Source organism: Pipra filicauda, unplaced genomic scaffold, assembly GCF_003945595.2.
Source record: "Pipra filicauda isolate LSUMZ 115617 unplaced genomic scaffold, ASM394559v2 scaffold43_size3849885_pilon, whole genome shotgun sequence".
Taxonomy (NCBI): Eukaryota; Metazoa; Chordata; class Aves; order Passeriformes; family Pipridae; genus Pipra; species Pipra filicauda.
The window spans coordinates 396,756-540,934 of record NW_024104576.1 but is presented as its reverse complement, the minus strand read 5'-3'; the positions used below and the strand labels follow the sequence as shown (position 1 = coordinate 540,934).

Sequence of the window (144,179 nt, the reverse complement as noted above, 5' to 3'; positions counted from 1 at the left end):
TTCTCTTGTGCTCAGGCAGTTCATCTGGTTCTGCCTCCTGTGGTTTGTGATCCAGCAAGGAAAAGGAGTGAAGGTGTTTTTCCTCACAGTTTTTCCCTTTCCCTTCCCACTTCTCCAAGGAACAGAGAGGCGGAGGAGAGGAGGAGGTGAGAAGAGAAATGAACGCCTAGTTGTTCTCTGCAAAGGCAGGGATGAAGAAATAAACAACTCACATTACTCACAGGAGGGGGTGAAAGGAAAGTGGAGCCGGTCTGCAGGAGCTGGATTTTCCTGGCTCCAGCAAACCCCTACTGGGGTAATATATTGAACCACCTCACACCCTTCACTCCTTTATCTGAAACAAACTGTCCACTTGCAAGCAGCGTTTTGCCTTCCCTCGTAGACCTGTCCCTAGCTGCTTCTTACAGGTAAAGGAACAGAGGAACCAAGAAGTCCAAGGCACAGAGTCAGCAGAGAAGGAAAATAGCCACCGGAGTCACAAAGACCTGGAAATTCCAGTACCGTCCAGGAAAGAGATGGGAATAACCTACACTGTTTGCAGAGAGGTGTACTTTCCTTTTGAACTGTCACAGAGCTACTCATGTGGCTAATACACAGCAGGCTGGTATGCTGTACAGGGACTAAGAAAGTAAAAACAACATTTCTGTTTACTACATAAGATCTGAGACTTGAATGTCAGAGTGGCAAGCTGCGAATGCATAGTGGAGACTCATTTAGCTTCTGCAGACAGAAATTGAATATGTTTAATCCAAAATACCTTGCCAATTCTGAGAGGAAACTAATAGGGGCAAAATACACACCTTCTTGAAGGATTATATGTTAAATATACAATTTCATACACACCGAATATTCAGAACTCTACATTTTTGCTTTGGGTTAGATAGTCCCCATGCTAGAGCTCTGCTCTTTAAAAAAACAAAAAAACAAAAAAACAAAAAAAACAAAAAAAAAAAAAAAAAAAAAAAAAAAAAAAACAAAAAAAACTTCCAATGTATTTTATCTTCTTCTGCACTCAGTACAACTTAAAATTACCTTTTCAACTCTCCCATGTTATCAGAAATACTGTATATCACTATCTATTTCCTTATGCTCTCATTTACCAACAAAATTAGATCACAACCAATCTCAGAATTTTACATAACCCCTGAAAATTATGGAACATACTGTGAGTAGTGGAAACTTCTGGGAAACATTACTCTAATATGCAACCACCAGATGACTGCACAACAGATTTATAACTGTATTAGGAGAGTAAATTAAAATCTGAATATAACCATTGCAATGAATGATGATATTTGAGTTGTCTCAGAAGAGACAGATTCCTCTTCCACTGAAGATACATCACAGGGGAAGGATTTATGGAATTCACTTTTCATTCAACCCCAGTTTTTCTTAAAACAATCCAGAGAAAGTAATACACAAAGTCCAGGTCAAACCTGAAAAGACTGCAGCCCAATGGTAAGCAGTGGGAATGCAAACTGAACAGGGGACGTACTGGCATGAGTGTTGTGAGCAGCATGCTTGGGCAGAGCACTGCCTGACCCACCTGCCCACAGGTCACCTTGGCCTCATGAGTACCACCAGCCTCCTACACATAACCTCATTAGAGACTGCCAAATTAGGAATCCCACATCCAGCTCTCAGACAGGGACCAAAAGACAGCCTGACAGGCAAATGGAAAAACTCATTTCTCAGTCACCTTCTGCAAACCCATTCTTTGGCACCTTTATTCATTGTATGGTGTGGCTTCTGGCACCTACCTTGAATTGGAAAATTTCTCTTCCAAACAGCAGATCCCAGAACTCAGGCACAGGAATACAGTGTCACCTTTTCACCTTTGCTTATCAGTAGATAGATGGCTTTGGTGTCCAGCTCCATTTTTCTCAGTCACAAAAAGGCATCAGGAACCTCGGGATTCACCGGTCTGCAATAAAGTTAGATCTAAACACCACTGAATCTTTGGAAAACCTGTGTTAAGTTCCTTATTTCTGAGTTGACTTTTATAAATCGTTTCCTTCAAACCATTTTGGAGACAGGCACATGTCAGAGGACCAAGCTGAACAAATTTGCATCAGTTGTGCATCTCTCTCTCTGCAGAGGCATTATAAAGCAAACCCTTATTCTGTTAGAGATACACAGATTTAAAATCTCCTCTCCTGCATGATCCATTACCACTGCTAGTTTTGTTACAGCATTGTCAGATATCCCAATATTGACCAAGGCTCTTTGTTTAATATTAGGGTCTCATGCAGGAGCTTCCCACTTATTGGCCAAAATTTACAAGACAGCGCTTTGACCCAACTCAGTCTAATATAATCCACTGCCTAGCAAATGTTCAGACTTTATTACTGGGCCCCAGTCTTTCATCAAAATATTGGTGTGCTTCAGCTAACCAGAGTCCATGCTAAGATCATCAACATTGTACTTTCCAGAAAGAAAATTTCTTGGGAGTCGTTTTGCAGTCTAGGGCCAGGATGAGGCAACTTGCAGTAGTAAAAAAGGAAAGCTTAAATGTAGCTCCACTGGAGCTGGCCAGTGACTGAAAACCTGAACATTCACAGACAAAATCCTGGCCCAGTTAAAGGCAATGAGCAAATTGTCACTGATTTCAGCAAGACCTGGATTTCTCCCAGATGCACTCAGAAAAATGGTCAAAAAATCACCCTAAAGACGGCCAAGCATTCACATTCCTGCTCCTGTAATGAAACAAAATTCTCACAAGCCCCAGAGAATGAAAACCACCCCCATACCTAATGTAATTGCTTTTATCTTCAAAAGCACAGCAACTAGTCCAGAAAATGGATCAAGAGGCTTGTTAAATGTTAAACAAGTTACACACTTCTGTCTCTCCCCTATGTTTCCTCCTGTTTATTTTAAAAGGGAGTTTTATAATCCAAGAAACTAATTCCCATCCTGCAATGTTTCAAGTGAGTGAGTTATGGGCATTACTAGGCCGATAAAATACTTACAGGATTTCAGAATTAGTTTTACCTTTTCTAAAATCATCAATTCTTAAAATAAAGTAAGAGGAATATCCGGTGGAAATGTGTTTTATCAAAAGGAGAAAGCGTGCACCTATATTTAGTCCCATTCAATACAGTCAGTTTCAAAGGAGTACTGTAAGTAAAACTCTTAGACAACACTATATAAACACATTATTTAAGCTACATTCTGGATCTGATTAATTATAACAGGAGATCAAATGTTAACAACTTAAGAATCTTCACTCACATCTACACATATGGAGTACTTTAAAAAGTACTATAATTTCAGAGTAATAAATAAGAGCTCTCACCTAAATTATACGAACATTACCTTTTGATTGCTTTAAAGGTGAATGCGCAATACAGAGTTTTTATTGCAGACTCATTTGATAGAAGTTGCCCATATATGGCTGCTGAGAGAACCAGAGGAAAATTATGTCCTTTGTAAGAACATTTAATTCACATTCCTGTTCTGTTTTCTGTACAGCAGTTATGCTTATGACAGGTATGCATTCCTGCAGTACTTACAATGTGTTTTTATATGAAAAAGACATTCATATTCATTCTTAGCAGAGAACATGTCTTGCGTTGCTGTGACTGTTACAGTAATCCTCAGTTTCTTAAGAGCACAACCCAGGCCAACTTTCTCAGTATTTAAAGTCCAAATTCAATTTGTATCCTTACCATTTTGCTTCCAGTTATTTTCTCAAACACTGGAAAACTTCCATTGAGCTCTACTTCTTACAAAAATATATTGAATGTTTATTGCCTGATAACAATTACAGCAATTTTCAGTATAATCAGAACTGCCACATCCTGTAGTCACCAATTTAAGAGAAAGGGAAAAACCATCTCCAGTCCAAACCATAACACAGATAGTCCAAGCTCATTCCAGATGAGAGAGAGCAGAAACACAAGCATGTGATCCCAAGCTACCAATACAGATTTTTTATATGCCACATATCACCTTATAAAATTCAGTAATGGAAGTGAATCCTTCATTTGAGGTTTCAGCTATTTTCCTTTTTCTTTCTCTTTTTCAGAAGAAAGTGTACTGGGCCAGAGTTTCATTTGGAATTAATAGTTAAAGTGATCAACCTTAAGATGGAAGACTTACAAGGAAAGAAAGCCCAGTATTTTGGAAGCATTATAGCTGTAAACCATGGCTGAAATCTACTTCCATGAATTTTCATGGTGCACAATCAGACTCCTGGGAGAAACACCTTTTGCTTAACACTTATGAGTCTGGCATCAACCAGTAACCTACCCCTTTTGCAAGGGTTCAGCAGAACCTAGACCCTGAATTAGGGTAACTTCAGACTATGAAACATGGAAAGAGCAGATGAACAGACACACGGCATTGCTTTTGCTCTTGCTTCAGTGTCACATTTGAATCAGAAGTAGGCAGGATTTGTACCAAGTGTCACCATGGCATTCGGTTGACTCCAAAGATATGTTATCTTTGTTTTGACACAGTATCCACCCTCCATTTACAAATAGACACCAGAAACCAAACTACCGTCGTATGTATTCTGGTGGTTGCAATGTTCCAGAATTCAAAATGTCCACTTACCAATAACACCTGTCACATTTTTATCACGTTCACCACAGGTAATTTGAAGAAATTTTTTTGTTTACTTTTCTTCTTCAGAAAGCAGCAAATATGTACAAAGTCAGGAGCTCTCATGAAGATAGAATTGTCATTTCCAGAACTGATAAAGGAAGAACCTAGATATTTGATTCGTGTCAGAGTTCAAAAGAGCAGTGACTTGCCTTAACCAACTGCTATATCCTGAAATGAGCCTCAAGACATCACCTCTGTGTTATGCTTCCCTCCTTCTCCTTTAACCTCCCCAAAACCATCTCATTGCACAGTGATATCACCAGGCAATTACCACATCTGAAACATGACCTGTCATTTCAGCACCTCCATTATCTTTTTCGCTTCCTGAAATTTCCATTTCTCACCAATTCCCCTTGTGTCCATGGTCATGCACCATGTTTTCTTTAGACATTAACCTCATGTTTCCTCATAAACACAGTTCTGAGAAACCTTCAGAAAGGAAGACAGAAGATATGGTAAAACCCAGTGGGGGCTTTGTATGCTTTGTCTTAATGGTAGGGAAAACAACTTGCTGTAGGTCTGATGAGACACTGTATTATTTGTTGGCCTTGACCAGCTATGAGCATATAAATACTTCCGTATAATACCACTTCTTTCTAGCTTATGCTAGGTATTTCAAATGTAAATCACATGGTCAAGACGGTTTGTGTTGAAAACAGATACAAAATGCTACAATTATGATGGCAGTACTAACTACTTGGAAAACTATCCATAAATTATTCTACATTAATTTTAATATTTTTCAATACCGTGTCATAATGACTTACCACTTCAAAATATCAAGTGAATACTCCTGTGGATAACCACTTCAGATTTCAACTGCATGATCTCCACAAGAAAAAAGCAGGCAGTAAACCTTCTAAAATGTTAGGTAATGTTTCTAAAAACATCTTTGTTTTTAAGGACCTTAAAAATGTATCTTTTGAAATTGAACTTAAGCAATTATTAAAAATGTTATAAGGAAAATATAAAGTAAAGTGTTGGAGTCTTACACTTGAACTAGCTAGTATAAGCCCTGTGTAATATGTTCACTCTTCTAAACTTAGCTCAGGATTAACAAGCAACACTAGTCAGAGCAAGGGTGAAATATGGAAACTGTCTTATTGGGAGATGAATGCATGGTACGAGCTTACAGAAACAGGTCTGGACTTTTTGCTTATGTAAGGGGTCAACCAGACAAAAGCTGTAGCTCTAGGTTAAAGGTACATTTTTACGAAACAGGTGCCACCTTCCTCCTTTTCACCTGGTATCAGAGCATTTCAAACACAGAGGGGTTTCGTCTGCTGCTGGTTTTCACTGCTATGCACTGAAGTGATTTGAAGAAGGATGGGGCCTTAATTCTTTAACCTGATGCAGAAACCTCTGGAAAAGAACCAGCCCTCCAGTTGACTGCATATGTGATTCATAGCTAACAACAGTCCCCTGGTTTATTCTCCCTTCCCAATACTGCTCAGAAAGAGAGCATATTCCCTTTCAGCTAAGCCCCAAAAGAATTATGATCTCTCTGGCCTCCTTGAAACTAGGACAGAGCAAGGAGTCCTTTGGCTTTGAGAGTTTGTGAGTCCTGTCACAGAGATGATGAATCAGCTCAGAAGGCATAAGCAGTGGTGCTCCCTCTGCTGTGTTGTGTGTTCAGGACCGTGTGCCTGGCCCTGAGACACCCGAGCACATGACTGGCCCATGGTCCAGGACAGCCTTGGAGTGCTGGGCTTGCAGACTGGAAATTGTTCTGCAAGCTGCTGCACAGCCTCACCCCAGAAGGACATGAGAAGAGCAGGATCCCAGCCATGGTCAGCAGACACAGGCTCAGCCTTGTTCATTTCAGCTACAGCACATCATTGCAAATCTCATGCACTGTGTGCAGGTGGCCAAGTGCTTCTGAAGGCAGAACCTGCCAGAACCAGAAGGTAGTGCCCTGTCTGTAACTGGAAATGATGTCCCATGTGTCACAACTCAGCAACACTGAGTACAAGGAACTGGATGATGTGCGGTGACGAGTCTCCACCTTGGAGCACTTGCTGCTTCCAGTGTCCATGAAGTGTTGGAACAAGGTTCTTAGACACGTGGTTTAAGTTTTAGGTTACTCTGTGTGAAGACAGGATTTGGACCCGATGATCCTAAGGGGTCCCTTCCAACTCAGGATGTTATTAACCCAAGGAGCTGGGTGGCTTCGTAATAATGGAACAGATCTCGATCAGTGCTCTAGTCCAGTAAATGACCTTCATATCCCATAAACAATCCATTCATGACAGAGAGGATTGACATAGACTCTGCAAAGTCTGCAATCTTTAAAGGCTGCTGAAGGGAACAAACTGCTGAGAATTAGAATCAGCCGGGACAATCGCGTCTCAATATAAATATTTTGCTGTTATACATGTACTGTCACTAACTTCTATATGAATGAAAGTTTCACAAATGAAGGTTCTGCCTCCTTCAAAAAATAAAAATAAACAATTATTGGGTGAGCCAGCATAAAACTCACATGGTAAGTAACAGAGTTCAATGTGCTAAAAAACATTAATCATGCTGAGGTCAACCAGTGCTTTACATATTCCTCCCCAAACTCTGTCTTGTGGGTGATCTGTCTCCTAACAGGTTTTGTATTGCTGAGTTGTAAAGCATTCCTGATGAATTGGTTTTGGCACTCAATCCAAAGCCTTGAAAGCCCAAGTCCTTGAAAATAAAAAGCAGAGCCTTCTTTTAACATCAGTGTTGGACACAACACTGGAACACAGTCTGCATTGTGTGCATAACAGGAGAGGAGCCTATGGCCTGTGCATTGGTTTGCCTGTGATATCAGAGTCACAAGGCTATCAGCAGTGTTACAAAGCAGAGCCATCAGAGAAATGAGAGAACATTTGAAGGGAAGGCTATTAATATTAAATTTATTCATCCTTCACTCTACCAGAGTAACTGAGGGAGTTGTTACTACCATTTTAATATCCACCATCAGACAGTGACCCAGTATATCCTTCCTCCTGCCCTGTTACTCTCCCTACCTTTCCTCAACCTCCCTTTCATTAGTTCCCTCACACTTCTGACAGAAATGTGCCTTACTCTCCTACACTCTTTGAAGAAGAAATGCACAAAACCCACTCTGGTTTCCATCCTTTTATCCTGCCTTTTTAACAGTTGCCATGAACAGTCATACTGAATTCTTCCCCACTGACTTCATTCTTTACTCAGTCCAGTCTGAATTCCTCCTTGAAATTACATCCTTCCAGATACAGTGAGGCACATCTCCTACCTGAATCCAGATGTTCTTGTTCCACCTTCACTGTCCCTTAACTTTCATCACTTTTCATGCTTCTCTTTACATCCAGCCTTCCTTTGCTTTTTTGTATTTTGATTAGGCATTCAACACATCTCCTTCCTCTTCTTTCTCACTTTCAACACAGGATTCAAACACTTCATCTTCTGCCTGTGCCTTTTCTCCTTCAGCTTCCATACCTGTTTTTATCTGTCATTTTTATCTCCACACTCTCTCTTGAGTCCACAGCCCCGTAACAGAGTTGCCTTTGGCTGCCCAAAAACATTTGCTGAATGGCCTTTCTCTGTCTGGGGAACCATAAATTTAGTATAATATTCTCTCTATCAAGTTTCTACATCCTCTACCTGTTTGCATGAGTAACTTTCACTATGGCCAGGTTATGCATGTAATAATGTATGTGTCTAAAGTATTCCTCTTGCTTTCTTCTTACATCCTCAAAACAGTATTTGGTTTTTGATTCAACAAGAGCTGTCTTCAAATGTCCATCACTTCATGTCTTTGCTGTATCCACTAATTTTCTGTCTCTTGTCAAATAGCCTTTGGTCAACACTTAATTTCTCTCCTAGAGCTGGTGCAGTCTTCACCATGGGAACATGTCAGTTATATTGAAATTCTGCTTTCTGTCAATCAGAACTGCAAGAGCTTTTTGTAGAAAATAAATATATGTAGGAAAATACTCTGTTTTCCAGCTAGAGATAAACATGTTTCAGAGAGATTGGTCAGAAAAAAAAACTATTCAGTATAAAATTACATCTCTTTCAGAAAACAGAAGAATGTAACTAATTGTAATCCACACAAACTTCTTGAGCAGAATAATTTTATCAGCTGCGTGTGAAAGAGGCAAATTCATTACATTCAAAACATTATAACATTCTGTCATTCTGTAAAAAAGTAATGCTCCTAGACTGCACAGGACGCAGAACCATTTGTATTTATTTTCCTCATATCACATAAAATTATTTTCTGATAAGCATTATGGTATTTTTAGGCAATAAGTAAAACAGCAGTACACAATTCACTGTCATATGGCACTGTTTCATGATATGCCATACAGTTATACCTCATCTACACATATTCTGTCATAATTTATTTTGTCTTTCATTAGACCACATAGAACTTCCTAAATTACGCATATTCAATAACATAAAAGGACAACTCTTCTATTCGCAGACAAATGAAACTTCTTTTCAATTAATAACCCCTTTCAGGTGTAAAAATTATAGTACTATTGTGCCTCATGGCTGGGGGTTTATGCCGGTTTAACTATGCAGACTAATTTTTCATAAAGCCTGCAACTGGAATTGAAAGATCATTTCTCTTTTTGTTTTCACTATGGTCAATAGGAATCTGTTCCTGGATTTCAGCAGAAGCTGGATCAGACACCTATGTTCTGTGATACTCAGCTTCATTCATCACTGTTATCTTCTATTTATTCTTCACCACTTGACTAGGGTTGTGATTAAAACACAAGTAAACTAAACAACTCAGAGAAAGTTAAGAAACATTAAAAATCATGGCTGTTTTAATTAAATGAGATGATATATGCAAGTAACTGTGTATAACATAAGAAAAACATAGTCTGCATAAGAATTAACAAATTCTAATGAAGAAATCTAATAAAAATCTAATAAAATTCTGCAAAGTCTTCACTCCAGCAGGATTTTGTTTAAATACAACACACAAACATTTTAAAAAACAGTTACGGATTTTTCATTGTAATTACAATTTCACCTATGATGATGAAAAAGCATATTAAAATAGGGCTGTGAGGATCATCTCCTTCATTCATATAACTACATTCACTTAGTTATTCCACTTTTTATTTGGTTATTTTTCCATGTCATATCTTGTCCGGTTTTGCCATCAAATGCTCAGAAATGGAATTTTCTATTCCATGTTTATAAATAACCTAACACAACAGGACCTCAATCCTAGCTACGCAACTCAGAAATAATTCAACTCCTAATTATGGCGGCTTCATCATTATTTATGGTTGGCCACAAGAACAGTCCCATTTAACTCCAGTTAAATAGGTCTGTAAACAACATTGCTGTCAGCCCCTTGTTTTAGTGATAGAAACTGGAATAAATGAATGCTTTAAGCATCATAATTTTCTCTCCCATGTACATGAGAACATGTTTTTATATAGCCTCTCCTGTCAATAAACTGAATGTACCATTTAATCCTTCATGGAAACCAGTGATCGATGTTCCACCTCAAAATTGCTAAAAGCACTATGTTAGCCTCTAACCTCAGCTGCCCCAGTATCTGCTGGGGGTAAGTGGATGTAGCAAAAAATTTCTTGGACCTTCGAGCTTGCCAATGGTCTGATTTAGAGCAGCCCACGCCACATCTGGCTAGCTGTGACCCCAAAGGGCTGCCTGCCAGCTGGGATTTGCCAGAACATCGTGTGCTTTGGACATTCCCCTGTTCCCACAGTAACGTTCTTGTCAGGGGCTGCAGGGAATGTGCTAAGCAATGAGAATACCCAGCTGAGGAGACGCAGCAATTTTCCAGACATCTACAGAGCAGAATAAAGAAGCTCAGACTGACACACTCCAAAGTTGTTAGCAAAAGCAAACCCTCTTATTCCTCGACTGAGAGATCACACTACACTACACCAGCCCTGGCTTTGAAGGAGAGAAGGGGAAATGTTGCCTATGAAGGCACTTCTGTTTTAATTTATAAGATATCTAAGATAAGCAGCACTAAGCTGCAACTGTATTCAGACAGAAAGCACTAAAGTAAATCCAGACAACAAGGTTTTGTACTTTCAGGGCACCATTCTGTCTTGAAGCAGTACTATCTGTCTTGTGGACAATTTTACACATCCATCATGTTTATAAAATCAACATATGTAAATAAATATCTTGTGTTAATGAAACATTTTTAAACTTCACCTATCTTTGGAAGGTAAAATACATACTTGGGACAGGCTCGAACCAATACCCCATCAGCATGTCAAATTATGAGTTTCTCAAAAATAACTTTTTCTGAATGAGACTTAAAAGTGAGGCTCTAACTGCCAAGAGCAGTTAGAAAATCCCAACCCATTTCAAATGCGGACCTAATCAACTACCTCAGATCATCATCATCTACTCGTTCACTTCCTGTCCCAATCCACTACTCATGATTGCCCAGCAGCTTTGGGTAGTTATTGAATTCCTCTCCCATCGATCATGGCACTCCAGTGCTGGGCTTCTGAAGCTGTGAATAGTTTTGCAAATCCCTGATGAAATGCATAAAGCACTTTGGGGGAAAGTTGATAAATGAAAGCTCCATAGAACTTTTTTGTTTAGCACAAGAGCTTAATGGAGCACGATCGTGGTGGGTGGTGTGCACCTTCGAGGGGGGGCGAGAGGCAAGCCAGAAAACAATCTCACTCAGAAAAAGAAGGAGACAGAGACAGTACACATGAAGCCATGGACTTTGCAAGAGATGATTTCTTAAAGAAGTGTATTCCAATATGCAACACGTATTTTCTATTGCTTTGAAATTGTATCTGCTTTTTATAAGATTATTATGTAGGAAAAGCCTATTTGCCTGAGTATGTGGTTACACATTTTCTACTGACTTCACAAATTGTTCAAATTTCAGTATTTGTTGGCTTTATTATAGACCAGTGTTATTACTGGCAGTTACTATAAGGAATTAAAAAAACATTTTTTATTGTTACTACAGTGTGGCATTAAGGATCAGAAACTCATCTGAAATAAGTGAAAGCTGAAAGGGTAGGAGTCAATTTACACTGTATTACATTTTAAAATCTTACTAAAATAAATTATATTTACCCAACAGGTCAAGGAACCAACAGATCCCCTAGATGTATAACATCTTCTAAGGTCTCATCAATTAGAGCTCTCTGTTTCCAACCAAATACTGCCTGATTATTCCGCTCAGTTGAAGAGGTTCCCTTGGACTGGTCTTTGTACTTCGGCTTACTTCCTACCCAAGGCACTTTCTGGACTCATATAGAGTTGATTTTTCCCCCATACTTCAATATTTTCTACTGGTTTTGATCTCATACTAACTAAAAACAAATTTTCCACCACAATCACCCATAAACTTAAAGAAGTAAGGAGGGACCCACAGCATGATGGGTCATGCATACTTATGCTGAAGCACTGGCATAGGTCAAATCAACAATAACCAGCCCACTGTTGGGTGAGATGTTTCAGTGTCATATTTCTGCCAGTGTGGCACACTCTGACAGGCAGAGGAACCAATTGCTTATCTAAGTCTGCAGCAGGCAGTCCTGTGACAGGAATGCAGGCTTTTTTGTAGCATCAGAGGGGGAACACATGGCTTCAGGTTTTCAAGGGAAAGATGCTTGGAAAGACCATCCAGGTCATCAGGTCCAGCCCTAACTCTCACAAGCATCAATTCAGGCAATTGTTTTTTACATAATTTGCCTCAAATAATCTGTAGCTTTTTTTATTTCCACTGGTTTAGTTTCTCCTATCCATTTTGTTAGAAGACTGTTTAAGAAATTCACTGGTCTGAGCAGTGGAGACCTGCTCATTTCCCACCTGACTGCATTTTTATGACCAATCTATACCTGTCTGTTGTTCATGTCACTGCAGCTTTCAGCTTTTGCTTTCTCTTTCAGTGACTAACCCAAATAAAAGCAGATTTTTTTTTTCTAAATGAAGCCTCTGCTAAGTCCTTAAACCTCTAACGTACTGTAGCTACTTCAGTGCATCACCATCATGACCAAAGGCAGGCACTGACTTTTAGGAGGGCAATCTTCCAGCCTGACCTTGTGCCAGGAATCCCCACTGAGCCCAAAGGTTGCCTGTTTTAACACATATGAGTGACTGAACTTGAAACAAACTGAAGCTGATGGTACCAGCACCCTCACAAAGATCAACTCATCCACAGACAGACTGACACGCAGCACTTTGAGGAAACTAGAAAATCAGAAAATCTCCAATTCCAAGTGAGATGCGTTAAATCTTTGTTCATTGCTTATGGTTTTACTCTGTCTCATCAGTAAACTGAAAAACAAAAATTGGTTTATGAAATCTAAAATTATAGACCCAGTTAAATGTTTTCATTCACAATACTAAACTAGAATTGTACAAGCAAACCTGTGCCTATATTCATCCTGGTAAACTGAGAACACAGAATGCACCTATATGAATTAACAACCAGGAGCATTTCAGGCTGAAAAGAATAAACACATACGTGGATATTAGGTGAGCTGTTGATTTTGAAGACAGTACACAAACATCAATAATTTTCCTGTTGATTTTGAAGACAGTACACAAACATCAATAATTTTTCTGTCTTTTAAACTGAAATTCTCAAAGAGCATGGGAACTGTTCATAATGCAAATGCACTGAGAACATACAGGGGCTCCCTAACTTCTCAGTGAGACTCCACATGCAATAGCTGAAGTATTTCACTTCATAAGGTGGCATTGAGTGTTAATGCCAGCAGGAGCCACCATGCACCCCCAAGGGCAAAACTCATCTTGTCATGTCTGCTCTCAGGTCAAGACATTCAGAACAATCAGGTTTGAGGTCAAACATGGTGGGACAAAAGGACAGAAATCAAAGCAAAGCAGACCAGCAAAATGAAGTTTTCATCTGTTTATGGCAGCACTACATGCAGCCTATTGGAAAGCTTAAGTCCAGTTTGCTAAGTATTACTGGGGGAGACAAAAAGGCAGTCAGAGAAGTGCATGGCTTTGCACAGCATCACTAACCCGAGTGAACTTCCAGCACTTACTGCTTTCACTGGATTTGACACAGCATCTCTAATACTGTTACCTACAGCATTGCCAAACTCTCAATAAATTGCCACAGCATCAGCTCTGTTCTTGGATAAGGACACATTGAGCCCAGCTCTTCATAAACCCTCCCCAAGAGGGAGAAAAGATGATCAGTCACCCATTGGTAACACACTGCAGTTGTACAAATGACAGGTTATTTGGACACCTACTGGCCAGATCCACATACAGCATTGTTAAATTGTTAAATTCCCAAATTCCCAAGAGTAGGCAGATGTTTAAGACAGACCCAGTAAAGTTTAAACTATTTTTCTTTCCTTTTAGGGTTTGGGGTTTTTTTTCCTGCTGGAAGTCAAGGTATGATTGGAAACTGGAAAGGCAGGACTGGCTGCTGAAAATCACAGGCTACTCTGTATCATAAGTATACTTTAAAATAATTTGAGGGGATAGGGACAGGGAGAGGAGAGAAAGAAAGAAGAACATAGGGACTGGGAAGCAGAATGCTGCTTGGAGAATGTAACATTTACATTTGTAAGCACTGGTGTGGTTAATGGCTCTAAAATAGCTCTTAGGCATTGATGCATGAAATCCATTGCCAGGTCCAGGTGTTGAAAAAAGACTTGACTGATAAGAAAAGGTTGGACAGAATTGAGAGCACTACCAATGATATAAACAACTGTCATTTGAGGAAAAAAGGATTAATCACCACTGGAAGCTAATCAGAACACCATTGCCCTAAATACCGTTACAGGATTATAGTATCAGGATCCATACAGAGAGAGGGTGCTGTTATATTACAAGTCAGTTAAAATATATCAAGAAAGTAAAATCTAGACATTCAGGATGAAAAGATTAATGAACTTTATATTATTTTGACACTGGGAGTCAAAAAGCATGCTTACTGTCAGCTCTCCTGACAGACTGACACAGGTACAGAATCAGTAGGTGCAGACACAAAGTGATGATTCTGCCCAATTAGTTTGATCTACAAAATGGGGAAATTACTAAGGTCCAGAATTTATAATTTTTTTGGACAGAGGAACTGAGTGCATTTGTTTAAGCATTAATCCCTGGATTTTCCAATCTTCTTTACAAGAGCTTCCACACTCCACATTTCCCTGGCTGTGCACCTGAACAGAAAAGGTATCCCGCAGTGGAAAGCAAAGTAAAGTTCAGACACATGCTCAGCTTGAAGCAGAACAAATCTTCCAGTTTTCTGTTGTTCTCAGACAGTCCCTTGGATTTGGCTACACTGTAGACAGCTTAAGCACAAGTTATAACATTTTTTGCAAGTAAGGAATACCAGCAACATATTGCAAGAAAACAAGCAGAGCATACTTGCAAACTATTTTTTTTACCAAGGAAATTTAACCATTAGCACTAGAGTTGCCATATATCACATTATGCAGCAAGGAGAGGTGAGAAATAGGCAAAAGAGATAGACTCTAAAGGAAATGTTGAAAGTCAGTACTATCCCACCTTAGCCAGACTTGGACACGCAGCAGCTGTTCAGTTGGAACACTGAAGAAATAAATTTATGATAAGAGGTGGAAAAGTTTTCCCAAGCTGAAAAGTTTGTGAAAAATCCTCCTCGTGAACACTAGTAGTAAGAGGGATCAAAGTCTCCAAAATTTTTCTTTCTTGCTTCTTTTATTATGTTAGGGGCAATTTATTTTTTTAACTGTGCTGTTAAATGGAAACCTGTCCTTCATGAATAAGGAAACTGTTTTGGATGCAGCACAGTGACTGCCCATATAGCACAGAGAGCACAGATGTTTTCATAGGAATTTCTGCCCTGTAAGAAGTGATATTAAAATTCATCTGCATGTAAAGCTAGTGTCAGTCTCTACTACCCAACAAAACAAGGAGAAAAATTCTTGAGTTCATGCCCTCCAGCAAATTCAGCTAAAGAACAAGAGGGAGCATCCACTGCATCTCATTGTAGCAGTGCAGAATCAAGGTTCTTGAAACTTTATACCATCAAATAATGAAGCTGAAAGTCCCTTAGTAGCCATTGAGCCTGAGGTCAGGTATTCCACAGCTGCACTCCAAAGACACAAAAAAAACTTTTATCTTAAGCCTCCCATGATACTTCAGATGCCTTAAGCAAAATTCTCCTCTTTCACATGCACACTGGGTTTCATCTCTGCTGCTATTTGCTCTCCTCCTGTGGGCAGAGTTGGTGGGATTCCCACTTGAGCAGAGTAGGCAGAACAGCACAGCCAAGGTCTTCTCTTGATTCCTCAGGGAAAGAAGTTGTAGTTTAACCAGGTTGCCCAGGAAGATCAGAATGGATATTATCACTGAAACATTCAGCTCCCTCCAGCATGAAAAATGGATTTATCCCACTCCAGTCATATACATGGAAGAACAGGAGGATTGTGAACAAATCTTGTGGCTTCATTCCACCACCTCACCAAGATTTTATCAGGTTATTTTATCATTAACAAACAAACACACAAACCACATTCCCCCTGGATAAGGAAAGATACTATCCTGTATCTTAACACATACCTGAGTATAATATCTCGGGTATGTATTAAGAGCAGCACCCAAAAGCACTTAATAATGCATAAGGCTTTAGGAAAGGCCTTTGCTTCCAGTGATGAAGGCTACCTGCAGGTACTGAAGAGAATAAGCACAGGAATGGTAAGGCTAGTGTAACACCAGCATTAGTGCTGTGTGCTACTTGCTCTACAGATGTCATTTGTATGAGTAGAAAGAAGTCATGTGCCAAGAGAGGGGAGAGAACAGGGAGGTAGTAGCTGGCCAAACTAAGGCAATTTTGCAGCTGTATGGGTTGTGAATATATAGGGGTAAAACAAAGTAAACTCCAAAGCCCATTTTTCCTTCCACTAACTATCTGGCCTCTGAACTCTGATCATCTGCTTTCCCTACAGCTATAGTTCTCCTGGCTTATTTGAGGATTTAATTTCAAATTATACATGTGCAAAACCAGACCGAAATCCCATTTTGCCACTGGTTTGATTACTACTGTCTGAACTATAATTCTAAAATACAGTGACTGTAATGTAGTTATGCTTCTTGTTTGTTCTTTGTAGTATAATAAGATACAGAAGCCAGGAAACCACTGTATCAAGCACCGTGCAAACACATCCCTGTACAATTCTTCCTTCATGAGTTTACAATTTAAATACACAAGGGTTGAACTATGTTAACACTACTGCTACTTCCTTTTTTTTTCCCTAGGCTCTGAGAGACCTAAACATCAAGTTGATTGTATATATTATAAATATTTTCTAAATATTATTTACCCGAGAGGCAGGATAGCAGCTTTGAAAGTATAAGTACAATGTAGAGTCACTTAAAACACACAAAACTTTCCCATGCCTCTCCCTTGCAATCCATTTAACACAAACACTACTGTTCTCTCCTAACACCTTTATGTTAAGCATTTCCAACAAAAAAATAGAGCTTGCCTTTACCTTCAAGGCACCTCCTAACAATCACTTCATTCCTTTGCCCAGACAGCAGTATCTTCTTGTTGCCCCATTTCTGACTGTGGCTTTTTTCCACACTATCATAAATTTAACATAACGTCCAACTAGACAGGGCAGAATCCCCTTAAATGTACTTCTGTTGCAAGCTAATTTCTCCTTGCTACATATAATTGCTAGCAGGTTTCTGTACTATGCTAAATTGCTTTTTTTGTCTTAGATTATACCCAAAGATGGCGGGTCCTGTAGGGCCTATAACGCTGAAGGGCTGTCCAATGGACAGTTTGACACATGTTGTAAAAGAGAAACAAAGCTGGAGTTTATGATAAATATGATGCCATGTTCACTTCTGAATTAATTCCATCTTCTTCTGCCGAAAAATTAAACTTGAAAATTAATCCTTCCAGTGGGTTTCCCAATGCATATTCTCTTTCCATCTTTAAGTACTAAACTCAACGAGCAAGGGTCTGTTTCCATTTTGTATCTCACACAGGACTGAGCAGTTCTGTAATTTGTGAAGAATATGTGAAACTGAACAAGGGAATGTACCACCTGAACTTTCCATTGCAGACAACTGAGTAAATTCATACCCAGACATTAAATATTAATTTCCAGAACAGACTAGAATAGTTTCTGCTTTGTGATCCACTAACAGTGATTTAACTTTTTCTTTCCGGAATCATAGTTAGACTGAAGGTTTAACTAATTGATTGAAGTTGCATAAATTTATGATCTGGATGGAAATTCTAACTTGTTTTAGAAATGTATCTTTTCTTCCCCTATTAGAGAAGCTACTACAGTCACAAATTATTTGGAAGTCATTATAATAAAAGAATACCTCAGAATCATCTTTCTGTCACATGTGCATTGCTCAGGAAAACCTCCCACATTTTAAGCAGTGGCAGGTTTACCCTTATTGCCATCAGTGGTTTCATCTTGATATATTGAATTTTAAATAATTTGTTCCGGTGATTAAAAAGATCAAGAAATTTACTTAATGGACATTTAATTGCTGAGGAAGCTACCTACCATTTTAAAGCTATTCATCATGTGTTAAGTAGTTTATTACACGTAACTAGCCCATTCAAAATTCAAGGAGCTTTGATTTCACTAATATTAATATTTGTCCTAAGTTACTACTAATGATGGATACCAGTTTGAAATGATCTTTTTTCCTTTATGTATGACCTGCAACCACCCAAGCTGTGAGCCCACTACAGATGCACCAAAGAATCCATCTTCTAGTTACAGTCATGTCTAGTTCTTCCTCTTTGCTCTATAACTTATCAAAACAGCTGTAGGAGTTTGGAGGGAAATGAGTAGTTTCATTTTATTGTGTATTCAAATAGTTGACTACTCAGCCAAAATAAACTTTGGCCTTCTATTAGCTTAAAGGCAGTATTTGCACATGTAAAACAAAACATACAACAATACATACCACGATGAGTGCCAGATGTTCATGAGAGAAAACACACAGCTGTTGGGCTTAGATCACCTGAACTCATTTAAAAGCCAAAGACACCGGTCACCTTTGTTGAGCTGTCAGATTAACAGAGGGACTGCAAAGACTGGAAGCAAGGATGGGTCGTCTCAGTTACACTGAAGAATGGCAATTTATGCCTCCTCAGCCAGCTGTCATGTAAAATTCCTTATGATAGACAGGACTAGAAATAACTAATTTGTCTTAAATCTACTGTTATGCACATCAAAATAATCTAGTTATAGTTACTATTAAAATTGAATGTTTCTCAAGTTTACTGCAAAACCCAATTGACAACAATTCTTCTGTTCTTCTATCCAGAAATATCTAGAGAGAAGTTATTCAGCAAGACTAAATATCATCATGCCCTGAGTTATAAACAAATGGATTGCCAACTCCTGAACTCTATAAAATAAAAAAATAATAGCTAGGAATTATAGTATCCTGCATACACAATCACAAGACAAATATTGGGTGATACATAACCCTGATATGGAGCTCCAACAAAGATTAATTTTGCTTAAAAGATGAAAATAAATTACAACAAACAATTAAACTATTAAAGTTGGAATTACCATATTGCTGAAAGAAACTCTAGCAAAACTAGACTCCAAAAGAGCACTTCTCTTAAAATGATATAGCTACAGGATTTTAAGTAATTTTGATGAAAACCAGTTGTAAGACTAAAGACATTATTCCATTCCCAGTGCCGAATCACAGAAAAAGTAATAAATATTTTCCTCAGTTTTCTGAGCATTCAAACAGCAGGATCATGTATTCTTCTAGAAGGATTCAGGAGTTACAGTGTTTAGATCAGTTATCTAAAACTCTGCTAGTGTACACAGTCAGAAACATAAACGTACTATTTTTAAATCACAATATCCAACTGAATGGTCTATTTTTAAGTCCATTTTTGTTGAGTTTTTATGCTATGTATGTATCCTGCAGAAGACACCTAACAGTCTGTTGTGTTTACACACATTGGTTTCAGTTCTTTTTCTGAAATTCAGCTGAGGCCAATTCCACAAGCATGTTTACCTGTTCACATCAAAATTCCTATGCTAATTTCCAGTAAAATTTGGAGATTAAATACTTCTAGATTCTTAGAAATCACTAGGTTCTTCCTTGCTTCTCACATCTGCTCAGGACAATAGTTATGTTCTCACTTTCTAGAGACCTCCAACAGAAACACACAGTTTTTGAATTAGCCAACCTGTGTTCATGGTGAATCTAGAATTTTATGGCTAAAAATCTTAAAGGCATTATTTCCAATATAATTTTATGGGGGAAAAAATCAGCTAAGTAGATTGAGAGTATACAATGAACAGCTTTACATTTTCTGTGTCCAATATAAATTTTCTGTGTTTGGTATGGCTGTAAAAACACCAGCAACAGTATAAATGAACACGGCCACAATGTGCAGGCAAATACTTCATTACTGTAAGCAGTCTCATTCCAACTACTGGAACTATTCACATCCATGTATTAAGAAGTCAGGACAATTATCATTGTTGATTTTATTCTCTCATCTTCTCACTATTCAACACAACTTCCTTTTCCTCTTTTTTTGTTACAATAGTATATAAAATAAAACTCCTTTTGGTAAGATATTCTTGCCCATAGTAAGTCAATATAAAAATGTACTTCTGATTAACACAAAGAAACAAAGTTCAAACACAAACAATCTTTACAATAAGTTCTTTGTTCTCAGACTCCACATGCACATCCATGCTGAATTTCCCCAGGATAACTCTGTAAATGGCAAAATTAAACACCTAAATTTTTAGATTTTGTGAATCTTACTTAAAAGGACTTGCTCTGTTCTCCCTTGGAACCGATATGCTTTAATATTTGTCTGATAAGCAAATTATGCCATGGCATAAAATTCAGGATGTATTAAACATCTGCTGAGAAGTTTAAATCAGCCTTTATGGACTTTATCTGAAGAGCCTATGAGGCCCATCTGCTTTCCATAGGGTATGAGAGCCCATGAGATTCCTATAGTTTCATATTCTGCTATTAGTTAAGGACTTTATTGCTTCCTAAATAAATACAGCAATTCAATCCATAAACTCACCACTGTGTAACATATTTGGTACGACAGGCCTGACATTACCCATCCGAACATGTGATTACCAAAAACAGGTGAACAATTTTTTCAAAGCACTGTATTTCTACATGCGCTGAAAGAAACATTCAGAAGAGAAATGAAACCATCGTAACGAAACGTAACAAATATCTTAAATATTTTTGTTGCTGTAAAATCTGTGTGGTTTCATGGAAATACCCCCTTTTTATTAAGGCTAATAAATTCAGTGCTTCCTAAAGTTGTTGCCTCAACTGAAGATTTTAATTGCTATAATAGCACAAAACATTTATTCCCACATCTGGTTAGAATTCCTTTTTCTTGACAAATTTAATCAGTGTAATTATCTATTTGACAGACACATAGACAAGGAGAAACCTCAACAAGATGTAATTTACGTGCTTCTTTCTAGAAATTTATATAATCTAACAGATGGATCAAACTTTATGCAAGTATTTGACCAAAGGCTATAAATCAACGGTGACATGTTTTCTTTCAGGGAGTAGCTTGAGAAATTAATATTGTTTCACGAAGTTAGACAAAGGAATTGTAAATCTTACAATAGTGCCCTTCCTCAAAACTATCTACTACATAGAAAATATTAATGATACAGCATTCTTAACCATGGCAAAGAAAGGACAGGTTTAATATACGTTATTCTTGTTAAATAATTTTCTTTTATTAATTTAAAGAACTTCATAGCTTTGCACTGCTGCAAATTAATTCACATTAACACTGATGAGCAAACAGTGAAATTCCCCAAAAGGCAGAAGTCACAGTTACCATCTAATCTCACAGCATACTGTTAAAGCAGAGACACTGCTCTGATTTCATATTTTCCATTACCACTCTAAAAAATGCAAAAAATTGTGATATGAAAACAAAATCTGACCCAGGGATGTGGTGATATTTTAGGAAAGGCTCCAAGAGATGATTTGTGCTGTACAGGAGAGAGGACTATGTCACTGCTGACCCTCCTTCTCACAGATGGCACCACAGTACTGCCTGCCCACGGAGGCAGCACCCCGGCCAGGGCATCTCTAGTGCTCCATGGTCTCTGGAACATTGGTACCATGGTACTGGGGCTCGGCACACCTGCAGTCGGCTATCTGAGAACAGCTCTGGCTGTACAGGCTGAAAGCCTCTCAGTTTAGATCAGCCTGGACCTCCCAGGCTGCCCTCAGAAGGAAAAGTAAACTCACTGCTTCACCCCCCACTAATCAAAACACACAGCAGCTGAAGTGCAGTGGTCTGCAGCAGGTCATCGTGTTACCACCGTCTTACTCGCAGCATCAACGAACGCCCACGTGGCCAAGATAAAGTGACACTCAGAGCTGCAGCACTCACAGGAGCTCCCTGCCATCCTCCTCCAGAGGTGTGAGACACCAGACAAAGGGCAAGTCTCACCAAGGAAGGAGGTCTCTTTCCAGCTGAGTGCCTGCAAACCTTACAGAAGTTATCAGGGCTGCTGCTGCCTTGTGCACAGTTGTTGCTGATCAGCTGAGTGACAGCATCTTCCTACAGACCAGCTTAAGCAACTTCAGGCAAAAAGGTGAATAAAACTTGCATCTCTCCCCTATCATAGAATCAGCCCTGTTATGAGCATGAGCACCACATCTAAGTGGGATGCCTAATCCATTACTATTTAGGTAACCTACAAAATGAAGCCTTGTTCACTAGCAGAGTATGCTACCACACTGCTGTCACAGTATGCCTTAGGATTAGTAACCTCTGAGTGACGAGTAATACTTTTTATTCTGCTAAGCACAAGTAATAACCCAGAGGAAGAAAGTTTGCCTGGTATAAAAACGTAGTCTCTCGGTTGCGACCTTCGGCATTCTGCACTCTGAGAAGCAATACGAGCTTTGACAGCAATTATGGAGCGGCAACATGCAGTGCAATCCAGACAGTGCAGTGGAGAATTGGGTGGGAGCAAGAATTTAATTTAAATCTTGCACTTGTTAAATACATCTTTCCATCTGTCTCTGAGTCAGCAGCATCCCCCTCAAGGGTGACACAAAGCTCAAGAGGAAACGAAACTGCTCCAAAACATTTTCAATCTTAACCTATCAAGCCAAAATTTAAAGCCATCTGAAGTTCACTCTGCTCTAAAAGAGAGGGTGGGGGTATTCCTTTCTGAACCATAAGTGTACTTCAAAGGTACGCTCTTTTCACTTCAATGTGAAAAGCAGACCTAGTGCTTTAAAGCTACAAAGCCCTAATGCCCTTGATGTCTCAAAGATTATTTCAAATCAAATAAAAATTAATACCAGATGGGGAGGGGCAAGAAGGCCAGAGAAAGTGAAAAAAATTATTAACTTTCTGTTTTATCTGCAGTTATTTTTGGCATTCCATATTGGTACTTTAATTTCTTTACCCTTCAGTCTGCTATGACTAACTAATTCCGAGTTTAACTGGTAGTGACTATTGGCAATTTTGCTCACTTGTCAGATAATCACAGCAGTTAATTTTTCCAGACTTTTTTTATTTTAATAGTGCTAGACAAATACATAAAAGTTTATTTGCAAATACTATTCCCTTGTTGATTATGTCTTTTGCTTTTTCATTCCACTGGTCTTTGCAACCTATTTGTTTAATTACACCCTGGATCCTGCTGGAGCTTATGTCCAGAACTTACTGATCACATGGAGCCAGCCACTGGGACTATGCATGGATTGGAAGCTATCTCATGCAAACCATGGATACATTCAGGGAAAAAAAGGCTCTTACTTCACAGCATAGAAATAGCTATTACAAATTCAACTTGGAAACAGAGAATAAGATAGCACATTTTTCAGTCTTATGCTTTCCATAAGGAAACAAAAAGAATAATGTGCAAAACCAACAAATGATCCTGTGGCATGAAAAACTTGCAGCAACCACCATAAGAAAGAAACCCACAGACTAAAATTAATTTACATGGATTACTGATGGAACTTTAAGAACATGAACTCATTCCCAACACAACCTGTTTGTGGTAACTTGGAATAATCTTGAGGGATATATTTTAAGAAGATGAAAAGGTCCCTTTTTACAATGTTGCTAGTTCAATCTAACTGAAAACCCAACAAAAATATAAGATAATTTGCTTTAAAGTCTACTAAACTTCTCTTGGCAGCCTTGGCTCCACCATAGCTTATTTATTTATGTATGTATATTACATTCAACATATATATTATATTCTATTATATTTATTATATAATATTCAGAAAAGCTATATGGAAAAACATTAAGGCTCCAAAGCCAAACACAGAAAAGTTAGCAAAGGAAACAGAGCTGAAGTTGCCTGTTCCACCACAGTGCTCTCTGCTCATGCCTATACATTTTGACACCATCTCCCCTCACACAACCACTTACTCTTTTCCCTAAAGAAACTGTCACCCAGATATTGCATATTTTCCCCCTCCATCACCCAGAAACGCAGTGTATTCTGTTATTTACTGCCTGAAAGCCTTGCTGTAAGGGCAAGATTCATTTCCTCAGTGGTGAATGTGGTGTTGCACATCCCCATAGTAACTGTGCTTCAACCACGCACGTATTTTCACAGCACTCCTGCCTCCCTCCTCCGCCTCTCCGCTTGGTCCCAATCCCTTTGGCAGGCTGTTGCCTTCCACAGTTTCACTCCCCAGTCACCCAGTTCCTCATGCAATCTCAGTCTCAGCCACACCTAGAGAATGAGGTTTCCATCCAAGTGTTAACTCCAGCAAAAAAAAATAGAAAAGGTGGCATTTAACCCCGGCTCCCTTGAATTTCTTCTGATGAAGCTCCTCTCCAACTCCCACAGACCCATTCAAGAGGAGAAAACCAACCCCAACAGCCAAAATTTAGTAAAATTTTTATAAACAGTGTGCAGGGAATGGGAAGGGATAATATAACGGGAGAGGGTTAAACTTGCACACAATGTTACAACTTTTTGTCTCTACAGTAACTGGAAAAAATGTTCTTGGAAACTTTCTCCCATTAACACACATTTTGGTGGTCGAATCAGCACACTCCTGCATATTGAGGAACAACCTGCGTTGATGAGTTGGTCACTCACAAACACAAATCCAGATTCTCATTATTAAGGCTGTGTTCCTCTGCATCCTTGCCTGTAGGCTCTCCTGGACACGACAAACATACCTGCATTACTGATCTGGACAACCCAGACAAACCAGCTGTGGATACCTCAGATCAAATATGTCTCTTCTGCAGTATTCCAAGTCTGAACTTTGTGGGTTTGGAGGTCTTTTCCAACCTCAATGATTCTGTGATTCCATGATCTCTGATCACCAGAGAGGTTTCCTAAGAGGAAACCAGAGAGCTGCATGGGGAATACTACACTAATTTAAATCTTTGCTGTCCTAAACCCCAGCGCTCTGTTCTCTGTTGGCCTCTGAACAAATGCCTTTCAAACACTGAGTCAGAGGATGATCCTGGCACTGCCTCTGCATCTCAGAGTTCACGGTCTGAGTGCAGATTCTCAGGGCCAAGACTGGCAGCCTTCTATCCAAGTGTTCCAAGCTGGAGGCGTCTGCACTCCATCGGTCACCGCTGTCCCTTTGCAACTCCCCCAGGGAGGACACCAGTGCAGTTGAGCTCTTTGTGAGCGCTCACACAGTCAACAGCAAAATATTTTCATTAATGTAAACTGAAAAATGCCATGGCAGCATACAGGTACTGGCCTTCCACTGTGCAGTATCAGCTCTGACAGCAAACCTCTGTTAGAGGTGTGAACAAAGCTCACTTTTTCTTTTGTCAAATAATTTATACAAGAATTGCCACTGCAATGCCATCTTCTAGAGATCTCGCAGCAACCAGGAGCATTCAGACTCCACAGAAAGCCTCCCCACCTCCAAATATCATAGAACAGGGCAGATAAATCTTTTCTCTTTGCAACTTTAAGACCGAGTACAATATCTCAAGAAAAAAAAAAATAGCAGCATCCTGACCAAAAAAACCAAAACAAAACAAAACAAAAAAATAGATCAGGGTTTATTTCAGCTTTATCAAATCCTAGTAAATTTTTGGAACATTTATTCAGCTGGTCTGGATAAAAAGCAAAATCTTAAATATTTTGAAGTATTATCAGATGTAAGACTCTCTCATAAATTACAAATTGAAAGGTCAATGACTCTGTGAGTGTAAATGGTAACCAATTAGTAATCAAAGGCAGGAGTCCAACTATTATGAAATCCATCTTCTGAATCTATTAAGTAGGAGATTAAATACCATGTAGCTCCATGGATAAACTCTTATTCCTTTATGCATCTATTATTTATTAAAATTTAACAAATGTTTGAAAGTCACAACAACTTAATGTAGAAACAACTTTGAATAAAGGAGCCTCTGCTTTTTGGCCATAATTACATGCATTGCTCCTGGTTTTAACACTTTCTAAAACAGGCACTCTGCATGTAAGGGACATAAACCTTCCTTAGCATGGTGCCAGCCATCTCCTTGGCTTGTGATGTGTTGATCTGAAGGAATAGAAACCTTGTAATCTCACCAAACAACAGGCACAGATTTCCCGAGGTGTTACTGCATGTCTGTAATAGAACCAGAGAGAGAAGTCCAGACCTCCTGGCCCTGATCCAAGGGCTCCATCCGTGGAAGCTGGCTCTCTTTTTAAACGCCTGATGAACAGCATTTAACCAGAATTCCCTTCTGATAGGGGATCTGGCTTAACATCACCATTTAGCACTGAAGTGGGAATTTTTCAGTCAATAACACAGAAGTTCCTGTACAGTTAACACATCCACTGATCCTAGCAGTGATGCCTCAGGCAATGTCATCAAACATGAAAGTCACGTGCCCAGCTCTTGCCTCCTACTCAGAAGGTGTTGCAATGTCACCATGCAACTTCTTTGTGCAGCACACATATTGTAGGTATTAGTATTCACACTACACATGAATGTACCATTCTGAATAGTAGGAATTTAAAGACAGACTCCCTCTGGTCTCTCTGGGAATCCATGAGGTCTTGTTTGGCCTCCACCTTGAGAGCTGGAAACAGAAAGGTTACTCAGCCTTTACCATCTGGATGAGTACTTTTTAGGAGCAAAATCAGTGCCACCAAGCGTCATAGATCACAGAAGAGTGGGCTGTTGCCTTTGTCAAAATCCAACCTACAGAGCTTCTCATTTCCACCTCTAAAGGTCCACCTGAACCTCTCTTTACCCTTATCTTTCTGCATACACATTTGGCTCCTGAATCCTACTTACAATGTCAGTTTATTGCAACAAGGTCATAATATGTTTCTGCATTTGAACAGCATCAGGATTTGGCAATTCCAGAACACAGGGTTTAGCACTTCTTGATAAAGATAACAGATACTCTCCCATTTCCCCTAGCAAACAAACAAAAACCTCCAAACCACAAAAGGAAGAGGAATGTCTAGATTTGATTGATTTGACCAAATGCATATGATTTACATGGCATCATCACTTGTATGGCATAAGCATTTTACATACATGACGTACTCACACTGCAAATATAAATAACCAGGCTATGCCTAGGGATTCTATTTTCCATACAAGGGGGCGACCTCAGCTTTTGTGCACGTGGGCACAGTGACATTAGCAGCAGCCATATGCTAAACACACAATTTTCCCACACAGTTGTTCTTGATCCAGGAACAAAACTACACAAAAAGCTTCTAACCAGTATGGAGTCATCTATGCCATTAAGTTACACTCCCTTCCTCAAGTCACTTATTCACCTTCAGATGGAAGAAGATAAAAGAAAGGTACGATGAAAACAGCAACTGCTCCTTTTGTGAAAAGAAAGTGCCAGAAAACCCAGGGAGGAATGCAAAGTATTTCTTTGGAACGGATTTCAGATAGGCTGAAAGGGCACTCTGCATTTCCTCTCTCTCCTCTCTGCTGTTTCAAGAAACCACTTTAGAGGTACAGAAAAGGGACAGGTCATTTTATGCTTAAGGTAATCATCTTCCTTCATTGAATGTTATATTAAAAAAAAAAAAAGCCACAAATGATTTTATATAGAAAGAAGTTAAAAGAGATCAAATTTCAAAACTCGGGGTAACCCTAGCCCTGCAATCAGATGTATTTGGTGTCTTATTTTAGGCATCACTGAAATATCTCCTATATGGAACACAGTCAGACCTGTCTTTTGGTGCCAGATGTTCTTTGATGAGGCAACTGGTTTCACAAAATAAAAAAAAAAGGAGGGGGGGGCATTATTATCTGCTGTGTTTCTGCCCTTAACAGTAACATGCAAGGAAAAAAAAAAAGTGAACAGAATATCTGTGAGCCCGTGAAAAGATGTGTTTGCAGACTGATTTTCTGCAGGGGGAACTGATGCCAAGAGGAGGTCAAACAGTGATGAGCAGGATGAGAAAAAAGTCACTTTTCTTTACAAGTTCTGGATGGCCTGAGGATTGCAGGTCATAAAAAGTTACACATTTTCCTACATCTGCGATTCCATGAGAAGTTGTCTTCACCTAAACAACAACCAGGAGTTCTTCTGTGCTCCAGCTCACTGTCACCTCAGCCATGCTTAAAGAATGTGTGCAAGGTCGCATCAATCCTGCCTTCTAATAAAAATTAATTCTCTTACGCTCCTTTTCCACATTTTCCCAGTCTAGATCATAAAATAACTGTGCTGCCTTAGTGACAGTAAAGTAGAGGGAGGATTTGAACTACTGTAGGCTGATACTACTGGGAGCATTCAAGTGCTTTGGTGAAATGACAATGAGAGCTGGTTTGCACTACTAATCTCCAGCCATCTTCCCATCGCCCTGCTTCCCACTGCAGCTCTTGTTGCACCATGTAATTAGCCATGTAATCTAATAGGTACTTTTAGCAGTACTGAAACCTTTGGCTTAAAACAGTAAATAGACACAAGTGAGGAAAGAATCCAACATCTATCCAAAACTTTTCTAGCACCAACTACCAAGAGATGCATATATGCACAAGTGTATGGAGGCTTTATATATCTATATACACACCGACATAGGTGAGTAGTGTGAGCAACATAATGTCCTACTAAAGAAGTAGCAATAGAAGAAACAGTTACACTCAAAATTGTTGCTGTTGAGGATGACTGCAGTTGCCAAGTACTCAACAGAAACCACTGCTCTAATGAGTAGAACAGTTAAATAAAAATAAATAAATAAATTTTTTCAAAGTGGTTTTGGTACCTTTTGGGGTTTTATATAATTAATTAGGGAAAGGAACATACCAGAAAAAAAAACCTAATTTTTTTTCTTTAATTCAAAAGAATCCCAAGGCTGACTAACGTAACTAGTTAACTCAGGCAAAGCATTCATCTATCCCCAGGCTTTGCCAGAATACCTCAGTGATCACCTGCATTAGCCTTCAGCTGTCAGTTGTGTGTCTTCCGAGCAGAAATGAACATCTTTTAATGTTACTGGCTTGTACGATGTAAACAGTCAGCTAACCCTGCTGGGATAACTTTTATAAACTTGAGCCTATTTGTTACCTGAAATATACCTCGTCCAGGCCCATCCCAAGTATTTGGCTATAAGAGGGACACTGTCAGCCTGCACACTTGCACAGTGGAAGCATTGACAAGACTCCTAGATAATACAGCTTGATGCCTCCCATGTCTGAACAAGGTACCAGTCAAAACTACCACTCCGCCACAGTACACAAGCACAGGACATTCCCACAAATATCCACAGCTGTCCCACTGGATGGAGTACTGTGGTCACCCTGCAAAGAGTTCCAAAACACAGGCAGCTTAAGTGGTTTATACAAATGCACACAGCTCCTCCAATTCAGAGCCAATTCTGCCAATTTCCATTGAAAATGCCCATCTGCAATATGCAGTTCCAAAAAAACTTAAAAGACATGGTAATCTGAATTTCTTAGTGAATAGGTATGAATTAGACTAGTAAGGCCCTATAAACACACAAAAAACAATTCAGCAATTCACCGTTTCTCATTACTCAGCACTTCTACCATGCTAGGGAATTAAGAATAGAGGAACAATCACATCCTCTTTGAATGGATACTGCAGCATCATAAGGAATACTACTCAAAGAGTCAGCTAATGAGGCCAGTGCCTGCAAGAGGATCTGGATTCAAACTTTCTCAAAGCTGAGTCAGAAACGTAGCCATGATGAAAATATCTTTCCTATTGGAGAATAATTCACTTCTTTATAGCAGGAAATTTGTAAGTCTGACAAACCTGCTGTAGTAATATATCTCTGGTTCTGTAAAATTCCAAAGAGAAATACAGGAAAGTTGCAAAATGCAGTTTCCACATATAAACTGATCTCTGAAAAACACCTTTACCCTCCTTCTTTCTTTCCAGTTAAGTTCCCTGCTGATGATTCAAACCAGGTACAGCAAACTGCTTTAATTAACTTCATACTCAGAAACAAATAATGATGCTTCTAAGAACTTAGCTTGCTTGTAGCCTTCTGCAACATGACAGGAAAGTTATTTTTCATATGCTGAATGACAAAGAGGATTTTTACCAGTAGCAGATCATTGTTTATGACTAGGGAATCTTCATGGATTACAGTTGCCATAAACTACCATGTATCTGTTGGCAGCATAAATGCTTTGCCATAATAGGCAAATCCATAGTTGCGAATATCTGTACCATGGTTTAGCAAATTTGTGCCTCTTATACTGGTTTGCAGTTAGGTGCCAGAAAATGTTGACAGTTGTTGAATTTACTTGCTAGACAAATACCTCAAAGCACACTTGGAGTGGTATTTGTACCACTGTTTCCTCCTCATATGAACAGACATTGGAATTCATATTCTTTTACTCTTTGGGGACGAAGTTTGACCCCATCCTTGCTACTCCAGTCTAGGAAAATAGAAAATGCTAAGAATCTGATTCAGAAAACTCAAACTTTTTTTAACAAAAGCCACCAAATGTGCCTTGACAGAGAAATTTGAATAATGGACGTTCATGTGCACAGAGGGTAGTAATGACTTATGAGTAGCCACTTTGAAGTATTTGGATACAAAAGGAGTTAAAGGACTTTACCATATTACAAAATACAGGGCCAACAGACCACTTCTTGTGCTGAAACCATCTAGCATTTCTCTACCTTTCCACATGGCCACCCTACAGATCAATACAGGACTTGATACCAAACACCATGCATGGACCCTGACACAGTCTTCTTTCATGTGCATGATTTAGGCTACTATGCACACAAACCCACCTTTATTTTGAAATTGTTGCATTTTACATGAGTGTGTTTTGTCTCTGGAGGGCATGGATTTCCCACTACCCGGTATCAATTCTTCGGAGGTTTTCCCTCATATTTATTTTAGTGAAGATCTAGTAAGAGGGCTAAATCATATGGACTCATATACATCTTTTTGCAGTACATGCAAAGGTAGCAACAACAGAAGACAGCATTAGGTATAATACAACAGCACAAGTGTCATGTAGATAGTAGCTATATAGCAGCTGCAAGAATCGGGACTTGTTCTGCATGTGGAATGGGAACATTCACCTGATATTTTCAGACTTCCACAGCCTGGATAGTGTCCACCCTGAATCAGTATGGTTAGTGACTCTGCACTGCAACAAGCTTCTCAACCAAAGAGGAAAGGACTGCCCACAGCAGGAGGATGCAGAAACATCCAACCTGTTGTCACAACTACAACAACAACAGTAAGTTTACAGTCGCCTGAAAAAAATAATAATAGTAATTTAAGAAGTCAGTTGGTGCTTATCCAAAAGGCAATGGAAGACATTCAACTGCTGCTTGCATGTACAAATCAAACTAATTGTATCTCAGTCAATTAACTTACACTTCCCTGACTGCAAAATATGGCTGAACCTTCTCCAAGCCTGCTCAGCTGCACTTCAGCATCACCACTACCTGTCACCTCAGTCTCTGCTGCTGGGGACCTGGCTGGCACCAGGTGCCCTTGACAGCAGCAATTGGGAAGCCATCTTAGCAGCTCAGCTGCTGACCATATGGAGACAGAGTTAAACTCTTAACTTTCAAAGGCTGGCCATTTAGTCAGGAAGATTAGCAGAACCACAGGGAAAAAAGTAGGGAGCACACTTTCAAGACTCCTGATTATATTCAAGCTTAATCAGCTCAAACACAAGTTGTGTTTAATTTGAGAATGTGTAACCTGTTGAGCACAGGTTTATTTGCATCCTTGAATTTCTGGGTGATAAAACCAGGAAAAAGATTAAACTGAAAGACTTCCATTTCCTTTCTTACATCAGTGTATGGTTCCTGGGGGATATGATCCGTTTTCTTGTAGTTTATGCTAGGTTGTGAGCTCATTCCCTGTTATAAATGGGTTGTCTGTATAATTGTTACCAATTAGATGCAAATTGCTCCTAAATGGCACAGACAGCCCATTTATGCCAAACATTGGTTTACACTTTGCTCTCTTTCCAAGACAGTGGGGAGATAAAAGAGCAATTGGATTGATGAGTGGGATGTCAAAATTTCTCTCCAGTTTCCATTATGCAGTTATACATTGCCTCACCATTCTCTGACAAATACTGGAATATATCCAGAAATCACACTTCATTTTTTCCAAGATGGTGATCAAATACCTCCCCAAATCTGAGCAAGAAGTACCAGCTCTTGTTTATCCTCCATGTCAGATCTGCAATTCAGACACTACAAATGGGAACTTGATATGTTTTCCTGCACTATCAGTCAGAATTCAGTTTGCAATGAGGCTTGCCAAGCACCTCCAGATTCTTTTCTGTTTCTGATTCATTATGGATCTGAGGAGCATTTGTTCCAAAAACAGCAACTTGCCCAATGTCAAGTACATTCTGATCACAAAACTGAACCATATTTCAACTTTTTTCAATTTTCATATCATTCATGCTAGAGAAAATATCAGAAAAGCAATTGAACATATGAGAAACACCTTTTTTCATTTTTTTCTTTTTAACTTGGGAGTGGCTTTAGTTTATACTCTTCACAATGGGTAAAAAATTTAAGAAACAACACTGAAATTCCTGAAAGAACTTTAGCCTCAAAGGCATTTATTTCAATGCAGCCAGAATTTCTGTGTCAGCAAAGTATGACAGAACGTATTTAGCTTCAAGTGTGTACTTAAATAGCATAGACTTCAAGGGAACTTAAATACACGCTTAATTTTGAGCATATGCTTAAGTGCTTTTGGTGAATAGTATTGAACCACAGCATTCACTTCTTTTTTTAAAGGAGAGAATGCTTTCCAAAGCAACATTTACTTTTCAGGGCACGGTGTGTGTCTTTTAAATCCTCCTTTGATGTTTCTTGGTCTACTTTGTTTTTAAAAGCTCACCAGAAATCAAAAAGGATTAGTAGGTCATGATCCTCCAAGCTACCTGGTATGGATCAGCCCAGGAAAGGACAGAAACAGAGCTTAGTTAGCAAGGAAAAAATGTTTGCCTGAAGCAGTTTGCAGGACGTTTTCTGAGGCATGAATTAAGTAAAAACAGTTTGGTATTTTATTTTGCATTTATAATCATTATCATTCTAAACAATATTTTAAATAAGAAAAGTGGAAAGCAGGATATGGGATATGTAGCAGATCGGAACAAGCAAATATTATTATTAATGTGTATTAAATTTCTTCAACTACGCCAGCGATATTTCATACCACATAAGCAGTTTTTTCCATTCAAAAGAAAAATTGTCCTAAACCAAAGCCTACTTACCATGTTTTGATTTTTAAATGGAGACTTGAATTAATATTTTTTTAAAAACATAGATTGCTAATATGGCATTAGAGAGTAGAAGTAGAGAAAGTCTTGAAAGCGGTATTAAAAAAAATTCTGGATTCCTACTTCCATCAGAATTCAGTACCCTAAATGTGGTATCCGAGCAAACACAAGCTCTTGACCTCAAATCTATATTCTTCTCCGAGGTTTGTCCACCAGGATAAGGACTGCTGTGTAGCGGTTAAATACAAAACAAACCTGAAAATTGGTACCTTCTGAGATTTGGTTCTGACCAGCTTTTGAAACAAGATTGCTTTCAGTCAATCAGTTATTTCAGCACTTGACATCACCCCCACATAAAACAAGGCAAATGGCCAATTAGCTAACTGGAAGTTTTCCAGTTCAAAATGGTGCCAAAATGAATGAAGATGAAGTGGACTAGGAAAAAAAAAAAGTTTAAATTGGCTGAACAGTCAGCTCTCTATGGGAAGCTGAAAATAGAAATCAGTTCATGGAACTCAGGAGCTTCACTATCTTCTATTTGGGGAAGATCAAACTTCGGCATTTGCAAGTTAAACAGGGATCCCCAAGGCTTCTAGAGAGTACTTTATAAAAAGAGGTTTTATACAGGACCTGTGTATTTTGCAAGTTAAACTTCAGCACATTAAATTCTAATCACATTCTATTCATAGCATGTGAATTCAGAGTATAAATTTGCTTCTTACGGATAATTATCTGGACTGGAGTTTTAATCTCATACGTATGCCATTACCCCTATGCAAACACGGATAAATTTTGGCTTTTTCTTTTCAGCAGCATTCAGCTATTTTGACATTTTAAGTGGTTAGCAGTTGGTTTTAAAAAAAAGACAGCCTAAGAAATCAGATTATATGTTAAGCAGTAGTGCTTGAACTGAGAAAGAAAATAATACAGCACTATACAATAACCTCTTTGCTGGGGAACTAATGTGCAAATTCCAGAAAGAAAAGTAGTTAATCATGTAGCTTTGTAAATATAATTTCTATAAAAGTCAGTGCTGCTTTAAATACATCTATCAGGTCCCTCATAGAAACTGTTAAGCTACATCAGAAATGAATGCAAGTATTCTAAATAGGAAAAATTCCCCTGCAGAAAATTTCCCATTATTATAAATTTTTCAATTATGTTAAAGAATAGCACTTTAGTCTTCTGTCAATGACAAAATGTAAACAGCACAGTAAAGTTCTAGTTAGATATACCAACATTTACCTTCTAAACAGTGCTCTCTACTACAACTTTGTAAAAGTGTCATGAACATCATGAAACAAAGATTACAAACCTTTTGTGAAAAAACAACCATATTCCTAACATAAACGTAAAAAGAAAAAATACAATTGCAATTTATCTAAAATTGCCATCATCACCAAAAAGCAGAATAACCAACTTCAAATATTACTATGATATTTTTCATATTTTCCAGGCTATCGGGTTCATTATCAGGTGCACCTGCTGACAAGCAAATTAGCTCTGCATTTATAAAAAACTGCCTGATGCAAAAGCCCTTTAATTCCAGTGAAACCCAAGCAATGATTTAAAGAAGAGGGGTTTTTTGGATGCCTAATTATGCAGATAGTACCGACAATTTTCAAATTCCTCAAAAGAGCACCCTTCACATAATGATCCTAGTGACCTCACATGTGTCTAAATCTTAAAAAAAAAAAAAAGTTATTCTGGTTAAAAAGCAGCCTCATGTGGGTTTATAATCTGTGTCAACTGTTAAAAGAACACTGTATTCAGAGAGATCATGAGCTCATCACAGGTTCTAACAGCACTAACAGCAGCTGGTGGTAAGAGAAAATACCTTCACACTGTTGTCTGTGAAAGATATTCAATCAGACTCCACCAAACTTTCGAACCACAAAAGGCAGTAAGTTGCATGAGCCTAATAACACTTCATATCTGTGTTTGAAAAGCACTGGTATTCTAACACAGAGCCAGACTCAACGTACCTACTGGTATCCACTGCGTCACACCAGACTGACCCAAGCAGCTGAACTTAGCAACAATCTTTAACTGTGGAGCTGTTACTGAGATGATTAGTTACAACAGCTCAGAGCAGGCAGATCATTTCACCACTGTGGATCTGTGTAAGATCAGAGCCTGAACACGTCTCTTCCCTTCATCTGGCCTCAGCTTCAGGAAAAAACATGCTTCCCTCACCCCATCCCACTCTCCATGTCACTGGACATTAAGCATATGTCACCTCACTTTTGGAAAGCATCACATTATTTAACTTCATTACTGTTTGCTGAATTGCTTTCAACCAGTTCTCACCTGGGAAAAACTTTTAAGCGCATTAATATGGTACATTATTCAACTCCACCATATGTGAATCCTGTGAATCAGTAGCAGGACGCTACTTATGGAAGGCGACCAGACGCAGAGCAGTGGCTCGCTTGTCTTCCCCTACACAGTTCTCTAACTAAATTTGCTTCTATCCCTCCAGTCACCAGAGAGCCCTTGCCTTCCCTGCAGAACAGTGCCTACTACCTCTCTCCATATTGCTTAATCCCCCAGAATTATCTCTGACCTTTCTGCTCAGCCTGGAGGAACTTGGGCCATAGTGCCAGCAAAGGCACTGCTGAATCTTCAACCACAGCTGCTGCAGCACTTCAAAGGCAGCTACCACAGCTAAGGATTTAGGCTGCAGCTGGAATCCGGAGGCTTGACGTGGGGTCCCCAGGGCTGAAGGAAAAGAGCAAAGCTCATTTGTAAGGATTAAAACGTGGACAGGTAATGGATCTCAATGGGGCAGGAAGGGTAGGGAAAAGCAGAGAGAGTGGAAGTCAGTATACAATACAAAAAATCTGAGGAGGTTAAGAGGGGCAGCAAAAGGAGGGGCTGGGGGCATGGAAGACCCGAGATTCCTGGTTAGCGTAAATAATATACATGTACGTTAGGGAGGAAGAATGAATGCAGTGTGGAAATGTAAACAAAAATATCTTCAGAGAAGGTAGGCCTTTAACATAGCAGTTGGTGAAAAGATCAATGGGAATAAAACACAAAAGGATGTACAAGTCAAAGGCAGCCAGAAAAACAGGCACTGAGAATAAAAAATTGTAATGAGATCGAGACATAAAATCCATCTGTAAATGAGCTTGAAGTGGGACATGTGTAACATCTTTCATATTGCAGGATTACCCCAAATGCAAAGTTTTTTATTACTCAGGGTAATAATGGGCTCAGCATATTAACTCATGAAAAAGCACTGTCTTTTGAAAAGTAAAATTACAGAAGTTTTTAAGGGAAAAGCACTGTTGGGTCTTTAAGACCATGCTACATATTACTTGAGAAGCAGGACTATGAAGCTGACAGACATGGACTAGAGAAAGACGGCTCCAGCCAGCTGCCTGAGCCAGGTTGTGCTCAGCTCCTCAGAGAGGGGGCTGTTTTTGTCAAGAGTTGAACATACGGGCAGCTTTCAGGGCACAAACACACCAGAAAATCTGAAGGTTCAAAAAAACTTTCCACCTGCTTTGGATGCCATAAATTTGTGAAATTACCAACTACTTTAGAAAAACTCTCTGAAGAGAAGTTCTCATCTGGTGGTAGTGGAAGAGAATTCACCTTACAGTTGCAGTTAACTATACGGTAAAGCCAGGCAGTGGGACATGAACTCCATGGGACAGGAGCAACAACAGACTGTAAGCCCAGAATAAATAATTTACTGCAAATTCATACCTACCTTAGTGTAGGATAATTTCTCAATATCTTAGCTGCTTTCTCAGAATTCCCACATATGAATGATAAAATATTACACACTAAGTCATACCATGGAGTTATAAAACCATGTGGCAAGCTAACAAATCACACTTTTTTGCCATCTGCAATCTTTTTTTAACATGGTTAAAATAGTTCAACTATTTTATTAAGCCACTAATTGTTTAATTGTTCCAGTTATTAAGCTTGAACAGTTTAATAGGAACATTCACTTGAAGAACCTCATAATTTTCACTTGTGATATATAAGCTTCCTTCACAGCCTCATTAATTTTCTGAATCTCCAAATGTTTTCTTGTAGTTATAAGAAAGCACACTCTAGAGTTTAAATAGGAAAAGAATTCTAGTTTGGAATTGAGATAGCTTAATTTTTTTTTCAGTCCTTAGCTTTCTGTTCAGATGTGCCAGCAGAGAACTGCATGCCTAAGAGACTGCTAGAAAAGGAACGGAGGAGAAGTGTACAGAGCAAACAGCTTTTTATTTGTCATTTACTCTGAATTAGAAAGAAAAGAGTACCAGGAGAAAAGTCATTCTGTTAATTATTTAAAGTGACCGATCCTAATTGATCTATCAACAGTTTCTAATGCATGTTGAATATACCACTCAAAATTTACAGACCAAACTGTTGACTGAGATTCATCCATATTCATAAAGACATAATGAGCTCATCTATTACTGTAAGAAGTGATGCTGCTGTAGTAATAAAAATACACAAAAACACTAGCATTTTTTAGAGCATCCATAGAGACAACTTCAGACTTCAAAGAAGTAACTATTTTTATAATAACAACTTTATTTCAAGCACTGTTTCTCACTGGATACAATTTATACATTTTATGTTAGGTATATATATTAATGGAACACTTTAGAAATTATCCCTAGATAAAATATATTACATGATTAAAATTATTTCAGCAATAGTTTTTCCAAGTTACATTTTGCTGAGTCTTAGTTCAGATCACAGGAGAAAAAAATATTAAAAATGCTTTGGCAAAATACCCTTCCATAGTAATGTCTGTAAAAGCATTTTGAATGCAGGGCTGCTTCATCCATTTTTATTCTGGTATCAGTCAAATAGACAGAAGGAAACATATAAACAGTTATATCGTTATACAGTTTTATTTAAATATAATTTAAAAGAATATAGATCTTAATTTTTCAAAATATGTGTTCTCACATTTTAATTTCAGTCAGTCAAAAAACTGGCTGATGCTTCCTAATGGACAACAGCGCAACACCTTTCTGAAACCTCTAATTGCGTTGTTGCGCTGGTCACTGTTAAAACAAAATTCTGGGTAATCCCAGAGCCTGTGTCAAGGCAGGAGGACTGCAAAGGTATCAAACCAGAGAAGAACAGCATGGTCATTGAACTGCACACATGGAGCTTCTAGGAGGATTAATGGATCTCGTCACAGGCTCCTGACTGTAGTTGACAATATCTGCCTTCACCACCCTCTGTCACAAAAGAAAACACAGTAACAATCAGAAAATACTATCTTTATGCTGGCAAAGCATTCAACAGATATTTTAATATGAAACATGAAGGAAAAATAACAGATAAAACAGGAGGTTTGTCCTTACCCTACAGAAAGTCTTATCAGGTGCTAATTCTCATTCTATCAGTTTATCCATACTAAGCAAAAGCAATTGCCTTGGTAGGTTTTCACAACACTACAAATGGAACATGACTTTTTTGCCAAACAGTAAAGACAGTTCTACTTTCATGAAAATTCTTTTGTATGAAAATAATAAAACTATTTGTTTGCAAAGATGGTGCCATTTGTTCTTTAAGAATAACTGCTTAAATTGTAATTGGAAATTGTACCTAAGTTTTTGTTTTCGTCTTTACTCAAAGCACTTCACCAGAAAATATGGACAGAATTCAAAGAATATTTCAAATACAGACCTGTTTCACTAAAACCTTTGACAAGCATACTGGTTAAAGACTAAATTAACATAAAAAGAAGCTCTCCACACCATAAATATGTATTTTCCAATACAGATGCAACAGATATTTACAAAGCAATTGATAAGACTAATGGTCTCTCCTACACGAGGAGAAGGAAATGAGAATATTTTCTGTCCATCTCCATCTGAGACAGCTATGCAATACTTTGAATGCACAGCACTGAATACAGTAACACAAAGTATTTCAAGGTTTCTATGAACTATCTGGTTATTAGAAACACTGTGTAATTAATTGTACACAGAGTTCCAAATTAATATATTATTACAAGTGCTTACATATATAAAACATAATTTTCCAATAGAACTTACTGTAACACTTGTTCCTTCACGTAACAGCAATGCACTTTATAAAAAGAAACCACACAAGTTTTCCATCAATACCTGAACTACTGCATTGAGCAGATTTTGCTCTGGCAGTTGGAAGTGTTCTGAGGTTGGTTATCTTCTTCAGGATATTTCACTAGTTCTGCCCTGACAACATGCTGTTAACCATGTATCAACATGATGGATAGAGGGCAAGGAGAAGAATGTAAAAAGAAAAGAGAAGGAAAACAATGGAGAGATTAATCAGAAGTTGAAAAGTATGAATTAATAACACAAGAAGACTACGCAGAAGCAAAATGAATGCATTTTCTGGCCTTAGGCTGATATAAGAGCAACATGTCTAGCTGAAAGCGGCTCCAGGGCTGCTCCTCAAGCTTCTCCAAGGAGATGCCCTTTCAAAGCACCGAAGCGAAAGGTCCATGCAATCAACAAAAGCGTATTAAATAGCAAGAGAAGGGACAGAATTAAAAGGCAGGCGATTCAGTGGGAGAAAGATGACAATGGCCTGTTCCTCCTTTAAGTCTAAGATAAATACTACATTGTCAGCTTGTAACAACTGCAGTAGCCTTACACAAGCAACTTTTTAAGTAATGTAATGATTACACTATACCTAAATTTATAATCCAAACCAGGGACATAAATTAAGAACCTCACATCAAAATGCTCCACGCTTTGATTTTGTCTTTACTTCATATAAAAGTAAAAGGTTCTCATTTTTCCCCTTAAAGACAAACAAAACTGTTAAAAGCTTTTCAATATTAATGCAGTGTTCATGCAAAGGGAAGTAAAATTCATGTAACAATTTCAGCAAAGGAGAAGCAGAGGAGGTAGGACTGCTGTGAAAGATACAGTAAACCAGTTTAATATTTTTTTCCTAAATTCTTCAACTTTCATGCAACATATCTTCAAGGTTAAAATGAACAAATGAATAAATACTATTATTTTAAAGGAAACAATGTATAAACTGGATTATATGAATATATAAACAGTATATGTTAAAGATTACCTCTGTAAATAAAACCTTTATGTCAAGCAAACAACAATAACTGAATTGTCTGGTAAGGGACCTGGATTTATTAGCTGCTGAAGTACTCTTCTTGAGTTTAATTGATCACATTCATATTATCTTATCTAGTGGACAACACTCATGATTTACTGGACTCCTGGCCCGATGTTATCAAGGGAAAGGTTTCCAAATCCCATGTAAGGCAGTAAGTAGTAGTTTTAGCATTAAACAGTGTTATCTGACCTCACAAGACCTAGTTTCTTCATACCAACCTTTTGACTAGAGCTGAGGGGAAAAAAAAAAAAAAAAAAAAAAAAAAAAAATAGTCTTGCAATCAGTAGGCAATTAATTGTTCCTCAAAACATTGGTCTAAATCCCATCCTGTAAACACAGGCAGGTTAGTGACCCATGCTTAGGCACACTGTAGCAAGAAACTGACTATCATAAATGACTCGGATTTTCTAAAGGAATTTCATCCAAATAAGACTAAAAAATACCACTGCAACATTTCTTTTATTAACTTCATGGTAATTAAAAAAGTGGGCCTCTTTGCATCAGTTTCTATGTGAGGCGTATCATTGCCATGGTTCAAATCACTGTCAATAATGAGAAATAACCTTTCTTGGTGCAGGTGCTCTGTATTCCAGGTCTGACTCATCTGCCAAACATTTTATTGTACAAAGCTGGCGCACACACACTAATTTGCTGAATTGGCATTTAGTTAGAGAGAAAACTACACATCACTTACAAAAATGCTAGCTCTTGCCAATGCCAAGGAACAAAGCTGTACCCCATGCAGTTTTTACACTACGGTTGAAAGTAAAAAATATAGAAAGAAAAACATTTGATTAGTAAAGGAGCTATTTCCTCAAATTTCATCAGACCCTTGCAATTTAAAAGGGAGAGTATTTTGAGGACTGAAAATAAGTCAGAAACTGCAATTTTCTTACTTTGGAACCGTTCCATTTCAAAAAACATGCTCTGCTTTCCAGTCACACATAAAGAGTAATCTAGTTCTTTGTTTCACCACAGTTTTGTCCAAATAAAGGTTTGATTAACAGTCATCTCAGCATGTTAACAGACAAGGGTTAGTAGCTCTAGCTGAGATAGTTTAAAAACTTACCACCCTCAAATGTCTGTCCTATTCCTCTGCTGGAGATCATTGCTGCCAAAGGAGAGTTGGTGGAATATAATGTGTACTTGCACCTCATCCACTTCGGCACAAAATCTGGCAGCTTCACTTTGAAACAGTTTTCAGCAGCAGTTTAAGCTAAACTGCTCAACTTCACCCTGATGTGGCCAAAGCACATGATCACCTTCCATTTTCTGATTCTGCTGTGGGAGCGATACATTCCAGCAAAAGGGCAGTAGCAAATAGCTTGGGTTGCATTAATATCTTAAACTGCTGCAGCTGCTTTCTAAAACAATGCAGGGTAAATATAACTCAATTTCTAAGGTTTCTTCTTGCAGTTAATTAACAAGTTGTGCTGCTAATTTGAAAGGGACCAAGAACCCCACCCATTTTTCACAAGAGCTTCTGCAGTTCTGCCAGTCGTCAAAGCTCAAAAGTCATGAGCCAAACTCCACTAATTCATTCAAGTTAAAATAATGGGATTCCTATTACTTATTTCTATCAGCCTATGAGTCACATCTAAGATCTTCCTAGTGACTGTGACAGTTATAATTGATTCTAAACATGACAAATATGATCTTCAGGCATAAAATCAAGAGTGCTAGAAATAATTTATAAAGCATATTCTCAATACGAGACAATAAAACATGATTCACACAAAGCATTCGACTGTTGGCATTTTACATAAACTCAGTATTTCATCTTATTCTTTGTTACCACCTAGACTGAATGAACATATCCCCACATACTCTGACAAACACATTCAGGCAGCAACCTTCTCAGTTTTCAAAATGAGGAAATCTCACATTACAAAAAATACAGAAAATTCAAATATATAATCCAGCGTGTAAATTGTGCACATTTATAAAAACTACAATGTTTTTTACTCTTTATTTAAAGATTAAATCCAAATCAACACTTGCATACTTTAAGGATGAGTCACACTGGGTATTGTGTTGTTTCTATTTGATTCTTTATAGCACTTATCTAGCATCCATCCATTTACCAATGACTTTTACAGTCCAGTAGTCAGAGTATTCAATGCCTAAAAATTTTAAGGAACACATTTAAGGAAGTCCTGTGCCCATTTTATCAATGGAATAGGGAAAAAAAAACATCACCACACTAAGGTACCTGTACCTGTCATAGCGTATATGGTAAACCAGAAATCTATAATGGCAACATCATCTAACACCACATCCTTCCAGCCATGAGACCAGCTCCATGCCTTTGGGAAACAGCATCTGCATATTACTTTAATTAGGCTTTTGTACTGCAGACTAATGAATTTCTCTCAAGTCATCTCCTCAAGGATATGAACGTTAAAGTTTTCTTTCTCCAGTTTTATCTAGAGATTTTTACCTTTTTTTAATCACTAGAGCCTGGATTCACATTAACAGTAATGTGTGCCACAGTGAGTATTTAATTTATGCATATTAACTATTTATAGGTTATTGCTAATGCTACTTGTGTAAGGTTTACTTTGATCCACATATTGCATATTCCATTGATCTGCTCAACAAAGTTAAAAATTAATTACAATACTAAGGTAGAAGGAAGCCTACTTAAAGCTGATACCAATTTGACATAGAAAGTTATGTACTCTTGAGTCGAAGCTATGTAGAGGTTCTTACTTTAAAAAAAAACTAAACACAGGCACATTCTTTAGAAAGCTACAACTTTCTGTATAACCCTTTTTATCATAGTTTCCTTTAAATTTAAGGTATTTGCATACCTTTCTACAACCTTATACCTGCATTACAGAACACAACACCACACAGCACAGAGAGGTCTAAGGCCAATCTTCCAGTGCTAGCTAAATGACCAAGGAATAATTAGAGAACTCTGTATGCTCAACCATTTATATGCAAATAATCAGAGAGCTCAGAACAACAGATGGATGGTACCTTAGTAGTACTAGATCATTGAGAAGACACACTCAATATTTCTCTACCTATAAATTACAGCTTTTTGAAGATACTTTGCTTGATGGGTTTGCTCTGTAAGTATATTTTACAATTTTACTGTTTGCAATACAGTTTTCTAGTTAACCACTTCAACAAAAATTGTAAACACTGCTGTGGTGAAACACTTTCAGAAATTACATATTTATTGTATATTTCAAAAAGCAGGAGACCAAGCTGCATAAAAGAAATGTTTGGCCTTTTTAGCAAGCTTTTGGTTCAATAAGTAAATTTAAATAATTGCAATCTCAAACGTCATTATGCATGATTGCCTCAGTAGCATAATCTTTGCTTTTGAGGTTTCTGAAACTGGGTTTGTAGAAAAACTTTTTGGTTTAAACCTATGCACACAGTCTTACTGGCAGAAAAGTTATTTTTAGAAGCAGAAACTAGAAAGAAGAAAGTGACAAAGGAAAAGGGGTTATATTAGAAAACCTCTTGCTTGCTTGCTTATTTGAACAATTAACACATTTTTGATCTCCTAAATTTCACTGACAAAAAGCAGTTGACTTCCAACTCTGGTACATACAGTTAAGCAAGTGTTCATATTTTAAATCATATAGTTACAGTTCAAATTTTTAAAAATAGTGAAAACACCTTTTTCCAATTAATTTATATGGTGCTAAACCAATGCTCTCATTAGAGCCATTTTGCATACAGCAATTACTGAACAGCATGAACTGCAACAAAGCTCTGCTGCAGTTTGGAGCAGGACATGCAGCAGGTTTGCCACATGTTTACAGTAGAATCCCTATATTTACATCCCTGCCTAACACAAACCAACGTAAAAGATGGGGGACAACCTTCCTGACAACTTTCCTACCCATCTCTGGGAAACATTCTCCCGTCTCTCAGCCCTTTCGTACAGAGGAAATGGCAGAAACCCCCTAAAATAACACTCATGATACAAAGAACAAAACACAAAACGCAAGGGCAGAAATTATACAGCTCCTTTAGGGGGAGATTATTTGGGACTGGTACAGTGAGAAATATCATTGGAGATGCCAGGGAGCCATAATAGCTACTCAAAAAGCATGATTCCACAAGTCTATCTGCTCTTGAGAATGAGTATACTGAACCAGAATAGGATTCTGGTTTCAGAATTTGCACTTCCAAATAAAAAGGGAAATAGTGACCTCACAAAGCCAACTGTCCTTCCCCAAGGCAGATGGTCACTACTGAGGTCCTGTATTACACAGGCACACAGTGAAGACTAAGACCTAAGATTAACCAAACAAAGGATTTGACATAGTTAACTCCTGACTGACAAATAATAAATTTTGCTCTATGACTGCAATGAATATTGATTTACAGCATTTCCACTCCCAGAAGCTCATGCCTTCTGTGACTTAAATTTGTAGTGTTCTAAAATGGGATTTGTTTTTAAATGCATATAGAATTAAAAAGGAATGATTGTCATTAAAACTGCATCTGACATGAATGTACAGTATTTAATGTATATATAAGAATATCTTCCTTGCTACCTGTATATGCATATATATACAGAGACTCGAGTGCTCTTTCTAAAAAAAATCCCTAAAATTCAAGTTTTTCCTTAATTTTTTGAACACGTTTTTTGTTGTTTCAGCAAGTTTATCCTGATGGATAAATAAAGAATTATTTTATTTTTAAAAAGCTGTGAAATTAAATAATTATCTTCAGAACAACATATGAAGATTGATTTAAAGGACAGCAATTAATACGCAATCAGATTATTTTTAATAGTAAATAAAATACTAAGAAAAATTAAGTATTTGTGGAAAATCACCTGTGATTGTTCCAACTCTGCTTTGTTTAATTTGATGCCGAGTATGTCAGCAGCAATTCTCTGAAAACACAGGAAGACCTATGGAAAAAAAATAAATTGCATTTAAATGATTAAAACCAGACATCCTTGAGGTTCTTTCAAATATATCAAACCATACTTGAACTGTAAACAATGAGATATACAAAATTATGACCTGTGCAAAGCAGATCTGAAAATAACCTCATCTGGTACTTTCAATTTTGTTTAAAAATTTGAGAAAATAACTCAACAATGGTACAAGGAATGAACAGTATGCTGGATTGTTAAGCAACACTTCTACTCTGCCTCCAGAGACCTAAGTTTAAACAAGCTTTTACACAACCCACCTCTCAAATACTACTCTCAGTGCTATAAAATATGAATAAGGGTATTCACTAATGTTTAGCACAAAAATATATTAGTAGGTGTGTTGTGCAATAGAGAAGTTGATTTCTGAAATTTAGAACAACAGAACTGTGCATCAACATCACCAAAATCTCTACTACACACATTTTAAAAAACAGAATTATGAAAGACTTCTGAAGAGTCTTACAAAACATTATTTACACTGATCAGAGGTATTTAGAACAAACAAGATGTAGTACGGCCTGCAGCAGCAACGTCACAGAGTTAGACTCTGGACATTCAATACATAATACTGGGTGGCAATGCTATCTTAAATAACTCCTTTAATTCATCTCAAGGTACTCCACCTATCTACCTGTTTAGGCAACTGCATTTTAAATGAGATTAAAGAAAACAACAGATGTTCAAGAGGAGCAGCTTAAAAGCTTGCACTGCTGCTGAACACTTATTGTCAAGCTACACGTTATATTTTATCTATTGGGCTGTTCGTCTGAGCTCACGATCTAAATTACTAACAAACATTGGTTTTCATCATGCAGCTGCCACCCCCAAAAGGTAAAGCCTGTGTATGTGTTCTCAGTCATTTTCCAATTTTGAGAGAAAATTCTGTAAATAACATTTTCACAATCTCTTATACCCGAGATGGAAACCAGTAACAAATTAGTGGCACAATCAACAAACTCTGGTAGCTTCCAAAACAATTGCTCTTCCTCTGAACTACATGGTCTAGTACTGGTCTGTTCTACTAACATCCACACAACATGAGAGGAAATACTGAACAGAAATTCTGTGGTCCAGAGACCTCCTTTAACCCACACCAAGATCTCAGGTGTTCTGAGATACATCACCTGCCCTGAAGACACTCAGTGCACAAAACATCAGGCTCAAGTTCAGTGCTTTGGTTACACGATTTGATGGACAGTAAGACAGTTAGCTATATACTAAACCTTTCATGAAAATTTTTCTCCCCCATGGAGACTTTTGGGCTTTTATATGTACATAAAATCATTTTTTGCAAACAAATCTGTTGGAAAGATTTGAGGTAAACAAAACAAGCCATTTATCTTAACTGAGTAAAACTCCTCTAGTCTATATTCACCTTAGCAATGGTTGGCCTCTTCTTAAATCAGCGTCTAGGATAAAAACCCCATCCTTTCTACACAACTACCAAAACATGAAGATTTTGAAAAGTCGGTGTGCAGTAACAGTGAAAGGGTTAATTCAAATTTACACTGAAACTAAGTTTACATTGAAACTAAAAATGAGCTACTGTAAACTACTTCTTTTCTTAGTAGATATTTAGGTAGAGATTTCTGGTTAATGCTTTCTAGGTATGTTCAGATTTACTTTTGTTTTTAAACAGTAATTATGAAAAGTACAATAAGTAGATATAGTGTAATGCTCCTGTAATTCATGAATCAATTAAAAAGATGTAATGAAGATTCCTTTATAATTTGTAATGATAAATATGCCAATGTTATAAAATGAACTGATTTTTCTCCTTATCACCAAATCCCACAGAAGGGTTGTCTCCTTGAGAAAAGAATACATTTTATCAGATGCACATTTCATTGAGTGAAGTATTATAAAATTTTTCTCTGTTTCTAGTATAAAAAGCCTGTATTTTCCCACTTTAAACAAAAAATTATGCCAAAGATTTAACACAAACTATACAGAGAATCACAACTCACTGCATTAATAACAGCAGTAGTTATACTTTACAGAAAAACTATTATCTTATAAAATTAGGCAGTCCACTGCAGAAGTTTCATCAAAGACCTTAAAACAACAAGTGATTCCATTTGTGTTACAGAACTATACTTCCATGTAATTGAACATGGTCTAACTCTTCAATAACATAAAAATAAAGTAAATTTTGTTGTCAACAGTAATATTAAGGAGACAGATACAAGACTCTTTTATGGAAATGACAAACACATTAGGCAAGTGACAGAAATCAAGTAAAACAATACAATATGATTTTATTTGACTGATGGTGTCAACTGAAAAGGAATGTTTTCTTTCGTATGCGTCCAACTAAAACAAATAACCCAGTTAGCTCAGAGTCAAAAGACTGTTCAAAAATGCACTCTGCAAAGCATCTGCTACGAATGTCAGAATGTTCAAATTTCAATGGGCCTGCAGAGGGAGTGTTTCTCATGGCTCAGGACTCATATTAAAAACTTTGACTGCAATAGGGTCTTGTCACATTATTTAGCAATTGTTGGAAGTTTCTATAGATAGGATTCCACCTGGAATGAATATATTTAACTACAGGCTGACAGCAAACAGAGATTTAGCTGGTCTCGGTGCTCAAACTGACATGTAAGCTAGACCACTTCCATTAAAATCTGTATCTCAAACTGAAAATCAGACGAGAAGCCACTGTAATTTAATAACGATAATATACACTCATAGAAAGATCTATTTTTCGTGCAACTAGGGAAGCAACAAAGGACCTGCAGCAGTCCAAATTCTCAAAGGTTTGTTATGTGAAGTACAACAAAACTGCTGCATCTTGAAAAAAAAAAGACATCTAGAAGTTTCGTTTTTTTACTTACAGAATCTCCTGTCTTGGCTGACACAAAATGGCTACTGAAATTGTTTTCCTGACAAAATCGCTGGTGCTTGTCAGATTTCACTGTGCGCATATGCTCCAAGTCAACTAAAAATAAGTTGAAGAAAGGAAAAATTATTACACTGGAGCCCATTTAGTTACCTGTCTTAGAAATTATTCATTGGAAACAACATCAGATGTAGTATTTTCCTTTACAGGTGTATGCAAATGCAAGAGTCTTTTTATAATCGTTTGCCAAAATAAAGGTAATGAATTACATTAGATTAATTTTATTTGCAAAACTAAAATGAAAACACAATTAAAACTGTATGGACAAAAGCAACACATTTGTATCTCAAAAAAAGGACAAATTTGTTTCTGGATACACTAAAACAATTTGTAATAACTTTACTGCTAATGACATATGAAAATGAGACAGAACTAAATATTGCATATTCTGTTTGCAAGCATGATATTGGGGATTCCAGTGTAACCTAAAGACTTTTACAAAATAAAGTTCACTGAGCACATCTGAATCGACACATTTTTCCTAAGTAAAAAATGTAAATGAGTTAAAAGAATTTTATTGAAGAACATGGTAAAGCAAAAGCATTCACTATAATAAAAAATTTAACTGAGTAAAAACAGTGATGCTTAGTTACCTATATATCAAACTTTAAATTCTATAAAGGTATAGTTCAGAAAATTTAAAAAAGTAAAATGCACATTTTGAGATGCACACATATTTCCATCTTTATCATTTTACAACCACTGAAAGCAGAGAAAAGCTTTCAAACGGTATTTTATGTTGAAAAGCACTGGTTGCTTCCAAAACCTCATGGAACTCAAGTCTTGCACAGTTTTATTGTGTACATTCCAGTTTCTCCAAATCTGATCCTAAGGTAATTGGAAACTATATTGAACAGTTTCTCTTTTTTATTGCATTACGGTTTCTATAAGGCTGTTGACTCAATGCAGTCAAATTATAAGGCAAATATATTCAGAAGGATTTAAGGACAACCAGGCTCTTTGAGTCAATACAGGAAAAAAAAACTTAAACTGATTTCCTGAGGAAGGGACCCAACTGACTTGTAAAAACTTGTAAATTTGCAAATCTAGTAAGCCTGTATAATAGTGTCATTTGATTATCAGCTGAAAAAATGCTCTCCTACTACATAAAAGGTTTTATTTTTAAATGATATTGGAGGTCTTTAATTTGTAGGCTCTGGAGATTTTCTCTTGGAGATTTTTAGTCTAACAGCGGATTCCTACACTCTATTTATACTGCTTACCTTGGTTAATGTGGAGTTTTTGCCACATAGTACTGTTCCTTGCACATCAGTAAGGCCTTGTTCATAAGAACAGGCTTAAAATCATCCAGTTACCACAGACATTAATTTGTAAAGGACTAAAATACTAAGCTATTAACACTAATATTTGTAGTATGGTTTTTCCATAATACTAAATGTTGAGCATATAATATAGTTTCATTTAAAAAAAAAGGAAGAACAAATACATTTACTAAAATAAAACCCAAAGTCAGCAACAATTTTGTTAAAAACTCGTGCAATCACTTAATTTTTTCCTCTGAAAAATAACTACCATGAGAGAGACTCTTTTGAAATGCTTTTAAGAATAAAATACAGCATCCTGCCCAAAACATTTCATTGTTAACTATTATTTTTATGCTTCACATATTAGCTTCAAGTGCAGCTTGGAAAACACAACAGTGAGATTACTCTTTTGGGAAAAATAAATATATATTTTCTTTGGTTTTATTTCATGAGCTTTTAAAGGAACTTTGACCCCACCTCCAGATTTCGCTCATTGTATTTCTTTGACTATACTTGAATTCCAAACACCTACACACAGTTATGATAAAAATAGATAGATAGATAGATGATAGATAGATAGATAGATAGATGATAGATAGATAGATAGATAGATAGATAGATAGATAGATAGATAGATAGATAGATAGATAGACAGTATTTACACTATATTCCTCTAACATACCATGACATGCTTACATAACTCCACAAAGACAAGCTCACAATTTACAATCTCTCAAACTCTCCTTCCCCGGAAGGGAAGAATAGAGAGTGGACGAACAAAACAGTAGGCTAAAAGGCTGACGAATTTTAAGGAAGAAAACACCACTGACATATTGGAAATCATATCCTCAAATGCCTCATCTTCTATGAAGAAACATCAAGAATACTATATGGTCAGGGGAGCACATACTTTACTACAGCAGAGAAATTAAAGCACACAAGACTGTAGAAAATAACAGACTGAAAGTGAAAAATCAAGGTGAAATTATGTTTCTAAATTTTGTGTAGTTCTCAGTCCTTCTCCCACTTACAAATATTGCACCTTATGCCTCCTGAATTTCAGGCAGTCTGCTGTGAACTGTACAGTCACTGTTATGCCAGAAGACTGCCAGGTGAGTGTCCATTGCACATTCTCAGCCCACAGTAATTCCAGGTAATTCATATTACATCAGCTCTTGTTGAAAAAGGGCAGTTTTAGTACAAGAGTTTCAACCGTTAATAAATATTTAACTATACAAAATTGCAGTGTGCAGTCAATGAAGGGCAATGATCCTAATTCCAATTCCTTTGCATTGCCCATAGGCCAAGGGCACAATCAGTTACTGAAGATCAGCTAAAAGACGTGAATAGTTACCCTCCAGTACTTTTTTCTGAGTATCTGACACTGGTCAGCTCGACAGGCAGAATTCTTAGCACACCAGGAGATAAGTCTTGTCCAGCTTTTATTTAGACATCACAGCAAAAAGACTTTAAAGAGAGCTTTGGAGGAGAAAAATTATTTTCTAAAAAAGATGTTTATAAGGAATGCAGCTGGCCAAGAAGGACTCATATGATGAGCCAATTAACAGCAAGAATAGATATTTTGGGATGAAGGATGATATGAGGATACACTTAAACCATGAAAAGTTTGAAGGCAAGGACAATTAAATTTTGGACAGAAAGAAAGCGAGTAAGATACATAAATACAGTTTGATTTTACAAACCAGGAAAATGATCTTGCAGAATATTCTAAATTACTAGATAACATGCCATTGGCCAAGAAAAAAGGAATTACTGAAATTAAGATACAAAATGAGAACATTTTAACTGTGGTAATAGGCCATATCTAACAAAGGTCTCAAAGAAAGCATCTGCAAGATTTGGCCACACATCAAACACAAACATTTAGAGAAAGGCCCAAAGTGAAGTTTACGTGCCAGATGGTACAGTCATCCTCCTCATCTGAAGGGAATGAGAAAGAAGACAAGAGCATGGCAAAATTAATAGCTTCATTTTTACCAAGTAGAATATAAACTGAATAGCTAGAGATTCACAATGGGACGTATAAAGGACACAAGGTCACAAGTCTGAAAAGTGAAAAGAGATTTAACTATTTGCAAACAGTGAATCTCTACAGCACACAAATGTTGCAAATCAGTAGTTTGGGTCAAGTACTTGAATACAAGCTCTGCTAACTACATTAATAAATTATGTTTCCTGATCATGAAAATCTAAAGCAAGCCCAGGGTGTGTAAACTTTGGAGAATGTAGTGAGGGTATTTCTTTGACCTATCATTTCAAAAATTCTAAACTCCTTAAAAATAGGACCAACAGGCAGAAAGGGTAGTTAAAAGTATAAATTAGCAAAGCAATAGTCAAAATGTCAAAGGATTACATTCCTAATTCTTTGGCTAGAAGGAACACTATATTATTATACTTATTATATACTTATATTTGCATTAAATGGAATACTTCAACTCAAATCAGGAGAAGCAGAAGGACATCATAAGCAATGGAGGAAAGAGGGGGTCACAGTACTGTTTCCCTGACTGGCCTGATGAGAACAGGAAAAAGGGGCTCATCAGCCCCCAAAGTACCTTTGAAATCCCTTTCTAAGCAAAGGTATCCACAATATGGGCTGTTGTAGTTTTGCTCATCTTTATGCCTGAAATGCACACTAAAAATCTCGAGCAACAACTAAAAAAAAACCCCCAGGGTTGCCAGATATTCTCCAAACATTATCTCCATTGCCTTACTTAACCTCTCCTGCAATCCGTCAAGAGCCCATCCTGTTGATTCTCTAAAATAAGACTAAACATTCACCTTTAAGCTTGTCTAGTACGAAGAGTCATTTCAATTAAAGCTGGCAAGATAAATTGCTGTTCCATACCTAACAGATCTATACACATCTGTGTGTACAGGTCTCCCATAAAGACACCGACACAACAAAAATTGGTTAGAAAATTCAGGAATCCAGACAGAACTTTGACCAAGCCAAACAGACCCAAGTCAAACTCTCCCCTCCAAGAATAAACCAGCAGAGATCAGCAAAAGTAGGTAAGGCTTACTAAAATACTTGCTCCTCACGAATTCCGGAGAGTTCAATTTTGATTTATAGGTGAGATTAAACAGAGATCTAGTGAGGTAAAAAAAGAAAACAGAATGAGAAGTATGGAACTCCCACAGAAATCCCAAGGATACTCCCTTTAAGGCATTCCTGAAGATGTCCTGAAAATTCCTGCAAAGAAAACCAACTCCATCCCAGCCAAAACCAGCGCAGCAGAAAAAAAACAGATAAGAACAACACTGCAGAATTTAGGTAAGCAAAGAGATGCAAACACCATCATGGCCACCTTTGTGGAGAGCAAGTGGTATTTCAAAGAAGATAAGGACAAAATAGTAATTTTAAGTTAGAACCAGAGAGACTTGATTAGGTTACATCTTCAGGTGATTGTTTACGCAAACATTTTCACTACCCTTGAAATTGCTACTATACATCACTTATTTGCAGTGAAAAGCTGATAAGACAATGTTAAATCAAAATGGGAAAGGAAACTGTATTTTAAATGACTGCAAGGCTAGCTATCTATCCAATGATTAATAAATTCTGAGCAAACATTTGAGACAGCAAAAACTGTTCTTCAAAGTCAAAACTCCATATGAATTTACTTGAGAAATTAAGAGTAAGTCCCTGAAATTTCAGTTTATTGGGCAGTAGCAAGGGAACAAAAAAATCTTAGAAAGTGCTAGATAAAACACAAATGGGTGCTTTACAATCTACCCACACTCAGCCATTCAACAGCAATTCAGTCTTGATTGAATAGTTCTGCTGCTTTTGACTTCGGACTCTGAAACCACTAATGGTAAATAAATTGATGTCAAATTTGTTTCTCTTACACTATTTAGATATATGTGTAATCCCATAAGATAAAAAATGGCCTGCAATGAGCCACATAGCACCACTGTGCAGGAACAACCATTTCCATTCCAATACACCCTATCTATGTGGAAAACCAATGGTCAGGCAGCTTAAATATTACTTTAACTCATCTGCTTTGCTAAATTACCTGGAACAAATATAATTAGCTCACCAGAGTTTGCTTTGAGGAATAAAGTGCGATATCAAACCCCAGAATTGCACTGTCTTAAAATTAAGGCAATAATAAAATACATGTAACAATTTACCAGAGTAATACAACTGGTACTAACACAAAGCCAGTAAGCATTTTAAAATATGTATCTTCAGTTAGAAGAATGATCAATGTTCTGGTTTTATAATCTTTCAAAATTATACAAGTAAATAACTGCACATACTCTAAAAAGACAACAGAACATCATTTATGCAGAATGTAAAGGCTGCTACTCATTCTATTTATCTCCCTTTCCCACAGGACTGCCAGTCTCTTCTTTCATAACATCACTGGAGAAGAACTCCATGTAAAACTACAGGGTTTTTTTAAGTAAGAAAACATCCATTTTGCATGAATCTTCCTTTCATGTAATTCTGGAAGAAACACAAATAGATAACTTGTACAGGTACTTCCAAACACCTGAGAAAATAGTGACATTACTTGCTGAGAATGGCATTAACAGCTGAGTGCCACACATAACGCATGGGAAGTAAGTCTGACTGTTTAAATTTGTTGGCATTCCTCCTGGATAGTGAGATTACACTTGCAAACTGTAAGCCCTTTCAAATGATTATACCAGTGATAACTAACCTAACCACTTTCTAAACCTTATGTATGAAAAGAAACATGACAGTTCAGAGTGTTTCAGTAAAGGGACGTCTCTCCACCCAAATCTGACCATCTTTCACTTCCAGACCTTGAACTGTAATAACTGCAAGAGATTCTGTTGCAAAGGGGCAATTCTGTTTAAGATGAACTTTTTTTTTATTGATAACAGTATTTTCCATTAAAACTGGTATTAGTACATAAATGAAGTTACAGCTCTCTAGTTTGTTAGTTATCTTACGTATTATAACTATTTCATATTTCAATATAATTAAGGGTAGTTTTAAAGTTATGAGTAAATATCTTTATTAATCTATGGTACCACACAAAAATATATTCTTTTATAGTATGCTGTGAAAAATGAAATATAAATCTTTCTGCAAAGCACTTGCAGCTGTGCACACAAGGTATACAATTACATAATGTTTAAATAATGAGCTATCACGATTAGCCCACACAGACATGACAAGTAAAATGCTCTAATAATTTATTAATTTGATTTACATGTGCTTAAAATTATATACACATTTTCTCTTCTGAAAATACTCCAGGGTCATAAAAAAGGTGGTTGTATATGACAATGCCTTTTTCATCCTATTTTTTTGTATAATTTCAGACTGATTTCCATAAGAACACACATAGCTTGAGCAACTGAAGACCTAACAGACTGAAGACAACAATAGTGTTATACAGCATTAATAAATACTGCTCAACAAGTGCAGTCAGTTTAACTCCAGAGTGTGAAGGTTCTGCTTCTCCCATGCATAATCAAATGTGCATGAAAAAGGGAATAAAAAGGGATTTCTCCAAGAGGTGACAAATATCCACTATTCTAAAGAATAAACCAGAAATCAAGCTAAACACTGAGAGCAGCATTCTAGGCAACAGGATTTACTTTCCAGATCATTAGACCTCTATGCTGTAGCATGTCAGCAGAGAATAGCTTAGCAGGTCCCACTGCTCTGGCCAGAAGGAACCCTCTCAGGCCTCTTCTACTATAAGCAATATTACCCAGTCTTAATCGAATTCTACCATCAATCCAAAGAAAAAAGTAAAAAAAAAAAGAGCAAGAAAAAGAAAAACCTCTCTAGCTTTTTATTGCATAGCTTACCAGTAACCTACTGCTTTCCAACTAAAAGATGGAGCTATTTCATTACATTTTAGTATTTAAAGGATATTTCAATAGGTTACTTAGAACTTAAAGTCAGTGCACTTTCATTTCCTATTTAGACACAGAGGTTCTTTCTGTGTAAATTAAAAAAAAAATCTAATTTCTGGTGGTATTAATAATTATTATTATCCAATATAATAAGAATAACCAGATTTATACAGAAATAACAATAAATTAATCTGCCAATAAATTGTACAGAGTCTACAGCATTATCAGACTTCATGTATTAGCTAGCTTTTTGAAAATCTATTTTGATCTGGTACTTTAAATTACTACAGCACACGTTCTCAAATATTCAATCCCAAATGTCAGAGGGTAAACTGCAGCTTTTCATAGTTAATTTTTTGTTAACACTTTCAATCTTTTTCTCACACTAAAACTGTATAACTGCCAAGAAAAGAAAACTCTTCCATGGAAGTCCTGAAAATTATGCCACTACTCTGATTTAAGGAAGCTCAACACGAAATATAAATATAGTTTCCGTACAGATTTTCTCAGTAATTTTTTTAGGTTATCAAGAAAACATCTAGAGTGTTGATCTGGTTATACTCATGTCAGACAAACTACATGTCACATTAACTACCTCCAGGAAGTTATTCCAAACACAAAATAAACTGTTTATGCCGCTTCTCAGATAGATAGCATGACAGAGTGTTATTAATTGAAGACAGATGAAATACATTAATTTGATTGCAAGCATGTGTTTACTTTATTACTGTCATGTACCCTCTACTGCTGATGCTTCCCTATGAGGACACAGTAACAAATCAAACGTTGTATTAGAAGACTTGCTAAGGCAGAATAATAGCTGGCGTTGCACTTTAATACTTAAAAAACTATACTTAACATTTCCAGCTACAACAGGAAATTACTGGTTTCAGAAAGCAAAAAAAAAAAAAAGGTAGCTTAAAAACTCACGTAATTTACACAGAACACTGTAACACTTCCTCCTCTAAAAAAAAAAAAATTGGAATTATCAGCAAATATGCTTCTCAGTAACTAAAGAAAAATACAGCTTTCCAAATGTCAAATCTATGATCTGAGCTCCTTCCAAAAGGCAAATTCCTACAGACACAAGACATGAAAATGTATGCCTAATATGGGAAAGGAAAGGTGAACAATTCCTAGGTCCAGTTAAAAACAAAAAGACATCTTGCCTGTGAATGAGGTTTGCCTGGTTTTATGCACATCTCTCTTATAGACCTCCACTCTCTCTTATAGACCTCCACTTATTTGTACAAAGATATGTGGAATTCTCTGTCTTCTCAAGAAATGACATACAAAGACACAAAATCTGCCATAAGCTTCTTGGAATAAGGATATTTCACATAAAATCACATTGCTATCACCGACAGTTTGTTTCAGCACAGGAAACAAAGAATGACAAGTTCTACAATTCACGTGATCTCTGATTTATGAAAGTAGCTGTTATATTAAGTTTTTTACTTTATACTTTTATTTATAAAAATACCCCATATTAAATGAGACTTTCAAGTACTATTAAACAATAAACAATTATAGTACTTTTGCTGAAGCTATAAAACACAGTGGTTCTTGTGCATCTTAGGTTAATGAAGTTAACACTTCCAAGATCTAAATAGGTTTCAACAGAAACCAAGAAAAGTAGCCAGAAGCAAATGCCTCCATCTCAGCACACCAAGTGCAGCTAAGTAAAGAGGACACAATGTGACAGGATTCTTGCCTAATAACAAGCATGTTTAATGTCTGGTAGATGGCAGATCATTTTTAAGATGATGTTAACCTTTACAAATACAAACGGCAGGCATCTTTTCATACGAGAGTAAATTTTCTTATGAAGAATAAAACAATACACCCAAGTTTCTTTTCAAAACTAGTATGACAGATGACTGGCTTACACAGCTTGAAAAGACAGTTAAAGAGAAAATAAGAATAATTTTTTCTAAGCTAGACATTTCTCGTTTTTATTTCTTAATAAATTCTTGACGGAAATTCTTGACAGTCAAATTCTTTGACTGAACATACTATGACTACATTGACAATTGGAATCTGATCCTTTCTGCTAGGTACCTATACCCCTTATCCCTAACTCTAATGCTGACATTTTTGGAAACAAGTATTCAGAAAAGATTATATTATTAAACTAATACAAAATTGAGCCACCTTGAATATTATAATAATTGGAGTAACTCTACTTTTTTTTGTCTTTTTAAAAGGACATCATAAGGCCACAGTAAGCAACAGAGGTGGATTAAAGGCATGTGTTGACTGTCTCCTCCCCACATTGCAACTCAAGTAACTAAGTAGGCTGAAGAGCTATCCATGTAGAGACAGTGGCATAGCAAACATATGACCAAGTTAACTCAGAGTGCATTAATCTGGGCACAAGGAGTTCAGACGTAGCACACAGACTTCTGTGCAGATGATTTTACCACGTATCTCTGTTTACCGTCTGCAGTGTACAGACCTAAACAAATACGCCCTCAGGGTAAGTTTAACAAATTAAGTGGGGTTGTGAGTGAAAGAACATGAAACACTTTTGTCCATTCTGGTACAGAGAATGAATAGCCTGGCTTCAAAAAATTAATGTCACTCTCAAAAGCATCATCTCACAGGACTTTAATGTTCTCTAATTTCACACCTTTGGTTAATTAGTTTTTACTTTCCACAGAGAAACATATCCTAAGCTTACAAGCTCCTCCTGGAAAAGAAGACAGTTTGTTCACTGTAGCTTTTTATTCAGTCAGTCAGATTCTTACATGGCCCCAGTGCCAGTTTATAAGCCCTTTGCAATTAGTAATAGATCATCTGCTGACTAATTCACTTCCCAATAAATTAGGCAAATATCATTCTTATTTTTACAAACAGAAAATGAAACATGTATGAAAAGATAAATTTAATGCCTTGCTAAGATCACAAGAACTTTCACTGAACCATCAACTTACTGCTTTGTAATTTACTGTGATGACTGCAATACATTTTTTAAAATGTTCATATGAACTACTATGGAAAAGTTAATTTCTATGAACCTAACTTCAAAAAACACATTTCTCTTTAGATTAGACATTGCTAGTTTTGACAGTAGCTCCCAAATTTCCCTATAATGAACTTCAATGACTGCCCTATCACTCTGAAACAAGACAAAAAAATGAGAGACTCTTCTTCGATTCAACATGAAATGAATTTTATCAGGATCACTGAAACTTTAAAAAAAAAATGTTTAAATTGATTTAGCTGAGCTACTAGTTATAAATTGCTGGATACAACAGCTTTTTCACAAAATAAATTCCCTCCTTATAATAATGTATATAATAATAATGTATAATACTTAACATTTTATGTTTTAGGACAGAGGTTAAAAAAGTGTAAAAAACAAGAATCTTATTCCCACTAATCTAACTATAGATATCCTTTGTTTTGGTTGAATTTAACAATTTTCTAAGCTCAATAGAGTGTAAAAAAAGTTATAACAGTGATGCAATTACTGAAATTCAAAGTTAAGTGAATGTTTTTTAAGAGGTTCTTTAGTACATTAGTGAAGACATAAAGCTGCAATGTACTAAATATTCAGAAGATGGTGCTAGTCCAATATATCCACAAGCCATGGGTGGATCAGCTTTTCTTCATCTCTTTCAAATGTTTTCTCCAATTTTGATGCACCTACTATATCATCACTGAATTTATCAATACCAGGAAAAGGTACAGTCATCTTCATTTAATATTAAAGAACATTACTAAATTATATATAATTCTAAAATGCACAAAGATTTAGTGGATTGACAGGCATAAAATATAAAGTTCACTGTAATTTCATAAACTCAAGGTCTTGGGATCTCAATAAAACTCATACAACATATGTTACATTCTGCTTTCAATCACTCACATCTGTCTCCTTTTGCAGTCAAAAGCCAAAGCTTCTGGTCATCCTTTCAAGACCTACCAATGCCAGCACCAAAGCTTGGAAAATCTCACCTGTCCCACTCCTGGCTCTTCATTCCCGCCTTCATGTCACAGAGCACTGTTCTTCCATCACCTACTTAGGAGGCCATGCAACTCCTACAAGCTTATGAGGCTCAATGAGCTGATCCATGTTAAAAATAACCATTTCTTTTTGCATCGTCCTGTTTAACCCAGATGAAGTCACAGATCCGATCTCCCATGGAGCAGCGGTGCCAACTTCAAGCTGCAAACTGGCTTCAGCACAAAACCTACCAGTTGTAGAACTGCAGCCTCCATGAGCTTGGAAGGGCTGAATTCCTTGTCAGCATTGAAAAGGGCTGGCAAGTTAACAAAGTCAGTCTCATTACTGAACATGAAAAACTATTTTTTTCATATTATTAAAGGCAGATATCTACTTATTAAGATACTAGATGCAGTCTGTAGCTATAGACAGAAACCAAAACAAACTCCACCTACCTTCCCCCCACCAATTCCCTACAAAATCTTGAACACATTTGCAGTTCTGCCTATAATTCAACCATTCTACAGTGCTTTCCAGACTAGGTACAAGTTGTACAAGTAATTTCTTCCAAAAATAGTAAATCCGGACATACTTAAACATCAAGCAAAAAGCCTTATCCTTACCTAGCAGATCCTAAAACAGTGTTTTCCAAATAATGCATAGGAACGTATCTCAGAGTAATATATTTCATGAAGCCATGGAAAGAAACTATTAATACCAAACTTGCTCCTATAAAAAGCATTTACCTAATACATAACAATTCCTCAGAGGACCCATGCCAGCATTCTTGATGGCCACTGCTGCATCCATCTCTACAGACTGTTTCCACAGGTATGCTTCTGTTGACTTCACGCCAAACAGCCACGTTAAAAACTGGCTGTCCTCTCAAGTGTGATGCTTTTATCCAATACTCTGAATTACTTGCTTCTAACAAAGCCAACCCAGGTCAGCTCCAGGGCCCTTCCATGCCTGATTCCACTGTGCTTCCAGTAGATGTAATAAGGAGTTGGAGACACTTAGTGCTTCTCCTACATATCCCTCTGGGAACTCTCCCACAACAAAAATTATAAATAAACATTAAATCATTCACTGGGATATAAAAGCAAGCCTTAAATGTTCAAAGAGCAGGCCAAGTCCGTATTACTGTTATTACAATAAACCTCCAGCATTAAGCAATTTCAAACATCAGTTCTTCATCCAAACCTTTTTCAGTGTAGAGGCAAGATTGGCACATTATCTGAGTGAAATTACTCAGTTACTAGGCAATTTATTATTGCTTAACTGTTCCATGTGTATCAAATCCTGTTTAACAGAAGCCCAGTTTTCTTCCATTTGGAAGCTCTTGTAACTAATTATTACCAAGCCAAACTGATTTCAACTGGCAGTTAAAAAATTAATTGTACAACTCAACTTTATATTATTTTTTAAATGAAAACAACTGCTTAGCAAAGAAACATAACATACTTCAATTAACTATAAGAGAAATCAAACCCAATCATATTTAGATCAATGATAGTACATTTATCAGCTAATTCTTAAATTGAGCCACAAGTGCTGTGAGCTGAGCACTTCCAAACTTCTCATGTGACAGTACCACTATAGAACAAAAGGAACCCACAAGTACATTTTAACAAGAACTCCTCCTTGTTCTGTTCACCTGAGGCTGGAATCAACTCTCTGTGCAGAGCCACCATGACTGCAGATGCTAAAAGCAAAATTGGGTTAAGTCAATCATGAAATCACCTCCTCAGATTGGGCTGTGTTGTGGGGAATACATCACTGAGAACAGCTAAATTTGGACACATATGCATCCTAATACATTTTTTGTCAAGATTCACTCTAATTTGAAAATATTAAGCACAAAAGTTATAGTTCAGCTGGGACTTCTTTTTGTAAACTTTTTAACACTTTTTTTCTAAAGTTTCCTAAAACCAAAGGTGATTTTAAGAGTTTCTGCTTCATCCCATTTTTGCTGAAGTTAGAGAAATCATCTGCATCTGACTTAAAGCAGAACTTAGTTGCTGAAAGTGTATTTTCCCAGATCAAATCATTTGGTCAGTCATGACTTCAAACAGTTAAACAAACCCATTCTACGTCTTATAGTTCAGAGTCCTCAGGGATCAGCAGCACTTTCTCTGCTAGGTTCGAAAAAGAAAGGTAGAATATGTGTCAAGAAGTTAACAAGTCCCTTATAAACAGCCTCAAGATATTATCTACTAAAAATTGAGCATGGCTATCATGATGACCTACTTTCTTTGTGACTTAGTACACTCTTCCTCTTCCAATATACATTAAGAGGGCATGAGGCACAGGCACAATTTCCATGGGTAAAATTTTATGAATTAGGATAGTAAAGAGACTTTAGTTTACGGTCAAACATTTGTTTAGGTCATCATTGAGCACTCTTTTACAAATTTATGTCAACGTCATAACTCCATTTAAAACATATTTCTAAAATTATATTAACACATTAGATTTTTAGAACTTTTCATCAACACAAATTTATTTAACACAGACTAGGCAAGAAGTGGGATTTTCAGGAGTCTGTGAGATTCACACAGCTGAATTTGTTAAGAGTAGATACTGTAAAGAAAGACCTTGAGGGCCTAAAATTAATCACCGGGATTACTCAAATACTCAGTACTTCACTATGTCCCACAGACTTCTTAATTATTTTATCCAAAGACTGTTGTATTGAAAAATAAATGAGATTGTGAAGCAACCACCAGAATTCAGCTCACATTCTCTCACCTGCACTGTTCGAACCAATCAGCTACAAAGTAATACGCATAAAGACAGCTACATGACCTAAGGCTCTGAGGTCAAAATTGCAAGGGCTGGGTGTGTGCGTGTGGGGGGCGTTTGTTCACTGTTCTACAGGGTTTTTTGGAGGCTGGAGTGGGGGAGAAGAAATTGTAACAGCTCGAGATCAGGAATTTGTTTTGGTTTGGGTTTTTTTTAAATCTGGTACTCGAAGGTCTGGTATAACCCACGCCAGCAACCTGCCTCAAGGAGCATTCACTCAACAGCAGGTATTGAGGCAGGAAAATAAGAAACAGTGCAACTACAGTGATCATTCCTTGATACACACCCCACTTTCAGGCAGCAGGCGTTCCTCAGCCTGACACTACATCTCCAGGTTCTCAGGAATACATCTGAAATGTTTCATTGCACTGGTGGACCAGCCCTTCACAGGTCTCTGTGGTTCCCTTCCCATGTGTACTTTTGGCTTCTACAATGAATAGGACTTCCACACATTCACAATGTGAAACAGTAATTTCATCTGTTTATTTTAAGCTACTTAATAAAAAAGCATGAGATTTCCTCGGGTTTGTACTGAAAAGATGCTATTTAATGGTTCTCCTCTCTCTTCTCATGGTTTTATACACCTGTTTGTCTTTTTCCTACTGCTAAGGAACTCCATCTATTTTGTCCCTCATATAAATGCTTTTTCATTCTTCTGTCATTATTGCTCTCCTATTTACAATGTCTATATACATACATATCACCTAAACTTTTCCCAATTCTTCAGGATAATTCTGTGATTCCTACCCAAAAGTCTAATCCCAATCTTATGAGAGCTTTACAGTTTGGCACCAGGGATACACACTGTGTCAGAACGAAACTACTCACTTGGCATTTTGTTTGTCCTACCTGTTCCTTCTTTTCATTTCAGAAATGACAGTGGGAAATTTTTAGGGAATTCTAAATGAACAACACAAAAACAAGACGTGCAAGAAACTGGAAGAGATAAACTTTTTGGGTTCTTGTTTGCTAAACACGTTTGTTATGAAGTCATAACGTACTTACACGTATAAGCAGAAAAAAATGACAAAACAACTTCAAAAGAATTTACATTGCAACCCAGCTCATCTTCACCAGTTGCCCATGCAAAGAAAACAAGGACATATTGCAAAGACAGACATGTCAAATGGAAACCATACCAAACCTTCAAATCCAAAACATTTGGCTGCACACCACAGGCTATACTGTTGGGGGCAAAAATGATACTGAAGGTATCCACAAGTGTGAAAACCCCAACACAGCAGCTGGAAGTGTAACAAAGCAACAAATACCAAGACCAAGATAGTGACAGCACCAGTTATGATATGCTGTAATCTGCTAAGATTAAAAGCCAACAGACACCTCAACAAACTCAATTAAAAAAAAAATGCAGCTTTGAAGAAACTTCAAAAGCGTCTTTGATTATTAATTAACATTCTGCTGCCACACAAAACAGTCAAAAATTACAACCATGTATCTGCCAGGCTTCCAAACTGTATGAAGACAATTCCACATCCAAATGCATGCTCTGAAGGAGCATCAGTGCACACTGACACAGTAAGCTTGAGCTAAGTGAACTCAGTGTCCCCCTACCACAGGGTAACCTGGTGGGACAGGTCACACCTGCTCAGACTGCCACCATACATGCCACATCTGGGAAGGCCTTGCAGTGACAATGTCTCACTTATGGAATAGACCACCTAGGACAGGTTAAAAGGAAATTGCCCAAACTCCAGAGATACATATACATGGTCCTTAGGTCACAGAGCATTTTATATTCCAGCCCCACCACCCCCAGCATCCATAAAGACAAAATGTTCTTGAAGGAACTACTTTTTTTTCTCTGAAAGCTCCTTACAAAAGGTGGATTGAACAAGGAACAGCCTAAATCTTTCCTCTTTCTTTTAAATACTCAACATCTGATAAATTCTCTGCCTGTTTCTGTCCAACAGATTAGTCAGATTTGGTCACCTGGACTAAAAAAAAAAGAAATCCTATGATTACCTCAAAATGCTTAAAACATGAGCAGGACTATAATGCCTGCAAAATATGGCACAAGGGAAGTATTATTCTTCTATGCTTAGTCTTGGAACTTGGGAATTTCAATGAACAAGATCCCTCATTAGAATCACATGGGGACAGATGTACTTACATGGTGGGTGGGCATGGGTGGACATCAGCCCCTCCAACCCCTATAATGAGCAATTTCCTCAGATTCAAAGAAAAATTTCATAAAAAGTTAAAGAGAAATGGCAAGTTGCCTCCTATTACCACTGGTCTAACTGCTTGGGCTGCTGGTTCTATAAAACGGGGGTTTTTTTCAAAGAAAATTATTGTTAAAACCATTTGGCTGAAAGTGAAGAGCTATTGAAAAGTAGAGTCAAACTGGCAGCTTGCTCTTAAAATTCCCCCCACCACTTTTATAAGCATCGTTTTGCTTGTGGCTTTTAACAGCTGTTCACACACGCCTAAGCTAGATGTGAACTTTTATTTTCCCAAAACTAAATGGGAAGCTTTAAACAGCATCTGATTTAATTTTTTTTTAATTAAAAGCGGAGGTTAAAAGGACCATGGAAATGGATGATGCAGCTGTGCTGATGCTAGGGAAAAGAATTCCAGAACAAGAAGTGAGGTAGAGTAAACATGAAGTAAGTTTCACAACACTAAGTGCACACCACATTAAGTGATTCTGTTTTAGCTAATAGCAATTTAACTCTATGTGTCTTCAGAAATGTTTTTCAAAATTAAACTAAATTGTATTTTGCAAATATAATACAATTTGGATATCTAGTACGCTTTTCCCTCAGAGCAATTCTAAAATTAATTCCAGAATGAAGTGGCTTCACAGGTTCCAATTATTCCTATATTCCTTTAAAAACTCAGAAAATTCAGAAACACAACTCAGAACTAACTCGCTAATATTGCAATATATATTTACTGTTTGATTCTCAAAAGAATTCAACCTCCCCTGCATTTAAACATCTTAGAATAATTAAATGTTTAGAGTCAGATTTGCAATGGTACTGAGAGACTGAAAGATGCAAGCAGGTATTCATAGGAGCACTTTTAAAAGTACCAGCTAGGCAATGGCTTAACCACCTTTGAAAGTCTCACCAGACAGCAGTCTACATTTTTAAGCACCAGTATGCTCAAAAAATTCTTTCCTCTTGGCCTAATTACTTAACACACAGCATTAGATAATAAATTCAAACAAACAACCCACAGAAATAATAAAGGTTCCATGGTTTATTTCTACTTGTACACATAAAGTACAAAAACACACAAGGACAATACAATAATTCTAGAGAGATATTTAAAGGGTCTTTTCTACTAAAATTCTTATGAAAAACATAAAAGCATTTCTAAAGCAGAAAATTCATAGGATTATGAAGGAAATGCCACATTAATTCATGTGGATTATGTACCCTGCAGACTGTAACAACTCCAAAAGAAATCTTTTCCAGTGCACTAGTAGAGCTGCTATTGAAACCAAAAGACTTCGGTAGTTCATCCATCAAGCTTATTCAAAGAAGCTGCTAGAACTTCATGACTAATATAGTACAACCCAAAAGAAAAACCAAACAAAAACAAACAAACAAACAAAAATAAACAAAAGGAAAAAAAAGACAACAAAACCTTGGTGTCCATACTGGGCTGATGAAGTGACACTCCCAGATCATCTATGGATGAAAAAGAAACCAAACAACATCAAGAGCATTCCCTCTGCACCAAGCACAAGGAACTAAGTGTAAAGAGAATGGAGAAGATGAAAAAGTGGAAGAAGAGACACATCTAATCCAGCCTGGACAGCAGAGTCTAACAGAGAGAGGCAGGTGGAAAAGAAAATTATAGTGATCCAATCATTTGTTTGCCTCCCTTGTCCACCCACATACAAGAGACTCAAGACTGAGAAATAAACTACTCAGAATAAATCTGAAAATCTGAGCTAATCAAAACCAGGAATCCAGAATATTCTAATCACTTCCAATAAAACACTACAACCTGGATCCCTGCCTAGGGTTCCCCTGGGACATTCTTCGTCTTTGATGATGTGAAGCCTTGATTTCTGTTGGGTTAGTTCCTTGCTGAATCCAAGGTACAGTCAGACAAAAGAAATATAATTCACAAGTAAAACGGTTTATGCAGGTGCATATAAATTACATTTGTGCACTTTAACACATCAAAGGTAACAAATAAAAGTTCACCACAGGTAAACACACCGACACAGCAAATACAGTATTAACATTTCTGAATCTTCTACAAAAAAACCCACCATGACTTAAGAACCAAGATTAGTATACTGTACAACACTTGCAGACAAAATGATTCATAGTGCACCAATTTACACGTTTCATTGTAGAAAGAGCAGAAGGAAACTCAATTTCCATAACTGTAAAGTGGTTATAAGTCGCTTTTTGTTTAGATTCTAATAGTACTATCCTCAGCACTACAAACATATATATAAATCAATTATAAAAGTATCACTCAATGAAAAGACAAAAGGAACTATCAATGATCAATATACATTTTGATACAGTTCCTTAATATTCCACTAATGAGTTGGAAAAAAACTGGCCAAGCAAACTCAGAAATGGATACATTCTACAAATAGGACAGAGATGAACCCATACTATAAAATGCTCAAAAAAGGATAGCACAGAAAGACAAAATGCCTTGCTACTATATTTCTTTGTCAAGAGGATACCAAAAGTCCTTTCTTTTCCCTGCTGTCAGTGAGCCTGAGCTTAAATGTATGAGAAGTTAGTTCCCAAAAGGAGCACAGATATTTTCCTGTCCTGAGAATTCTTAGCTGGAAGTGTTCACCTCAGGTTAAACAATTATAAAAGCACATGGTTCTGCAACCTAACAAGTAAAGCATAACACAGCAAAAGTAATCAAATTCAAAAGGAAAGAAAGCGTAACCATTTTCATCAATAAAGCAACATAATCTGCTCAAGACAAGGGAAGTGGTTTTATTGCATGTTTGCTCAGTGTTCCCTTTGATCCTTGGTTTCCTAATCACTGACTGGGTTTAGAACATCACTTCATTTAGAACCTGATTTTGTTTCCTTATGGCAGCAGGACTTAGAATGTTAGTAGAGTCTAACATGAGAGAAAAACTGACAGCATTTCAAAATGATCTGTTCTAGTTCAGTCTGAATTACTCAACATGAAGCAAGAGCTGGAGAACAAAATATTATGCTCTGTGCCATGCAGTTCATTATAAAACAAGGCTAAAATCTCTAAAAGAAATCTTGGTCACACTGATGTCAAAGGCAAAACAGTACTGCTGACAACAGAACTAGAAACTCAGTTTTAAATTTATGATTTTTCAGTTTCCTCTCAAAGTAGATCAAATCCTAAAGCTTATCCTCACCTACTTATTTCAAAATTAAGATATGAGAAGAGTTAACAGTTGCTTTGGTGACTGCTAAAGACCAAAACAGTGGATTTGTAAGTTTGCTTCAAGATGGTTTTCTGTCCATTTTGCACTCTAGTTCCTGCTTCCACTGTTAGTTCGTTGCCACATTGTAAGCTTAAAAATATGAAGGAAACTTCAGTGTTCCTTCACTGCTTTTGAAGGCAGCGAGACCGCTTGGAACAAGTGAGGACAAATGTATATGGTGGGACTGTGACGTTGCTATAGTGCCCTTTCATGAATAGTAATTACTCTGCAAGTGTGTAAAGCAGACAGGCCCAGTTGCATAAGGCTCAATGCAGGTTTTATGAACTGCAGAAAAGCATGATTAGTGGGGGGGGGCGGGAAACATGTTTCACACTTTTATTGTAAAGAACATGAGAATCTCACAGAAAGTGCCAGAACAGATGTTCATAAATTGGGCCCTTAATCTGCAGCACTTTCCAGGTTTTAAGCTATATCCACTGGTCTGTAGAACATATTCCTGTCTTTTTAATATAATTCTTCTGTTTAGTTTTTTTAATAAATAAGTTTATGACTTTAGTAGTGTTGCCAGCTGTTCAATTTTGATTTACTGTCAGAGTCTGCTTTAATATATAGTGGCTTTTGTGGCTTACCCATATAGATTACATTTTAAGCTTCATGATATCACTATAAAGCAGCTGGAAAAAGTGCTGGCTGTGCTCAGAAACCAGCATTATTGCCCTAGTGATCAACCACTGAAACATGCAACTACACCAGTAACCATTCTCTAATAAACTTTTGTATACACCATTCCCAAAATAAAACTGCAAAACTTACGGTGTAAGAGGAGGTCATCTTAACACATGTAATTTAAAAAGCTAGACCAAGAAAATTGCTAAATTATCAATTAGGCTGTGTATTAGCTGGCAATAGAGATCTCTATAATGACTGTTCTTCATTCTTTCATTACATTGTTTCCCTTACTTCTACTGTTTAGCCTGAGACAACTTAAGAAATAAAAGATTTTAGAACTGCTTTATAGAGTGCTTTCTAGAAATTTTCTTTCAAGTGTTGTTTACTGAATATTACTATGAAAGAACTGACAGCACTCTATGTTCATAGAGAACCATTTTTAATCTCATAGAATTACAATACAACCAGACTAGGCTTTTTTCCTTCATTATCTGCAAGTAGAGGGTAATGTTATTAAAATAAACTACCGCAAGAGTATTCTTAGAATTGAACAACGAATCAAACTCAAAAACTCTGGATACTCTCTACAGCTGAACTAGTCCAGAATCATCAGTCAGAACTGCTAGGGGTTTCTTATTACACTGAAAATTACTTTTTCTGACAAAATAGATTCCTTTTTCCATGTAAAACTAACTCCCTAAAAAAAATTCCAACCAAGAGAACCAAACAGTTTGATTCAGAAAGATCAGTATGGTGCCTCATGAGAGGGTTTTTTTGTTTGTCTTACACTGCTATTTTCTCCCAAGTTTCAATTTGCCAGTTGGACAGTATCCATGATGCATTATTCTCATGAAGTCCTATCACACCTAGAGGGAAGGCAGACCTACATCATGGAAGACATGAATGGAAAAATAAAATAAAAACAAAACCAGCCTTGCTACCCACAGCATCAGGAGCACAGCCTGTGGGAGAATGAATAATGAAGAGAAGCATCAGCTCTGCACATCCCATGAGACATAGCAGTGGCATCTCCAAACCAAAATACCTTCAAGCTTTTCCATAATGTTTTTGAAGGGGGACTGGGAAGTAGACTCTAAAATGCCACCATTTTCTATGACACGAACAGAATATTTTTGAAACAGTTCAGCTTAGCAGCCTGACCAACAACTCCTATACACTGCTTTCTTGCTTCTGCATGCCTACAGCAAATTACATTTAAAGGCTCCTGCTAATGTAAAAAGTAAGTTTTTAGCAACTGAGGGTCTCTCTTCCTGTCCACAGTATCAAAGGTGCGCTATCTGTACGAATCTTGTTTTTTCCAGTCTTCATTTTAAATTATCTACCACAAAAAAATGCTTGATTGCAAAATCCAACAAAGTTGCTCTCAATATACACAATGATTATATCCCTGTATTTTTCCAAAGCAAGCCTTTCTCAAGACATTTTATTATTCTGTGTGTTCCATTCAACTATTTAGTCTGTAGCTTTTTTTGAATTGGTGTTTCTTTAGCATAAGAAACAAAAGTGCAATGGTCCCGATAGCAGTTTTCAAATGCTATTACATAGGAATGATTGAGTTCTCTAGTCAAAAGTCAGAAAAAGGTAATGTTATTCTTCTTTCTGTACACATATTTCAAAACTTTAGTGAATTATACCATCACATACTAGTATTATACTAGTATGGTATATTTCTGTTATTACACATAATTAAGCAAAGATTGGACAATACTCACAAGCAAAAGAAAAACCACAAAGTATACAGATTAAAAAGTGTAATCCAAAAGAATACTATAATCTAGAGGCTAGTCATGAAAACATCAGAGTAATCTCAGAGGAGCTCGCTAAACGTGCTCTAAATTCAAATCCATGTAAACAACAAAATTTTTTATCTTAAGCACTACTTCTGCAAAAAAAATTAGTTACAAAATCAAAAATGTATCATGAAAATTTCATAGGGAGCTCAGTATTTTTTAAATAGAAACTAGGTGCAATATACAAAAAGCTCTCCTCTCTTAAGACCTTTTCTTAAATAAATAATTTAGGTTACTAATTTATCATTCATCTTCACTGCGTTCCCCCTCTTTAATCGACACATTTCAGTAAATCTTAATTGATTTTTAACTGATTTTAACTGAATTTAATGCTATAGAATCTTAGATCTCTCCTTTGAAAACAAGCGTATTTTGAGGTTATCCTCCAAATCATGAGGGCTGGAAGCACAGAGTGTAAATAACAATAACAATAATGCCATCTGCATTTAAACTACCTGGCTTATCTCAGTGATCTGTTAAGATCAAAGTTTGATACTGGCTTAGTAGTTACTCCCATGGTAACACCTTCACAGGCTCAACTACACACATAAATAATGAAATATCTTTTTATTTTTCTAAATACCATTTTTCCCCTCAAAAAAACATGACCTATAAAATACACCAAAGTAGACAGTGGAAAGAAATGGCAGCACAATTAGTTCCTCATCAAGACATACCATCTCAAATACCGGAACAGTGAAGAATTCATAACCATAAGTGCTTAATGTCTTGAAGGCTTTAATATGCTTAAAGCTCTATCAAAAAAGCCACACATTTAGCAGGGTATACATGTTCCTATACTGAAATGGGCGTAATAAACTCAGAATGTCTCATGTATGGAGCTGTAACTGTTGACTAAACTTTACACAGCACTATTCCACTTCTCTTGCAAATCCCCAATAAACACGGTGATGTCCTGACAGTTACACTATTTTAAAATACATATAAATGCATTTCCCATAACTTTTCTTCTTTGTTCTTAAATCTGCATGCACATAGCTCGTACTATAGCACTAAGAGAGTGAAGGTTATCCATTATGATTACTCCCCATATTAGCATAGACTATCCTTCATCCTCTAAATTGAGCTGGTTACCTCCAATAAAAGTCTTAAATTTTTGTGGTTCACTGAAATAAACAGAAAAAGCTTAAGTTTACCCTGCTGATTAGGAAGAAACTTCTCTTCCACACTTTCTGCACATACAGAGTAGTAAATATATTCAATTACTATATACATTTCAGTTGAAGTTGCAGAGTACATATAAATTCTGTACAACTGTTACTATATTTATCAGTATGACTCTGAAACTGTGAAGCTTTACAAAAAGATTAGCTTACTGACTTCTCTAGTTTTTAAAAAGAAAATAGTGCTACAATAGCACTTGTCTTTTTCCTCACTTTGTCCGAAATCCTAATACTAATGCCCTATTCACACCCAAAATTTGGTTATCCTCTCTCATCAACTTTCTTCAATAATAATATATGAGAACATATTTCCACGGTAGCTAATGGAGACATTCCTACAAATCAATGTGCTGCAGTGATACAGAAATAAAAGCTTATTTCACTGTAATGATGCTTCCAGACTTCCCTCAAGTCAGGTGGTTACTTGCAGTTAATGATCTGTGACATACCACACAAGTAGTCCTAAAAAGACTTATTATCCACTGCATGTGCAACAATATTTGCTTTATGGATGGCTAAATGAATGAAGACATTCAATGTAACTGTAAAAGTAAAATCAAAAGAAAACTTACAAGTAACATGTTTTCTTTGAGTAAAAGAGCTGTGAACATTTTCCATTAATACTTAACCTTTTGCTGGAGCAGTGCAACCACATATAATGCTTGAATCCATAAAGCCCAAGAGCTGCTCAGGGTTAACACTGATTAACTGCCCCCAATCAAATGTTATAACTTTTAAAAATTTCAGAGAGCTTCCCTCCACTAATGAAATCAAATTGCATTTATGTCATATGGCAAAGGTGGGAGCAGGACAACTTGCAAAGAAAAGAAATTCTGTCCTGTCTTAAAAACAGGAATTTTTTTCAATCCAATAAAAAACACATGAATTTGATTGGGTTTTAAAACTACATACTTTATGCTGCACTGACTTCCATTAATATACTGATAGAAAAGAACAGTGAATTGAATTAAAATAAACTACAATCCAAAAGCACAATATCTCCCATGACTCAGACTGTGCAGACATTCACACATTTTCTGTTTATAATTTTTTTCATTTACTAGACTCAGCTTTTGTCCACCATATGTCTACCGTAGATTAACTATTCCCTTAGGTACAATTAAGGGCTTTCCATTTGTTGTAAGAAGACTTAAGTATGAAGGACGCAGCCAGAAAAAACATTTCTACCTAAACCAAAAACAGAAGCACATTCAGCCTGGACTATAGTTTATGCAGCATCTTTTTTATTGGACGTATGTCTACATTGCTAAATAAACTACAGACAAAATCCATGGAAATAGTAAGAGATCTCTCAGCATTTCATTTGTGTATTATAAAAATACGATACATATACTGTTCTAACCTTTGTATTTAAACAGTTTACTTCTATTTCCATTTTTCAATGACATTTTTAAAGATTTTTCTGAATTTAAGCACAACTGTTAGGGAACAAGAATATATTATTTACTGGCACTTCTGTCACACTGGTGTTTGAGTTCCAACTACACTAACAGCAATCTACCAGGTCCTTGACCTTGGTCGTAGTTCTTAGTTGGTCTCAGCAGGCAAAACTTACATGCACAAAACAAAAACCTGGAGTGCAGCTCCAAGATTTTAAGTGTAGGAAGAAGAAACCAGTTTATTCATAGTCACTAAAATAAAAAAGCAGAACAAAAGAATTTTCCAGTACTTGGAATAGTGCATGACTATCCTCACTTTCTTGTTAAAGCACCATATGATCCAAATGAGAAAACGATTTCCACAGTTTGCATATATCTAAACTGTCCTGGTTCAAATGGATGCAAATTCATTGATTTTCATAGAATTACACCTGTTTATATCAGGGCTCTGTCTAGCTGTACAACTCTCAAACTCAGACAAGTCGTATAACAGTAACACATCTTCTGTGTGCAAGTTGTGTATATTGTTCAGCTTCAACCCTGTACTGAACCCCACAGTTCAGCAGACCACAAATCGAAAAGTAAGCTCACTACTAACTAATGCTATCTGGGCTTAATACAGGCAGGGCAGAAAACTATAATAAGGATTATTAATTATTTTTTGAGCAGCACAAGAGAAAAGATTTCCCCTTTCCACTCTTTTTTTTTTGTGGGGGTACTCTGGCAGAGGCCACTTGGCTTTTGAGAGCCACCATCAAAACCTATCCTGTATACATGCTTCAGTAACAGCTGCAGCACTGGAAGAAAGTACAGAAGTCTAAAAATTTGCCTTGAACGGGGTTACTTAGCAGCTTCTGTATCCACTGTGCCTTCCCATCCAAGAGATCATTTTATGAAGGATTCTGAAAGAAGGGTCCAAGTAAAACATGAGCTGATTTGTAATCAGATGCAACAAATACCTTTATCACAGCAGATCATATGAAGACTAGAGCCAGAATGGAACACATGCACAGATCCTTGTGATCTTTCCTGCCAGCTATTTTTCCTTCTCAGCCAATGGACTATGGCAAGGTAAATACCACACAACATCAATTTCCTTCTTTTGTTCTGTATAATTTTCTGTGAGCTCAGATCCTTTCTAAAAAAGAGCACTTGAGGCTCGGGCTCTGTCTACTAATCACAGTTTAGGAGGTTTGTCCACACTGGAATTTAACAGACATAATTACATAGATGTCTTCAGCATCGATGATACCCAGCACCATTAATATTAAGCCAAGTATGATTAAGGATCAAAATCTTGCAAGACAGATGCTTTCTCAGACAAGCAAGGTGATTTTCTCATTGAAAAAATGTGCATGTTTCTAGGTCGCCCCCACCACTAAAGTTACAGAGCACATTCAGACACTGGGTTGGAAATATAATATTGTGGTGAATAAAAGATCATTTTCACATAATTCTCCCTTTCATTAATTTAAGTTTCTTGTTAAAAATAATTTTTTATGAATTTACCTGGCTATTGAAACAAAAAAATCCATAAGACTGCAATTTTCTATTAATCTTACAAGTTTGCTGAGACAAACATGCTATACATATTTTAAAACAGGGTATCATTCTACATTTATTCAAATCAGCTGGTAAACTGAGTGTAGCACAGGACAAGGTTCTCTTTCTGAAGGAGTCTCTACATGTAAGTAGTTTACCCTCCAATCCCAGGAGCATGTGTGAGGCTCAGGTGACCAGACCCGCTGTCAGGCATACAGGAACTTCAGTTTAATCAGGCATAAGACTCAAAAGAACAGGGGTCTTTGCATTACCTGCTCAACGCTTGTCTTAACTACAGGTGAAATACCTAAAAAGTACAAGCCCACAGGAAGCAAGAACAGAAAATAGCTGGGGGAGGCTGGGAGGGACAAGAGTGTGAATGCACGGCTCTGAATTTTAATAAGCCAGAATCTCAAAATGAGTATTAATGAAGAAATTTTCTGAGTACAGAAAATGTACTCAGAGACTAAGTATATAAGGCAGCAATAGAGTCCAAAAGCAGACTGGGCATGTCCCATTACCAGCCAGATTCACATTAGTACACAGTACACCAAATATTAACTCGTATCTGGGGTGGAAAATGTTTCTTTCTGCACTCAGATAAGATAGGTAAAAACATTTTACGTTGCCTGTAAAGGCAAGTTAAAGGGTACACTAAAATGTAACCTTTAAACTTCACAATGTAACAGCACACCACTTCCTGTTCAGAGATAGCACTCCCAGATCAATTAATCATGGCTAAGACGAACAAATGGTCAACATTCTTAATTAGTGCTGATGCATTCTCCTCTGTGCCCTCATCTGTCATGAAGACTGTTTAAAAATCTGAGTTATTAGTCTTTATTGAGGAGTGGATCTGGTTAATATCTGTAAGAATAGAAATCATTCATCTAGCCACTATACACTGGTACCTGATAATTCCTACCCCCTATATAAGCTACAGATAACCACTGTCCTCAGACCATCTTGGTAGCTATAAATCAAAACGAGTGTGGCTCCCAAGCAACCTGGGTTAATTTTTGTTTACAATACATCCACTGAAAATGTTGGTAGGACACTTGAGGAGACTGCTTAGAGATTAGTGCAGAAGAAAATATATAAAGTAGTCAAGGCAGAAAGGAAGGAAACACATCAGTCACACAAAACACAGTAAACCCTCACTCATTCACACTTAATGACTAGAAGATCCATTGTGATCACTGAACTTTATCAATACCAAATTTCAGCAAAGATCCTAAGTGCACAAAACACAATTCATTCACTTGATAATTATAATTTCATTTATACGAGCCAAAGTATTTGAGAGCAACATATCTATAGAAGTTTTAAGCTACTGCATTGAAACTCAAAAGCATTTGTTTAAACTAAGGTTTACTCCCCAACTTCCAGTGCAAAGGAATTGGTATTAGCTACACTGAAAAAAGCACACTTCAAATACACTTTGTATTAAATAAGAATGTAATAACACAAAGTAAATTACTAGGAAAAGCAAAGATAAGATTCAATATCAGCTGTAAATTTCAAGATTATTAAGATCTTATGACTTATAATTAGTAGGGAAAAAGAAGTTTTACATTAAATTTTACAATTTCTTCTGTTGTTCACCAAACACACAGACAAAAATCTATGGAAAGACAGAGACTTAATTGATAACTCAACACAAGTGCAGAAAGCAGGTGTGGCCAAGATCTTGATTCAAATCAGTTTTCTACTCTCTGACCACGCATGTAGATCAAGCTATGGAAAAAAAGGAAAAATGTACAGGAAGGAAGAAAGAATGAAAACTGAAACTAAGCATCCAGGAGTAAAGCGAGTAACTTTAAATAAAGTACTACTTTTACAACTAAGGTCTGCATCTCTGAAGTTCTTGTTTTACCAATTATTTTTAATAAATTAGCGGACAATGACAGTCCTTCATTTTAGCTACTACTGAATAAAAAAAACAAAAAAAAACCAAACAAACAAAAACCAAAAACAAAACAAACACCAAAAAAAAGAGGGGAAGTTCCAGAATTTAGATGTCAATTCATACTGCTCTACTATTTTCAAATAAATTTCTGACAAATGAGAGACTTGTGACCGATTGGAGCTTTTAAAGTAGAAATAACCTTTCCACTTTTTGTGACTAAATCTCTTGCAATCACAATAAGACATTTTAATAGACTGACACCACTCCGAAGTTAATTATCATGCTTTAAACAGACACAGTAGTTTACTGTGTTCATGTTTCTAATCTATTTTAACGTACAATGAAACAGAATAACACAAACAAAACTAGCACTGAACAATTTCTTCAAGTTTTGTGGAATGTTAGAGAAATCCTTGCAAACTTAACATTTAACAGAATGACTATAAATTGATACTAGAAACCAATAATAAATTATCTCTAAAACTGCATGATTTAACAGCTAGTACCCAATTATGCACCATACACTGTTATATCTCAAGTAATTTACTTTCAATGACAAAATTACTCAAGGAAATTATTTTCCTCTAATAGCATTCAAGTATACAGTTTTCTACATTACATTGTGAAGAAAAATATTTTTGTTTTCTTCCAAGCTTTTTTTTTTTTTTAACTATAGCTTTACCCTTATTTCTGAAGCACTAGAGCTTCAGAAATAAATCCCAGGGATATCTACCCCAAAATGGAAAAGTACACATATATTTCATAAAGTATTACTATGTGAAAAAAGACAAAGGATAGCCTAAGCCCAAATTAAGTAACTAACTTTAGGACAAGGTTTCAAAATGGAAGGTTTCAGCTGAGCTCCCAAATTCTTATCTAGGTATCTAAATATTGTCCCAAAGGTTTCCAGTTGCTGTGAACGAAAATAACTCCATTCTTCACAATTTTTAAACACTTCTATCAGAAAGCAAGTTAAGTGTTAGAATAACTTGCCTGTGTATATTGACATCTCCAATCTTTAGGTCAGCATACCTGGATATTTTCCTAAAAGGCATGTATAGCTCAAAAACCAAGTACAACCCTGTGACAGAAACTACTGCCTGAAAGTATTTCTCCTGTATGATGCAGGAGGTCAAGTGAGTTCATCAATTCATCAAATGGCTTTTCCTGGCTTTAAACATGTTACTGCTCTTGCACTGTATGTCAGTGTTTCATCACTTACTAAGTAAAGAAGTTGAACAAGTGATTCCTTCTCAATAGTTTGTTAGTACTGGTACTTTTATCTTTTCATAATACACAAGAGTCAACACCATGCTTCTGTGTAAACACCTTGTTTTCTCTTTATGTAACAACAGGAGCCTGGCTACAGTTTTCTCTCACAGGCCATTAATTTTTTAGTATTGGGGTGGAAGTCCTCCTAGATATTCTTCTCCTCCTACAGATCTCAGAAAAGCAATACACTTCTAAAATCTAATTTTTATCATGCTGAAACAAAAATAAAGCAAAAAATACCTCTGTAAACAGTAACCCCTGCATAATCAACATGTACAACAGCAACAAACATCCTCAGCATTATGCGAAAGCACTATTTTGCTTCTTTTCTTTATATACAGTTTCTGAAAGAAAACAAGGTTGCAAGTACACTGTTCCTTCAGTTGCTATTTTCATAAAATGAAAGCCCTTTCACTAGCCAGTGTCAGCCACTACCTGAAAACTCATCTAGGAAAGCAGATTCTACTTCCAGATGCTTCCAAGGAAACACCTGGATATTAAAGATATGCAGGCATGTATATGTGAAAAATAACAGAAATAAAATTCCTCCAAATGGAAACTGGTATCTGATTTTCTACCTTTATGGTGTCACTTCAGAAAAAAAAAACATTTTTTATCCTATGTTACAATGTATCTTACTGTAAATACTTCATAAGATTTGCAGAACTCCAGAGAAGAAATCATATTTTGGGGCAAAATATAAATCAGTGAAAAATATTTTTCATTTGAACTTCAACAGAATCTGTATTATTGACTCCAGTCTGCTAGAGTACAACACTGTCTATGTTATACTTTCAGAAGTGCTATTTATATATTGTAACTCTAAGAGCTTCTTTGTTTCCTTCACAGGAAATTAGTCTTTCATAATTAATATCATAAAATGTTACAGCATCACTGTAGTACAGTTAATGGTTCTGAATTAAAATATTTTGTCTCTGTATTGTTTTCAAATGCTTTTAAACAATTTTAACTTGCTGGGTAAGGTCTTTTTTCAGGTTTGCTCACGACATGGTCACTGTAACATGACAACAAATTACTTGGAAAGTGAAAAAAATCAAATCTTTTTCTGCTGTTCAAGTAAATATATTTATGATGCTTAAAAATTATGTATATGCTTCTACCATTTTGTTTCAAAAATTGCTGGATGTTGTTTTTATCATCTTCAATAGAAAAATGGTAGGAGAGCCAGGATAGTAATAAGGATGTTTCTGTAAGATTTCTTAGTTGGAAACAGGGGAATTTGGAATCCATCTAATTAGGAAACTAAGTACGTGATGATTATTTAAAGTTGCATATTTTGATGGTTAGAATAAACCATTGTATGATACTTGCATGATCAAAAAGAGGACAGGTTAAAAAAAATCCCAAAACAACATGAAGTTAGTCACTTCATGCAAAACTGCAGATAGCATAAAAAAAGTTAAATAAACAACTCATAAGTATTACACCTAGGGAATAGTGCAGTTATTTTAAATATATACCAGTACTTAACCTAGCAGTCCTTTGACATACAGAATCATGAAATATACCTGTTACTACAAACAGGAATGCTTTCCAGATCTCCATTCCAGACACGTGCCATGGCTATATCCTGGGGCCGTGTCAAATTCAAGCATGGGTGAGTGATCTCTCCACTCCTGTGTGCTGCTCTCCAAGCAAAGAGAACACCGGGAGGGAGGCTGAAGGCTGGGCAAAGAATGGTGCAGCAAGTCCTGTAACCTGTCTGCCTAGAGCCAGAATCCTGAGGTGTACCCAAGTTTGACTTCTGTACACAGCAACAACACACAAGATTCATTTAGTTTCATTTTACTAAATACATATACCCTACGTAATTTCTTTAATAGCAAACCACATCGAGAGTATATAAAATAATATGTAACATGAGTAACTTACTTTTATTTCCAACCAAGGCCACAAGTGGCTGTGTTTCTGATTCTTCATTCACTTTTTTTACCACATTATACCAGTCTTCTAAATTTTCAAAACTCTGGACATTGGTAATATCATAAACCAAGAGAACACCCTAAATAAAAAGATATATTGTAAACGTTACAGATTGTAAAAACACTTTAATACAGTAAAATTTGCATCAGTCTAAATTATTATCATTATCATCATCATCATCATCATCATCATCATCATCATCATCATAATAAAATAGAGCATTAACAAACAGTGGCATCATATCTTATGAGGATCAATTAAAGGGATTCTAAACTTTTGAGGTATACACGTCATTACAGTATTACTCCCATATTCCATGTGTTTCAAATTCTACAATGGCAGAAAAAATATGGCAACACAGTAAAGAGCACAATTAGTTATATCAGAAATATTAAAAACTCCATTTGCTTTATGGGAAACTCAAAAAAGTATTTCACACTAATAGGAAGATAAAAATTGCACTGGAGAAGGACTTTTACCTAATATTAGTTGTAGTTTCACTTTTCCTATTTTTGAAAAAAAAAATAATAAAAAAAAGACGTTTAATTTTACATTTCTGTGCATTGTCTGACTGTCATGTTTCTGCTGTCTGTCGGGGAGAAAGACCAGACTCCCCTTCTTCAGTGCTGTAGAAGACAAGCAAGAAGTACTGGTGAGCTTTAAACTTTCAAAAGAAAACTAAAGATATGGTCAGAACTCAAAAAGAAGGATGTCCCATACATTTCAGAGGTTTTGGGCCAAGCTGTAGGTATAAAATACTCAAAGCAGACATTACCGAGGATTACTCAGCACTAATAGCCAATATTATAAAGCACAGCCTATTAACAGCCCAAATGTCATCCCTGTCCCCTCCACAATTCTAAGATCAGCTCTCAGATCTCAATTATTGACTCTTCTGCCCCTTCCTTCCACTACACCCTAATAAAGTCAGTATCTTGTAAATGAGGAATAAAATCAGAATTTCAGTTGAAGCTATTCTCATGGAGTTCACACCCAGGACAAAAAAAACCTGCAATTGTACACTGTTTCTCACATGAAATTTTCACAAATACTCTGAAGAAATAATGTAATGCACATAAAAGTAGCTGGTTCAATAACCCACTATCAATAGAAAAGATTTTTCAAGTCAAATTTTTTCAGGCATTTGTCTGGGCCCAGCTTTAACTGATAGTTTCACAAGAAGTGTCTTAGATCACAACATAGAGTGTACACTTAATTAATTTCACATATGACAAAAAAATGGTACAGACTGTAAGATTACTTGAGAATAGTTTAGATTATATGATGAGAAACAATCTAAAAATAATAGGATGCAATTCAATAAATACCATGACAAGTTCAAAGGAAGCAATAATCAAGTGCACACTAGGAAGCATCTGGCTTTGTAACAGGTTCCATACAATAGGAACAAGGTGTTACAGATCACAGTTGAACATGTCAGGCTTATTTTGCAAATATCACATTGGCAAGAAACATTCCAGACGAAACAATGCATCCAGCTTTGGACACTGAGTATCAAAAAAAACGTAGAGCAGAATTCTAGAGACCAGTAACAATATCAGAGGTTTAGAAACCATGACTTACATGAGAAAATTGGGCAAAAAAAATGGACAGTTTAACAAACACAAGACTGATGGTAGGCATGATGATGCTGGTACAAGTTTCAAGAGAAGATAACAGTTCTCTTTGCATCTGATCTTACACATAGTTTGCAGATGACACTAAACTGGGAGGACCAGCCAATATACCTGACAGCAGGGCTATGTAGACGTGCTCAGGGAATGGGTGAACGGAAATCTTTCAACATTCAAAAAGGATAAATGCAAAGCCCGGCAGCTGCAGAGGAATAAATAATAAAGGCTGGTGGGACTGACTGGCTGGGGAGCAACTGAAAATGATCTGCAGGTCCTGTTAGACAGAAAGCCAAATATGAGCCAGCAATGTTCCCTGGCAGCAAGGATGGCCAACTGGGCTGAATTAGCAGAAGCACAGCCACTAAACCAAGCAACTGTTCTACTCAGCACTTGTAAGGTCATATCTAAAAGAATGCATCCAGTCAGAATACATCCTAAGGCCCCTCGAGACATCAGTGAAGTGGAGTAAGTTCAGCAGAGGGCCACCAAGACAATCAGAGGTTGGAGCATTTGTCCTACGAGGAAAAGATGAGTGAACCTGAATTCTTCAGCATGGAAAGGAGGTAGCCCTGGGAGGACCCAAAAGCAGCCTTCTATACCCATGAGGAAGCTATGAAGGAGATGGAGCCAAGCTTTTCACAATAGTGCATGGCAGGGGGATGAAACACAATGGGCATAAGCTGAAACAAGAGAAATTCAAGTTACATATCATGAAAAGCTTTTTTACCATTACAAAAATCAAGTGGGTTGATCCAAAGGTTACCCAGTCTCCATCCTTAGAGGTTTTCAGAAAAGAACTGGATAAATCCTTGAGCAGCCTAGTTGCCTCCCACAGTTGACACTACTTAGGGTAGGAGGTTTGACTTCAGGCCTCCTGAGATCCCTCCCACCCTGAACATTCTTACAAATCTGTGATCAATACGACATGTAGCAATAGGTTTACAGCAATAAGATTATAGCAGGTGTAAAAACAAATGAACAACAAAAAACACCCCATGGACACAGTATGAATGTCAAAGCTCTGAAATACACCACCTATAACAAAGTCACGAACACTGGAAAATTTTTAAGGTTACCAAAAATTAAATAGACATTATACATGCAGCTCTGAAGGAGGGTAACAGATCCTACTGAGATCCCTTCAACTCCTACTTTCTTATGACAGCAGTACCAATCTATCTCTTTTCCTCCAATGTCAATAACACCTTGGCAAAATAAGTTCTTGTTCCTTAAATTTATATAGCTGCTATTTTCTATGGAACAGCTTTTACCAATTCCTTTAAGGAAATTAAAAATTATGACACACAACTTTATCTTTATTATCTTTCCTTCTTTACCAATCAAATCTAATATTAAACATCCACTTCCCTCTTCCAACTTTGGTACAATTTATTCCTTAATATCTTGCATCTCAGTTAACTTCTCCTGTCTTTACCCAAATGCCTGTGCACGTACATAATTGTCTTTCACTATCTAAGTCTTGCTCTAGGAAGGACATACTTGTGTTATTAAATGCTCAATGAAAAAGAAGAAACTCAAGCTAAAGGACAGGTATGGTAAAGGTTAATAAAAAATACCAGCCATAAGGCTGAAGGTTGTAAATGAGGAAGAGCACACGGCAATGCTTCTTTCACCAGCAAAGTTCTCTCACCAGCTTGCAGAAGAGCAGACTATCTAAACCATCTTCAGCACTAATCAGAGCTAGATGAAAGAAAAAGGTAAGAGAGTTTGAACATTTAAGATTAGCCAACTCTAACTAATTCTTCAATAAAATTCTACTCTGCTATATGTCCTCTAGACAACTGCAGCTCACCCACCCCTTTGGAAGAAAAGGTATTCACAGTGGATTCACCATGAAAGAGATCATTGAACAAAGTTTGCAACTACAGATTATCTAACTTCCCTTTGGTCCCTTTCTCTGTGATCTGAAACACTGCCTCTAAAGCACATTCTTTTCTTATTTTTTTTTTAATCTTGTCGATATCTGCCATACTTAAGAAACAAAGATGGTAGGCATGACATCTTAGAGATTCAAAAAAAGGCAGCATGGCATCCAGGTCATAAAGAATACTTTCTGTTTAGCTTTTTATCACAACAGCACTCTACAACCAACTTACTATGATATAGATAATTAACAAAGGACTAGTCATGACTCCATGGCTAAAATTTATTTCGCCTTTTTTTATTTGAGAAATCCCATCCTTGCTTTCAAAAAAATGTCATATTTTCCACAAACTTACAGTATATGAAGTATAGAACAAGTAGACAGTGTAAAAGCTGTTGTTTCCCTATTATGTATGAGGAACTAAGGTGGAAAATTAACACTGGCCTTTTTACACAAAAGTAGTGTATTTCCCTGCAGTGAAAAAGGCTTGAAACACATGGTGGTTGACATGCCAAGAACAGCATGTTAATTCTCTAGTCTCCAGCAACGTGTCAAATAGTCCCTGCTTGCATAATTGCACTCTAGTAAGAGAGACATTTTGCCTACATTAGTGCATATGTGAGTGCTTTTTGTTTTGGAATTATAGAGCATTTTCAGAAACAAGTCACTCAAAACTGAGAATATTGCAGAAATTATTTGCTGATCCCTGGAGAAAGTAGAGTCTGAAGTACTCTTATTCTACTAGCAAGCCAATTTATGAGGTAGCATATACTAGATCTTAAAGATAATTTAAACTAGATATGTGGGTAGGGGCAGCAATTACAGGTAAGAGATGGGAGCGGTTCTGAAAGATTTACCACACAGCAGCAGTTATTTTACAGCAGAACTGCTATTATGGAAGTGTTTGTAACCAGCGATATATTCGCATTAGACAATCAATATTTAAAAGGTGTCAAGTTTACATCAAGATTTGTCACAATAAAAGGAAGCTACAGAAAACAGTAATTAAAGCCATATGTTTTCTTCTTCAGATTTATCCTCAGCTACCCTCATCCTATGACTGACTTTAGTATGAAGGAACTAAATTAACTTAAAAATTTTCATTAATATTCATTAAATAAGTCAGACCAAAATTCTAAATTATTTTTTCTAGTCACAGAATATTCATTTAGTAAAAGCAACTGCATTATGACACCTTATACATTTCCAGAAATGCTACTTTTGCAAGTGAAAACAGTTTACAGTCCACATTTATTTAACCACTGTTGTCTTTGTTGATACTGAGGACATGGTCACTCAAATATACGTGATTGAGTGGTCATAATTGAATGAGCTACTGTCTATCAGTACAGCTGTGGCACCCGACTACACAATTACTCTTAGCCTCTCTCAATTCTGAGATAAACATGCCAGTTTTAAACAGCTTTCTCTCACTGTTGATTATTAACACCTTTTATTTATAAAGAACAAAGAGCTCTTTTTTCCCCACAGCTTGCAGAGTTCTTCTCACCACTGAAATTCAGCTACCAAGATGGAATGCATCAATTATAATGTTCTAAATGAGCAACATCAGAGAGGAAAAATGGGCTTAGGGAAAGCAACTGCTTCAAGCCAGCAGGTGAACTGCACTTTCTCCAACTGCAACTGCAAGCATGCAAGCAAATTACACAGGTTCTCATTCTCAAATCTGCCATTCTTATTTTAAAACATGGCACAAGAAGTTAGGGATCTCAATCAAAATATGGCATCTTAACAGTAACTTAACCTAGAGAATTGATTCAGGTCTCATTTTTCAAAGAGAAGGAAACCTCCAGTGGGCAAGGTTTGCAGCAAAGTATAGATGAAGTACTCCACTTACTCCCCCTGATATCCTGATCAAATTCCAACCAAGATCCAGTTGAACTGTAGATCATAGATAATCTTTTCAGTTGCTTCTTTGAATCTCAAAACTTTCATCTCCAGCTGGTTATAGTATTTTATAAGTAGGTCTACCATACACTTAAGATTTCTGAGCATAAAGCCAAGAATTCTGCCACTTATGATTTCCGAATCTCACAATGATCAACAAGATGGAAGTCTACATGAAGCTGTGGGCATCTGCAAATACTGGATAAAAGCATGACGCATATTGTAGGTATGCTACAAACAATTCCACACATGTTAATCTGAATTATGTAGATTTGGAGAATACACAGATGAACACAATTTTTGCAACAGATCCAAATCATCTACTCTATATGTATCTGTGCAGCTCATGTATTTTACAAACAAGATGTTTAAAATCCCAGTTGCACCACGCATGCTGACCAAGTGCAACACATCATAGGCACACATACTTCTTCTGCAGCAACCTTCACTAGAGTTACTTCATTATTTTAAAGGCTTTCTTGTAGTGGGGAACCCCAAACTGAATACAATACTCCAAATGCAGCCTCAAAAATGTCAGACAGTATGATAATCACTTTCCTTGATCTGACTACTTCATTCTTCTACTTCATTCTACTACTTCATACTAACACAGCTCAGTATTCAGTTAGCTTCTACTGTTGCAAAGGTGCACTGCAAACTCCCATCCAACTGCTGGGTTTTTTTCCCCAACAGGACACCCATCCAAGGGCTTTTTACTACAAAGCCATTTCACAGAATGGTTGAGGTTGGGAGGGACCTCTAGAAGTCATCTGGTTCAATGTTCCTGTTGAAGCACCTAAGCCAGCTGCCAAGGACTATACCATGTCCAATTGGCTTCTGAATATCTCTGAGGATGGAGACTCTACAACCCCTCTCATCAACCTGTGCCAGTGTTCAGTCATTCTCATGGTGGAAAAAGTGTTTCTTGATGTTCAGAAGGAATCCTCTGTGTTTCAGTTTGTACCCATTGCCTCTGGTCCTGTCAACAGACACTACAGAAAAGAGCCTGATTCTGTCATCTTTGCATCCTTCCTTCATATATGTATATATATAGATAAGCCTTCTATTCTCTACCCTGAAGAGTTACTACTGCTCCTTCAGCCTCTCCTCATAGGAGAAATGCCCCAGTCCATTAACCAGATTCTTGGCCCTTTGCTACACACTCTCCAGCTGATTCCTAGACAGTTGATTGCCAGCCTGAATAAGATTATTCTGTACCAGGCGCAGGACTTGACATTTGTCATCCGCTGAACCTCACAAGGTTTCTGTTAGTCCACTCCTTCAGTTGGTCATGGTCTCTCTCAGTAGCAGCCCTACCCTTCAGCACAATGACCACTGTTCCCCAATTTGGTGCTACTCACATACCATGTTTTGTTCCATTGTTCAAAGAATTAATAAAAGACACAGCTCCAGTACCAACCCCTAAGGAATACAACTCATAATCAGGGACCAGTAAGACACTGAGCTATGGACCATCTCCCTTAAAGTTCAGCTGTCCATTCAGATTTTCAGTCCACCCATCCCGCCTGTATCTCTACATATGGTAATAATATTATGGGAGATTATGTCAAAGGCCTTGCTGAAGTCAAGATAAATGATATCCACTGCTCTCTTCTCCACAGAGCTAACCATTTAACCACAGAAGGTAATCAAGTTGGCTGGGCACAGTTTACTCTTGCTAATTCCATGTTACCTCTTCCTCATTACTCTCCTGCTGTTTTGTTGTCTATTCACAAGAATTTTTATCCATATTTAAAAGGATTTTTCTTTATAAATACTCCTACTTGTTCTACTTTACCTTTCCCCTTTTTCTTATGAAAAGCTACAGATGTTCAACATGCATTAAGCTTCTGTCTAGAAATAAGCTGAAAGCAGTGTTTTTCCAAACTCTTCATGGTGTTTCATGAATAGATGAAAATGAAGATAGTTTTATGCGTCTTTAACAGGCACTGTTACAAAGCTAATAGAAAAGTGTGTTAGAAGTCAGCTTTGATGATAAGAAGCCTATCACACACATTGGCAATACATGCCGACATTGGGAGTAACTAGTCCATTAAAAAAATAAGGGTTACAATGAGGGTTGAGGGAGGATTAAAGTCGAAGAGATTGGACATAGGGGTTTTTTTGTTAATGTGTTCCGAATGACTAGAAAAATCAAACTTTAGTCTTACTGATATCAACTTTTTCACTACTTTTGGGCACTGGTATTAATGTTTTGACCTGTTATTTTTGATAAGAAACACCTAAGTTTATCACCAAATTCAATACCAACAAAGTTAATAGCCTTTTATTTCCTCCACTGAGTTTACTTTGGGCATATGGCAACAATTTGTGATTAATCAAATTTCCTCTGTCATGGAAGCCACTTTCTCCTATTGCTTGGTAACAGGCAGCAAATCGGTTTTTATTAAAAAAAAGAAAATGCTATAAAAGAGCTGCAACAGGCTAAAAACATTCAGACAATTTTTTGAAAGTGACAGAATGTTACACTGACAAGTTTGACTTTATCCCATTAACTAACAGATCCTAATCTCTGCGTTATACTTGTTAATATAAAGTTTCTGTCCAATAAGACTTTTAGGATTCCATATTCCTATTGCTTAAAGTACTGGGACAAAAGAAATAGGTGTGTTTGTTTTCTTTTCACATAAGTATAATATTATCTAATAAAATATGTTATGCCTATTGTTCTCATTACAAACTCCAAATTAAGGAACAGAATACATTTTAGGATTATTCATGCTAAGAAGTTTGGTATATAATACATCTTTCTAAATCATCTCACGACTCAATATTATATATATATATTAACATTATAATGTTATACTATTTAGCTCTTTCTTAATCCTACCATTCACTTCAAGTTTCTCAGTTAACCTCAAGATAAAATTAATTTTCACTGGATAGGAGTTCTGCAAAAATATTTAGCTACCTGGTTGCCTCCTTTTGTTTGCCTTCTTATAACCCCAGTTGCATGTATGAGTTTAACGGTGTAGGATTGCTCTTAATTTCCTCCTTCCACTTTTTCCCCCAGGAGGCAGCTGTTCTAAAAGCAGCCACTCTATCTACCATGTGGATATCCAAATAGCCTTTACCATTTACTATGATTGCTTTTCTTAATTCAAGACACAAAGCCTGGAAACAAACATCTGCTCTGGAGAGTTATTCAGATCTACAAATGCGTACTCTTGCTTTGCTTTTCATGTCAGCTCTAAGAAATTAGCCATACATGAAAATTAAATTAGCATGTTAATATCAATTAAGTTTAGATAGAAGAAAAATTCAACATTTTTGAGGTTTACAAAACAAACTAAAAGCTATGTATAATGTATCTACGCATGCATAATTTTAAGAACAAAGTTTCAATTAATTTGATATCATTACCATAGATACAATTATCAGCATTTATAGTTTCCTGAGCTCCATAAAATTTTTGAGATTAATAACACAACAAACTAAAAGTTCTGCATAATGCATGTATAATTTTAAGAACAAAGTTTCAATTAATTATTACTATAAATACAATTATCAGCATTTATACTGTACCTGAGCTCCATAAATATATTTATCCAGCATTTTGCCTCCTATCGTTTGTCCCCCTACATCCCACACTTGAAGAGTAACATTCAAATTTCCTGGGGAAAAAAAATTATAGATATTGTGTAACCTGGAAAATTTAGATAATAAAGATATATTATCAGAGCAGGTAATACAGCTCTAGTATATCAACAGCAATAGCTTTTTACAAGTATACAATAAATAGGAAGTAAATTTCAACAGAAAGATGATTGTATCATTTGGAAAAAAGTCATTTGTGTCCAGCTAAGTCATTAAGATACAGTAAAACTATAGCTAGATATTCACATATTTAATAGTAACAGAAAATAATTGGAATTGCATAAAGTATAACACTCCTGACTAGAAATTATATAACATACTCCACTGAAGAAACACATAAAACTTTACAGGAACGTTCTATAGCACAGTACTGGGAACTGAAAGGTAACACAATTAATGCCAACTTAACCACATTTTTTCATACCGTGTGTCCCTTCCCCACTACAAATCATCTTTACAAATCCAGAAGAGAGGAAAACCTACCAGGTAACTTCATTTTGGTAGTGATGCTGATAGTAGCATACAGTTAAAGAATTATATAGTTGACAGATTAAAAAAACGGAAATATCAACACACATCTAAGTTGAGGATGCAAACGGTGATTACCTCCTCCACCCACCACCCCAAAGCACGAAGCTAAATTGGGCATGATTTACATAATTTCATCTTCAAAGAATCTGTACCAAGAACAGACCTTCCTTCCTACTCTAAACAGTGTTGAAAGTGCTAACAGCTTTTTAAAAACAAATTAATAAAAAAACCAGGTTAAATACAAAACATTTAACATCCTACAAGTCTTACATATTCTGTAAGCTAACAACTCAGAAACTCATAGATCAAAAATACACACAGAAAGGTATGTAACCATATACGTACAAATATATTAAAGTATAATTTGTCTCATTTTGCAAGGTGAGAACTGTTTTCAAAACTGTACTGATTACCTTGGAATACCACTCTACTAGAGTAAGGACTGATAAAACCTTTTCTGATCTACATACAACTCACGTGAATTACATGTTAATACCAATTCTACTTACGCACAAATAATCACAATTGCCTATTAACTTGATTCCTAGATTTTAAAAAAATGCAACGAATTCCACAACACAACAATTGAGAGTTGAGTGAAAATGAATGAATTACTTTGGGCTGCTAAGAAAGACATTCTTAATTCAAATATTTTATATAGTTAACAATCTTATTTTACACAACGTTATCTATTCAGCTGTCAATTTATAACTAACATGCTCACACTGGTTACACAAGGGAGTGTGCTCCATGGAAACACATCACAGCACTGCGTGAAAAAAACCAGCAAATTAGAACTATAGAGCTGGACATATGCTATTTGTAGTATTAAATATATCACATTATATTTTTACAATGCACTTGGCTTTAACCTGGTTAAAAGTGAAGATTTCCAAAACTACTACGTTGGTCTCAAAAATATAGAGATGAGTATGAGACAGCACTTTTAAGCTACACTGAGTTTTATCTAATAGTAAGAGAATTTCTAAATGGAGCTTAGAAAATACCTCATAAACACTCCAGTTCAATAAAGAAAAACGTATAATGAGAAAAAAGATTATTTCTTTTGATAGTGCATATACTATGAATTAATCAATTTTTTTAAAAGCTCAGAACATAAATGACTGCAAACAATGCAGGAAAGTCTTCCATAAAGCATCTGGCATGGATAAACTGGTGAACTCGCAGTCTAAAAGACTACACGTCCTCAGTGGGTAAACAAACTATGCATGCTCAAAGGCTCACCATGCTGTAGTATTCTACCCCTATGTACTCTACTGGAATGTCACCATGTCATTCATGCCAGCTGTTTTAAAAACAAAGCTTTATAAATATTATCACTTTCAAGCTCAACAATTTTCAGATGTCTAATTTTGTGTTCGAGTGCTTTAAGAAGTTTCTAACTTCATCTTTCCTCCTACAACTAAAAATTATGAACAGCATACTGGGCTTAGTATCTGGATAACTGCATGGAATGACCTGAAAAATTTTAATGCAGTTAAGTAATATTAAATGGTCTAACAGTGACTGTTCAACTAAAAAAAATCTACTATTAGAAATTATTTACTTTCCTTCACTAACAACAGAAAAAAGAAACAGGGTAGAAAGAAAAAAGATCGGTATGTTCATTTAAGGTGAACTGGTTGTGAATTAGGGCCTCATTAACTACTGAAATTCATGCTGATCGTCTCCTGGGCAAAATGCTTCATTTTCTCTTTTTTTCAGTTAGATTTTGTAATATTTGGTTTGTGCTCTAATGGATTCTGGGGAAGAAAGAAGGATGTTAAGATTATTCGGACAAAATTAAAAACTCCAGGCATTTGCCTACCCAAAATTTAATTAACAACTCTGACAGTAGAACACAAAGTTTTCTACAAAAAGTTTGAAATCTGTTTTTTCATAGATTTAAGAGGAACATACAAACTGTAGACTTACTAAAAAAACAAAAAGAAACAACGCATCATAAGACAGTTCTTAAAAACAGTCTTAACATACCAATAAAAATAACTGAAGAATCCCCTCAAAATAACATTTTATACACCCATAAGGAACAAGAAAACCTCACCACCTTACTCTGTAGAAAATACACACAAGTGCAAGTTAAAGTAACTGAGGCAACACAGTGCAGGTATCTAGATTGTTTCTGGTATGAACTGAAGCCACTGGGCTGATGTAGCAGTGATCCTGCAGGAGCACACGTGGTGCACTGGTTAACCTGACTTACAGCGCTGCACGGTCAGGATGGAACTAAAAACACAAGTCTGCCCACTTTTTGCACCAATGACTTTAAAAAAATCCTTTAAACAGAAGGATCCTGTCTACTGAACTGCGCTCGCAACCTTCCAAAATGTATATGACTATGGCTCTTAGGAGTCTCTATCAGCAGACCCTCTGACTAACAGATACACTATTTAAGCACTAAAATCTACACCACGGTTGCATCCAGACTATACAAGATTCTGCATCAATAAATACAATGAAACTGATTTGCATTTGGAAAAAAAAAATTTGACCAAATTGCATAAAGTGAATCTGTCAAGCTGAATACTAGAAGTCATTGTTCAAAATCAAAGGATTTATTATTTGTATTAAACTATATTGTTTTATTATGTAAAATATTTACTACCTTCACTGAAAAACTGCATTAGTTGCTAAAACAACTGGAGACAAATGCCACTTTTATCTTACAAAAACCAAGAAACTCCCAGAAAAACAGTACTTTATTTTACAAGCTAAAATGTATTTCTACTGTGGCCTAATGTAAACTTCTGTGCAATTCTAGAAATAGGGAGTTTTAACTTCTGAAATCTTTGCTTACACTGAAGAAGGAAAAAATCAATTACTGAACCACAGTTATTCATTATTTCTCCTACTAGATAAGGGAAATCGAGGCTTTTTTTCCTATTGATACACACATAATTTCTGTGCAGTGGTATCAACTAACCTTTCAAGCAAACACAGCAGCTCTGCAAACCCAGAACTAACTGAGAAATTAGAAAAATCCGCTTACTAAAGTAATGCTTCCCATTCCAGTATTTAGAAATTTTACCACCTTCCCTCCCTCCCTCTCACTCCCCATGACCAGTCCAGCTTACCTATAAAACACAGAGAGCCATATATACCTAAACACATATATAAGCATAAGCAAAACCAGAATGACAACCTACAGAAAAATGTTATCTTCCTAAATACGAATACAAACATTACTGTTTTGTTAATGGTGAGGAAAATAGATGTACAGACTTTTTGGTGCTATTTTCATCTACATTCTGATTTTATCACAAAATAAACTATGAATGAACGAAATTCACACACAAAATAAACTATAAACAAAAATGAATGAAGCAACAGTTGATAATTTTCCAAATTTTCTACTCAACAAGATTATTTAAAATCCCAGTAACATACTAATAGCTTCTGTATGCTTAACAGCAGGAAAAAAACTTGCAAAATAAAAGTTCTCAGCATGCACACTGCATGATTTGTGGACACATTCCACTTGCAAGTACTGCTGCTAAGTAATATGCACACTGGTATTTTTAGAGGCATGAGCAGGACAATAAAAAAATTATTCTGTTGATTTTATGAAGAAATAAGCACTGGAATTTGGTACTTTATCACTCACCAGATAGTAAAAAAAGTACAGCAAAATGACCGAACCAAAATAGTGAATGCAGGAATAGTCTGAAAAGATTATTCTGTTTCACTTAAGAAAATATATAAACATAACCAAGAAATTATTGGTAATATAATTTTTAAAAAATAAGTTCAAGAACTGCATATATTTTCTTATAACTACAGGTTATAGATAAAATGTTTAATTTCTGGGTTTGCTTTCCTCCCCACTCTTCACAAGGAAAAAAGACAGAACTACAGAACCTGAGTCAACTTTTAATAATTACACATACTTTTTCTAACTTCTTCTGATTTCTGAATCCAGAAGAAAATGCATTTAATTCAATACTTGCATACTTAGAATATGAGCAAACACAAATCAATAAAAAGACTTATTTCAAATCCCCAATTGTTCAAAGACAAACTTGTACCAGCAACTATTCTTTTTTAATTATTTCTTTGCATTTTCCATGCAGTGTGCTGCAACTGGCATCTAAATAGTTTCTTTGCCATCATGAAGTGAAACATCTTGAATGCTCAAACTGTATTTTTATGAGTGCCGAGGGACCCTAAATTTTAGTGGTCTATTAAATGCCAGCAATTTCATGCTGCCTTGCATAAAACAGCATTCACATATTAGAGCACTGTGAGTCCATAGCTGCATTATTCTTCTCTCACACAACTCAAATAGAAGTCGTGTATTTCATTAAAATATATATATATTTCTTTCAAAACACATATACTTTTTCAATTAATATATTTAAAGTTCCATTTCATTGTTGTGTGTTACACTATCCACACGGACAGCGAGTGCACTCAAGCAGGGATAATAAAATTCATCAATATAGACAGCATTCCTTTTATTTGAATTCAGTGTTTTACTTAGAGATGCAAGTTGCAGACATGTAACTCTGTCACCTGGCAAGAACGTACTAACAAAATTTTCACTGAACAACCTAATTTACTTTGCCATAAAAATCACTGTACTAAGCTTATTAAGTACACATTATTTAGAAGAATCTGTTTCTGCAAGTCTTGCTGTCACCCAACCTTTCAGTGTTAGTTTTTATTCTCTTACCTGGCAATAATATCCTTTTCAAGAAGAAGTCCAGTCCTATGGTTTGTTTGTACTGCTTTCCAAATGTTTCTTGGGCAAAACGTGTCGCTAAGGATGTCTAAAACAGAACAGCATCAAATTAAGTTGTCATTTTAAACAGCAAAAAACTTTATGTTAAACCAGAAGTATGAAATACAGTTAACCACTTTTTAAATCAATGAATGCTAACAGTGTTCACGGATTTGGATTGACAAGCAGTCCAGTCAGCTTCAACATAATAACAGGAGGCAGAGGCTACTAATTTATGCAAAAAGAAGCAAGGTGCGTATTTCCTGATTTCAAAAATACTGTAATAGTAATATTACAAAATAATACACAGATTTAAATGAGGAATCATTAATATGCTCAAACTGACACAAATCTAAGTAACACTCTCTGTACCTGAAGATTTTAATATTTTTAAAAGCGTTCATTTCCAAAACAAGGGTCATCCCCTGGTACAGAACACTATGATCCCAAACCAACCTTCTGGGAGAGAACAGAGATCTGCACAGTGCAGAGTCCCACAGGAACCAAGTGTGGCAAGATTCCTGCCACTGTACATCAGTTTCAGGATCAGGGACTACAGGAAGTCTAATATGGGGAGAATACTTTCTTGCACACGGAAAAAGAAAACTAAATTCATGTTAAGAAGGCGATTTGCAGACTCATTCCTTGCAGCAGAACTTTGGAAACTTATTTCTTCAACTGATATTTTGTGCATTTATGAAAGCAGACCAATACATTATTGACCTAATAATCAGCTTTTACTACATACTGATAAAAGGATACACAACTAACCTAGATAAACTAATGAAGCAAGACATTTATATTGTGCCAGTAGCAATTTAATAGCAATTTAAGGTCTCCATGCAAGGCAAGAAAAAAAAAACAAACAAAAAGGAGGGGGAAGAGAAAGGGAAAGAAAGAAAAAAAGAAAGCCCAACAAAGAAGTAAAGAAGAAAAGCGTGGTACAATCATAAAGAATACAAAAGTCTGTACTGCCAAAAAAATGAAATACTTTATTAAAAATCATAAAATACATCCTACATCAAATTAGTGCTGTACACTTACGAATCTCTTGTTGACATGACATTTGTAAATATAAATACAAATCACCTACATAAAAAAATCTAAATATGTATTTACATACATAGGGAGGGAAAAAGACTAAGAGCCTCACAAAACCCTTACATCGTCTGAGAAAACTCAAAACAGGCAAGAAGGTTCTTCTTTTTTGCCAGTTTTCTGTTCATCAAGACCCAAAGAGATGAGTCACACCAATTGTTATTAGAAATTGCGGTTAGAGCACATTTAGTCAAAAATTCAACAGCAAAATAATGCCAATAGTTCTGAAAAATAAGAATAGGTGAGGTCTAAGAATAGGATGGTTACAACAAAGACCTAAATTAGGCTAATGATGTCAAATGCACACAGGAAGAAAAGGTAACTTACTTTTTTTGCATTAAAACATGATCACCAGAGCTCCAGCATTAAAGCTCTAGAATGAACAGGCAAACATTCATTCAACTATTAAATTTCCTGTGAAGTAAATAAAACTATATACTGTTTTCATGTTTCTATATCATATCTATATTCCTATCACTGCTGTATATATAATGCATGATATTTTGATATCAGAAGATATGTTTAGAGAGTAACCCAAATTCTCAGTTATAGACTGTGGCAACATTTTCATTTACTTCACAGCACTCAAGCCCTGCGAGGATTAAAACTAAATAAATAAATGGGGGAAAACGCAAGTAAACTACAAATAGCAAGAGTATGTATATATATTTACATCAGCATGGAAAGGGGGAACACCACAGAGGATGAATCGTGAGAATGTTGTTCTGCCTTCAGCTATGTGACAGTAACACTGACAACACACAAAATAAAATTCAACACAGATTCAGTCTGTAGGATAGAAAAAGTCAGTAGAGCTGATTCTTTTAATCACAGTAGTTAGCATGCCAAAATTACAAAGACATTATGTTTAATCTGTCATGACCCTAAAGATGTAGATGAGAACAAGAAGATTGCAGAAATACACCGTTCAGCCTTTTCCTTGAAATTTTCCTTTTTTGGAAAAGTAACCAGTGCCTGCAGTAGAGATTAAAGTATCATCTGACTATATCATGGTATTCTACATTCTCCAACACACTAATTTAGATCCTCATTAAATAAGTAACCACTCCCTTCTTGTTTTAAAGGCTCAGTAAATATTAGCTTATCACTCTGTGACACTCAATATTCCCTGAGAGCTTCTTGGGGTGTTAGTAAAAATAAACAACATACATTCAATTAACAGCCAACCAGTAAGAGCAGCAAGTAATCAACAGCATGGCAAAGTTCTCTTAAACTGTTTTTCTCTACTGCACTCTTGAATGCAAAGGAATTTATAGCAGAAAATCATTGACTAACTCCTTTCTAAATTTTTTCTAATAAATGTTAGAGCTCAAGAAGGTGCTGGATTACCAGACTAGAGTCCCATTTATTCACAGAACAAGCATTTATCCACAAAATACTAAGAGCAATAGTTGAAACTTCTCTACAACAACAAAGTTCTGTCAATGCATATTCAAGTGCCTCTACAATGCAAATACTCCCTTCAAATCCCAAAAGTGTTCTCTGCTGTGCTTGCCATAAAAGATTTTGCACAACAATTTCGCCTGAGAGGATATGTTGAGTATAACCCATGTAAAAACTAACAAAAGTTTAAAAAAGGTTCAGTAGAACTGTGGTTGTAAAACTAAATAAGTGACCAGTGACCATGTTCGAAAAAGATTCTACTCCATACAATTTCATCCCTTAATGTAGAGATCAGAGAACAGCATGATAGTATGAAAGCCTTGTTTCTTCACATCTCTACTAAGACAATCAGGCCACCAACTTGCACAGCAGAATTTCCATCAGAAATTCCATCAGTTTGGCAGGTTCACACACTTGTCTTAAATACCTCAAAGTGAATGACGACAAGCTATTCTAAATATCAGTACGCTATTGAAGGTTGGCTTTACAAATTCCCTCCTTTCAGAAAAGGTCTTTGAGCTCTAATATACAGCGACCAAGACACCAGTAAAATATTGTACATAAAATTTACAGTATTCTAAGCGCAAAATACAATGGGATATTTGGGACAGCTTTTTTTGAAAGAAGCTAGAATGGAATTTAACCTCATATGCAAGGCATGACAGCTTCCTGCTTCCATTTTCCAAAGTCAACAACTCAGTACAAACTGATGACATGCTGTTCCCAAACACCTACACTAATGAATAAATGGGAAAAAAGCAAAAAATATCTAAGAAATAAATTGAAAAGTCAAAAAGTTTAAGTAAATTTTAAGTCAAATACAAGCAATGATAGCCAGCTCTGATACTGACTACACACCAGGGAAACACAGAAACTTTTAGAGAAAATTCCACCAACGACAATTCTTTGAGTAAAATCCTATAAAAGAAACCTTTGAGAAAGCAATGCCAAAGTGTAGTATCACAGCTGCAAGAAAGAAAATTCAACCCAAAATTCAAATGGATGCAAGCACAAAGTTCCAACATCATGATTTTCTGTGCACATACCAACTTAACCGGCTAATTGAAATGCACTTTCCAAAAAGTAACATGTATCTATCTAGCCCTTCCCTCACTCCCTTCCAGAACGTCAATGCCATTATCCAAGCACAGCAACACTCACCCCTGAGTCATGTCCTATCTTACTGGGAAAAATGTTAGGACAGACTAAATGAAAAGAAACATGAGGCTAAATAATGAAATGTTTTAACTACCATAAAAACAAAGAACTGTCCAAGCTGATGTCTTTCCACCCCACTCCTAACTACTGGTGCAACTCTGTTCACTGAAAAAGAGAAAATTATCATGATTTTTTGATATTTGATGCTGATCTATTTGACATAGCTGGGCCAATCTGCACAGGACAGGTGATTCATTTTGCAAGACTCAACAGTGACAACAGTATTTTTTACAACATTGATGAAGTTTTTGAGCCTAAGTGTAACAAGACAATCCAGAATTGGCTCAATGCTTAAAAATCTGATATTCTAAAAAATCCTAAAGCAAGCACCACTCTTTATGCCAGCCTATGTTTTAGTTCTGCAAATTCCCCTACCATCTCAAGCATTCATTCTTCCATTTTCATCATCCATTGTTAACAGGAAAAGGTAGGATGTTTCTGCTACCATACTTTAGTCCAAGCTACAACAGACAGCAAATAGAGAGAACCTCAGTACACCTATTCTTCAGCACCTCCCTTTCCAAGAATAGCTCCAAGATTTGCTTCCAGAGGCCCAAAATCTTTTTCAACAGTAGCAGATCAAAGCAATCTACCTTAAATCAGTATCACTACGTACTTCAATATTAAGACAATCTGTGCACAAAAAGAGTAAAAATATCTCGATCGTAATATTTTTTTCAATCCATACTAGTAATGTGGGTTTATTTTAATGGAAAATCATTTTGGCTCAGGAAGAATGGGTTGATTTAAAAGCTAGATGCATAAGGCTGCTGTGTGTATACATGATCCGTCCTGTAATCAAAATCAAAGAGCCAACTGATATTAATAATTGCTGTTTATCTTCATTTCACATTCTCCCTGCCTCTGATTGCCTTTTAGATTGCTTTCCTAGTTTGTCTAGTTTGTTAGTCATTCTCTATTATCTTTTTCCTAACCAGTCATGCCTCCCTCAATTTTTCTTTTAAACAATTCACCATTTCCTTACTGTCTCTGTTTTACCCAAATACTTTTACAGATTCTACTCTTACTCCTCTTATTCCTTCTTCCATTTTTACTCTTCTCTACTTAGAGTTTGCTCCAGGAGTGCTTATTCCGATCCTTAAAATTCTAAGTATCCAGTTATTCATTTAAGCACCTTAAAATGAATGAATAGAAGCACAACACCCCTCCCTTGCCTCATGGATAGAGCAATTCCCAGCTAGTGGAAGTACATTACCCTTAGCTTGAACTGACACTGATTTGTTTTTAAGCTACTACCAATCCTTGCACAGAACCTGAGTCACACTGCTTCTAAACAATGAGTGAGGAAAACAGAAAGCAAGTTTACACCTGACTCACAATAACATTTCTTTTTCCTGGAGAAGTAAAGACCAGGCAACCCCAGATGGCCAAGCAGGAGGAAATAAAACCTCCCCCCCCTTTTTTTTTGGCAGGAGAGGGAGTAAAGGACAGAAGTCAAACACGAATATCTCACACTGAACACAAGATACAATATTTTGGATATATGCCATTATTGTCTACACTCCTCGTGTCTAATGATCCTAGCAACAAAGGAAGAGAAAAATCAACACCTTGAACAGTAAAAGAGAAGCTAAGTATGTATGTGTGTAAAGACCAGCTGTGAAGCAGATGTGAGAGGCAGGATATTTAGAGTTGAAAACACATAGATATACACGTTTCAACAAGTAAGCAGAACAAGTAGCCAACAAAGGAGAGGAACCTCAACAATTTAGTCTTCTGAGGTGCTTGAAATAGCACTAGGTACATTTTATCCTTTCATTCCATGACCCAATTACTTCTTTATTTTTTCAAGGCAAGGTCTTACAATAAACCTATTATTTCATGTGTGTGCTCCAGGCCATTAGGATGGCAGGAAGGAGCTTCTATTACAGCATCATCTAGGGGGGACGAGAGGAAAAGCAGCACACCAGAGCATTGCTGCTGCTCACACCCAATAACCTGCACTGGAAGCACGGGATTCCTACAGCCAGCGGGAGTTCCAGTGAGTGGCAGCTCTTATGAGGGAGGTAGGGACCAGCAGGAATATACATCAAAATTCAAGAACACTTGAAAATCCATGTTTGGTGAGAGGTCTTGCCACAAGTTGCTGAACAGTAGTAGGGAAAGGATTCCTCAGTTTGAATGGAAAACTCCTGGGGAATGCTACCAGTGAAGCAGCACTTCAGCTGTCAGTCCTCTGTATTTATTACACTCTCATCACACAGTTGCTTGGAATTGCCCGTCTACTGACTCAGATGAACACAATACCACTTCAGACTGCGTTTAGAATCACTGGAGACAAAAAAATGTTTTGTTTCTTCATAGGGCTCTGAATAAGTAAGCGAGCAAAACCACACATGTACTTTCACTAATAAATGTCACACAGTTCATTTAAACAGCTCTAAGGACACTTCTCACTTTTCATATGAACTGTGAGGCAGGTAAACTTTCTACTCCCCATGGTTTCAGTTAACGACAGAGGAAAAAACTGTATAATTCAAGCATATAATAAATTTACTATTTTCAGGTGTATCTCACAAAATTATTCAGGCTACATATTGCAATAGATACATTCAAGAATATGGTAAAGATCAGTGACTATTTTAATGGTAAGAAATCAGCCTTTCTTTTGCCTTCTTTGGTCTCTCCTTGTCAAAATTTCTCTTTTAAAAAGGCAGGTACTACTTGTTGATAAATAAACTTTTAGAAACTATATTTCATTATGCTGATTATTAGATGGGGGAGGGGAAATAAAACTAAAACATGAAAGTCACAAACAAAAACCAAATGGACCCAGCAGTGCCTTTCCAAACTCTGAAACAGTAACTCCAATAGTCGCAAAGGGTTCTATCCACCCCAGGAGGTTGGTGGCTCTGCAGCCGAAACGAGGGGCGCCTGGAGACCCAGCTAAGGAGCCTTCCCAGCTCGTCCTTTCGAGGGGAACCGCGCATCCTGTGCTCGGCCCCGACCCCGACCCCGGCCCGGGTCACTGCGGCCACCGAGAGCAACTCTGGGCTATTCCAGCAACTCCAGCTCCGGAAATTCCTGCCTCCGGCGCGCGACCAGCAGCGCAGAGGGATCATCGGGAAACTCCGTCAGCACCACAGGAATTACGTGATTCGCCGCTCTTTTCCTTACGGCTCAAGAAAATTGGATTAAAGTCGTGCACGTCTACTTGTTGATGATGCCTCTCCGGGTGCGGGAGCCCCGTCAGAGGGTTTGGCTGCCGGGCACGGCGCGGACATCGGCGGGGAGAACCCGCGACTCCCGCGAAGGGCCAGGAGCTGAGGGGGAGCAGCCAGCCGGGTATCGCGACAGCGCGACAGACGGGAAGCCGCCGCGGGCTGCTCCCTCCCCTCCAGGGGAGAGCGCTGAGGGGGAAGGCCGGGAAGGGACACGGGGCACCGCGGCGAGAGAGAGGAGCTGCCGGCGGGGCCGGCACTGACCTTGCCAGTGGTGCCGTCCCCCAGCACCACCAGCTTGAGCTGGCGGTCCGGACTCTCCTCCTCCTCCGAGTCCGACATGGTCCCTACGGCCCCGGCGGGGAAGGAGAAGAGGCGGAGGGCAGTCGGGAGGAGCCGGGCACAGGAGCGAGAAGGGGACGGGGCACAGAGCGAGCGCGTTGCTCACGGAACCCGCAACAGCGCAGGGGCCCCAACCGCCATCTTCCCTCGGCGCGCCCGCCGTCGCTATGGCCCGCGCGGGGCGAGACCAACAGGAGCGCCGAGGAAAGGGGGGAAGGCGGTAGATCGCAGGCGATAGCTACAGCAACAAGTCCAGCAGCTCCTGCGGGACGCCCCCACTGCAGCCCCCTTAAAGGCCAGGCGAATGGTTCAGCCCGTCTCCCCGCCGCACGCCGCGGTGGCTCGGCCCCACAGTGACGCCCCGCGCGGTAACCAAGCAACGAGGGGCGGGGCGGGGGCGAGGCTCGCTGAGGGGTCTGGTCCGTCCCGCGTGGGGCTGCGCGGTGAGGCGGATGACTTGTTGTGGCAATTAAATAAATAGGTGTGAAAACTGAATCATAGAGTCATTGAATGGTTTGGGTTGGACAGGAACTGAAAGATCATCTAGTTCCAACCCGTCCTGTCATGGCCAGGGACACCCCACCGACCCGGCCTTGAACACCTAAGGGTATAGGGCATCCACAACTTCTGTGGAAAACCTGTTCCAGTGCCTCACCACCCGCAAAGGAAAGAATTTCTTCCTAATATCCCAAACTATTCTCCTTCATCTTAAGGCCATTCCCCCTTATTCTATCACTACGTGCTCTTGTATAAAGTCCCTCTCCAGCCTTCTCGTAACTCCCTCTGGGTGCTGAAAGGCCCAATAACGTCACTCCAGAGCCTTCTTTTCTGCAGACTGAACAATCCCAATTCTAGGGATGCCACTGCTTTCTTACACAATCTCAGAACTTTTCTATCCATATAGGCAATCATTAAGAAAACTTGACGTAGCCCAAGCTGAATTTTAGACCGTTTACTTTATCTTGCACCACATCCACAGAGAACAGGTTATAATCTCCTCTCTCGCCTTCCCCATATTTGAAAACTTCACTGTGCCTTCAGCCTGTCATCTTTCCCATAGACTAAACAACTACTCTTCTGTCAGTCTTTCCCTGGATTGTCTTTCCTAAACTTCTGATTATTCTTTTTGCTTTCCTTTGGCCTCTCTCCACTTTCTTGCCATGGTGTGCCAAAAACTGGATACAGTACTTCTGTTGAGGCCTTGGGAATACTGAGTAGAGTGGAAATATTACTTCATGCATCTTACATGCGTCTTACAGACTCCTGTTTATATATCCCAGCATGATGTTTGTTTTCTGACAGTATGACATTGCTGATTCATACTGATCCTGATTTACTAAAAAACTTCTGAATTCTCTCCTGTTATTGAAATTTCACCCACGTCGAAGCTTTATTCCTGTTTAACTGTAGTGCTTTCTGCGTTTCCCCATTGAATTTCATCCTGTGTTTCAGGCACCATTTGTCAGTATAACTTTATTTATAATATTTTCCTCCAAAGTGCATGCCCCCCCTTCCAACTTTTTCTATCCACAACTTTAAGAACCATATTACCTATTCAAAAGTCATTAATACTGATATTCAATAGTGCCAAATCTCTGCAAGCCCTATTTGACATATTTTTCCAGTATGACGAGTAACAACAATTCTTTGGACACTATTTACATGACAATTTGAATATAGAGACAGCTAGAACTCTTTAAAGTATAAATGTACTTCAATGGATTTAAAGAATTTTTAGAACAACTTTGTGTAATGCCTGAATAGAAACCATACTTGTTTCAGTCTCTTTCAGGCTTTCTTCTTGAAATGTGTGTCTGAAATTTCCAATATTACAAGTACACTGTTTTACTCAACTTTCAACAGCATCAAGAAGGTTCCTTATTACTCACGTATTCAAATGTTTGTGGCCAAATGCTTTCCCAATGACATTGTGGGGAAAAAAAAAAAAGAAAAAAAAAGGGTGAGGGGAGCATAGAAGACTTAAATTTCTGATGGAAGACCAGAGATACTCATCTTTGTCACTCCATACTTAAAATCAAATTAAACATCTTACTCATCAACTATTTTCCACTTCAAATCATCTTTTAGCCTAATTATACTGCAAGTTCTCTCAACTAGGAACTTCAGCAAGATCAGCATCAGGACTCAGCTGAACAGCATTTTTTCAAAGGAAGAACACCAGGGATAAGCATAAAATTTTCCTTTATGATTTGTGACATAATGAACAAATGTACAATTGTCATTAAACATTTAAAAGCTCCACATCTCACACCAGGGCAGACACGTGATTGATATACATTGTTGGTGGAACTGTTCATATCCCTGAGATTCTACCTCAGTCAGAAAAAAAACATAAAAGATTAATTCAAAGCTTCATGATGCTTTTGGAGAGAAATAGGGCTTTATTCAAGCCCCAAGATGAAAGGCTGAGGGTGCAAAATCAGGATGATCAGAAAGCAAGGTGCTCCAGGTGTCCAGGCTACATATATTGTCATTTGAAATACAAAAAAGAAATGTGTGTTATAATACACATCCCCAAACTTAATTTTCTTCTTAAATTATTTTAATTTTTCCTCCTCGAATCACCCAAGCTCATTAAAAATTAACATCATCACCTAAATCAGTGAAAAATATAGAAATAACTGTTTTATCTTTAATATGGCATTTATGGCCTTAAAGTTGTCTTGAGCCTGTGTGTCTGATAAATTTAACTAAACAGTTATATATTAAGGCATAACTTTGGAAATACAAAGAATACTTGATATGGATACACACGCATGTTTGCTGTTGACTACCAAGACAGATGAATGGAAACTACTCCAGGAGACAGCATAGTAATGAAATCAGACAGCTTAGCCCGCAGAAGACTCATTTCCCAAGTCTATGAACGACAGGGATGTACCATTATCTTTTTAAAAAAATCAGTGCACAAGATTAAAGCTGCCTGGTGGAGTTAATGCTTTAATTAACAACAAAACTACCAAAGACTGTTGTTCACCATTATTTCACTTTACTGGTATAACAGGGCAAACAGTCTGCTACAAATCTTTGTACATTTGCTTGCAATGTTCAGCAAGCACATTAATAGGGTGGTGTGGTAATTTTATGTGGAGTGGTACAGATTGTTGCTACCAGCACATTCTGTCTAGGGAGGTTTTCAAATGGAAATGTTTTTGTCATTGCAATCTTTGTTGTTTGCTAAATATGAGTAGCATTTTATGGATGCAAAGAAGCTAGTCTTGAACTTCTTGATACTTCACAGGTAAAGTAAAGTATTCTTTTTTCCTTGAAGCATGTTGAAAAGCAGTGGAATTAGCAAACAGAACACTGCGGTAAAAGAAAAAAAATAATGGATGGCAGTACACAAATAATTTGAAAATCTTCTGCATTTTTACAATACTAAGAAAAAATCTTTGAGCAGTGCCTTTGAATAGAGCTTTCACTGAAAAATACATGGGTCACCCAATGACACAGAAAATAAATATATATTGTTAAATAAATTTATATTGTTTGTTTGACATTCAGTCTGTATTTTATTATTTGCTCTTTTTTTTTATTTTACTTTCTATATACGCTATATTATTTCTTTATGATGAAAATTCACTGCTAATCCACTGGTAACTCAGGATATTGTTAATGACAACTGCGATGACAACAGTTTAAAAATTCCCATATTTCATTTAGACTACAAACTATAACGTAATTGCATACTCATTCTTTGTCAGGTTTTGGCCTATTACTTTACTTGATCATTTTTTACTGAATTAAATCTACTTCTAAATATGTGAAACCAAATGGTGTAAACAGTTTTCTATGTCTATCCTTGAGAAAAAGGGAGGGAAGAGCTATATGACATTTTTTGAGCTGGCAGTCAGAGAGAGTCTTTTTTTTTTTGCTGTCATTTTGTTGCAGTTTAACTAGAAAACCATTTTTGGTAATCAGTTTCAGTTTAAAGAAGAAATAGCACAGTTCCAGTTTTGGTTCCTGTGCCCTGTTCTTAAGTCACCCTGACTAAGTAATTGAGGCATACACAGTCAACTGTGTTTGCAAATGGAAACTTTACAAGTGCAAACTAGACCTTTATGAATGTGGAAGGGTTTTTTTTAGAATATAGTATAAGGTTGCATTCCCTACATGCAAGTATCTTCAAAAGCACCAAAAATCATTACCTACATATGATGACATAGGAAATAGACATGTGCTTCCCGCAGGCTGAGAAAAGGTGGAAATCAGGCTGAATGAGGCGGAATTCTGGACTAACAGAAAAAGGAATAGCATGTGTGAGAGCCTGCAACCTTTTTGCCATCAGGCATCAGGAATGCAGGGTCATTAGATACTGAGTCATCTGTGCTATCGCCTTCAGTGCTTGATGGAAACAACACATTTCTCAGAGCAATTGACAGGAGCTGTGTCCTCTGTTACCAATACAAGCCATTCTTTTAACTGTTATTCTGCTTTTTCTTCCTGTGCTTATACAACAATACACATTCCATTTTGTGTTTCATATCAATTTTTCTATTTCAAGTCTCTGTTGCTGGTATCCATACACGCTTCTCTTCTTCAACGTGGAAATTGCTATAATGTCTGTTTGAATGAGGAAGGTGTCCTTTTTGAAAAGAAAAGCAAAATTGTTGCCAGAAAAGTGGAAAGTGCATTTAAAAAAACAAAACAAAACAAAACAAAACATATTTGTATTATTATGTTGATTTTGCCACTCATCTCTGGAGCATAGTAGAAAGCAACTGTTATTTTTAATTGCACTACAGACTTGCAAATAAGATCTAAACTGTTTCTTCTTCAGGAATATCATCTCTAATGTCTTTACCAGATAGTGTTTTCTTCTGCACTGCTTGATGACTGTGCCTTGAGTGAAACTCAGTGATTAATGAGGCTGACTAGACGGACAAGTGAGTGGAAATGGTAAATAATCACTTGTTTTTATACATGTAAAAACTGGTTCCTACTCAAGTTGGAAATCCTTGCTTTTGGAAGGGCGTTCTTCCATCTTGCTTCCTGCTAACCTAAGGTCACTTAAGGAGCAACAGTTTTAAATGCTTGTTGATTGCAGCGATGCAAATGTCTCTGGCCCAGACACTGCAGTGAACAACACTTTCCACACAGGAATATGGTTAAGCTGAAGGCCACAACTTTTATAAACTACATTGCCTAATAAAACAGGGAAGAACCGCTAGCCAGCTGTTCCCCACACACTACCCAGTAAAACCGGACCAGTGAGGCTCACCAAGCACAAGACTATGGAGGCCAAGCTAAATGTTTAAGAGAAAGCTAACCACATCCTCCCTCCAGCAAAAGTGACCAAGGTGTGTGGTCCCAGAGAAACTGTCTCCTCCTACATTGTCTGTGGTGGGGAGGGGAGAGAAGAGTAATATGAGTAGTAGTTTTTTAATTTGTGTAAGGTGCTACCTTTTTCCCTGTATTGTGGAAAGGGAAATAGCTAACTTAAATACCTGGCTGGTATTTAAGACATGAGCACTAATTCTGCCCACAGCTAACATGAAAAAAAAATACATTGGAAACCTTCTCTTCAGTTGTGTGAATGGACAAACAAGTTCTCTGGTCTTTCCACTAGCTGAATCTACTAATAAAGCCACACCACATTTCCAGTGTGGTAAAACTCTTTTTCTCACTAAAGCACACTATGAAGCTCAGAGTAGAAAGTCCAGCAACAGCCAGGCTAACAACAACAACAGCTGGAGAAAGAGAAGGGGTCAAAAGTATCTTCAGAACAAGAATAAATTTATAAAAGAAGTACATCTAACTTCTAATGATAGGGTCATGCAAATTTGAAATTTCCCTCCTGAACACAGAGGAACATTGGGAACTCCTGTTTCTTGTCTCCAAACCACAATGCTTGTTGTAATAATGGAGAAAGCTGTCCTCAGTCTTAACCTGCTATCAGTTCAATAAAAAGGCATTTTTTCCTTTTTATAACAACATGGAAAATTTTTTTTTTTAGTGTGTAGTACTGCAGGTTTGGAAAAACTCACATGAATTAGTGGTATCTTATTGAGTACCTGAATGAAAACACCAAGTTCCATCACACAAGCAGGAAAGTTATTTACCCTCACCACTCTTCCTGGAAGCTTTTTCTAGAGCCTAGTGGTTTAACTCCATATGGTGGGTTGACCCCATTTGCTGGTTTGGCTGAGGTAGAATTAATTTTCTTCACAGTGACTAGTATGGGGCTATGTTTTGGGTTTGTGCTGAACACAGTGATGATAAAAGAGATGCTTTTGTTATTGCTTAGCAGGGCTTACACAGAGCCAAGACCTTTTCTGGTTTTTGTTCTGCCATGCTGGCAAGGAAGTTGGGAGAAGATACAGCCAGGACAGGTAACCCAAACTGACTGTAGGGATATTCCATACCATACAACATCATGCTCAGTATATAAAATGGGGAGAAGAAGGAGGGAATAGGAGACGTTTGGAGTGATGATGTTTGCCTTCTCAAGTAACTGTTACATATGACAGGGCTCTGCTTTCCCAGAGATGGCTGAACACCTGCCTGCCCATGGGAAGCAGTGAATTAATTCCTTTTTCTGCTTTGCTTGTGTGCGTGGCTTTTACTTTCCCTACTAAGCTGTCTTTATCTCAGTCCACAAGTTTTCCAGCTTTTACCCTTCTGATTCTCTTCCCAGTCCTGCTGGTGGGGCAGTAAGCAAGCGGCTGCATGGGGCTTGGTTGCTGGCTGGGGTGAAATCACAACACTCCACCTGACGGATTGGTTCCCACTCAGGCACTTGCTCACTCTCCCTCAGCAGGATCAAGGAGAGAATCAGAAGGACAAAACCAAGAAACGAAGATTGAAATAATGACAGTTTAATAAGTGAAACAAAGCTACACACAAAAACAAAGCAAAAAAAAAAAAAAAAAAAAAAAAAAAAAAAAAGAGGGAATTAATTCACTACTTTCCATGGGCAGGTAGATGTTTAGACACTTCCTGGAAGACAGAGCATCAGCATGCCTGCTTGGGAAGGCAAATGCAATAACCTCAAATTTTCCTCTTCTTTTTTCCCATCTTTTATTACTGAGCAAACAATTGCATCTGCTTTTTTCACAAATAAATCATGTTTCCAATAGATCTAGTAGCCGTCTCATTCTCCTTTTAAGCTGTTAGATATAATGTTTTATCTTCTTTTAAGCATCTGGTTACTAGTTTCCAAGCCTATGACTTTGCGCTTTTTATGGCTGAATCTTACCTCGCATCAAGGGTTTCAGGCCACAGTTGTACAGTTCTTTTGGCCCAGTATCTTGAGCCTCTGCTATAGCTTCCAAAAATCCTCTTACCAGTTAATCAGACTCATCCTGGCTTTTGTGGGCAGCTCATTAAGAAATGCATTGCACCTGAAGCTTATTGTTTAGTTAGCCAATCCCCTGCAACCTGATGCTTCTTTCAATAACATCCATCATGGTTTTCTCTTTAGCTAGTTCTCCCATCTTCACCTTATCTACTGATTTCCACCTTTCTGACTTAATCTGTAGCTCCTGTCTATGAACAGGATGATATCCACCTGAGGTGGGTTGACCCTCACTGGGCACCAGATACCCACCAAAGCCACTCTATCACTCTCTTCCTTAGCGGGACAGCAGCCAGAAAACACAATGAAAGGCTCATGGGTCGAGATAAGGGCGGGAAGAGATCACTCACCAGTTACTGTCATGGGTAAAACTGACTTGACCTGCGAAAATTAGTTTTAATTATTGCCAACCAAATTAGAGTAGGAAAATGATAAATAAATCCAAAACTTAAAACACCATCCCCCCACCCTCCCTTCTTCCCAGGCTCATCTTCACTCCTGAATTCTCTACCTTCTTCTCCGCAGCGGTGCAGGAGGACAGGGAATGGGAGCTGCAGTCAGTTGATCACGTATTGTCTCTGCCACTCCTTCCTCTGATGGGGGAGACTCCTCACACTCTTCCCTTCCTTCAGCGTGGGGTTCCCACAGGGTCACAGCCTCCTTCAGGGATCCACCTGGTCCAGTGGGGGGTCCACCAGGAGTTGCAGGCGGGTCTCTGCTCCACTGTGGACCTCCACAGGCTGTGGGAGGACAGCCTGACTCACCATGGTCTGCACCACGGGCTGCAGGGGAATAAATCTCTGCTCCAGCACCTGGAGCACCTCCTCCCCTTCCTTCTGCACTGACCTCAGTGCCTGCAAGGCTGTTCCTCTCACGTATTCTCATTCCTGTCTTCAGATGCAGTTGTGCAGTTTTTTCCCCCCTCTTCTTAATTCTGTTATCCCAGAGGCACAAGCACTGCTGCTCTTGAGCTTGGCCTTGGAAAGGGGCAGGTCCATCTTGGAGCTGGTTGCTGTTGGCTTTGTCGGACATGGGGAAGTTCTAGCACCTTCTCACAGAAGCCACCCCTGTAGGTCCCCCCACTACCAAAAACTGGCCACACAAAAGCAATACACTACCATGCCACCCTTGTCTAAAAAATCTTCCAGGAAATCAATTGGCACATTAATCTGACACATGAAGTAAACCTGTGTCATAATGTATCCAATTTTTCACTTGCATAGAGGTCCTTATGAACATTTTTTTCACACTGAACTGTATGCCAACAGAAATCCCTTGGAACTACATCAGTTAAAGCCTTTATATAATCTATCAGTCTGAAGTTATGATCTACTTATGAACAATTCACAAGAAGATAAACTCAATTTTCTAAAGAAATTGTTAGTTGCAAATGATTTCTTAAGACTCCCATGACAGGGAATATATTCCTTTCAGCATTTTTATGATCAGCCTCCCCAGCAATAATTATTCATTATCAATCTTTATCCAAGGAACTGAACCCTTATGAGTTGAATGCATCTTGACGTGGGAAATCCACTGCAATTCCCTTTCTGCCAAGTCTAACTGACTTGTTCAAAGTCGTATGTGATGTCAGCCTCAAAGGCAAGACTAGAGCTCAGGGTTTCCTACACTGACCTCTCCAAATATACATTTCTCTCCAACACTTATCTGCACATGTTATAGTCATGACCTGCAGTTCTGTGTTCACTGCAGCACGTACCAACCATGCTTTCAGTGTGCTCAAACCTAATTAGTTCTCCAGACTCTCAGCCTTTATTTTACTAATCTCTGTATAGCACATAAGTGGTTTGTGATTTGAATCCCTGTTCCAGGAGCTTTTTTTCCAGAATGTGATCTCTCTAGACTTGGATATGCATCTGCATAGGTCTTCAAGAAGCTCACATACTGTATGGGGAAAAACATTACCAGTCTGATTACACAAGGACTCACATGTGAAGAAGTGAGAGCCTCCTCCTCTGCTCCTTCACTGCTCAGCCTCATCTATGAGTACCTTGGCAGCTGGAATGTATTGATGATCCAGTGCAATTGTCTGCCATATTGTATAAAATTATCTCATTGTTCTTTGGTTGTCCCCCATGACTGTGGCAAATTTCTGTTTCTTTGTTTTTCCCTAGATTGCAGTTTGTAATTTTTAAGGATCAAATATTATCTATTGGCTATACCTGTGTACATCATCTGGTGAACTGAGATCCTCATGTCTGACTACAAATTTTAGCTGCTATGAATATTCCAGCAATACAGTTAGGTGTACAGCTCAGTTTGGAATTATTGGATGCACGCTTTCCTGTAAAACTTTCATGGTAGAGGTAGGCTTGCACTGACTGCAGACACACAAGCATGATTTTCTTGAGAAGACAACTATTCCAGTCTAAAATTAATTTGAAATACATGTAAAGTGTCATTTAGTAGCCTCTAACTCAGCTATGTACTACTGTTCGTCTATATAAGATACAGTACTAGAGAGGATGAAGCATAAGCCTAGCGTTACCTCCACAAGCCATCCAGCCATTCCTCAGCTGTGCCATTTCAGTGCCACATGTCAGCAAATTAAGGCAAACACTAACTACCCCAGTGTGCTTTTACAGAAAATGATCCCCATTTTAATAGCTAAATGTAACATCTCAATCAGCTTTGAAATATCTGTTTTGCCCAACAGGCATTCATATCACTACCTGGTGTGGCAGAGGGCTTCGACTCGTATTCAGGGAGCAAACAGCTGCAGCAATTCAGGATGTCACCATCCACACCCCCTCCATGATTTGCTGCCACCACAGCAAGAGATTTGGCAGCAGTGAACATGCGCCCACATCGCACCCACACCACGGCTTTGCCTGAGCTCATCTTCGTCTGTGACTTAAGCCATGGCATGAGCAGGGAGCTGGGCACAAGTCCCTTCAGGCTCTCCAGCTGCTGTGACATCCAGCAAACTGGAGAGCCGATGTCCTGGCTGGCAGCTAGGCACCTTAGTCCGTTTCATTAGCTGACCTCTCGTAGCTCTAATAAACATGCTCTCTTAGATATTACATTATTTAAGTTCACAGCTCACTGTCAAGGTGTCTCAGCTTTCTTATTGCACATGACAAACTAAAATCAGAACTATCTCCTAATAATCCTTAAGTGAATATGACCAGCAGAATTACATGTCTGGGATAACTGATTTCAAAACCCTACTTTGTATTGGTTTTATTCCAATGTAGTATCAAAATTTATGACTCACTCAAAATGCTTTTGCTCAATAGTAGCCTACGTGCTTGCAAACTACTGTCTTCCCAGGAAACTTTACATCTTTGAGGGCAGTTCTTTTACTGATGCCAAAACTGTAAGTGTTCTTTATGGAGATGGAGTAGTTTTATGGCATTATTATCTCAGATCTATGTTGAGCCAAACTATAGAGATGTATTATCAACTTGATAAATATAGAAAATACTAAGGAAGAGATACTTTGGAGAAGCACACCAGAAAATACTGAAAGCAACAACAGTGACAGAATTTGCATATCTAATTTTGTACTCAAGTAGACCAAGATGAAAATTTGAATTAAGGTTTTCAGAACAAACAGTTATTACTAGTGAGAAATTAAGGTATTATTTTCAGTTTCCTAAGAATTCCACCACATATCCTTTTAGCATCTAATAGTGGATCATTTTCTGTTGTTTTTACCTTACTTTACTCAGACAAAATTCTTGCTGGTTAATAACACACTAAAATTTGTATTCACTTTGACAATATATTTAATGAATTGAGAGCTTACACATCTTCTTGTATAGACCTGATGAAATAATGTAAAAAAAAATAAATCTAGACTATTATGAGAAATGAGATTTGGACTTACAATTAGATGTGCTGTCTCTTTAATATTTTTCACCATTCAGCACAATTTGAAATGTTTTGAGTCATTTCTATGGTTCCTTGTGATTAGAGTACAGGTTTTTAGAAGAAAATGTGATATTTGAGTTGTTAGTGTTCCTTTTAAATGGACAAATATACATCCACAGACACAGATAGCAGGGAACACATCAAGTAAAGGGGCTGAATTTTAGATCCCCACTGGCAAATACAAACCTGTTGGATGCTGTGCAGTTCTGTCACTTCACTTTAGTTCTTCAGTGGCAGCTGTAATCTTCTGAAAAAAAAAAAAAAAAATTGGGCTCATAAAAGTCTGAGCTGTTTGGCCAAGATCCTGCAATCCTTTGCCTACGCAAAACTGCCTCTTACTCAAGCTCTGTTATCCAGTAAAATGTTACCAGAGATCTCTACTGATCTCACTTTGCCATGCAAGAACTTTTCCAAGATATTCCCTGCTAGATTTCAGCTTTAATTGATAGGCGTTAGTATGTTTTGACTTGTCCTGAATCAGCCAATGTCTGTCCCAAGAATGAAACAAAGATCCTTGAGCCAGACACTTGCCCTGCACATCCAAAGAAATTTTTTTGAGATCAAAGGAGAAAATCTGGCTGGTCTGAAGGGTGATATCACTGCTAATCCTGTTTTATTTTCTGCCTGGTGAGAATGAAGAGCAGAAATCTTTATACAATATACAATGTAAACATAACAGAGGGCATGAGTCTGTCAACCTATCATTGACATGAGACATGCATACCTGGATCCTGACAAGGATATTTTGTGAGCAAAGACAATAATGAGGTTTTCAAAAGCACACAAATTTAAGAGTGATGGATGCTTTAGAGCTGTGCTCCCACAAGCTGTGATTTAAAAGGCTGGAGGCTTCAATCTGAGTCACTAAAATTCAAAATGACAGAAACTTACAAAATTTTATTGCTCTGCATTTAGTAAAATTAACATTTACAAGCTGTCATTTTGAAATGCTGAATAACTCATACTTTAAAACACTGAACACCAGTTTGAATTATGCTTACAGTTCATTGCTTCCTACTCACAATCTTCCTGAGATATTCAGAATAATCCTTCCATCACACACTTTTGCTATCTCTCTTAATTCAGGTTTGACCCCAAAAATGTACCGACTTTGCAGGAAGGTCAGGGAAAGAAATGCATCTTGTTGCCATAAAAAGGCCTAGGCATAATTAAAAACTCCCTTTCTGCTTGTTTAATGTGCTAATATGAGAACATTAAGGTCAATGTACCATCCACACCTTGGTTGCTCTGGCTGTCTGGGTTTTTTTGTTAATTTATGGACTCGATTATGTAGACTCTTAAATTCACAGCATTGGTGGGTGGTAAGGTAGATGGTTAATGAAGAAACATAGAGTAGGAAACTTCTTTAATGCCTGTTTTATATGTATCTTGGGTAACATTTTTTGGAGGACGAGGATCAAAGCTTGTAACTTAAAGAAGCTCTCAAGACAGGAATAAATGTACATGGTTTTAAGGCACCCCTAAAAATTATGGAATGGCTAATATCCCCATGATTCTGTGGTCTGTTCTGAAACAAAAATATTAAGCCAAATGTTTGGCTCTGTATAATAAAAACAGATTATCTAATGGTTTCCAGTGGGAAATATGAGAAAAAGCATTCATAAAGACTCTGTAAGAGTTATGAATTATAAAGACTTCCTCATTTTCAGTATAAACTGACCCCAATAGAAACTGCTAGATATTTATTCACATCCCCTCTGAGGGACTGCATGTGGACATTTTTAATTAACATTATTTGCAACACCTTACTCAAGTTATTCATTATTAATTTCACATGTTTTGAAGTCCTGACCAGAAAGTTTTCATCACTTACTCTAATTACACCATTCTTACATTACTTTAATACTTCTAAAGGGATACAGTGGTTTGCAATCTATACTTATTTTAATTAAGAAAGAAAACAATGTTTAAGTAATCAAGGTCATAACATTAAAAAAAAAAAAGTCAGGAAACATAAAATAAACTATGGGTCATTAACATGCCATTAGGCCTTCTCTGTAAGGAAAAAAAAAATAAAGGCACAATTTGACATTTCTGCATTTCCAGAGATGCCTCTGTTGTCACCACTTCGCTCTCCTCTTTCTATATCCCCAAAAAGTTTTTGTGTTTATTATTGAGTATAAAACAGGCATATCACCCTCAGTTCACTTCCATCTGTCCTCACTGGCCAGATGTCTGTGCCTGTTGGTTCAAATTATTAAGACAGGGTAAAATTTCTTCATCTTGCCTCGTTTGAATGATTTTCCTTAGCTTTTCTCTTTCGGGAAGTTTTAGCTATTGAAGCCAAAACTGGATGGCAAGTCTGCAGAGATCTGTTTGAGGTTACAATGGTGGTAGCAAAGGTAGAAAAAACTCAGAAAACTTCTGACATGACCTTCAAGTTTGTGTCTACACAGGGTAAATAAACTCAGCTAGTTTCTTCCTAGAGAACGGTGAAAATGACTAGCAGAAAAGTGCCACTGGAGAGACCTGAGAGATCAACAAAGCCTGAGTTATACCACGATAGACACAGAAAACCTGCTCATCCTTAAGAAGATCTGACAGGCTCAAATATGCTTCAACTTTGCTCTTTAGCTAGAAGCTAAAATGTTGAAATTTGACGTTTTAAATAAAACGGTTACTTGGCACCTCCCGTTGAGAGCATATGTTAAACTCATGCCTCAGATACACCTTTTTGTTTGCAGATTACATCCTTTCGCTGCAACTGGTTTCGTAAATAATAACTGAAACTGTAGAACACAAGATGGCAGTGTCAGACACCGCGTACCAGCAGGGGACTGTGGGCTGGTCCAGCGGGATCTCTTGGCAGAGGGGACAAAAGCAAGAAGTACTGAGGTTTTCATGCTTTCCTTGATACCCCTGTGGAACACTTGCTAGGAAGCTAAGAGACCTTTCTGTTCCAACAATACCTAGAAAATACTCTGCAGAAGGGATAAAAAGACAGTACTCTCTGTAGAATAGATCTTGCTCCAGGCAATTCCCTGAGATCTCTAGGTTTAAGGTGGTGTTTTAAGACATAGAATAATATTTATCTTACAAACTTATCAAGGAAATCAAGCAACCTTCTGTCGCTGGAACATTGCTTTTCTTTTCCTCTCCTAGCAGAGAATGAACATGTACATCCTTTTTTTTTTCTCTCTCCCTTTTTTGTCCCCCCAAATTCATGTATCACCAGTCTCTGTAGCTGACTAGATCGATACATGCAGGAAAAGCCTAATTCTTGTCAAAGACATACAGAAAAATTTATTAGTTCTTGAATGCCATGCGGGTTTTTTTTCTGGCTTAGGAAGCTCACTATAATCAATGAGGACGAGCATGTGAAAGTCGGAGTGGAGAAGGTGCAAACGTGACCTAAAACGTGGCAAAACCCCCAGACCGAACCTGTCTGAAGCAGAGCTTTCTCGGTCCAGACACCTGGCAGAAGATCTGTGGGAAAATAAACTTTGAAGACCCTTTAATAACACCTATATGTCCACACTCAGTGAAGCTCATTGGCAATTATTGTTCTGCTGAATTTGGGGGATTCTTACCCGGGTGTCCTTTTTGGCTTTCCTAGTACTACCAAGTGCCTGAGCCCCAGTCCTACTCCCGCTGAAGAACGCGGGTCTATCTATTCCTTTGCATGATGCAGTTCGGACCCCCCAGACTTGGAACTATCACCGGCCCCTGCGGTGTGTTTGGCCTGCTCCCCAGGACGGACCGTTCCAGCCTAAATCGCCTTGCCTCGCTCCCGGCAGTCAGTCAGTACCTGCTGACGGGCAGTGCTCTGATTTTTAGTATGTACTGGGCTGGTGTTTTTTTCCATCGTCTTCACCTCGAAATCGAGGGCTGAGAAAGTATTTTGTTTAATTCTTGGGGAAGCTGCAATAACACCTCAGACATGCCTTGGAAGTTTAACTAGAAATAAACCTCCTCATCAAAATACCTCGCCGGGAGCCGAGAAACCTCAGACAGGCAATCCCTCTAGTCCTTATTTTAAAGTATATTGATGGCTTAATCTTTCCACTTGCTCCATTAAAAAGGCTATGAGAACCCATTTCCTGCACCCCAGCTGTCCAAAGCAGAGGTCGGTGTGTTTGCCCTTGGCGGGGCCGTTTGGCTGCGGCAGAAGGCGCGCAGGGGCCGGGGCGGGGCGGGGGTCAGGCCGGATTCAGCACTTTCCCGCTGATGACAGTTCCCTCTCGCCGCTCCGAGCCGGGATTCGACGGCAGTGTCCCGGTGGTGCCCCCCGCCCACATCCCTGTCCCCCTGACACGAAGGTCCTCTCGCCCCACCGCCGCCGGCAGCCGCTATCCGAGTGCCCAGCGGAGAAACGAGTTCACGAGTGGGTTTTGTAGAGGCACTCAGGGTTAGCAAATTGGGGACGTATTTCACCAAGGGCACTGAGAAGGCCTGGGTAATGCCTCGACATGCTCGGACGTGTGACCCTCCCGCCGGTAATCATCAGCTCTCGGACAAATCTGTCTGTCCCACTGGAAACACGCGTGTCTGTGTGACTCTCTGGGCTTCTGTGTCACTGACTACTCATTGGGCTGCGTCGGTGATCATTGCAATGCGAGGGAGAGCAGCACAACCTCAGAATCTGACTTTTTTTGCTCCCTCTCTGCCCTTCTTTGCAACTGTGACTGGAGTATCTACAATCAGTTATTCCTGCCGAAGGAAATGTTTCATGTGGCTCTTTAAACGTTAGTGCGGCAGAAGTACCCAGGGCTTGAAAAGCAGGCGATGCCTGCGCTCTATAGAAACGCGGAGTTTCTGCCTCGCAGCACTTGCAGGGATGTTGTGCCGTGGACGTTGCGGCGGCACTTCCGTCGTGCCGGAATTAAAGTCAAACGATGCGGTTTCGTTCGTTCATTCATTTATTAAATAAATAAATAAATAAATAAATAAATAAATAAGCCCCAGAGAAATCACCCCTGGTGAATCCTCACCACTTGCTTTTCGCAAAACGTGACCCAGCGCCGGGGCACATCTGTCCGCGGAGCGAGTGGGTGTCCCGACGGCCGGGCTGAGCCGGGTGACCGAGGGGCTGGGGCGGCAGCGCAGAGCTGCTGTTCTGTTTCCATTGGCTCCATTAGGTCCTGCAGAGAGACCTCACATCGGCTTTCCAGGGGAATTGCGGAGGTAAATACCCCAGGAAAAGTAATGGATGCGGCGAAAAGGCACTGCGCCCAGTTCGCAGCTGAAACTCTCCGTCAAGCTTTTCTGTCTTTCCCACAGAGGACAGCTCAAGGCCATGGGTCCCCACGCCGAGGAGGATCAGACCACAAACACACGCAGGTTACCCTGGCCGCGATGGTAACAGGGGCGGCGGGAAGGGAATATCCCTCAGGGACGCCCCTGGCTCCCAGATCAAGCCGCTTTCCCATCCGGGGTTCCTGAGGCACTACAAACGCCCCGAGGGCGAGCAAAGCCCGGCTGCCTCAGGAGGGGCGGGAAGCGGCTGCTCCGCGTAGGACTCGCTCCTGTCCTGCCAGCCGGTCTCAGCACGGCCGCGGAGCTGCCGTCCGGGGGCTTGCGATGGCGAGCAGCCCAGCTGGGGCGGCCTGGAGGAGGGCCGGGGGTGTCCGGGGGGTGGGTGGCACCCCAGGTGCCCCGCTCAGAGGAGAGAGGTTTGCTGCAAATGTCATCAGGGCCTCGCTGCCGAGCCCGGCGCGTTTCAGCCACATATGGTGGGTGGATTTAGGTGTCAAAAGCCGGCGAATTAGAAATGGTAATTGTCCGTCATTATGGGTGAAACGCGATCTATCACAACAACTGGAACATGTCTGGGCGCTAGCAAAAATAATTTGAATGATTAGCGATCATTATGGATGTCAAGCCGCGTCCATTAAGTTGTATGAAGAAATTATCCTTGACGTGCGAAATCAAACTACAAATACACATGCCTGGCATTGAGGAGACCCTCCCTGCCGGGCCGCGGGAGGCAGGGAGCAGTCCGGCGGGGCGCTGGCAGGGTCCAGGAGAGGCGCCGGTGCCGGGCCGCCGGACGCTCTCGCCCCGCTGCCCGCGGCGGCCGGGGACGAAGGCTCTGCCCCGAGCTGGCGTGGCCCTGCTCACGGTGAGGGGACAGGGAACAGGCGCTAGGTTGGTCAGAGAAGGTTTTGCGCGGAGTGGGAGGCAAGAAGCAGAGGGTCGGGTGGCGACGGGCGTTGTCCTGGGCAACCAGCAGGCACCTCCCGAAGGAGAGAGGGCAGGAGAGAAAAGATGGGGAGAGCTTCTGGAAGACGGCCTGTGTGAGGGAGATGTCTGCATCTCCCGTAGCTGATGCCGTTCTTGGCATGAGGGGATGTCCGGGGACCCGTTGCCCCGCTCCCGGTGGGGGTGCAGCGGCCCCGGCCACACCGCCCTCCCCAGCCCGGAGCCCCCGCCCCCCTCTCTCTCTCGCCGCGCCCGCCCGGCCGAGGGCTTTGCCACCCCTCTGAAAACGGCATTCTTCTCGAGGCGAGATCAGTTTACAAGTAATTTCCAAGTTGCAAATCTTGCATACATACAATTTTTTTTTGTAAGATAAAAGGCCGGGGTTTTTTTTAATTTTAAAGTTCACCCCCTACGCCGAGGGCTTGTGATAGACTTTTTTTTTCCTTCACCTTCGTTTCTGTTCCCTCCTTAGTGAAATAATTTGTTCGCAAAAATGAAGTGGTTATTTCGGTGTCTTTTGGAGGTATTTCGGGTAAAACTACATCATTGTGATCCCGCGGGCCGTGGCCTGACACGGACGTCTAAGCACAACTTCCCAGTGTCCGTGAATCTACAACACAGAAAAAACCAAAAGTTTTTCCCCTAGAGAGAGGAAATCTGTCCATTTCTTCCACACTTTTTTTTTTTAATAAGAAAAATTAGTAAAATTTCAGACAGTTTAAGGGAACCTTCACAGTCACTTCACAAAATCACAGTCTGCACCCCTTCAGAGTGGGATTTATAACCAGCGAATGAGCGCATGTGCTCTTCTCTTGTGGTCGCTGGGAAGATGTAGTAGGTCCGTGGAAGTTCCCCGTTTGCGATCATTTTTTATTCTTAACTGAATAAAGAGAAGGACGAATCTTCTATTATTATTATTATTATTATTATTATTATTATTATTAGCCAAGTAAAGACTATTTGTCTTATATGTTCATTATGAAGTGTTGTGCCACCATGCAGAACAGAGCGGCGACGCCACCGCCTCGGTGCATCCGCTCGGGACACGGGGGAAAACGTCCCTGCGGTTTCTCAAAGGGTATCTTTGGGTCTGCGCACCCCACCACCCGCCCTGCCGCCGCCCGGTACCGCAGGTCAGTGCCAAAAGGCAAGTCTCGGACACGACCCGTCCTTCGTTTTCGCCGTGCCGAGCAGGAGATCCTGGCGCAAGCCTCGCCACCGAGTCCAAGAGCTGCCGACAGCCGGCAGAACAACCTCCCCTCCCTCCCCTCCCTCCCCTCCCAGCCTACCCAGCTTTATTCGTACAGTTTGAAAATTTGGATTATTCTCGAACGAGCCAAAAATAATATTAGTCCTCTCCACGCGCATTTCATCCCTAATTATCACTCGAGTCCTTTGCGACACAAAGTTCCCCGGCCGGTTCAAGTGCAGTGCAGATTCGTGGGCAGAGCGCTTTACCCCTACCCGGGAGACAAGCAGTGGGGGTCTCGTCGTCGGACGTCTTGAACGGGGAACAGATCATCGGTGCCGAGCGGAGTCCTCGGAGCGCCGGAGCCAAAAGGCAGGGTCAGGCTCTGAAGCCGAGGGCACAGGAGACGGTGTTTTTCAGAGCCGTCACCGCCTGCAGGATTTGCTTTCCCCACAGAGCAATTTAGGAAACAACGCCGGAACGAGCGACCCTCCGAGTAGCGGCTTCTGCCCCGTGGGCTCTCCCTGAGCGCCGGCCCCTGTCAGGCGGCCACCCTTCAATCCCCTCGTCCTCCCCTCTGTTCGGCCGCCGACGCCCCTGCTCGCACGCTGACACCCTCCAGACTCCTGAAGCTGAAAATCAGCCCCTTCTTTGCCTTCCCACCCGTTTTATGGTTTTCTGGCCATTCTCGCTCGGTGTGGAAGCACTGTTTTGGTTGTCAATCGGCCGTGCATGAAAAGACTGCGTGTGGCCTTTCCAGCTTCCATGCTTCTTTTTTTCCTTTTCTTTTCTTTTTTCTTTTTTTTTTTTTTAAGAAAGAAAAAAAAAAGTATTTTAAATACTTAGGAGCCCTTTACCTATATATACTTTTTTTTTTTGTAGCTTGCTACTCTAGTGGGGAGGACATCGGACATCAGTCCTAGTGGCAACTCGCACCTCTTTCGAGACAGCAGGCAATTCCTGCGAGTTGCCTTCTGCCTGTGGGCAGCAGCGGGGAAGTTCCTCTGCGCCCCTTCCTGTCTCTGCCAGCGCCGACCCACTGTCGCGGGAAAGAAGAGGCTTCCCTGGCTCAGATGAGTTTCTGTTTCAGCGGAGGATGTGCTGCTGGCTGCCAGCAGTGTCCTTCGGGACCCCAAGCGCTGGCCTCTTCGCTACCGAGTCAGATTTTAGGCAGGAAGCCATGGGGGCCCCTGAGAGCCCCAAAACGGCTTAACCTGCGGCTCTGCAGCCACCACTCTCCGCTATAAATTTTTTCAAGGATCACCCTGACAATCAGCAGCATCACTTGGGATCAGCCCAGAGGCTAACATTTCTCCCAGCTCCGTTATGGGTCTGGGGAGACAGCGGTAAAAGAGCTGAGGATGGTTCTTTAGCCACCCAAGGGCCCCAGACAGAGGCGTCAAAACCCTCATTCTCTGCCAGGGCTTTCCGCTGGGGGCCGTCGGACAGGAAGGTGCCTACGGCCGCGGGGGTGGGGGGGGGGAGGGCAGCTCTCGGCCCTGGCCTGCCCCGAGCACCGCAACACCCTCCTCACGTGTCGGCCCGGGAGTGAAGTCGCCCACTCGCTCCGCGCCTTACCTCCGGACTGCGTGCTGATTGTGGAAATTCTCTCCCTCCCTTAGAAAACCCCCAAAATCATAAATAAATAAATAAATAAATAAAAACCCCACAACAAAACCCCAAACCAAACAAAAAAAAAAATCACACCACAAATATTGAACATGTTCTAGGAAAAGGACAAGCCCCCCTTGCGGGTAGGAGTCCGCCCGCTCCCGCAGTCCCTCGGTAAGGCACGGGCCCGCCGTGCGCAGCCGCCCCGGTGCGGGTCAGTGCGGCTGCCCGGGCGCGGGGCGGTGCGGGGGTCCCGCAGGCGGCAGCCCCCGCGGTGCCGGAGGCCTCCGCGCAGAGCCTCCTTAGCCCACTGGCGTCTCTGTTCGCCCCCGGAGGAGGGAGCACTGCCCGTCCCGGAGGGGTGCGGGTCCCGGCGGGGACCGCCGTGACACTCGACTGGGAAACCGTTCATTTGCTCCCCGGTACACCTTGCTTCCCGGTTAATCGTGGTGTTCGCTGCAGCAGCGGACAACGCGAAAGAATCCACTTTCACGCGGCTTTCGGACAGGTGGGGAGCGGTAACATCCCCGATTATGTGGCCGGGGCAGAAAGATTTGCCCCTTATTTTTCCCATCACCTCGGGACAAGCCAGACTGCTCGATGGAGCCACCATTGGCAATGCCCTGGACCTCCGCAGGCCGCGGGGGTCCGGCTTTCCGGCCGCCCGGGTCAGCCCTGCTCCAGCAGGTCTCCCAGCACTCCCGACTGTCTGCGGGCAGGAGCATCCCTGTCCTTGGGCTTCGGAGTCCTCCCAGCGGAGCGGCTTACTCCGGCGGGTTGGTGCTGCAGACCCGAGAGAGCCACTGGGAGGGCGGTCGGGATTCCCCGTGCCCCCGACCTTCGGGGCGCATCGCCGTCCCTCTGACAGCAGAAGCAGAGCGCAAAGAAAGCCTGCCAAAGCCTGCCGGGGAGAGGCCCTTAACCTCGGCCCACCTTTGGCCCCTGCTGCCGGGAGCCCCTGGGAGGCTGGGCAGGTGCTGCGCTGCCAGAGCCTGTGCTTCGGCATCTTCTGCCGCTTCTCCTTCTCCCGGGGAAGTGTCGCTTTCTACCTGGGTAGAAGTGTGTGTGTGTGTGCGTGCGTGGGGGAGAGAAAATCTACGTGGTTTCCTGTTTTACTACCCCGTGAGCGAGCGGGAGGTATCTAAATATAGGCAGCCTCCCGACTGCAGAGTTGGACTCTGCGCCTATGCGAGTGTTTAATACACAAACACAAGCGCCAGTGGAGACATATGCAAAGATATACACAATTTACATTATATTTCAACAACCGAATTTCTTGTAGCTGTGGTATTTTCTCTCTCTCCCTCTTGCCATTGCGAGTGTTTTCTTTAAGACTAGAACTTGTTCATGGTCGGATGGAAAATGATTCCCACGACTCCCGTACAGATTCGAGGTTTGGGAGAGAGGCCGAAATCGGGACATATCGTTAGGGAGATTATTTCACCTTGCAGCAATGGATGCGCTGTTGAGATGAATGTGTGTTTAGGGAGTGTGTGAAGAGAGTGTGTGAGAGCCTAGGTTTTGCAGATAACTTAAATGCCGAAAATCCAGAGTAATTCCTTTGGCCTTGGTACAGTTATGTGCACTTTACTGGGGATTTTGTCATTAAGAAAAGATAAAAGGATGCAGAGCGTTTGCTCTATATTTCAAAACTCAAAATTATAAAGAAAAACAGGAATAGAAATGCCCCCAAATTCCGGTAAAAATATCGATTAAATTTTCCCTATATAAAATACTGACATTTCTCAAATATCGGATTTTGTCAATGTCAAACGAAGACACTGTCTATGCGTAAATATTCGATATTAAACACAATCCTAAAATTCAAGGTAACTTCAATCGGACCATCTTTCCCAGCAACTTTTGTCTTGAGTAAAATGCATCTTAGTTTTACGTGATTCAAAGAAAAATATTTTGATGCTTTATTCTGTGTATTACCCAGCATTACAGCCTGAGGAAGCTCTAATAACCAATGCTTCCCTTTCATATTAGGAGGTTCCCTAGAGCACTACATCCATCAGCAAGCACGAATCAAAATAATATAACACGGCGATGTACAAAAAAAAAAAAAAAAAGAAAGAAAAGGTTTAGAAATAGTTCTCTCCCTCGAACAGGGAGCCCGATAGGAACTATAACCAGCTGCGCCGAAAGCCATCCCCGCCGGGGTCAGAACCTCCGCTAGTGTCTCATCAAATGGGAGTCAGCTCGGTGTCTTGTACTGGGCTACCGGCAGAAAAACGTCCCCAGGGGCCAGAAAAAAAAGCAAATTAAGGGGGAGCAGGGACTCCTCTTCACCTCCCCAATTGCACGGGGGCCCGGATTCTGCCACCCAAAAGTTTCGTTTTCCCAGGAAGGAAAGTAGTGGGACCGGCGGAAGGAAATAGTTACCAAAAAAAAAAAAAAAAAAAAAAAAAAGAAGAAAGAAAAAAGGGACAAGAGCTTCAGGATCGGGCCAAATAAATGTCAGTCTTCTCCCTTCCGCCAAGGTCTTCGCTGTAGAGCACAGGACCGCTACATCTGGAGCGCTCCTTTCGCCAGCAGGACCGCCGACACGCCCGGCGTAGCAAAACCAAAGCATTCCCCCCAGTGGCATGACATTCCCCCCCAGTGTCGGTTTTGGGAGCAGTGGGCTCGCCCGAAGCCCATGCTGGGGTGGGGAAGCCCACAGGGAGCCGAGTGCCGCCGGGATGCCAGCCCGGGCGTCTGCAGGGTGCCGGAGCCTGGGGAAAGCGAAATGACGACAGGGAAGGGCCGAGGTGAGGGGCTGACGGGGAAACAGGATTGCAAGGACGGCGGCTGGGGATCGATGGGGCAGCAGAGGCTTCCTGCGAACCACTCCGTGCTCGGGAGCCCGAGGGAAGCCCATGCGACGCAGCGGGGAAGGAAAGAAGCCGGCGGTGGTGAAGAGTCGGCGGCGCCCAGGCAACACGGCGGCCTCTGAGCGAGGTCCGGGCAAGGCTCCATCGGCGTAGGGAAACCACCGCAGCCGGTCCCTCCGAGCGCCACTGCCCAGCCCCGGTCCCCCGAGGAGAGCTGCCCACCCCACCGGAGGCTGTCCTCCCTTTCGGGCAGCACTGGTCCTGCCGGTGACGCCCGAGACCGGCAGCCGGCGGCGGGGATGAGCCGCCAGCACCGCGCCGAGGGCCCGTGGCTCGCAGCGGAGGCTTGGAGGGGATTCAATCCAGGGCGGGACGCTGCCCCAAGCGGCTATCGCGGTTGTGTCGGGATACAGACGGCCTCGGCGGTTTCGTGGAGGACTACGAAGCCCCCTCCTGCAGCCCCATCCTAAACCTCCGGCGCCCACCCGCGGCCCGGGGCCCCGGCCTCCCCGCCAGGCTCCAGCAGGGAGAAAACGATCTGCCGACCCATGCACTTTCCCCAGGAACCGCCAAGGTTTTAAACCGGTACGGCCCGGGGAAGCGAGGCAGCAGCCCGCACGGTAAGGCCACCCTCGACCAGGAAAACCTGTTCGATGTCCCCCGTGGCTCCTCGGACCTCACTGCATCCTCACTGCAACTGGCGGCCGTAAATTCAGCCAGCGATCCCAGCTCCCCGGCAGAAGAGCGATTGCTCCATCCAGGACAGGCGTCACCAAAGAAGTGCTTAAAGCACCCAGCCCGAACCTCTGAGACCCCTCCGACTCCCAGAGGGAACTGGCACCGGCTCTGCACGGTGAAGCTGGGCATGGCCCAGGGGTGCAGTGGGAGAGAACTCTGCCAGGCCCCACTATCCCCACCACTGGAGCTGCCAGTCCCAACCAGAGCCTGCCTCCGTGCGAGTGGGAAAAGGAGGGATGTGATCAGAGATATAGTCTGAAGTCTGCTGTGGGGAAAAATAATCGCTGGGGAAATCCGTGTCTGCCCTCAGAAACGACACAAGCAGCAGACTATGTGTTAAACTAAAGTTTATAAATTAAAAAAGAAACCAAGTACAGCGGGTAGCTTACAAACATTCACAATTCATTTGAAGTAAATAATCTAGTTGAGTGCACAGTGCCATTGAAAGAGAACTGGAGAGGGGAAAAAGAAGAAGGGGAAAAAAAGCAACGAGTTACCTTGAAAAAATAGACTGTAATTATATTGCTGGGCAGATCAGAAATTCCCATCCCTGGAGGAAAGGTCTGCAGAACTATAAAAGGCACTGATGGTATTAAAGTTTCCCATTACATCGATTTCTTAAAAAGCCTGACTAGAAATATTCACATTGAATATAAAAATAATAATAATAATAACAACTTTAATACATCTGGAAAGTGCGAAAAATCCATAACTCCTCCCTCCCCAAACATGGAAAGATCTCAGGAAAAAAAGGAAAAGAAGAAGCCAGGAGTTTCAATATAAGTCTCACCCTTCTGTGACATATTTATCCTTTGCCAGGGATCATGGAGTACAGGAATAACATGGGCAACAAGAGCAGGGGGGATCTGAAAGAAGCTTCCTTACATTCAGCACCATACAAGGCACACTCAGTTTGCAATGAGTTGGAAGACCAAGGACTCAGACGACAAAAATAATCTTCCTTACAATCCACGAATGGAGTCCTTGATCTCCTCTTTTGAGCTGCATTTGGTTTTGCAGGTCGTACTTATTTTCCTCTTCTTTTTTTTCTCTCTTTCTCTCTCTTCACACAAATCGAGTCTCTACCAATCCGAAGCGAAATAAAACAAACAAACAAGAAGTCTACACCAAATACACTGACAACATGGATACCATGAACAAGTCCTGCCGAATCATGAGAGTCCTCAGCTGGCGGGGTGGGGATGGGGTGAGGGTCGGGTTGGGGTTGGCCGAGAAGTCCTATGTTGAAAGAGGAGAGGGTGAGGAACCATCCAAAAATATTAATAATAAAAATAACAATAAAATAATAATAAATACTGTCCGAGGCACTGAGAGCTGCAGCTGGGGATCTGGATTTGAGAAGCTGAATGGATGGATTGATGGATGGGGGGGTGGTAGAGGGGAGATGGGTTTCCTGGCTGCCAGTGTGCACGGGAGGGGGGTCGGGGACAGCGGGATATGTATGTGTGCCCCTCATTGTGTGCCGGCGGCTGCAGCACAGGTGGACAGAGCCCACCCGGGCAGGCAGTAGTAGGGGTAGTAGTAGGACGGCTGGAGGGAGAGCAGCGAGGGCGGCCGCAGCACCTCGCCGGGGTGGTACTGTCTCTGGTCGTCGCGCACCAGCACCTTGACGGCCACCTTCTTGGCGGCGGGGGCGGCTGCCAGGAGGTCGGCGGCCATCTGCCGCCGCTTGGTTTTGTAGCGCCGGTTCTGAAACCAGATCTTCACCTGCGTCTCGGTGAGCTTTAGTGAGGCGGCCAGGTCGGCCCTCTCGGGCCCCGACAAGTAGCGCTGGTGGTTGAAGCGCCGCTCCAGTTCGAAGACCTGCGCGTGGGAAAAGGCTGCGCGGGAGCGCTTCTTCCGCGGCTTCGGCGCTGCCGCCTCCTCCTCCCCCGGCATCAAATTCCCGCACTTGCCCGCTCCGTCCTCCTCGTCCGGGGGGCTGCGATCTGCGGGCAGGGCGAGAGCACGGCGATGAGGGCAAGCAGGCACCGGGACAGCCGCATCCCCGCTCCTCTCGAGGCCCGCACCCGCGGCCAGGCGCGCTCCCTGCGGCCGGTCCGCAGCGACCAGGCGAGTGGGGAGCCCACCGAGCCGCTGCCCTCCCCGACGCCGGAACAGCCCCCGCGGGCAGCCGGGGCTCCTCGGTCTCCTTTAAACGCCGGGAGCCCTGTCTGGCTGCAGGTTCAACCTGGTCAAGGACCCTCCCCGATCCGCCCTCCCTTCCCCCGCGGGACGCGTTTCAGGGGCATTTCCCCCCCCCGGTACATCCCGAGCCCGTCGCGCAACCCCCGCGGGGCCGGCGGAAAGCCACGAACACCTCCCTCTCCCGGCCCTCCGGGACCCTCCCGCCCTCCCCACACGGGTGCGGAGGGGCCGCAACGGGGCCGCCCCTACCTGAGACGGCGGCCGACATCTCGCTGTCGCTGAGGCCGGCGGCGTCCCGCTCCGCCGTCTCCGGGGGCTGCGCCTCCTCCGCCGGCCGCCCCCCGACCGTGGCTTCCGCGGGGCGGGCGCTGCCACCGGCGCCCTCCTCCTCGGAGCGCCGCTCGCCCTCTGGGTCTTCGCTGAGCGCCGAGTCCGAATCCCAGCCCGCCGGCGTCCGCGGGGCCGGGGCGCGGGCGGCGGGCGCTGGGAGCGGCGGGTCCTCGGCGGCGCCGCACAGCCGCCAGCCGCCGGCAGCCCCCGGGGGCGGCGGCCGCCCCGCCGCGTGGCGGGCGCGCTCCTCCTTCTTGTTGAGGATGGCCTGGATGGAGAAAGGCGTCAGGGCGTTGCCGCCGCGAACGGCCATGGCCCGGCGGCGGGGCGGCCCCGCGGGCGAGCAGCGGAGCGCGCCGCGCCTTCAGCTGGGCGACCGCATCGCCGGCCGCCGCCGCCGCGCCGGTGCCGGGCCCTGTTCTGCCGCCGGGAGGGCGGGCGCCAGCGGGGGCAGCCTCTCTGCGCCACTGCCGGCCCGCCCGCCCATAGGGCCGGGGCCGCCGGGGCCACCGCGCTGCGCCGGGCGCCGCCGCGGGTCCCTGGCGGCGCGGGCGCTGCCTCCGCCCCGCTCTGTCCCGCCCCCGCCCGCCCTCCGCTTTTTCTGCCGGCGGCGCCGCCATCCCTCACGGCCGCCTGACAGCGCCGGCCCCGCGCCTCCCCATTGGGCAGCGCCCGCGCGGCCCGCCCGCCCATTGGCTCCCCGCCGCTCGGCGATGCGGCTCCGCGGGGCGCGCGCCGCCCCTTAACCCCTTTGGGCCCGCGGGGCGGCCCGGCCCGGGCGGGCCTCGGCGGGACCGACCCGCTCCCGGGCAAAGAGCGGCGGCCTCCACCTGGAGGAGTGGAACTGTGTGGGAGCACAGTTCGAGCGTATTCCCCTATCGCCGCGCCTCGGCCGAGCCGGGCAGCGAGCGCTAAAGCCCAGCGACGGGGAAGGGTCCGATCCCAGTGGGAAACGTCGCGGGGACGGGACCAACGCCGCGGGCTTGCGGGCATTGCTGCGTCCTGCTGAGGAAGAGCCCCAGGAACCCGCTCTTTTGGGGTCTGTCGGGGGCCACGGCGCCGGGCCGGTGTGGGGCTCTGCGCGCTGCGGGAAGAGCGCCCAAGCCCCGGCCGCTCGCCGTGTCGGGGTGAACGCAAAACAGCCTCGGCCGGTTTTGGAAAATGGGCTTTTCACCATTGCGTTTATTTAAAACATGGTCGGGTTTATGTTAGGGACGGTCGTCTGTCCATAGGGCTTTTAAAGCCCGTATTAGGAAGACAATTTCTCTCAGAATAAAGACTCCTTTCCCTGAAACGATGTTTTCCCTGAAAGAAAACGGCCCTACACAAGAAGCTTTTCGAAACTATTACACGCATGTGAAATTGAATGTATGCGACTCATTGCCAAAACAACAGTATGCTCCCAAGCATCACGCTTTTCTTTATTTCAAATATTATTGGCATTCTGGGAACTAACAGAAAAATACCGGCAAGGTTATCAAGCAGGTACACGAGAAATTAAACGCCTGCGCTTCGCGAACGTGGGGTTTTGGTGCTGGGAGAACGCAGCCACGTAAGGAGCTAGAGCACATAAAAGAGATTCCCGAAAATTAGGCTTTGCTTCAGGAGCCAAATTCCCAGGGTGTCACTGGGCTTCTACACAGGAGTGTGGCCACCGCCACCACCTCCCTACTTAATGCCGCAGAGATGAGCGTCTCTTTACAGTAGACTACGAAGCGACGATAATTGATTATCAACGACTCTGGTACTAATTAAACGTTTTCAATCATAATTCTTACCCAAAAAATAAATTAATAAAATAAATAATCCCTCTTTCATACACGGCACGAAGCCAGAGAGCCCCTTTGCGGGACTGAGCGGGAACAGGCTTTATCCTCCTGAACAAATTCAGACTGTTTTAATAACTTTGTTTGGTCTCACTCATTATCCCTTTTTACCTACGTATTTCCCAAGAAAGCAGTCGCTTTGACACCCAAAATTTCGTGTCATGATACACTCAGAAAATATCCAAAGGGAATTTTTTTAAGAGCTGGAGGAAAACAGGGGGCATCTAGGGAAGCTGCGAGAAATCCGCTTACGAGAAGATAGGGTTGTAAGAAGGGTGCCCTGTACGGGCATTTTAAGGGGTGCTTAACAGCCAAGAGATGAAATTTGGGCTCTCAGAAGAGATGCGTGGCCGCAGACGTGGGGACAGAGGAAGGGCTTCCAAGGGGAGAGGCTGGAGATGCGGGTCGCGGCACTCGTGGTTTGGGTTGACGGCTGGAGAGGAGATCGGGGCACGGCAGAACCGGGGAGCTCCGGGCAGGGCTGGCCGCGACAGCGTCCCGTCGTGCGTGTCTTTTTTCGGGCTGTGTTCAGGTGCGGCAGAGCGCCGAGCAGGAGGCAGAACTGGCGGCTGCGGGGGCCAGGGAGCGGCGGGGAGGAGGACGAGGCGCTCTCCCGGTGCAGCCGAGCTTCGAGCTCCGGCACAGGCAGTTTGCAGCCCGCGAATACCCTGATTTACAAGGCTTCTTGCCCGAGCAGTTGAAAATACCTGCAGTTAGTTTACAACGTCTGAAACTCTTTGCTAATTTATTTAGCTCTTCCCCCCCCACCTCCTTTTCTTTTTTTCTTTCTTAATTTTTTTTTCTCCCCCGCCTCCCGGTCGATCTCTGCGCCCTCTTTCCGATCAGAAAACCGCTGTTTGGGGGAGGAAATGCCTGGGGAAGAGGCCGGGATGAGAGGAAAGCGAGCGGCAGCGGGGGTAAGGCGCAGGGGATCGGCGGAGGGAGGTCGGGCAGGGCCGGTGGGCCGGGGCCTCGGCAGCCGGGGACCAGCTGGGTGGTCCCGCCTCCCCCGGCCCCCAGCCCCGAGGAGGAGACGGACAGCGGGAGGGAGGGAGGGATGGGGGGAGAGTGGCGGCCCGGCGCTGCTCCACGCTGGCCCCGTCGGTGGAGGAGCGCTGGTAGCCGGCTCCGGGCCGCCCTCCGCCGGGGCAGCAACCAGAGGGCAGGGGCTGCCCGGCCACGGCGTGCGGGGGGCACAGGGTCCCCTCCGACCCTGCGCGAAAGAAATCGGGCGTAAACCCTCTTCGCTGAAAAAGGCTCCGAGGGGACGCAAGGAGGCAGCTGTGTAGGCAGCCGAGAGGCAGGGTAGCACCTAACCCGGGGATGTCTGCGGGGGCACGATTCCCATCTTGCTTCCACCCCTAACAGAGGCTCCGCATTTCCCGTTTCTCGCTGCCTGGAAGCGGCCAAAAGCTGAAATATACCGCCTGGGATCCGCCGTTTCACAGTCGTGTGTTATATCGAAGCGGAGAAAGCCCAAACCCCGCCATGCCCCAAAAGTGCCTCTCCCCGCGCCCACCGGAGACCCCCGGCTCGTTGTCCCTCTCCCTCCCGCTTCCCACCGGCGGAGCCGGCCCGGCGCTGCCGGCGGCCGGGCTGCCCCACCTAGAGGCGGTCCCGCCGCACTGCCCGCTCCGGGGCTGCCCTGGGGCTGGAGCTCGGCCCCGCACTGCCGGGGCCGTCCTCGGGGCAGTGGTGACATGGGGTGGTCGCGCCGTGTTAGAGACACAGGTGCAGAGGCATAGCCTCGGTGCCCTGTCCCGGTGTCCAATGATAAAGCATGGTGTGAGCTGGACAGCGGGGGCAGAGCCTGCCTGGCTGCAGCGTGAGGTGGCTTCTCTCAAGCCATTTGAGCCGTTTGGCTCGCCAGGTGTGAGGGAGCTCACCCACAGAAGCACTGCATCTGGCATATGGGGTTATGAAACGGGGAAGGATGTGTCCTGCTCATGGCCAGCTCATGAAAGCCTCTTTATCATATGTAAAAGTGCAAACTTAAAAAAGCCATTCTGAAGAGCATGCACTTTTTACACAATATATAGCGTTGTATAAAAAGACCCAGATGGTCCCCTGGGTGGGAATGGATTGTGCTGGGAAAAGGAAATGTTATAAACTTTCCTTCAGGGTAGGATTTGCCCAGTATGGGAAATTAATTAGTGGTGTAGCCTCCATGTGCCAGCTCTCCAGCAGAGCCAGGCTAGCTTTGCCCTCCAAGCTCTTCTCAGTTCTGAGGCAGGCCAAGAAGTTTCATGACCAGGGGCTACCACACGCTGTAGCCCTCTTGGCAGCACTTCCCAAAGCCTGCATGGTGGTAGGTAATACTTTTGCCATACCTCATTAGAGGTGATCTTTATTTTTCCTAGACAGAAGCTGTGTCCCCAGACTTGTTCCTGGTTTGCCTCCTGATATACTCAGAGCAATGCAAATCCTTGCTGAGTTTCCCGTGGGTCTTCCAGGGGCTTAGGTGGAAGATGGCAGTGGTGCAAACAGTGCTTTCTTCTATAAGGAATTTTAATCCCCTGTGACTCTGTTGGTGATGGGGAAGATTTCGTTCATGGCTTTTGCTTTGGCTGTGCTGCTCTCTGACTGTGCAGCAAAGGCACATAAATGTGTCTGGACAACTTGCTGGTTTTTCAGGAAAATCTCAGATAATCTGCTTTTGAACAGATTTAGGCTTTGACTCTATTTCTTAAATAACAACAATTTATCTCCAACCAAATGTAACTGTAACTGCACAGTAGGTGACAGCTGTACATCTCTAAACCACATCCCTACCAGGATTTCTTTGTGTATTTCGGGAGGGAGCTCACATAAGTAACTGCTGCAACACAGTCTTCAAATTGCTTTTTGCAGTTGACATCAGGATCCTGTGTTGCTGCTCAGTTGTCAACTGTAAGATGCTTCTGGATTTCACTGAGAGAAGGATACACTTTCTACAGTTAAGAGAAAAATTGGAATGATGTTAAGAATCCAACTGAATATGTGCAAATATAGTGCTGACAATGAGAACTTTAATCTCCCTAGACTGACAACCTTTTAGCGAATTAGCTCAGTAGGTTTTAATAGCTGCTTTATAATCCCCTTTTCTGCTTATACTCCTTATATGGGGAAAAGCTCATGTCCTTTAAGGCTGGGAGGCTCAAACACAAATGCTCCTATAGGAGTTTATAACCAAACTGAAAGGAATACTTAAATCTTGCTTGTTGCATATATACAGTGACACAATTTTATTGCTCAGAGATACTGTTTCTGGGAAAGCTAACCCAAATCTCCCTCTTGTTGCTTCATTTTTCCACTAAAACCTGAAGGGTTGGCATGCAGAGTACCAAGTATGAAAACAAACTACCAACATTTCATTTTGCTGCATGGCAGTTTCTTCTGAATTATTCCACCTTACAGACCCTGAAAAGGAAAAGACATACAGACTGTCTCCCAGGAAGGAGTGAAGCTGCATGGTTGTCTGATGCTTAGCACCAGGAGGCAATGAGCTCTGCGCACACTGAGAGCCCTGTCCCACAGCCACCTTCAGGCATGACCAGCTTTTGAAATAAATCTTCTCTTTGACCCTCGTCTTATTTTTATGCTAGGTTTCCTACTAGTCCAGTAAATGGCTATGTATTCCTCATTTATCTGTAGTTATCTGTAGTATAGCAATACAACCTGGACAAGATTAGCTTGTTTACTAACGAAAAGCAAACCAGCATATCCAAATGACTAGGTGCTTCTTATAGTCATTAATTAAAGCTTTTGTAGCTCCTGTATTTAGCTTTTTATCTTTTTCATGCAATTTTAAAAGGAGGGGGTAGTCTATTTATTTGCAGTCCCTGATAGAAAAGTTGAAGTAGAAACAGATCAAATTACTTATGTTAAAGTCATGTATGTGTGAATCTCCCATAAAGTATCTGGTACATCTACTGGTTCTGAATTTTCCCTTATTTACTAGAACATTTTAATGACTATTCACTATAATACAGTAGATGCATTTGCTGTATGCAAGTCTTTAGGCTTTTAAGAACACTCCTAGCACAGATTAATCATTTGGTGTTTATTTGGTACAACATCATATGAAGTCCAGGTTTCCTTTACCATTGCTCTTCAATCTATATGTAAGTAATGAATGACCTTTCCTATTTTGTTTGAAACAGCTGAGCTCACTTTTCATGTATGATGGACTAACTTGATAATTAAATCAATGACTACATTGGCTTAACATTTAAATATTTTTATTGCTTCTGAAGCTTAGGTAAACCACCTAAGCCTGACAGCCTCTCAGAATACTGGAACTGTTTACATTTCTACAATGATTTCACATCTTTGTCTTAGAGTCACCTCTTTATTGCCAGCAAGTTGATATCATTTTATGTTAATTTTTCTATCTTTTTATTATTCGTATCAGGAGCAGACACCCATCAAAGGTAAAATCTGGAAGTGTTTGGGACTTATCAGTTATAAATTTACACAGATCACCAATTACTCAAAAATTTCAGAATTTGAGATTAAGGACTCATTTGTTTCACATCCTCCTCACACTGAATAGGAAGCCTACCCTATAGAGACAGAATGTGGCATTTCTGTGCATGTCTTGGGCAGCCTCCTGCCTGCAGTGCTGGCTGTTGGGGTGCTGCTCGGAGAAGCAGATCTGACTCAGGAACTCCAGAACTGACTCAGGTGTCTCAACGCAACGTGTTGCAGAGATGATAATTGTGGAACATCCGTCCTGTTTTGGATCCAGGCCTATGTGATTGTGTGCACGTGTCTGAGGGGAAATCAGAGGTGTGAGTGCACCAGGCAGTTGCACAGGGTGATGGGTCTGGTCCCTGGGAGCACCCATCCTGTTGCTGAGCACAGAAGGAAACCGGGCAGTTTAGACCAAGCATCTCACTCTGTGGAAGCTCTGTTCTTTGAAGGCACCCCAGCCTCTCTGAGAGCTCTGTTGGAAAACAAGGTCCCCAGCTCTACATGCTGTGTGACAGAGGGTCCATGCCTGCAGCTGCCTTGCAAGCTCACGGCGTTGTTTTGCCACAATCCATGCCTGATAACCTCTGGTGGAGCAGCCAAGCCAAGCAGTCTAAGCATGGAGACCTTGGATCCAGCACTGAGTTTATGAAGTTAGGGCAATTAGCAAGTTCACTGTGTGAGCTGTTTCCACTGGCAATGATTTTGTATGTACAGTGACTGTATATTTCATCTGAACACGGCTTTTACATTAAATCACTAATTCTTTTGGCTTGCCCAGTCAGAATACAAATACTTACATAAACTTCACAAATAAATTAGTGACTCTGTTTTGTTCAGTACACCTGCAGATTTAATTGACTGCCTGAAAATAAGCAAACATGATGCAAGTTGTCTGCAGGCAATACAGGTATTGTTCATATTTTCTGTGTTCCTTAAAGAAAAGAGACTTTGAGCACGTCGGTTGTGGATGACTGCAAATAAGCACCCTGTCTTGTCCTTAAGATACTCAATTCTATCCTCTCAGAATTTCTTTCTTCATTAGTGTTGTTTTTGCCTAAATTCAGGCATTCTGAATTATAGGTTGTCTTCTGAGTAGGTTTTCAAGGTATTCCTGTCATAGAAGTAGCTATTTCTTGAATTTATTGTAGGCATATTTTGGGATTTACCTAACAAAAGAAAAAAATTATCAAGGAAGGTGCCAGGTGACAAATAAAAATGTGTAATATGAAAAAAGCAGTTTGTACCTTATCCCATTACATGGAGGATTGTTAATGAGGTGGTTGAAGAAGTCGCCAGAACTAAAGGATTCCTGTGACTTAGTTGAAAACTCTTGTGATGTGGGAAGGACCAGAAATGCAGGTGGACAAAATATCAGTTATGGATCCCTTGAAAGAACAAAAAAATCCTTTTATTTATCTAGACTTTTTGCAACAAAAGAATGCAGAAATCTGCCTGCAAGTAAAAGAGGGAAGTAGAGGAGTTCCGTATGGAAGGACATTTTGGTAATACTTCCAAGATGGAAAGTTGTGACATCCTGCACTATGGCTGAGATTATTTTTGGCAGGACAAATGAGAGATTTCTGCTCTCCCTGCTTTGGAAAGTGGTTAGTGTGTGGTGTAGCCTTCTGGTGCTTTATAGTGTTGTCTGTATTTTACAAAAGCTGATTAACAACCCCATGCTTTTCTCCATGTTCTCCTAGTGTTCCAGCCCTGTACAGGACCATGGCAAACTGCTGCCTGTAGGAAGCATTAAAATACAGACTTCAGTCAAAAATGTTGCTATCAACTGTCCTTTCATATCTCTGGAGGACTTCTGGTGTGACTATATTTCTTTCACACAATGTACACTTTATGCAACACCTCTCTGTCAAAGGCTGTTTTGCACCAGATACGCTCCCTCATGAGGAAATACACCTCAAAAAAAAATGAAGTGTTCTTCTGCATAGCTCCAAAAAATGTCTGCAGTACAGTTTTCTGCAAAATAAGCAACAAAGCCCTTGTAGTCCAACATCCTTGTACTGTTGTGATGATAGTCTAGTTGACTGAACATCCCAAACACGGATGGTGTATATACCTATGGATCAGTCATGCCCATATTGATACTCATATCTCTGACTGTGCCCATAGCTATCATGCAGGGGACAAAAGTCTCCCAAAGGCAAAGGACCTTCACATACAGTAATATTTCATTCACAGGGCTTAATTTAGCTATTTTAGTGTGTCCTCAACAGTTAACTCTAAGAAACCTCTGTTGCCATAAGGCGTGTTGACCCTGAAGCCCTGTGAACTGTTGGCAGGCTCTGGAAGAGCAGCAGCCTGCTGGAGAGATGAGTTGACACCCTGCAGTCTATGGAGGCTATGGAAGAATTTTCACCTTTCAACTTCAAATGCCTTGCTCCTTGGTCTGCATATGGCCAGGTGCACTACTACAGCTCCTAGGGCTAATTTTGAATACGTGGTGACTTCAGAAGCAGGCCTGGGCATCTTGTGTAACTGCTTTGGTATAAGGTAACAGCTGCTTTCACAGAGAGTATAATAAATGTCAGAACACCTGGATAATGAGATGGAGAGATCCTTTCAGTGAGGAGAAGAGAAGACTAGCAGCTGTGGAACTGAAAAGTAGTTTGTCATCTACAAATCACTGTCATGACAGGGATCTGTGCATTGTTTTGTTCCAATAGCCCTTTGGACATGGTATATGTTACTGGTCCTTCTTGTGAGCATCACAGTGCTCTCCCATTTAATAAACTCCTTTTCAAAAAGTGTTGATTCTGAGACTCATGGTAAGGATAACACCAGCCCATGAATATATTGGGATGTTATTGGCTGTAGCTCGCTTAGATATGTATCCTTTATCATGTGCCTTAGAATCTGGGCCCCAGCCAATACAGAGAAATCCCCTTGCATTTTCTCCAAGAGGAAGAGAGTGTTCAATAATTTCCTAAAAGAACAGGCTTTATTTTTCCACCTGCTGGCTCAGCAGGTGTCTGATTGTTGAGTCTGTCCCAGTTCTTGTATGCTAGGTCCTGGAAGCCTGAAAGGTAATTCCAGTCATATCAGAATGATCTGCAAGAAATGAGGAATAAGGATGGCTGATGAAAAGGGGGTTATAATTAGTCTGCTTGATGTTTTCACAACTTCTCTCTTCATCTTTACTCTCAGAGGCTAGTACAATTAAAGTAAAGGCCCCCTAGGCAGAGTCTAACCTGATTTGATGTCAGTACTTTTGTCATTCACAAAAATTCTTGGTCATGGCAAGAAGACTGAGAGGAGGGAAGAATGGAGCTGAAGAAAGGACCTTTTAAGAAATAAAAAGGAGAACAAAGGCAGGAGAGGTCATATATATCTGAGTATACAGCAAACTGAGGAGGGAAAGGGAAAGGAAAAGGGGAGAGGGAAGGAAGGGAGAGGGACTCTGAGAGAACTGAAGTGCATGGTATGGGAACAAATGTACACTGAGCAGTGAAAGATAGGTCAGATGAGAAGTGAGGATAGAGGTAATTAGACTGGAAAAGTGCTAGGAACAGCGGGCTGGAAAAATGAGAGAAATGAGAAGGATCTGAGCAAGGAAAGTGAATGCAATGGAATAGGTTGCTTCTATTAAACCACAGAATCTAACTTGTTACACTTGAGAAAAAATGTTAAATGCACTGTTCCTCAGAAGTTTGGAGTGCCTATGAACATAGACCCATGTTATATGGAATTTAATATTGTATCTGTAAAAATAACACTAGGTTGATTTAGACTTATGAATTATATGTTACACAGCATACTGATGGATATAGTGTTGAAAAAAGGTGTTCCTGCTGAAAGGTGAATCCTGCCTGTGCTTTGCAGTGCAGGAGCTCAGGAGGAGCTGTTGAATGGGCAGCTCAGGATGCCTGGGAGCAGTAGCCCCAGGACCATCACACGCCAGCCCCACCTTGCTCCTCTTGGAGCCCTTGTGAATCTTGTCTAACCCACCCCAGGCTCTGGGTGTTCCAGGGGCAGGAGAGGGATCCTGCCCGTGCCTGTCTGTGTACACTGTGCCCACTGTGCTACCTGGCAGGCACCCGTTGCCATCTAGTGGCTATTGTAGGACTATCTGTGCCTGGAAAACAGTTTTTTTCCAAGCAAACTGCAACCTAGCAATTGCTTTTCTAGAGAAGATTTGCACAATTTGCCCCCGAGGCCTTGCGAGTGACTTGCGCAGAAGCACAGGGTTTGAGACAGGGCGTACCTTCTCGTAGCACACAGGGGTTGGCCTTGCTTTGCAATCAGGTAGTTACTTACCTGCCTTCTATGTGTGGATTTTACATGAGAAGGCTAGGAAAGTCTCAAAAACAAAGGAGACCTCAGCCCTGCTGGGCTGGTTCCCTTACAGGCAAAGAGGAGCTCAGCAGCACCAGGATCTTCACCTCTCACTTTTAATGATTCTGGCCAGATTATTGTAATTTCTCCCTATTGTATTTTAGTATATTCACCCTTGCCAGATCTCAAACAGACCAAGACAAAATACTCTACTTGGTGGGCAAGGACAGAGCAAATATTGGTCCAACAGATATGTTGCACTGGCTTCAGATGACCCCTCTCCCCTGGTCCATGAAAATTAAAGAGATGGTGCAGATGGACAGTTTAAGATTGATGCTCTTGAGCAAAACCAAAAGTAACTGGATTTGTTTACCCTTTTAGAGACCTGCCAGTCACTTTCCCACTCTTTTTTTTTTTTTTTTTCTCAGAAGAGTTGATAAAAGCTGAACAAATTTGAGAAAGGTGTAAAAAGAGGGAAAGGAGTGAAGGAGTGAGATCTATGAAGCATTGCCTGTGTTCATGGGTGTCTTTGAACAATTCTATTATCTCAAGAAAACAAATGGACAAATCTTAAGAGAAGAATTAGGTGAACGTACTTGGAAAACTGAAATACTGCCCCCATCCATACTACTTTTTTAGAAGGGAGAGCACTATGAAAGAATAGAAGACTTTTCCTTCTTTGTCTCATGGAATGCCTCAAAACAGAACAGCCCCACATGCATTACTGTGGTAGCATTTACTTGTCTTTGTGTTCACTTGTGATGGATTATTCCATTTTGGATTATTGCCACTGTGGTATATAATGATAGTAGCAAATATTATCCAATTGTACTTTAAGTACTTAGCACTTACACCCTGAGCCTATTGCTGTTTTCAGAAGAAAAGCTTCCCCAATTCTGAAAATACAACAAAACTGTATGAACATTTATTACGAGGTTGTAGTGGTAACTGGACAGTGTTTTGTTCATGCAAGAAAAATGAAGGCCACTATAAGTCTGTAACAGCAAAGCTTTGTGCATGTTTTATATGGCACAGCTGCCTTTCTCCTTTCTTGGATACATTTGAAGAGGCTCCTTGTGTCTGCTAGCTCCAGGCTAAGGCAAACTAATGTATACCTGCAAAACATGACTGCAGGGCAAAAAATCTGAAGCTTTTGTATGAAAAGAAAAAAATCATAGATGTTTTAACAATGGAACCTCCCCCCTTTTATTTTAATGCAGAATTCTTTCCTTTTTTTATATATTTATTTCAAAACAGAAGAAACCTTTACTTTATGCTTTTTTTCTAAATTGAGGCTTTCATACTGTTCTTTTTTTTTTTCCCCCACTGGGGAAGGAGGGAAGGAGAATATAGGAAGCACTGAAAGCTGAGAACAAAAATGGATTTGATTTTTGAAAACAGAAAAGCAACAAAATTTGATCAAGGAAAATGAAAGCCTTCAGGAGGTAGGACCCTGCTGTAAAGAGATACAGTCATAACAGGAAATTAAAGGTACAAGTTGCAACAGAGAATTTCAGGTCAGGAAAATAATTACTTAAACCTAATCAGCAACAAGAGTTAGGTGACATGGGGGCGGTGTGTGTGTATGTGTGTGTTTTGCCATCACTGGAGATGTGTAGGATCTGGTTAGATGTCACATATTTGAAACAACCTGGAACAACCTGCCTGCTGGATCAGTCAGTCTTTACCTCCTCCCGTGCAAGTGGATATTGTGCAGGTGACTCACAGAGGTGCTGGTGCCAGACCTTCATAAAGAAATGAACCAACTCATCACAACCTCCAGCCCCCTCTCTGGCAGTCCCACTCCACCTAGTGCTGTAGGAAAGCAGGGTATGGGAAGGGCACAATCTCCAGTGCCTCCCTGGGCTCAGCAGACCTTCATACTTATATCTGGAGGCTCCTCTTTTCCACTTTCATGCCAGTCTTTGTCCCCCAGCTCTCCTCTCATCCAGAAAAGGAGCTGGCATCTCACTGGGAGCGCACGAGTCCCATTTTACTTTGATTAAAGCTTCCCCAAGAGAGTATTTCTTGTGCTCGAGGGCTGCATAGAGTTCTAAGTTCAAAATTAGCTGAAAGAAGTTTTATCATCAGTTTAATTTTTTTTTAAGTGGCCTTATATCGTCTGTTTACTTAGCCTGAAAAATCCTGGATAAATAAAGTTAAATAAGCATTATATTACTGAGCAATTCTTAGCTCTTGTTTATATAAAAAGAGCAGAGTGAACCTATTATTGTCTGAAAGTCACATTCCAGATCTCTGCTTGTTTTGGGCACCAAAGCGAGAATGACTATTTAATTTTAACATTTTTAAGTTTATATACTGGAACTGATGCTGGAGTATCATGAATGTGATCACAGAGCATTTTTCTTTTATGTATTCCTCTTTATTCATTCATCTTATATGTGATTACTTACATAAATCATTGCATTCAGTGTGTGACATGTCACAACAAAATCTAGAAGAGGGAAGGACATCATCAGAGGGCTGAGTTGTCCAGTCAAGAGTAGGACTGATAGCTTTGATACTCCTCTGTTATTCTCAGTTACATCCTCTGTACACGCACAGAGGCACATCCAGTGCCTGTGTTGTCTGGTTGTGTGATCAGCAAAGGAACTGTCTTTAAAAATATGGCTCAATTTTTGTCTATTCATGGGGTTCACTAGTGAGGGAGGGTCCAGCTTATTCTGAAATACATTGTAGAGCTTTTTCTTCTTTAGCTGTATTCCCACCAGCTTGTTAAGGCAGGTTAAGAGCTGCCCTTTGTGTATGGCTTAGCTGGAGCCACATATAAATATTGTCCTTCCATGAGGAAAAGCCCTGAACTGGGCTCACCGGGACTGCAGCAGGTACATGATCTCCAAACCGACCTCATGACTGACAGAAAGGTTTACATTTCCCCTGTGGAAATCACAGTTATTTTCAGTGTATTTTGTGACATTAGGGATCAGGACTCTGAGACAGCTTTTCTACATTACAGGGTAACTTAGTTGCTGATACGAGATGTTGATGGTGAGGGCAGAGATGCACACCCACAGTACACCTACATCTTACATTCACTGTTAACTCTCAGCAGTTATGCAAAACAATAAATAAAAGCTAAGCTAAGCTAACAGCAACCATGGGCATGACATCATAGTCACCAATCCCAGCAAAGTAATTCTAGTAATTCTTCAGTACTTGCTTTTCACCTCTGCCTTCTAGTCTGTGTCTGCTATGTCCATAGCATCCTGTAAACATAATTGTTTTATGTTGTACTAATAAAGATCTAGATCTCAGTGCTATTAGGGAGCAGTAAAGTAGCCCAGTCTGTCCTCCTGCACAGTCTAGGACATTGGTTGGCTCTTTTGTAATTTCTACATCACATTCACACTGAAGTTGCAAATTTCATGAGTGATGGCTGACAGATGTTCAGAAAAATGCTACACCAAAAACCAGTAACACCTCCTCCCATGGCTCCCCCTTTGCCTTTCAAGTGCCAGTATATCTTGTTGTCAACCCTAAACAAATACACAAAATAAAAAATAAAACCTCGTTGTTGGTGATGCTTTTTCTTTTCTATAAAGGTTTCCTTTATAATAACCTTCATTTAAACTGTTTCCCACCTGTTTCCCACCTAGTTGAAGATGTCCCTTCTCATTGTCAACCTTTAAAGGTCCTCCCTTCCAACCCAAACTACAGTTCTCTGATTCTATGAAAACTGAGCTGCCCTGGCCTAGACTGAATCTCTAGAAAGCAGCAAGGGAAGAATTTCCACAATACTGAGGCCACAGAGAAACAAGAGGCCTGTGATTATAAAAGAATTTACATTAATAATTAATATTGTGATATCTTTCTTGGAGGTAGATAATCCACTGGGTGTCACACCTCATCAGCAGGAATCCTTCATGGTGCATGGGGAAGCAGTGAGGCCAACCAGGTGACTGGTGAAATGTCTGAGCTGGACAAACAAGCCTTCAAATTCTGCTTAACACCTAACTTGGGGTGGAAGGGGATGGCTTCTCCTGTTCAGAAGCCACAGACATGAAGTCTACCTTGAAATTAAAAGCCTAAACATTCCTTTTTGACAAATATGGAATGAGGTGGTGGTACATGTATGCCCCTAACATCCATTTCCTCAATATGCTATGGAGTGGAAAAGTCACCTGTAATGTGGACAGTGAGACCTGGTCCCTTGCTCCTGCTTCAGCAAGTAGGGCATGGCATGGGATATGAAATATCCTAACAGAAGAGAAAGTAGTACCCACCTTTGGATACTGCACAGCCTCACCTTCCTGAGATGTGTGTGTTTAAGTCCCCCCCATGCTCTAACCACAGCATAAAATAAGCCTTCTTTCTTAGTGTCTTTGGAAAAAAGTCTAACAAGGTTCCATCCTTGGTGAAACCTAAGCAGATAGATATCATCCTCCAGCACCACATGCTTGTCCTTGAGGAGCTAATCCTAGATGCTTCCTACAGGTCAATGCTGTCAACTTCCAGGATAGCTTTGTGGATTCCATCTGAGGAGCCAAGCTTTGGTGCTTCATTTGGATTCCTAACTTCTTCAGGGAGCCAACTGGCTTAAATTCAGATGTTTCAACATTACACCCAGTTTAAACTTAAAGCACAAAATCAACATTTATATCAGTTTTAGAAACGGGGCTCCAGTTTCTAAAGGACCTTGAAAAATCTTATCCCCTATCAGAATTTAAAGCATCCCTCTAGGGATGCTTTAGGGAGGAGATGTCACACCCTTTCAAGTCATTCCACTGTTAAACCACCTTAACAGCTGAGAAGTGACATAGCATATTATAATTAGTTTAAATTTGTCTGGCTTCAGCTTCCGAAAGCTGCATGATCTCTTCTTGGTACATGGTAGATGGTAAGGATCCCTGAACAGTTGGATAATCCATCCTTCTTGCAAGAAGCCTCCTTGTTTTGTCACTAGAAAAGATAAACCCCACAAATTACCTCACTGTCCATTTATACACCAATAACTTGATAGAGGTACCATAAATGAACAGGAGAGCTAATGGTGCACCTGGATGATCAACATAAGGGCACTCAAATCCATGGTACAAGGGTAGGGTGATTTCACAGCCCCTCTCTGCCACATAGCCATCTTCTTTTTGCAGGCAGCAATATTTGCACAGCTCTATCAGCAGCTGGTTTAGTAAAATTACCACATTAAAAATTAATCTGCAGTTTTGTTTTGTAGAGGTAATGTCAAGACTCCTGGTTCAGCAGCCAACTCAGCATTGGCATGAAGGAAGGCACTGGCCAAGGGGTAGAAGAGGGAAGGTGAAAAGTGCCTTGCAGTCACAGCTTGACCATGAAACCCCACCCTAGGCTAATTAATTGCACAGTCAGTGCCAAAAATATATTCCTGCCCTACTAAGTTATGGCCATTTCAAACCATATTTTTCTTCCCCAGTTTTTGGCAAGAGAGCTATGTTCCTAGCTTTAAATACAGCTATCTAGGGACTTCCAGAGAGACATTTATTTTTATTATGTTTTTCTTTTGAACTTTATTCACAAAGTCAGCAAGGATAAGAACTAAAAAGCTGAGATTTGAAAGAGGAAGGGGGTTTAAATCAGAAATACCCTTTCAATTTTAGTGAAACAAAGACTAGAATGTCTACATTCGAGTTTCCTTGGTGTATAAACTTTTGTGTTTTAGTAGAAAAAAACCCCACCCAGTTTGAAACAGGCCCCAGATTTTTGAGAAGCTGATGGAAGTAATGAAGTGTGACGTACATAGCTGGGACAAGGAATATACTGGAAGAAGCGAGCACGGTATCTTTAAGAAGCTGCCAAGACCTGCAGAAGGCTGACATGGGCAATTTCCTCTGAATGAAGCTACAAGCAAATGAAGCAGATGGAAGGCTGTTGACATTGAAGGTATGAGTCTTCTGAGCTATAGACAAAATGAACAAGCAGGCAGTGTTGAGAACAGCAGAGTTATCAAGAGTTTGGAGTAGGTGTGTACCATCTGAATGTTCACATGTTCAAACTGAAAATTTTAATGGGAAGAGAACAAAAATATACCAGCTACATTCACTCTTTAAACAGGTAGCTTTAGGGAAATAAAATGCTGCTTTGGAACTCATTCTGCATCCCGGTTTCAGAGCAGCAACTCTCTTCAGAGCAGTGACTCTCAGCATCACAGAGGTACCACTACCTTTTCCAAAAACAAGGGAGTGACAAAAGTCTGTGGTGGCAAATGATCTTTTCCTAATGCAAAACTTGATACAGGTATCAGACTTTGGCCACTTTTAGTGCAGACATCTAAGCTGGTGTTGGACTTGCATCACAGTGGACACCTGTTCATTGTCACTATGACCAGGAGCACTTGCTGCTCTTAGTTGCCAAGTTTTATGGGACAAATTTTTTCTGAGTTTCTGAACAGATGGAGGCAGCTCACAAGAGTGAGCAGCCTCTGAGGAATTGGGGCCAGAGGTTGTCCTGTACAGGATGGTCTCAGAACATAGGTTGAGAGAAAAGAAACAGTAGATTCATGTTTGGGACGGATGTCAGAGATTAACCCCTGCCTCTCCCAACTGAGAACTAGATGTGTCACTAGAGAAGCTGTTGGAATAGAAAACTGAGGCGGCATTCAGACATCTGCCAGCATCAGCAAAAACTTGCCCCG

At 39.8% G+C, this 144,179-nt stretch overlaps 2 protein-coding genes across 5 annotated transcripts; both read right to left on the bottom strand.

Moving 5' to 3' along the window:
- Window positions 1–37,795: 37,795 nt before the first annotated feature.
- On the bottom strand, window positions 37,796–100,950 carry RAB28 (RAB28, member RAS oncogene family). 4 transcript variants are annotated; one of them, XM_027736268.2, is made up of 8 exons: window positions 100,691–100,948; window positions 93,477–93,573; window positions 88,181–88,269; window positions 79,157–79,286; window positions 48,130–48,233; window positions 45,185–45,262; window positions 39,372–39,472; window positions 37,796–38,477 (listed from the first exon to the last, which is right to left on the bottom strand). In XM_027736268.2, the coding sequence occupies exons 1-7, from the start codon at window positions 100,766–100,768 to the stop codon at window positions 39,377–39,379; spliced, it is 672 nt and encodes a 223-aa protein (XP_027592069.1). In that variant the 5' UTR covers window positions 100,769–100,948; the 3' UTR covers window positions 37,796–38,477; window positions 39,372–39,376. The 4 variants fall into 4 exon arrangements, 2 of the variants coding, with proteins under 2 accessions (XP_027592069.1, XP_027592070.1); XR_005565203.1 differs by lacking the exon at window positions 39,372–39,472 and adding an exon at window positions 41,444–41,610 and having other exon boundaries at window positions 38,393–38,477; window positions 100,691–100,950; XR_003543542.2 differs by lacking the exon at window positions 37,796–38,477 and adding an exon at window positions 41,444–41,610 and having other exon boundaries at window positions 39,432–39,472; window positions 100,691–100,950.
- Window positions 100,951–125,893: 24,943 nt separating this feature from the next.
- Window positions 125,894–127,358, bottom strand: NKX3-2 (NK3 homeobox 2). Its single transcript, XM_027736258.2, has 2 exons — window positions 126,900–127,358; window positions 125,894–126,451 (listed from the first exon to the last, which is right to left on the bottom strand). The coding sequence occupies exons 1-2, from the start codon at window positions 127,291–127,293 to the stop codon at window positions 125,976–125,978; spliced, it is 870 nt and encodes a 289-aa protein (XP_027592059.1). The 5' UTR covers window positions 127,294–127,358; the 3' UTR covers window positions 125,894–125,975.
- Window positions 127,359–144,179: the final 16,821 nt, after the last annotated feature.

What these genes read in the sequence shown, in the direction of transcription:
- RAB28 (XM_027736268.2), bottom strand. Translation starts at nt 100,768, where the DNA reads ATGTCGGACTCGGAGGAGGAGGAGAGTCCGGACCGCCAGCTCAAGCTG. An exon ending in GAAAAGGATATTATTGCCAG is followed by an intron (nt 88,270 to 93,476) that starts GTAAGAGAATAA and finishes TTTTTTCCCCAG; the next exon opens with GAAATTTGAATGTTACTCTT. An exon ending in CAGAGTTGGAACAATCACAG is followed by an intron (nt 39,473 to 45,184) that starts GTGATTTTCCAC and finishes CATGGTTAACAG; the next exon opens with CATGTTGTCAGGGCAGAACT.
- NKX3-2 (XM_027736258.2), bottom strand. Translation starts at nt 127,293, where the DNA reads ATGGCCGTTCGCGGCGGCAACGCCCTGACGCCTTTCTCCATCCAGGCC. An exon ending in GATGTCGGCCGCCGTCTCAG is followed by an intron (nt 126,452 to 126,899) that starts GTAGGGGCGGCC and finishes CCCTGCCCGCAG; the next exon opens with ATCGCAGCCCCCCGGACGAG.